At 39.6% G+C, this 144,179-nt stretch overlaps 5 protein-coding genes, 1 long non-coding RNA gene and 1 other non-coding gene across 10 annotated transcripts in view; 3 read left to right on the top strand and 4 right to left on the bottom strand.

Annotated features, from left to right (window-relative positions):
* Positions 1-31,699: 31,699 nt before the first annotated feature.
* Positions 31,700-50,493, bottom strand: brd1a (bromodomain containing 1a). 3 transcript variants are annotated; one of them, XM_035946259.2, is made up of 13 exons: positions 49,943-50,488; positions 46,042-47,449; positions 45,194-45,362; positions 44,761-44,892; positions 44,547-44,675; positions 42,667-42,979; positions 42,267-42,581; positions 39,407-39,985; positions 37,538-37,679; positions 37,213-37,346; positions 35,072-35,181; positions 34,537-34,691; positions 31,700-33,441 (listed from the first exon to the last, which is right to left on the bottom strand). In XM_035946259.2, exons 2-13 carry the CDS (start codon positions 47,430-47,432, stop codon positions 33,258-33,260), a joined length of 3,753 nt encoding a protein of 1,250 aa, XP_035802152.1. In that variant the 5' UTR covers positions 47,433-47,449; positions 49,943-50,488; the 3' UTR covers positions 31,700-33,257. The 3 variants fall into 3 exon arrangements, with proteins under 3 accessions (XP_035802152.1, XP_023121656.1, XP_035802153.1); XM_023265888.3 differs by having other exon boundaries at positions 45,206-45,362; positions 49,943-50,487; XM_035946260.2 differs by lacking the exon at positions 35,072-35,181 and having other exon boundaries at positions 33,287-33,441; positions 49,943-50,493.
* Positions 43,179-43,251, bottom strand: trnak-cuu (transfer RNA lysine (anticodon CUU)). Its single transcript has one exon. It is a non-coding gene; the product is annotated as a tRNA-Lys (tRNA).
* Positions 50,494-53,045: 2,552 nt separating the features above from the next.
* LOC129347854 (uncharacterized) lies at positions 53,046-56,189 on the top strand. The gene is made up of 2 exons (XR_008600143.1): positions 53,046-53,809; positions 55,784-56,189. It is a non-coding gene; the product is annotated as an uncharacterized LOC129347854 (long non-coding RNA).
* Positions 56,190-63,366: 7,177 nt separating this feature from the next.
* Positions 63,367-81,865, bottom strand: alg12 (ALG12 alpha-1,6-mannosyltransferase). Of its 2 annotated transcripts, XM_055006619.1 has the most exons (11): positions 81,693-81,865; positions 80,140-80,272; positions 79,870-80,043; positions 79,596-79,790; positions 79,396-79,498; positions 79,059-79,283; positions 78,695-78,864; positions 77,478-77,553; positions 68,338-77,391; positions 67,056-67,204; positions 63,367-63,862 (listed from the first exon to the last, which is right to left on the bottom strand). In XM_055006619.1, exons 1-9 carry the CDS (start codon positions 81,849-81,851, stop codon positions 77,148-77,150), a joined length of 1,479 nt encoding a protein of 492 aa, XP_054862594.1. In that variant the 5' UTR covers positions 81,852-81,865; the 3' UTR covers positions 63,367-63,862; positions 67,056-67,204; positions 68,338-77,147. The 2 variants fall into 2 exon arrangements, with proteins under 2 accessions (XP_054862594.1, XP_054862593.1); XM_055006618.1 differs by having other exon boundaries at positions 63,367-67,204.
* On the top strand, positions 72,125-76,763 carry zbed4 (zinc finger, BED-type containing 4). Its single transcript, XM_023265893.3, has one exon. It carries the CDS (start codon positions 72,125-72,127, stop codon positions 75,896-75,898), a length of 3,774 nt encoding a protein of 1,257 aa, XP_023121661.1. The 3' UTR covers positions 75,899-76,763.
* A 293-nt stretch (positions 81,866-82,158) lies between the features above and the next one.
* On the top strand, positions 82,159-87,573 carry creld2 (cysteine-rich with EGF-like domains 2). The gene is made up of 10 exons (XM_023265891.3): positions 82,159-82,512; positions 82,686-82,768; positions 84,297-84,407; positions 84,616-84,707; positions 84,839-85,015; positions 85,107-85,205; positions 85,356-85,439; positions 85,721-85,816; positions 86,183-86,323; positions 87,191-87,573. Exons 1-10 carry the CDS (start codon positions 82,366-82,368, stop codon positions 87,247-87,249), a joined length of 1,089 nt encoding a protein of 362 aa, XP_023121659.2. The 5' UTR covers positions 82,159-82,365; the 3' UTR covers positions 87,250-87,573.
* Positions 87,574-143,087: 55,514 nt separating this feature from the next.
* Positions 143,088-144,179, bottom strand: part of pim3 (Pim-3 proto-oncogene, serine/threonine kinase) — a 4,600-nt gene continuing 3,508 nt past the window's right edge. Inside the window, exon 6 of the mRNA XM_023265890.3 lies at positions 143,088-144,179. This exon is cut by the window's right edge and continues 814 nt beyond it. The gene's annotated coding sequence lies outside the window, so the exon portion shown is untranslated.

Genomic DNA, 144,179 nt, shown 5'->3' with positions numbered 1-144,179 from the left:
CCGGATGACTATGTGTAGCATGAAAAGCTCACAGTGACAAACCCACTGAGAATTAGTCGACTCTGCAGCTCACCTCGGCTTTACAGCGCTTTGGATTTATTTTACTTAACCTTGAAGTTGGCTGAGCAAAACCTGTTCTTTTACAGAAACACCTTGCTAACAGTGAATTAGAAAACTGACACAAGATAACAGGAACAGAAAATTGACAGTACAAAAAAAGAAAAAAAGAAAAGGTACCTGCCGAGTGAAAGAAATTGCAGGCAAGCAGAAAACAGCTATTTAATGGTCTTAAAGTTGTGGAGTGTTTTGACTTTTAGGTTCGGTCTCGTCACTCTCAATTTTGTTTCCTTGCCGCAGCGAAAAAAGCTCGGATGAACTGAAAAGAAGTCCAGCACGAAAAACCAAAAAGAAAGACCTCAGATGTGTCTTTATCTACCAGGATGCCCTCCCACATGTTTCCAAAACACCAAACTCTCCTTTCTGTCTGAAACCCATCAACACCACTCCTTTGTGAATGCCGAAAACCATTCGTGCCCGTCCTACTTTCTATTCACATCCCTCCTTTCTCAGCACATGGCTGAGCCCAGAGCCAAAAACCTGCCTCTCCCAGCCACCCACACCTCCCCTCCGCCTCCCCCCTCCACAACTTCCCTGTTCCCCCACCCACCTCCTCCATCTCCCCCGTCTCCTTGCCCTCCTCTCTCCTCCTCCTCTCCTGCTACAAACTCCAAAGTCTCCTAATTCCTGTCATGCTAATTGGAGCTGACAGACACAGCTAATTATGCGCAGATAATCTGCTGCATCTGACTAATTATAATTCCCATTAGCTGCCGATAATGCTCATTAGATTAACTTTCTCCAGGAGAAATTGGAAATAATAGGCCCGGGCTCGACGCTGCATCTTTTTGGTAATCACGGGTGTAAGGAGGGGGGGTGCATTTGGCAGGGAGGGCCAGTGTTTGTTTGGTGTCAGGGAGGCAGGCTGGTTGCTCTCGATGGCCGCAGTGGAAATAGATACACTGCCTGATCCAAATGATATCTGATATATCTCAAGTGTTTAAATTGAGACAGACAGGAAGGCTGCTGAGAGGGGGAATTCAAACATGTTTGTCTGAGTCGGGTCAGAAATCAACAACAAAAATAAAAAAATCTGTCTTCAAGATAGTTCCAGGTACACCCTACCCTACTGGTTGGTCAGTTTTTGCTGATGAATTAAATAGTTTGGAGTAAAGGTCAACGCTGCCGGAGCTGCCTGTGGGCTCAAATGCAGCGTCTCTGTTAACGCCACGGCTCGCAGTAATCGCACACATAGCTGTGCATATCTATAATGAGCCATGAAAGCTCAGGCAGGAAACTAATCTGGCTGCAATCCATTAGCCCACTCTGGGGCGCGATCGCTGTAAACCACCAATTGCACACACACTTTCCCTCCCCGAACACAGCAAACTATTTATTTGTTGCCCACTCAGTCTACCGCTGTGAGATCCGCTCTCACTTTTTGCTGCATGATACGACAATTCTGCTGCTTTGGTTCACCCACCGCTGCCAGTTACCACCTGCTTAGCTGTGCTTTTATGTACTGCGGAGAGGGATATTATTTACCCTCTGATAGGTGTGCACTGGCGTCTGCAGGGAGAACATAAAAGCAGGTCTATTCGCTGCTGTAACTCTAAAGTTGCACAACCGTGTCCTTTCACTTCCCTTAAACTGAAAATGTCCCGACTGCTGCTAAAGTACACCGACGATGTAAAACCTGACGCCGGATCATAACTTTGATGCATTTGTGCATTATATAGCCTCTTCTTTTGCTGCTCAGGGATCTAGTACATCGCTAAACACAGTAGTAACGATTACAGCTGACGAAAGAAAGTGCTATTTACATTGAATCTTAACGAAGAGGATGCCATGGAGTGGGCATCGATGCCACTTGAGAAATACAGAAATCCTCTGTTATGGTTGCCAAAGCTTGGAGAGCAATTGGACACAGAAACCAAATGTAATTTATTGATGCAGCGTGGGACTGAAGAGCCCAAGGCCTGGGGAACACACAGGCCCTAAAACCCACAAATGGGATATTGATCGCTTTGAGGGGCGAGAATCAAAAAAAAAAAAAAAAAAGTTGTATTTAACCATGAAGTGCCTCACTTACTTTATCGAGTGGTTAACATTCCCCTCCTTCTCCTTTTTTTTTTCACCCGTGGCCATTTACTCACATTCAACAGCACAGTGACATTCAACAGTGTATGTTCCTATGACAACCCATCAAATCGCCCATTGGGAGCAGGGCTGACAGCCCCTCGGGGTGTTCAGATGAAAAGACTGTGATCTGAACTGCATGAGATTCTATAGTGAATGTGCGCTGTACTGTACTGTACTGTACACTGTGATAGGACAAAAAGAAACAGCTAAGTATCTTTTGCTCCAGTTGTGTGTATTCATCTTTTTATTCAGCCCCTGAGGCCAAATATAATCCACTCTGTGTGTGTGTGTGTGTGTGTGTGTGTGTGTGTGTGTGTGTGTGTGTGTGTGTGTGTGTGTGTGTTGGCTGCACACAAGCCTGCTCGTCTCTGCACATGTGTACTCCTGTTTGCACTGTCCTGAATTTGGTCATTTTAAGCAGCATGTCTTGAAAAAGAAAAACAGCACACATAAGTACCAGACAGTGAGGGGAAAAAGAACATCCACTCCACGTGAGCTGGAGCCGAGCTACGAGCAGGATATGTTGGCTAATCGTGAGCGAGAGGAGCTTTGCTGCAATATTCGCTGGCATGTATTTTAAAACACAAGTCGGGGCTGAAACCATAGCAACAATGCTTCAGCAATGAGGAAAACAAAAGCACAGTTATTGTCTGCATGAAAATGCAAGCCCACCTAAACTCGCCTGTCTCCCTGTACATGTCAGGAAAATGCCTCTAAGTGATGATGTCCAAAAACAACAACAACAACAGAAAGGGTAAACAATAGAAGCATGATTACAGGACCACTCACTCACTCACTGCTAAAAAAAATACACGGCGAGTTTGATTTGATTCTGCATTTCATATTTGGGTAGCTTCGGGCTTTCCAATTTTCTCTGATACAAAACAAAAACAGTTCTTGTGTGTATGCAGCAAAGTAGAACAGGTGAGAGCTGCTCCACATGAGCGCTATCCGGAGGTGAAAACAAATTAAAGATAACTTATGAATTTGTGCGTCATTTAGGAATGAAAATGTTGTTGTTCTTACAAAAAAACAGACATCTGATTTTGTCAATCGGGTTTCTTCTTGCATAGAAGAAATTCTTGTGCCTCCATAGGTGGTTTTAAGCGTTTCCCAAAGATATTTTAGCAAAGTCACCAGTGTCAAAATGATAGGAATAAATAAAGAACTATTTTTAAACAGCTTTGTTGACTGGGATTCCCTTTTCTTAAACATAGCAGACAGTATGTGTGTATTAAGTTATCAGAAATCTGAAGAAAATGCATCGATTTCTGTCCAATACAAGACTCACTGCCTTTAATTTACACTGACTGACCCATTTTGAACCAGCTAAAGTATCCAAACTGACTACTTTTTTGCTAAAGATTCAAGAATCAATCCTATAAATCACTAGTACAAGTCACTAGCCACCAAGAATTATCACCTGACTCTGCCCTCTCGGTCCGTTTTAGTACCTTTCAGCTCATTTTCTCAGATTATTACCCTACAACTGTATTACTTCGGTTCAGTTTTTCCTTTTTTACCATTTGGTTCAGTTTACAGACCCACGAGAGAACCATTTTCAGCAAAAACACACACACACGCACTGCACACTACCTGCCAAACACCAGCTGGCAAAAAGACAAAGTTAGCAGCTATCATATAAACACTGCGAAGCATGTAGTAGCTGAAAAGCCAGAAAATTTCCCAGAGGAGCTTTTGAAGGCCAAGAAAGAGCTAAAAGGAGAGCGAATATAGGACTTAAGTTTGTCAGAAAGAAGAAAAAAAAACTCCAAATGAACGTCGCTCTGTGTCTTAGATGTGTAAATAAGCAGCTGCCTCCTAACGTGTTGGCCATATCAACTTTAAAGTAAATGAAGTCAAATTAACAATGCCAGCAGAATTTTGTCCCCAGGGTTCAGCGGCAAATAAGAGTCCCCATAAAACTGCAATAATTACATTAACTTTCTGTTCATGTGCAGATTAAAGAAAGGTGTTAATGTGTGATCTTTAGAGGTGCATATGCACACAGCAGCTGTTCTTCCCCGTTTTCGGTGTTTTTATGCTAACCTAGCTAATCAGTTTCCAGCCCTTGTTTCATACTTAACAGACATGACAGCAAAGTCTATCTTCGCCATTTTAACTGGGAAAAAGATGTTTTTTTTTCCAATATATGCAAGTACATATGGACTATTTTTGAATTATTTTGAATGAGTCTGAATCTGAAGATTGGGTGTAAATGAAAAGAGTGTGTTTTAAGTGCTATCAATTCCATCCATTTGACAGCTTTGAGGTTCATGCTGGGTAAATTGTAGATTTGCAGACCAACAGAACCACATCAAAATTTCCAACAAATCAGGGGCTCCATGTTTAACAGACCAAGCAGCTCATTTTCTCATGTAAGTAGGCCCTAAATCAAATGCACCGCCAATATCAAGTGTCTTAATACGAGCCCTCAGAAGTTTATTCTGTTGATTTGTCAAATAATCCTCAGCTGTATTTTCTCCAGCAGAGTGAAAAAAGAAACCCAACCGACTACAAAAACTGCTTGATAGAAAGACTTTGATCATTCACAAATAATAATAGACTAATTTGAGCTTTGATGAACAAACACATTAGTGTGATAAGAGTTTAGGATGTTGAAAACAAGGGTGTGGATTTCGAAACTGAGGGTTTGGAGTCACTTCTTGCAAGTCTGAAATGTAAATCAATTGGAAAGAGTGTTGGACCACTATAGTGCTTTTTTTGTGGTTAAGCACAGATACAAAAATGTGGAGTTATGTTTGAACTGCTGAGATCCCGTAACACTCCTTTCTAAAAAAAAAAAAAAAAAATCCATTACTTGGTGTTTTGTTTTTCAGCAATAACCTTATCCAGGCTGATAAGAGCTCAGGAGGAGGTGAGGTTTCAGTGACTTCGTCAAGGGCAATTTGATGGGACACGTGACGCATTTGGTTGTTTCCTGTGAAAACTTCTCAACTCATCTGTGTGCACATGGGATTCGGAGAGTGTGCATGAGAGGGAGAAAGGATGAGATTAGGGAGAAAATTCCATTATTTTTTGGCTTTGTTGATTGTACAAAAAAGCACTCAAATGCAGCAACTCGTGTTCAAATGGGTGGAGGTCTGGTGACTGAGATAGCCACTGCACTGAGTTTGTTTTGTTTTCATCTCCATCAAACCAGCCACAAATGCCCTGTGGATGAGGATACCGAGTTCCTGCAGAAAGGAAAAATTTGTACATGCTTCGAGTTTCATGTCTTATTTTTGTAACGTTTGAGTTAAGTTTTGGTTATTCTTGGATCAAGGGCACAAAGAGGCTTTCACTACATCATGTTGGCTGCTTATAGTGAAGCTGATCTCGGAGGTTTGTGCTGTTTCCATTGAAGCTGCAATGAGGAAATACTGGTTGAACGAGAAAAGTTTCAAATATGTGCCCTGTAACTGCAATGTTGCTGGTTCATTTCCCACCAAGCATGTGTATTCCATGTTATCTTGTCTGCCTCTTCACTTTGAAATATCCAATACAGGCAAAATGCCATAAGAACAATTTCAAGGACATACTCGTTCCAGCAAGATACAGTCCAGAAAACACTACAAGTATTGCTGGCATACTTCTGTTTAAACTATATAATTACATGTGTGTGGCTACCTCAACCTGAGTAGCATATGATTCCAAGACTGTGCCCACAAAAATCGAAAACCAGATCTGATTAAAATATGGCCACCATCAAAAGGCGCTTTTCCACGAGCACCTACTTGGCTCGACTCTACTCGGTTTAGGTCATTTTCCATTACAATTGAGAATCACCTCATCATGGGTGGAGTTGTTATAGCACGGCGGCCCGGAAGTCCCTTAATGTCATTTGTGTGTGACACCAACACAACACAACAATGGAGGACATCGAGGCGATGGTATAGCTGCTGCTCAGTCTATAGCTTTTTGTCAGATTCAAAGTAAAAGAAGAGAGACAGAGAAAGCACTGTCACCAGTTTTTTTTTTTTTTTTTTTTTTAAATGGCAGGTTTGGTTTTCATGAAGGAGTCGCTCTCGTGTGTCATCACTCCCTGTCCAATCAGTGGCCTGCATCTGTAGATGTCATTATCGGCTCGACTCAGCTCGTTTGGAACCTCGGCTGAGTAAATAGTAAAATAGCACCTGGTACCAGGTACTGTCCTAATGGAAAACCTCACAAACCAAGTACAGTCGAGCTGAGTAGCTGCTAGTGGAAAAGTGTCAAAAGGAGGTTCTAGGGCTGAAACGATTCCTCAAATTATTCAATTACTAAAAATTCCTGGAGACAAAATTCTCTGAATCGGGGCTTCGTGTAATCCACTAAATGCTAGACCCCAGGTCACCAACTGGTGGACCGCGGTCCAAGTCCAGACCAGACCAGATCAATGCAGCCGATTACTGACAACAGACAGGTGCACAATAAAACTATCAAACTTCATATATTCAAACATGATATTGTATTGAAGTGTATGCAGGTCTGATACTGTCTCATAATTAAGAAAATTGCTTTAATTTGTGGCCAAATCAAAGTGAAACTAATGTTACTGATTGAATATTTATCTATAAGAAATAGTAATAAACTAATAACTTTTTATTTGTGTTCTATCAGCTGCAGCACCAGTAGTTTAAAAAGACCAAACATAAAAACACATTTATGTGATTTCTGCATCACCACCTAAATACATGTCAGGTTCCCATGGCTTTGAGTTTCAGTTGAACACCCCTGTACTATACTTTATATGTACAATATCCCTGTACTATACCCTATATGTACAATACACCTGTGCTATACTATACATGTACAATACATCTGTGCTATACCATACATGTACAGTACATCTGTACTACATTATATATGTACAATACATCTGTGCTATACCATACATGTACAGTACATCTGTACTACATTATATATTTACAATACATCTGTGCTATACCATACATGTACAGTACATCTGTACTACATTATATATGTACAATACATCTGTACTATACTATACATGTACAGTACATCTGTACTATATTATATATGTACAATACATCTGTACTATACTGTATATGTACAATACATCTGTACTATACTATACATGTACAATATACCGCAGATGTCCGGCCATTTTCCATTGGGACGGTTATTTCTGTTGCACAGTGTGCTCGCTTCCGCTTTTTATGTTGTAATGTGCATGCCAAGCCGAAGGAATCCGATTACTAGATTAATCGCCAGAATAATCGATAGATTATTCGATTACTATAATAATCGATAGCTGCAGCCCTACTAGGTTCCTTGTGCAGTAATAAAACGCTTCCAGCATTTATGCAACACCTGCAACGCTCCCTGGAAGACCTGTTATTTAAGCATCTGCAACTGAGTTGACTGCTGAATCTCCGAAATCGCATCAGAACAGTAATTCCTTGTACTTGAAATCCATTTAGGGTAAGAGGAAGAAAAACACAGTGAGCCAAATCTAGCAGGGTAGGGCTGGAGAGCAATGATTGTGTTGTGTGATCAGGTACACAGCATACAGCATCATATCTAATTTCAGCTCATTTGTGCCGAATGTTCTCCTACAGACACCTCAAGACATTACAGTAGAAATCTGCACAACCAGCTGAATGTTGAAGAAAACAACTAGCAAACTCCTGGTTTGCTCCTAACCTGATGCATCCTGTCCAGTTTTGAAATCTGCAGCTCTTCCACTGTGAAAACTACTGTTTGTTCTTTAAATGGTTGTCGAGATAATCAGCAGTGACAATACTTGATATAAGGGTTGACTCATCCTTGGCTGCTGACTGACAGAATTTGAGGTTTTCTTCCCTGCTCCAGACTGCAGTCCATGTAGAAATCATAAATGAGCACCTCACACCTTGTAACTTGAGCAAATCCTCTGAAATGACTCCTACATGTCAGCGAGATGTAATTGAGCACACACCCAGTGGCAACTGTGTATCACCACAACAAAAATCATGGAGCTCAAACTCATTGCGTCTCTCCAAATCAGAATCTACACACAGTATGATGTTGCTGCTGCCATTTTCAGTACTGTGACATTGTGTTAAAAATCGAAAGAAAAAGTAGATATTCTGTTTCCAACCGGAGGATGATCATGTTACAACCTGAACCCTCGTGGGTATACTTTCTAATTCTATGAAAACACGCAAATTACATACGCAAACGTGAACAATGTAGCTATTGTCACAGCCACTGAATACATATTGAAACTTGTACATTATTGTTGTGCAGCAATGCAGAGCCTGCAATGTATCACCTCATAACAATACTCTAACTTCAAGTTGACACAGTGTATACTCCAGCAAGATTCAAGAGATTGCTTTTTTTTTCTCTCTTTTGTATTGCATGGAAATCAAATTGTAAAAATGCCAGACGTTTGTGCCAATTTTGAAGAAATTTTAACCTGAAAGCACAAACTATCTAGCCTGGACTATCACCAGCATGGTAGCATATTACATTTTTAAGATATTCTAATAAAAATAAATAAAAATCTGTGCCTGGAATGGTAGGATCCATACATTAGAATCTGGAAAACATGATTTAAAACTTAAAAAATAGGTTAAAACATGCAAAACCATTGGTATGGTCTCTTTATAACCATTAAAAACACATTATAAGCAAAAGGGCAATGCAGTGACTAACAGAGGCTGTAGTTGCAAAAACTAGTCACAGAATACAATATTTAATAATTTACAGGACATGTGAAGTAGGTCTGAGGACAGACGGGGTAAAAAGGCAATGACATTTGGTCAGAGGATCATCAGACACATTTACGTCCTACTTATGCAGCATTTCTATTCGCATAATTGCCAGATTAGAGGCCTTTAACAACTGTGTATCTCATTGCGTCCGCCGTTAAAAGCTGCACAGTAACACTTTAAAGTGCAGCTGTCATTTTTATGTGCCCTTATAGAGCCGAGCATGAATACGGCTTTTATGGTGCAACACTGCGAGCCCTCATCATTGGTCATCGCAGGGGAGGGGTCCGAGGTGGCTGGTGGAGGGCTGTAGCTGTCCATTTATCAGCCGGGAGGGTATGGATCTGTGTTCACGCATGATTCACACCTAATGATTACTGCGGTTCCTAGCTGGCTTTCATCCGCCGTCGCTGCCCAATCGGCGGGCTGTTTAGACGAGAAGTGCAATAACCGCCTTGAGAGGGGCTCAGCGGCTCTAAAGATGAGGCTGAGAGAGCGGCGCAAAAACACGACAGGGACCTAGTGATGGGAGTGAAGAGCTCTAGCCATCAAAACTAAACACACCCCTGACCCCTTGCAGTGCATTTCCAGTTAAAGACACACACAAACACAGAAACGCAATGTCAAACTTGCACTTCAGTTTCCTTTTCTCTCTACGTTTCTCTCCACTACTGACAATAACTGATTCCCACTGTCCACAGTCAGTCCGTCTCTTTTGTCCAGTTTCTTTCCTATTTGCCTTTTCTCCTGCTCCGAATGCTGCAGGATTTCTATAAGGGGAAACAAGACATGGAAATTTTCAAACAAGAGCTCAACGGTCTAAAACGAGCTTCCAGCGAAGAGAGAGAGGGGAGGAAGGACTATAGCGCCCTATTTGCATGAGCAGGCAGAAGGTTAATAACACAAGCCCTGCTGTGACAAAGGAGAAAAAGAACATAGAGTAGGTAGGAGGGATGGAAAGTGCTGATCCTCCACTTCTGGCTCCTGAGAATCCATCTAAGACACATGGGAGGAGCACTGGGAGTAAATAGAGCCCTGGATATATGATGAGTTTCATGTACAGCCCGTTCACCTCATTTCCCAGAATGCATGTTGAGACGGAGAAGCAACAGCCGCCGCAAATCTGAAAATGGGCGCCACAAATCAATAGGCATTCGTACAGCAGGGGGTCCTCATAACGTTGCCAGCAGGTTACACAGGAACGTGCTCAACCTTTGGCAATGTAAATTGTGAGTTAATTAAAAAACTTAGAAACTCACAAATTAGCGTTAAAGCTGGGTAGGAAGAAAAACAACAACATATAACAAGATCTAAAGATACAGCCCTTCGCCTTCAGCTCTCCCTTCTCCTTCTTAAGCCCATTTCACTAGACGAGCATATGCATGTGTTACTTCATACAAGAACACAACATTAACATAAACATGAAATTAAACTACACTGCAAAAAAAGAGCAAAAAAAAAATTTTTTTAAAATCTGGCAGCATGGGTGTCAAAAATATGTTCCAAAACAATGGAAATTTTTAATTTTAATAAACTATAAAAGTGGTGAAAGTGACAACAAATATCGAAATAAACTCATGATCCTTTGAGGTGATTAATTACAGTAAAGCTGTGTAATTTTACGACTACAAGTTGCAAAAGAATGAATTACTATTTGTATTTATATACTATTTGGTATTGACATTATCTACAGTTTTGTCCTGTGTTTTTGCAGTCAAGACATAAATTAATCCGTCTTTATTGGACGTTATGTGTGATTTAACAAAACAGGGGAAATCTGTAAAATAACACTAGTTATCAATCAAATTGATAAAAAAAAGTTTTAAAAAAAATGAGTAGCCACAGTCACAATGAATCTTATCAAACTTTTAGCAAGATTCAATATAACCAATAGAAATGCAAACTTTGAACAATTTTCTTTTATTGGCTCTATTGCCAGACTCTCTTTTGTGTAAGTCCATTGTCATCGAATCTACAAGTAGGGATGCAAATTTTACACAATTTTCTGAACCGATAGCTGGCAGTGTTATCACTCAGTAATGAACTTATTATCTAGACAGCAGACACGATTCCGTACGCAAACAGAATTTTTAAAACATGGGAACGTGACTTGGCTAAATCAGCTACTCTGCAGTTCTCCTAGTAGTGTTCATCTTGAGAATGTGCCAGACGTCATTAACCACCACAGAAGTCTTTGTCATGGTGCCCATTGTTAGCTAAACCCCTACAATGGCCTCTGCTTGACAAAACAGCACTGCCTGTAGCCTAAGTGACTGCCTCCTCTGATCTTTACAGTTTTAAACACACACAGAGTACTGTCCATCTAATTAAGCAGTGAGAAGGGGTACTACAGTTAATAAACTATACCTTATAACATGCATGTCCTTTGCTTCCTGATTTATCGGTTAACTTTATTTCAATCCATTAAATTATTAACAGCAATTAATCAACTAACTGACAATCATTAACATTCTGGTTGACAGAATGGTTGGTAGATTTCTAATCTATTTGGAAATCTATTTCCAGCATATTTGGGGCATGGCAGGTGAGGATAATCATCCGATAGTGCTGTGGGGAAACGTCACAAAAAACAGCCGGGAGCTACTGTTTAACATGATACAGCAGAAACTGATGAAAGTTGTTTCCGGTGGCTGGAAAAGAGCGAGCATGACAGGGAGACAGTCGTGTGGGAAGTCACATCAAAATCAAACGTCTCCTTCGCTATTTGTTTTAGGAAGGATACCAAATTACTTGCTGACAAGAAAGCGTTCTGAGAGGAAACAAACGCACAAGAAGTCAAGCACAGTTAAAAGAGGAGAAAACTAACTAAAAACTAAAAATCTGACATCTGTTTATGCAAAGCAAGCTGTGAACGCAGCTCCATTTGCCGAAGTTTAGAGAGCTCCTTTTAGTCATCCTCCTCTTTTTCTGCGTCATGGCTGCAAAGTGCAGTTCAGAAGTCACCAGAGGGAATTGATTATCAACAGGCAGGGGCTGGATCCTTCCCTGCTCTGGCATAATGAAGCTCTCTATTTCGGGACTATCAGGTGTTTTTTAGGCTTCTTGTCGCTATACCTAGGCTCTCTTGCTTCCTTTCTGTATTCTCGGATCATAGCAGCCCAGATATGAGTGCACTGGGAATACGGCATGAATACTTTTTTTAAAAAAAGTCTAATTCAAAGTTACAAAGGTTTTTTTTTTTTTTTTTTTGTCTGGCAACTACTAAATCTGCACTGCGATAGTTTGGCTATGACAGTATTTCAACTGCGTGATGGAAACAAACAAGAGGGGGAAAAAAGCCTATATGCAAACACGTACACAAGTTCCGACAATTAAACACACACACACAACGCAGGTGCACGGGCAACAAACCCACACAAAGACACACAAACAGCCTATAAATAGCTGAGATCCATGGCAACCTGAGATTTGTTGTTTGCCGTCACATGTTGCTGAGAGCAAGAGAAGAGCGGGGACTTAAATAACACTGGGAGATTGGTTTGTGTGAGAGGCAAAGTCAAAACAAATTACGCCTTTTCTATCACTATGGGCCCTCCGGTAAAGCATCTGAAATAGCTTTGCGCCTGGGGACATTTTACGAGTGAAAGAATATGGCGGCAATATCCTCCGTGGACCTTAAAAAGAGAAAGGGATGAGGGAAGGAGGGGAGGACGGGGGAATGAGAAGGTTTAGTTTTACTGCAGATCACAGGTGGCGACTTGACCACCTAACTAACTCTTTTCACTTTATCCTTTGCCGTCGCTCCTCCCTTCGCCTGTCCCTTCCCATCTCACCACAGTGCACCGCTGTCACACTGAAGGTGTCCTCTGTTGAAAAATGAGAAATACCATCACACTGACACACCTTCTTTTCTTTCCTTTTTTTCCCCTATATAAAAAGAATTGCGGCCCAACGGGGGCTTGAATTACGTTCTAACATAATGAATATGCAATTCATACTCTTAAGGGGCAGCCCTCAAGGTTTTACCCAATTTCTATCAAATCCAGCTTGTTGATTTAACTTGTTTTTCAGGCAAACAAGTCCGAAAGATTTTTATTTTTTTGCTTCTCCTCCATTTACACTGACCTTCAGTAGACCTTTTTCTTCTTTCCTCTCGCTTTCTAATGCAAATAACCACTTGAAAACCACAGGCTTTGCACTTTCCCAGCGCTCTGTTTTCCTTTGCAACATGAGCGCTGTAGCAACATGAGATATATATCAGGGCTTTAATTGATTTTTGTTTTGCAAGATAAAGTAATCTGGTGCAATTGTTTCAGTTTGGCGGCGTATTTGCACTCGCTCCCATATGCTGTTCATTAATTTGCAGCTAGTGGGTGATTTATCAACCTATTACACTTGGGCTTGCGCCCTCGCCACACAGACACACACATCCAACCACATATACCCGCCTGCAGTTTGTTTCCCCTGGTATCTTGAGGAGGCTTGCATGTGGCACCACTTTGGTGGCTGGTACTGTGATGGCTGTGCTAAAGGGTTGGGAGCTGGCCAGGTGCTGTCAAACAGCAGATGGATGGACCCACTGGCTGCACCCACACATAGTGCTCACCCTGGTCCAAAGCAGCCTAGACTGGACCGGACTGGCATGGCCTATTTGAGAGCAACAGCGAGGCTAAGTGGGGCAAAAGAGGACTAAATGAAAATCCTTTACCACGAGATTAAAATCATTTGTAATTGCATGATTCCACAACAGGAACAATTATGCACCTTTGTTTGGGCTGAGAATACTTCTTCCAGTAATTAAAAAGCCATGAATAAGCATTAATGAATTAAAGAATAAGCATTTCAGGATGCAATCTAGAGAACTTAAAGGGTCTAAAATCTTTGGCTTCATGAGGAATGCAAAACAAAAATCAATATGGTATAAACAGAGTGGAAATTGTTAAGGCCTCCTGATCCTACCAGAAAATAAACAGACTAATAAGATCCATGTGAAGGCTCTTTTCCTTCTCACCTCTTTATGCATAAATATGAAGCAGGAGGGAGAAAAACAAATTTTTTTTCGGCTCAGAGACAACTCAGACACCATTTGTTGAAATTGGACGATGCAGCTCAATAACAGGAGTGTGGTCTTAATATCACGTAGCTCTCATTGCATTTCTAAATATATTTCATCATCGGTGACATGTTTGGCGTTATATTGTGCTAACTACTGTGCTAAATCCCATGCTGTTGTTTGTGAGAAGCACTGATAAGGGAGGGGAAAACATTTCTGTTATTGTGATTGCTTTGGAGAGACTGCTAAATGGATCGTTTTCTTTCTTTCTTTCTTTTTTTTTAAACAAGTGGCAGTTAGAAAATTACAAACTGAACAATAAAACTGTCTGCGACTATGATGAGTTTTCACAGGTTTTTCCATCTTCCACAATATAACAAGCGGTTGATTTTCAAAAATGCGTGACGCCGCAGATGCATTTCTTGGACTGGATATCAAAGCTGACTGCCAATGGTTTGCAACAGTTTTGCTAGAAATCGAGGAACTTAAAAAGCAAACATCATATGATAGAAATACTATTCTCTGTATTGCTGCTTTTAGCCAGAAAGTCCTCGAGTCTTGCCTTTCGAGTTGGCTGATCTCTCCACAGCTGCTCTGCTCCTTCACCTCGCAGCTTGTCGCGTCAAAGCAGAACAGTCTTGAGCCACCAGAAGCCACATTCTGTCAAGGGGAGCATCTCAAAAGGAGAGACTTTCATAGCAAAGAAAATGCTCCACTGGATGTTTGTGCATGCATGTGAGCCGCTTGGATTATTTGCATATTTCTTAAGCCTAAAAAAAATACACAGTAGTGACACTGGCACCTAGATGAGGCTTTTTTGTTATAGCTAAAGAGCTTCTACACAAGCTGTCTGTCATTTCTTCCAGAATTCTATTACTTACAGTAAATACCTACTTCAGATGTTTGCTATTTTCAGGATAGCCATTTCTATAGACCAGAGCTTACCTCATGCTGTGTCTACAGTGTCTAATACAAGCACATTGCTTGTTCTGACCACATATTTCCTTCAAGGCCGTCTGTTATGTCCATTTTTTATCTTTTCCTTTTAGTTGATCTCAAGGCCAAAGATGGATTTTTAAGTAATAAGACAGAGATCCACTGATTCACCTGAACGTCAACATAAAGCCTGGTTTGTCAACCACAAAAAAAAACTGCCTGGATGTAAGAAGAAACAGGAAAATAGTCATACCCTCCATCTGTTGCTAATATCACTAATACGCCACATCAGTTTAGTTGAAAATATGTTTTAATGTGAATTTTAATTAATTTGCTGGAGTGTCACATGTTACCTTCCCTCTGCCTCAATAACATCAAAAACACAAAGATAACAAGCTTAATTTTAAGCCAGAATTAAATGTGTTCGGCTAAGTTCAGCAATTTATTTACCTTGATAGCTTATCGTAAAGCTGGAGTGTGGGCTTTATTTATATATATATATATATATATATATATATATATATATTATATATATATATATATATATATTATTTATATATTTATATATATATATATATATATATATATATATATATATAATATATATATATATATATATGAGACTGTCTGTTACATTCAAGCATTTACCAAATGAGTTCACAAAATGCTGAGAGAAATTTCTCTGTATTTCAGCTGACTGTGGCAATATTCCTGTACTGATGGGAGGCATTTTAACCCATCTAGTAAAAACCAGTTTGCCAAAAACGACAAAGGAAGTAACCTTAGTGAGAGAAACAGATCAATTAGAAGTTAGGAGAAGCCAAAGTTGAAAAATTGTAGAAAGCGTCCAAAAAAAATTCTACTGATCAAGACAAAAAAAAAAGATTTTGGTGTTTAGAGGAAGGACTAGAGTCGAAAAATTAAAGCAATCAACAGTGTTTCTGTAATTACTCTCAGTGCCAGAAGGGGGAGACAAAAGTTAAACACTACAGGTTTCACTAACTGCAGAAGCAGGCTTTGAGGTTAACGAGGTAACAGTAGGTTTAACTTTGCGTTTTCAGGACTACAAGCGAGGTACATTTCTTACTGGATCATAATACCATGGTAACTTATGCTGAAAACCTAACCTGATCCAGAGCAGGCTAGGTGTTTAATTCTCTTGGAAAATAGCATCACCATTCATAGACGATTCCGTTGTGCTCGGTGCATAAACATTAAGAGAGCTGCAAGCAATTTCAAAGCCATTTAACATGCCTTTGTTGAGATATATATGCCTCAAAAAGAATATAGCCATAATTAGCCAAAGCCAAACCCTATAGCCATATAGCCTACTTACTGGTTTTTGCAAGATTTGCAGTAAATGTGCTTATCAGTTTCAATTACTTTTCATATTTGATCTTTAGTTGTTCCCCAAACCGTTTAACACCACCAAGGTTGCAACTTAAAGAATAATGCTAAAACTGCTTTACATGCCATAAGAATGTGATCGAATGTGAGATGAATTCATCCTCCACATCACCATGAAAGTAGTTTCTTTTTTTTAATTATTAACGATTACTCTTTAAATAATTCATCCTTTTATGTGAGTAGCATAAAGAGACTACATAATTTTGTTAGTAAATCTGGTGATGCATGATAATTAAACTGAATCTTGTATCTTGAAGGAGAAACCTACATCTAAGCAACTTATACACAATGGGGCAGCGGTACTGATATGCCTATTAATTACTCATTCACACAGTCTGCAGCTTTCTGCCTGCTCTGCTTGCTGAATTTGGCTGCAGCAGCTTTGTTGCTTTTGGAATGCAACATATTTTAAAATTCTTTGTATCGGTTTAGGATCATAGATTGTGCAGTATTATATGGCTTTAGATTTGTTAATGTTTGCATACAGACCCACTGAAAAGAGGAAAAAGCAACAATTGATACAACAAAACCCCAATTCAGCGTGGCAACTACATTCGTTAGATTTTAAAGCTGGACACTAAAACCGTTTGCAACTTTAATTTGAGCGAGTAATTTATTATTTTTACCCAGCTAATTCAACCATTTATCAGTTATTTCCAGGCGACTATTTCACATCACAGCACTACTCATGTTGGTGGGAAGTTTGTTGTACAGTCACCCTATCAACACTAAGTTATTAGTTATTGTACATATACCAAAAATCTGCATCAAACTAATTTAAAACCCTACTCGTGCATTTATTTTGCTCCTTAACACAAGTAAGTGGTTTGCTGAATCAAATCATAATTGCTATTTTTCCTCCACATCTGCTTGGCAACTCCACAATCTTTCCACGTACCCTCTGGCAGCTACACAGGAACCCCCCTGGTGTACAAGTACCCCTGCATGTGCATCACCGCATTATGAAATCAGAGGATGCTCTTTTTGTGCATCTAATACAGATATCAGAGAAAACAAATTTGCGATTATGTGCTCCGTGAAGAAATCTTATAGCGCAAATATTGCACAAATCAAACAGAAATCCTCATGCGCATGAGATACCTGGAACTACACGGAAACAATTCGGATGCATTGTTAAATCAAATGGAAATTCTTATTAACTCAGCAAGATGCAAAATCCAACTAGAATCTCCCATGTGCCACCTTAAAAACACAGCCAAAGCAGTTCACATGACCAGAAAAAAAAACTCTATAAATCCTTAAGCGCAGATACCTCTAAGCAAGAGTGCTTTTATTCCATTTTGTGCAAAGTACTTGAAGTAGTTTAATCAACCTTAATTAATTTTATGCAAGTAATTCTACTTAATGAGCTATAACATGCAAAACTACTACCTTTTTCTTCTCAAGGAATCAATATTTCCTCTAAAGACTTTTCATTAACCAGCTTCCACAATGGCCCTGCCTGAGCTTTTAAAAAGGATGTAAGGATAGATATTGTCAGTGAAGCCTATCTTATGCCCAGACACAGATTCCCTGGCTGTATTGTACTACCTGTTTCCTGTAGGCTTCAGTGAAAAGTGCCTCCCTCTCAGCTCCTTATGCATTATACAGAGCAGGGTTAAGCCTCGAGGCAAGGCTGCACTCACACAGCTTTCATGTACACGGACAAAATCCAGTATGCAGATGAAATCATAGCTGACATTAATAGGTAAACACACCATAGTAAATAAACTCCATTAAAAAGCTGACATGTTTCATTTAGCTGGGCTTTTTTGGCCTTATCGGCTCAGCTCTGTTTTTGTTTAACAAAGAGGGAGAGTCGGTGAAGGGACGCGAGGAGAGAGAGCACTGCGGGTAATTATACTCCACACTCTTGTAATCTGGGGGTCAGTCCGAGTCCCTCCCCTTTGTTCTACAATCAATAGCCTCGGAGGAGGTGGTGGGGAGCAAGGAGGAGGGACAGGGAGGAAGGGAAGAGACAGAAAGTTGGTGGGTCCTTATATTCAGCATTAATCATTTAACAGCGCGAGTGTGTGCAGGTGGGAGCACACAAACACAGTCGAACACTTAAGTAGTCAGGTGCAACAGGGAAATATCTGGTGGCACTAACAGGTCCCAACAGGAAAAAACAGGGACTATACTCTGCAAATGGATTGGTTAGAGGAGGGGGTACAACAAAAGAGCTGAAGAGGGCTAGAAAGAGAAAGATTCCCTTTGACTTAATCCGGCAATCTGTGGGGGAAAGAAACAGCAGTGACTTTATTGTTACCATCTAGCAAGATAACTTAGTGGGTTTATTTGACAGGAGAACGGTGCCAGATCGAGTAATAAAAAAAGATGCAGAGCAGTGAAGAAAGCGCATCACTGTTCCTCTTCTAACCTGTTAGACAGACCATCCTTTATTTTTTAACAATCTCCGACCTGAGTACTGCATTCCCCTGCAGCTGCACCCACAGCATCAGCCACCAGTGGAAGTTATCGCCTCGCCAAAATAAGGGCCTCACTGTGCAGCCCTCTCTAAATGGAACACATACAGTATGCATCAGTCCCTCCAGCATCTTACAATGTCACTTTTTGATTATCGCGGCCCAGGTGACTGATTTTTCAGCGGCTTTTCTTTTAAAAAAACATGGTTGCGTTATTCTCTGACAAATTAATGCAATATTTCAGGGTCTCTTTTGGTCTCATGAATGCTCTGTTTTGGAGCAAATCTGTTGGTGGCTATTAACCTGCGCTGCTGACTCCACCAGCAGTGCTTCTGTAACTTGTGTGTCCCTGAATGAAGTCTCTGAGGTAACCCTGGGCTCTCTCACCACGCTGTATAGCCCTGCCAACAAGCTTCATAAACCATATGGTGCATTATAGGGCTCCAACTAGTTTTCATTTTTCATTTTTATGCCAGTTATTTCCTCCATGCTATATGCTAGGGCTGGCCAAATGCCTCTTAGCTTCTACCATTGCTGAGTTTCTTATTATTATTATATGTATTGCAAAAAGCATCAAGGTTATTCTTTATGAGTCAGCGTTAATAATTATCAGTTATTCTCTCAGACAAGGATATTTATTCTTTAATCATAATATTACCATCACTAACAGAGAGTGACACAAGCAAGATGTTGAAAAGTCAAAAAGACACTCGAAAAGTGACAAAAATCTCCTGAAAAAAATGTAAAAAGCATCTTAACTATCTTGCAACTGCTAGACTTTCTCTCTTTTCTTATGCTTGATGTTAACAGAACTTGCAATGCTAACAAATTAAAGTATTAAATTACCAATTATGGCTAACTGTCATAAATCCTTGAACCCTTTTTGTCCAGATTTCCTTTCCAGTATATACTTGGGCAGAAGGATTATGGCCAAAATGACAATCACAATCACTTTGATCAAAATTTAAATCCTTATTATTTATGACAATTATTCATTGAAAAATATGTCTTCTACATTTTCACTTTTGATTAAACAGAGCACTGCTTTTACTCCCGTGCTGCATCACATTTCTGCATTATTTCAGCTAAATTCTGTGCATCTGCTAGGCTCATATAAATAAAATTGTACCAAAAATGCCACGCTTGCTGAACATCTGCTTATCAGTAGGCACTACATTTTGCAGACTTCTCTTAAATGCCTCACACACAAGCTATAATAGATGCACATAGAAGTCTAGTCTCCATTTAATTACTACTGTGTGGCAAATGAGGCAAGAGTGTAACAAAAATTACTTTGAAAAGAGTAAAATAAGGTGTTCTTACGTCAGATTTAGAAAAGTTAAAACCAAGATTGCTTCATTCACACATCTATTTGTGGAGTTTTCTCTGAGCAAAGGACACATTTCATATCACAGTTTATCATGTTCATTTCAATGTAGGAAGTCAAAATCATGATTAAAAATTAATTAATTGCACAGCCCTACTATATACTGTGAGTTAACCGGCATAGGAATATTGAAATCATAATCTGTAAGCATCCAATGTGATGTCCACAATCTATATACATTTAATTTATAGTCATAAAAGGCAAAGAATACAAGACACACGTCAGTCACCAAAACTGCTCCCAACTAAATTTTTGTCACTTAGTCAAGTAATTGTAAGAGCTCTGGGGCATTTTAATGAATTAGAAATGGTTCATTTTTGTCAGCTTTAATTATATAAAAAAAAAGGTCTTTTGGAATTGCACATAGCCTGAGGGGAAGCACCGCTTGAGTAGACAAAGTATAAAGCTCAGACTTAGGTTCAGGCCTTTTTAGTGGTGTCAAGCTTCATGTTAAGGTCAAGTTTGATTAGTGTCAAATGTAATTTGTTGTGAAATTTCTGACATTCTCTCAAATATGCATCTATGTCATGTGTCACAAGGCTCGAAAGCTAAAAGTCAGCAATGTACAAAATTAGGCCAAAGCACAGGTTAAGTTTGTTGTAATAAGTTTAAGGTTTATGTAGAACACTACTGTTTTCTAGTTTGACAGTTTTTTGTGGGAATAAATGAAGGTATTTAAAAGAATAATTTCCAGATTAGTTGCATTAAATTTATGCACTTGCAAGATCACGACCAATACATAGTCGACCAGTGTAAATTATGTATGAAGCACTTGTATAATATTCCACAGGGCATGGAAACAGATTAAAACCAGCACATCCTACCATGTTTGTTTGTACACATTCACTCGTATGAGTGGATAAAGGACACCACTTCAGCAGTGCCTCCACATGGAACTCAGACAGAAAGCCATTGTTTCCTTCAGAGCTGAAATGGTAATCCGTCTTGGTCCGCATTTGCTTCCTCAGCCTCAGAAATAGATAGAGATAAGGAGGGACGCTATTGCAGTAATGTCAGTCTTCAGCCAAATGGATAAACCTGGATGGCAGGCTTTTTGCCGGCGATAAGGGTGTTACCGCCACAGATCTGTGGGAGACAAGAGTCGGCTATCTTAAAGCCGGAGAGAATGGGGCCCTGCTGGTATTCCTACAACTTCACAGCACAGAGGAGGGGTGGATTGATGCCACAATTGTAGATCTGAATGGTATCGCAGTAACGACAAGCTCGAGGTGTCTTTATTCTGGCTGTCTTCTGGACTGATGGTAGCCTGGTATAAAATTTAGTCTCTTTATGGAGACGCTGACAGCTTATGTCACTGTGGAGACTTCTCAAACGCCTCAGAGTCGAGCCCGGTTTCATTCCCGGCGCCATGCTGCCATTTACGGATGTGATTAGGCCTTGATGTGCACGGGGTGGGAAAAGTTTGCCTGTTATGCAAACTAGAAGTTGCCACGCCACCTCACCCCCAGACAGAGCGGGGTGTGGCATTTCTGACAAGCCCGCCACAAATCATTGTTGTGTTTCATCTCATCAGTGCTTTGAAGCGTGAGGTGCCAGCAGGGGAAGTGCGATTATTCAGCTAAATTCTGCGAGGGAAATTACAGCTCTGTGGCAGCAGGTGCATCTACAATTACGACCCCCCCTCCTTCCGTCCTCAGGCATAAACAGGCACGTGGACAGGGATTCACATATGCCACAACACACACCTGTACATAAAATACATACGTACGCATCCAAACAAGCCTGCACCTGCTCTTTTTTTTTTCCAGTCAGTCTTTGACATGCACAAATCCTCCCCTCCCAGCATCCTTGGAAAAACACAAGCAGCACAATCACTCAGTGACACAGATCCGCACATGATCTCACCACAATGCAGCAAAGCGAGCAGGCAGCAGGAGCTGCTCCAGAAGAGGTAATTCTGTTTCTGTTTGTTCGACAGAGAAAAGGGAGGGCAAGATAGAAGTAGAGGGTGGAGGGGGGGGGAGAAAGTGTAAATCTAACATAGAGGCCCCGTGCAGAGCCCCCAGGATCAAATCCAATTCTGGCAAGATACACATTAAGCCCCGTCAATCACAACAGTGTCCTTGGAATGCAGCAGAATGGCGATGAGACCGGCAGGGGAGTCTCTTTTCCATGAAAGCCGGGATGAACCCACTTAAATCTGTGCAGGCACATATAAAAACTCCCATCACCCTGCAGGGAACGCACATTCAACTCTGCCTGAACACACACTGACACATATGTAACTGATGTCCACACGTCTACATCTCAACTCAAGATGCATTACACGCTAAATATTGACATTTTCCAATGATTTTCCACTGGAGAACGACTTTAAGTAACATGTAGAGGAATATAAATGACAAATATAAAATAAAATATGAATGAATCTAGAATAATTTTGCAGACTTTGCTTGAAGTGTCTGGTCAAACATTTATAACGAGCTGGATAAGGATGGATATTCGAGACACAAAATCTATGCAGCAGAGCCAGAGATGTCTTTCTTTTTCCCGTTTCCAAACCTGCCACTTACATTACCCACAATGCATGTCAACTGCTGATATTTCAGTCACAGATTGGAATGGGGTTCTAAGGACTGAGAAAAAAGTAACCTGAGCAAATGTGGCGTCACTGTTCCATCATATCCACTGTTCTTAATTACTGCATATTTTAATGAGTTAGCATCCCTCATTGTAAACATGTTGTTACTATTATGCAGGAAAACGGGTCTTCTCGAGCGTTTTAGCCCACACAGTCTCTAAATAGCTCTTATTTAAAACCTCATCTACTCCTGACTGATGAGAACCTCTGTAATTAAAAATCTTTAGAGCTCATTTATTATTTATTAATGGACATCTTCACTGTAAGGCTTATCAAGAAGTGGCCCAATGATACGGAACGCCGCCGCAAACAGCTTTAATGACAGTAAATAAGGTTGTATTAAGGGGTAAAATATTTTTAATGCCATGTCTTATCTTGTCTGTACCAAAAATAACTTTAAAATGACGAAACGTACAAATTGCATGACTGCAAACCAAAATTTATCTGTATATTTCCATATTTTTTAAATTTATTCCTCTTTATATTTACACATTTATTTCCTTTTTTTAAGTTTTATTTTTGATTTTTTTTTTATTTATTCTTCTTCATATTTACACATTTATTTCCTTATTTTTTAACAGATTTTTTTAATGTATTCTTTATATTTACACATTTAATTCCTAATTTTTTTAAAACAGATTTATCTTTTATTATGGCATGCCTGTGATTCCACATAAAACATCTTTGTGGCATGAAGCTACAAAGATTAACTGTTTCATCAATAAGCCGTTGATTATTAAATAAATCATCAACTATTTAGATAACTGAACGGTTTTGATTAATTTTTGAGAGGAAAAAAAAATCAATTATCCGAGTTCACATTCTTATGTTGGACTATTTTTTGGCTTCCTTCTTCTTAAACTGATTATGTTTTAGTTGTGAATACAACATTTGAGGACATTATATTGTGCTTGAGAAACACAGATGGACATTTTTCAAGATTTTCTGACATTTTATAGACCAAACAACGAATCGAGAAAATAACTGATAGCTGCAGCCCTTCTCTTTAGTCTTTATTGTGCACTTGTAAAGTTGCTGCTGCTGGCGGGTTCCCAAAGTAGTCTATATAATGAGAATGTCCACTGTCTAAGCACTCACAATTCAATTCTTAACTTGTTTTCTCATCAGTGATTTTGACTGTGCGATCTCCAAACTCTCATATAGAGCATGTGTGTTCACAGACTGGCATTTCATCCTCATGCTGGGATTGTGATCAGAAAGGGAAATCAAGACAATAAAGTATCTTTTTGGACTTAAATGAGTAGTTTGACTTCTGAACTCCTCAGATCTAGTTTCATTTCCAGATTTGTAGTCTTCAGGCTCCAAATATATCCCTGAATGGAACACCTTTACCACTACTAAAGCATGTACTTAAAAAAAGCAAACACATACAGTACACACAACAAAGAGTCTCAATGCACATCCTAAATCTAATTTCCCTTTCAGCAGAGAGGAAAACCCCACGCTGTTTGGCTCGCAGCTTGAGTTCATTCCGGCTACAGTGGAAGCGACAGTTAGCCTATTTACTTTTATTCTGGACTTGTGCTAATTATCTTAACTACACAAGTAATTATCTTTCACATCAAAGGGCCATGCTCTGAGCCCTGCTGATCCCCCCCCCCAACCGACCAACCAACCAGGACGCCAGCAAACCCCCGAATCGCACCGCCATCGCCACGTTTCCGGAGCCAGCTGAATCATGACATTAGCGGATAATTAGATGATCGCCCGACTGCGTTTGATGGGGGCACATGTGACGATCAGCCAGACGTCTGCGAGCTTCGAGCTACCGAGCTAGAATCCAGAGAGATATGATCCCCAGATTTAACAGGAGCTATTAGATCTCAGGTGCTAAGCTGCAGCCTCAGTGAAAGCCTGCATAGCATTTTACAGATTAGCAGTAAATAAATGACATCCCAAGGGATCACTGATGATTTTTTTTTCGCCTCCCATCTCTTTGGCCTCATCCGTGCGGAGCGGTTCTTTCATCTTATCCATTAGCAGTGCCGCTTCTGATCACAGTCCACTCTGATCAATGAATAATGTAGCTGCACTGTTTGATTACTGCCCAAAAGCCGCGACTTAATGGCGAGGACGTCACGACTGGGGAATATACAGCTCGTATTTGTGCACATATGCTTTTATTCACTCCACCTACTTCCATGCACTGATGATGCCTCTGGGCTCCTGTTTTCTGCAAACAGATAATAATCAGGTCATCTGGCACCAGGCACGAATCCTTCATTAACAATATAACGATAATCTCTGCAGTAACATGTGACTGTGGGAGAAAATTTACATGAACTGCATTTAAATTCCTTTGAAGTTGTTTGTTTTGCTCACCTTGGAAACACACTATTTCTACTTCTCCTCTGTGGTAAGAAGTAAACGCACCCCATAAATATTTATCTACCTAGGGCCCTTGCTATTCTGGCCCAGTGTTTTGAACATAGCCACTGGAGATTGGGCCTATCAGGGACCCGCCGAGAGAGAGAGGCAGAAAGAGCAAAAGATAGGGAGGGAAGGAGGGAGGGAGCAAATATTACAAAAAATAAAAGAGAAGGGAGCTGGAAGGGAGTGGTGGAGGACAATATTTTTGTGTGTTCCAAAACGGAAAGTGGTTGGTTTGCGAGGTGTTTAATGCGGGAGGATCGGGCCGAGGTTCAGAGTGTGTTTCCTTTACCAGTCACCTCACACACCTCCGAACTTTCAGTCACACTCTAAGATGAGTCGGAATTTTTAAGAGTTTTTGTTGTGTTGGTGGGAAACTGCTTTCTTATTTTGACTTAAATTCAAGATGAAAACACTTTTCAACCTCTTTGACCTCAGTGATTCAGCAGGATGTCGATCAATAAAATTAAGTCTTTATTTAAACACGCAGAGCTGGACTCACGAACTTGACTACATTATGAAGAGGTGGAATAAGCTAAAATATATTAATACAGGTCAGCGCAACAAAACAATTTTTTAAAAATTCTGTACAGTAGATATGAAGGCTAGTCTGACTCACCAGATGTAGGAAGCAGGTAGAAGCCTTCTGCTGGCCACTCAGTTCAGGCAGTTTTGACCTTTTCTTCCGCTCTCTGTGCGTCACTTTTTCCTTTGCTAAAGAAAATAGAAACAACGTCTAAGGAGCAACCTACCACTTTGAAAATTTTGCCACAGATCTAGATTATGCATTAAAGTAATCCTGCTAGTCTTTTTCTGTGGATTATCCATTTTAAAGCACAGCAATCATCTCCCTGCTTGCAAATGTTCCACCAAAATAATTCCACAATTCTACATTAAAGCTACCTATTTTTCATTAAGCCACATCAATAACTAGAAGAGCACTCAGAGAGCACAGTACTCTGTCAAGGCTGTTCATTTCCCCATATGGCAGTGTCAGAAATGCTTAAAGTTATTGATGATCAGAAATCATATATATCAGTATCAATATAGATGTACCCACAAACAAAATGGCCTTGCGCTGAGCACAGGCGTGTGTTATGCATGTGTAAGTTACGTACGGATACTGAATCACATGATAAATATAAATAAATATGTAGTGGGTGGCAGGAATTGATGGGTCTCAGAAACACCCCCACAATTTAATCAATTGCTCCTTGTATAATTTCTGACAGATGAGTCCCGGTAAATTCGCAGCGGACAATTTGTAGTAGGATCACAATCATGTGATCATCAGCAGGCAGCTGATGTAGTGTTCACTTGTTGCCATAGTTACTGTGACGTTGTGCCGCTATCTCCCAATGATACAGAAATCTTTAACAAATCCGTGGATCCAAACTATAAGCCGCATCACTGCCAAAATCTAATCAGTTGGTCCTTGAGCCATTTCTGACCTTCCCTGAAAATTTCATCCAAATCCTTGGGTCCGTTTTTGAGTAATGTTGCCAACAGACAGACAGACGTCGATTGTCACATAACTCCGCCGTGTTTGGTGGAGTAATATATTTGGTTTAAAGAAATACAAACAAACTTGAGCGTTTTCCCCTCTATAGCAGAATAATGGTGTGTCGCAGCCAGACCATTATGTTCGACACAATGAGGGGGCAAAGTGAGACTACTGGATATCGAAATCAAAAAATACCACCTTTGTCATATGCAGCCTACTGGAGACTCCAGAGTGGCGTCAGCAAATGCTGGTGGATCAACAGGTCCACCGCAACTTGCAAGGGGAAATAAAACCACCTCGAAAGTCATGCATGAAGATATTTTATGTTTGAATCGAAGACAAGTTATAGACAATGAAAGGTCAGGAAGGTGTCACAGAAAACTCTCCATTACTATGGCAACAACATCCAGACGGCCTGTTTCGACCTCATCAGAGACAAGAAGGTTCTCACTAAGGATCTGGGAGGAAACTCAAATTGTTCAGAGTTTATGGCTGATATCTGCCATCGTCATATGGAGCAAATGGAGGAAACTTATCCAATCAGATCTGAGCACAGAATTCAAGCTTAGAGAGTTTCACTTAACTTTATCTTTGTCATCATAACGTTTACATCCAGAGATATCATCACACACAATGTTCATAAAGACTAACTTACATTGTCTAGGCTAATACAACTATATCTCATAATCTTACTGGGCTACTGGCATTTCATTCAGCCTGTCAGCATATAGCAGTGTGTGTTTGTGTGTGTCTTGTGTTCGCAGCAGCTTCTGTGGTTTCCCCAATGGTCTTTTCACAACTTCAAGCGGAGGAGCAGAAAAGTCAGGTGCAAGGAGATCAACACAAACATATCCAGCTATACCTGCGGCTTTTAGAGGCACAGAAAAATATGACAAAAACTTGCATTAAATTCCTTATAGGATAGTTGGATGAGCAAGTTTTATAACCTGGTTTTGCCTATTCTAAACACCTGGGGGGTAAACACTTCTGCTATTGGAAATGTTAATATTTTTTCATATATCTGTTACTCCTAGCCTGTATTACTTACATTGTTTTTCATACATCAGGCATCCTGGCACAGTAGAAATGCTATGCCACCATGAAAAAGTTGATTCTTTAATCATTTTTGGCAGAATATTGTTTGCATTAAGTAACGGTATTGTCTTTTTTTATTATTCAATAGTCTCCATCCTAAGTTTTTTTCCAGATAAGATTATAATATATTGATTCTACTGGTTAATTTTTTGCTGCGTTATCAAAGTTAGTGTGTAGAATCATACAATATCAAAGGTATTGGTAACAATCACCAAATTTTAGGTATAAGGGCATCCATAATAGAAGGGAAAATAGATTTTTAATGTTTTAAGTAACAATTATTTAAATATCCCTGAATCGTATAGTTAATCAATTGATTCTTTAGTTACAGGAATTTGAGAAAACAGTGAAAAACTGGCCATGACAAAATCTTAGTGCTCAAAGTGGTGCCACCAAAACACAAAAATGATCAATTCAGTCTGTGATATGACAAAGATATGAGGCTGTTTTTTTTTTCCATTTTCTTTTAAAATAGACAACTTTCATGACTTTATTTTTGCTGTGTTAACAAAATTAGTGTCAAGAGTCTCAGAATATCTGTGGCATTGGTACCAACTATGAAATTTCTGGTCTTGAGAAGGGAAAAATGTATCATTTAATCATCCATTAAAGTTTTAGTAAATCAACTGATTCTTTGACCTATGAAATTTGAAAAAACAGTGAAAACTGGCCATCACACCTTCTTAGAGCCCAAGGTGAGGCGACCAAAACACAAAAATAATCACTTTACTTTGTGATATGACAGAGTAACGCAGCAGATCTTTATATTTTAGAAGCTGAAACACAAGAATGTGTATGACTTTTTGCTTAAAAATTAACTCCAAAAAAAAAAAAAATCAATTACCAAATACTTTAGAAAGTCAGTTCTACTTGCTTCATCTTCATTCTGATCAAAAGGTTTTACTAGAAATTTAATTCAAATGCAAAAGCCAGCATCTTTGCAGCGAGTCGCCGCTGGAAACCCAACAACTCTGGATCGGACTCAAAAAATTAACGCAACCTCGTGATTTGATTTGGCATCATTCGGTATTCTGGTGAGAAAAGTCAAAAACACCAGAATTTATTTCCTCAACTTTATCGCCAAAATCTTACTAGGCAGAAGGAATTAGGAATCAGTTGCCAGGGCTGACATCCGGTGCAAAAACACAGGCAATTCCTACTGTCACCTGCTGACACGGAGCCTGAGAACGGCTGGAGCTCATAGTAATCAGGTGCATGAATATGGAACATTTACAACTCGTGCGCTTCCTCATGTAGATGTGTGGGGAACGTGACATTTCCTCCCTGAACCCTGGTGACACTTCTGTGCAAGCTTGTGGTGGGATTATACATCCCCAATCCTGTCACACCACCACATACATACACTCACCTGTTACCTGGCGAACATCAGAGCCCTCCACCTGGATGTTATTGCAGCCCGTGGCGCCCTAATGAGCCCTGCCTCAACTCCGTCAAAGTCATCTGATGACACTGATGTGGGAAGATTGATATTCACGCTTGACTCGCCGTCCTCTCCACTTGACTGCTGTGTTTACCTCCCCACACAATTAGTATCTGGTGAAGACAGACAGACAAAAGAGAGGGGAGAGAAGGGATGGAGTCTGCTGCGTGTTTGCTGCATTAGCTCCAATTGTTTATAAAGATGGGAGATGTCTTTCAGTGGCTTTTGAAGGTGGCTTTTTCTATATCACAGGCCCATTACTGGCTCATTTAATCCCCATAAAAACCCGCTTTACCTCTCTGAATGTCAGAAGCTTGAAATAACAGAAGCTGCATTGGCTTAAGTAGAATGCATATTTCAACAGTTTTGTTTTCTTTGGGTTTTTTATGCCGAATTTGCATCCAAGACGTGCTGTGGCCCCTTTTAAAGACGAATGAACTTCACAAGTGTTCAGGTTCAATTCAACCCACACAGCCACCTTCCTCCTCCATCTTTGTTAGCTAACTTTCATCATAGCATTAGCATACAAGCGCATAAAAAAACGCTTAAAAGGTGAATTGTCTGCCCGCTCGGTGTGAAAATACAAAAATGGAGGTGGTGTTAGCAAACTTTTAAGCTGAGGCGGAGGAGAAAGTCACCAGCAGCAGCAGCAGCCATGTCTTCAGACTGATTTAGCATTAATTGACATTCTCGCTAATCGGTGCATTCGCCATTTGAACACAGTGATAAAATACGGCCTGTGGGCTGAATACTGATGCCTACCTGAGAGAGTGGGGAAGCAGGTGGACGCTCAGGTAAGTCTGGTTTGGAAAAGTAGTCTCGGAAAAAAAAATAAATTAAAAAAAAAATGAGTCGCAGTTTTTGTGTGGAGCCACAGCACCTCCCGGTGGGCGGAGACAAAATGGCGGCCAGCTTCTGAGTTTCATTTAGCTTAAAAACAAACTCTGTTTTTATGCCATTTTTTCACTTTTAACTCCTATTTCACGACATTTAAGATGCAGAAATTATTATTTTACTTCATTATTTTGCATATTCACCTCTTAGTTTTCAATTATTTTGAAGGTTTCACATATTATTGCTGGTGCTTTCATGTTTGTTGCATCTCCAAAACACATTTTAGCTGTAAATTGCTTATTTAAATAACAATTTAAAGTCTAAACATCTAAAACCAGTACTACTAAGTAATTAAGTACATTTATTGAAGTACTATACTGTATATATACTTTATATTTCCCTTCTGTCAAATGTCAGAGTGAAATGTACTTTCTGCTCCATTACGTGTCTGATAGCTTTAGTTTGGTGTGATATTTTAGTAAATAAACAATATAAACTCATTCTTAAACTACATAATTAGACATATTTCCCCCATAGACTGCTCATTTAAATAACAATTTAAAGTCCAAAGATGCAAAACCAGTGGTGTAAAGTAATTAAATACATTTAGTCAAGTGCTGTCAACTAGTACAATTTTGAGGAACTTGTATTTCCATTTTATGTTACTTCATATTTAGGCAAGTATTTTAATTACTACTCCGCTACATATATTTGACAGTTTTAACAACTTTTAGGTTGATGATTTTACACAGAGGGAAATATAACAATCATTTAAACAACAATAAATAGTTAAAGAGTAGTTATATCTGGGTTTTCTGTAGACTGCACATTTAAATGACAATTTAAAGTCCAAATATGTAAAACCAATGGTGGGAATTAACTAAGCACATTTCACTTGACAGTGAATATTTCCATTTAATGCTACTTTATATATCCATCCCACTATATTGCAAAGGGAAATGTTGTACTTTTTACTCCATTAAATTTATTTGACAGTTTCAGATACTTTTAAGGTGAAGATTTTTCACTATGGATAATATAGCAGTCCTTTAAACCACAGAGTCTAGTTAGTAAGACATTCCCCCTCATTTTAACAACATTTAAAGTCCAAAGATGCAAAACTGGTGGTGGAAAGTAACCAAGTACATTCATTCAAGTATTGTACTGTACTGTAACTTTAAGGAACTTGTGCTTTACTTCAGCGTTTCCAATTTATGCTAACATTATATGGAGAAATTTTGTACTCCGTTACATTTATTTGACAGTTTTAGTTACTTTTAAGATGAATATTTTACACAATCAGGCATTAAACTACAGTAAATCATTAAGAAGACATTTAAACAACTATCTGAAGTTCAGATATGTAAAACTACCCCCTATCCCCTCCGTTTAATTCCCTCAACTCTCCAGATTTGTGGATTTGATAATACTTCTAGTCCTTTACTACATGAGTCAGAGCCTTGTTGCTGGCATAAAATAGCTTTAGATTGTTGCATTGATCATTTTAAACCCACAAGTGTAAGTGGGCACTGACCTTTATTCAGGTTTGTACCGTCTGTACTGAAATCAATTGCAGAAAAGCTTAAAAAAAAAAAAAAAAAAAAACTAGCTTGAAACCTGGAGAAGAGAATCTGCAATGATTTCAGTAATATGGTTTCTTAAATCCAGCCTTGCATCTTTAGCAGTAAGTAGGAATTTTTCAATTGTAGTCTTAAATATTATACATTATTCATTTTGTGTCAAAATAACATAAGCACAAATGTTCATATTTGTATTTTATTTTTTGCTTTGCTACAAAAAAAAACAGTCCCAGCAATATTTTGTATGACCTGATTAAAAAAACTACTACAGTTAAGTACAAAATGAAATATACCAAAACTACCCAATGCTACCCAGAAAAAAATAGGCAATATTATAAAATGAAATGTCTTGAAATCTACGACTACAAAAAAAGTTAGAAAAGGTTACTTAAAAAGAAGGCAAGTATCCACCACAAAATGTGCCACTTTACCACAATCAGTTTGCACGTCTTTCCTCGAATATAAAGTAATGCGAATATTTTACAATAAGTTAACGCAGGCACGTCTCCCTACGACTACAGCAAAACCAGGTACCAGTCAAATGTATGACATAAAAATACACTTTACTGTTTTTTTGTTTTTTTTTCTCCTTTTTTGGCAACAATTTCACACGTCACACAGGAAAATCAATCGGCGGAAAACTTCTGGGTAGCAACATTTTTGGTTTCTTGAGAACAATATAACGTTCTGTGTCCACAAACAACAATCTGTATGAGCTTCACAGACTTACATCCTCTATACCATGTATTCAAATCATATAAATATATATGAACAAAAATATACTGAAACTATTTTAATACAAAAAAAGGATTAATGCCAAATGGAAGCTTACGATATAAACTTCAATAACTTAAAAAAAAGTGAAGAAGGGAATACTTTCATACTTCTCTGAAACATGATATTTTAGCCCTAAGCTCCTTAATACTAAGGCTTTTGCACTTCTTTTTTTTATTCTTCTTGATCATACAGCACTGGAAAAACCGCACTCACACCTTTAGTGCCAAGAATGCATCAAGTATAAATATTAAGAAAACACCTGTACAGTACCCATTTATGTCAAAACTACAAAATAAGTTAGTGTCAGGCAACTGTACAGATTATTTACAGTTGAAATACAAAGGAAAGTATTTGCACAAGGAGCTGATTATGTAAATGTGACCTTGACAGAATAATTGCAGGTTTTCGGCTACAGATTTGATGCAGCTGGAAAGCCTTTGTGCATGCATGTAGGAAATTTGATTTTTTTTAGCAGCTTCACCGGCTACTTTTGAAATAAACTTGAGTCAGAAATGATGATTGGCTACCTGCCAAAATAACAGATTTAAGGTTAAAAAACATTTTAATGGTTGCCCTGACACCGCAGACAGATTTGGTAAGGCTGCTAGAATGTATGAAATTAATCGGCGGCACTTTTGCCCTGAAATGATAAATTAAAAATCACAGTCATGGTGGTTTGGAGTGAGCGTTTCAGCACAGTTAGAAGCCTGGAGGTGGCGAGGACAGATAGACACATTCATTTCAGCAGCAGCCGCATCCCTTCGGCACGTTGTAGGAAAAGGAGTGTGTACGAACGGGAATGGATGAGGAAGAGGCAGCACCTGTTACAGCAGGCGCCCAGTAAACATTTCAGTCTCACGCAGAGACGAGAGGGAGTCGAGGGTTTGGGTGGAAAGAAGGTGATGGGAAGCTATTTGGTACAGGAGAGGTACAGATTTGTGTTTGTCTGCTTGTGTGTCATTGTCAGTCCACGTCGCTGAGGTCGCTGACTGGCTCGTCCTGCACTATGCTCAGGTGGTTCATGGCACGGCTGAAGGCGATCTGGACCGCCTTGCGAATGCTGGATGTGCGTCCTTCCATCATTTTGATCTTGTCTATGGTCTTGTCTATCCCCAGAGGAACCATCTTGGATCTAGGAAGCCACTGCCTGTGGGGACAAAACGACACTTGGGTTACATCACTGGAATAGTAGCTATGGGTTGGATGTTTTCCTGTGATTCTTTCCAGGAAATATCACTCTTTCTAGAGGAAAAAAATGAAATCATTGCCATATTTCTATCATAAAATGGTATTTATTCATCATTTAGGCTAGAAAAGACAAATGCCAGCCACACAAAATTCATCATAGTGCAAAAAACAACTGCAAGAAACTACTACAGCTTCAGTTTTACTTCACTTCTTTTTCTGTTATATCAGTGTTTTAACCTCTAACTTGAGCATTTGGCACAAACAACTGATTGGAAGTGTTAATGAGGAGTTGTTTTAATTACAAATTTATTTTTCTAGGTAATAAATTGATCCTTTAGTCTGTAAAATGTCAGGGAAAAAAAGTGAACTAATTACCACAACTTTGCAGAGCTCAAATGTCATAAAACTGCTTGTTTTGTTTAAGATTAATCTGAAATATATTCAATTAGCAATTACATTAAACTGAGAAAAGCATCAAATATTCAGTTGCAAAGTTGTAATCAGAAAATGTTTGACTTTTCTAAGTATAAACAGCTTTAATGATTACACAAGTATTAGAATTGTTGATGATTTCCTGTCAGTTGACTACTTAATTAACTGATTAATTGTTTCAACATGTTTGGAGAAGGTATCTGAACACACAAGCTAAACATCACAGGTTTCCTGCAGGCAAAACAAAACGCAAGTTAACCCCAGAAAACTGAGATGAAAATGCTTGGAAAGGAGAAGCTTCACCAGCAGTCCTGTTTACAATTTATTTAAATTATTTAACTACCCGTATTATTTATTGACATACTGACTGAGGGTTGAGTTGTCAACATTTTGTTCAGCTTTTACAAATGCCGATCCGATTTCTAGTTTCTACCGGGCTACAAAACGTGGTCTCAGTGTTGGAGTCCAGGTGAAATTTTCAAACGCCTCCTGAGGCAGAAGCCATTTGTTGTCTCCTGACAATTGATGTCCCGCAGCCACAAGAGAATAATGATCAGCTGACGGACAGGTTGACAGGTTTACCCTTGTAGAAGCCTGTGTCAGCTTAAATCACTGCACTCACCAGCTGCGTTTGTTGTCGAAGAAAAGGACGAGGTAGAGTTTCTCTTCGGCTTTGTACTGCATCTGCTCTCCAATGCGGAGCACGTCCATGGGGGGCATCGGGATGGAGACCCCGTTGTGCTGGCAGCCCACACGAGGCATGTGGGGGTCGATGATCTGCAGGGCAGCAGGGGAGGCGAGATGGGAAGTTACACATATGCTTACATGATTATCACACATCAGTGAAGCTTATAGCAAAACACATCTATACTGTCTGAAAACACGCACACATGCATGTAAACTACCAGTCTGTGGCAATGAGGTTCGTTCCCTCATTTGTCATAGCGTGCAAAGCTCACAGGTTTACAGTGAAATGCTGCCACCTAGAGGAAAAACGCTAAAAAGCAACCTAAAAGAACATTTTGTTTCATCCTGTGGGACCAAAGTGTCATAATCAGGTTTCAGTGTGTCCCAAACTCAAAAGGTGGCAACAAAACTTCAGACTGAATAGACTTTAGTCAGCGGTTGTCATACTTCTCTCTCTCAAAAACACTCACCAAGGCAGGGTAGGAAGGGTATCCACTACATTTGGCCCAAACTAGCTTTAGGGGTTCCAATGCAACTGTTGCAGCACTAGCGGGCATCCAAATATTGCTGTTGCCAACCTCTATGGAAGCGGGAACAACACCAAACATGTTATGTGTGGGTAGAAACACATTTCAAAAGCCATGCTGTCAGTGCAGGAGCACACAGCAGATCAGGGCGGGAAATTAACTTCAAGAGCCACAGTGAACGACAGATATTAAAATGTGCCTGCCACTTTTGGCATTTTATTAGCCAAATGTGAATTTCAGATTAGGAAAGAGTCTCCAGATGCTGACTTGTTACAAGCCACGGTGGCAGGAAGACCACAAAGACTCACTGGTCACTGCCAAAAGTCACAGGAATTTGGCCGGTAGCTCTTGTTGATTTCCAACCCTGCATTTATTGCATGTATGAATACCAGGTGTCTGCAAGTTATGTCAGGTTAAGCCATTATTACCAGTTGAACAGTCAGAAGGACTACACACTTGTCATAGCTGACAGATAATTTGAGAGGTTTTAAATGTGCAGGACATGCAGACATCTGGGAATATACACAACTACTTACTTTATTACTCACTGGTCATACTGAATAAAACAGGTTACAATAAATTGTTAATTGGCATTGGTGTAAATTTTGGCTGATATGCAAAAGAAAGTGAAGAAAATGCAGCTCAACAGCCTTATTGTAGGATTTAAATATATATTTTCGAATAACAATAATAACAATGTGGTGAGTTGTACTATTCTGAGGCCTTGTCCACATGTGCACAGGTATTTTTTAGAACCTTCCCTCTAGTGTTCTCAAAAAAGTCTGTCTATATGAAAGCACAAATTAAAAGGCAGTCAGTCAGTGGTGATATAACCTTTATCTTTAAGTCTGCCAATCAGAAACAATATAAAAACTTTCTGATTGCAGCAGGCTACCAACAATGGCCCAATCCCAATCTCTACCCTAAACCCTCACAACTGATATGACATGATAAGTGATTGACATGGTTTTTAAAAATGTTTCAAAGCCAGAACAACTGGGACACTTTACAATATAACTATCACATCACATCACCAAAACACATCTAACTATTGTGGATTTGCATTTTTAAATTTTTTTTTTTTTTTTTTTTTTTAACTTTCTTCAAAGCCAATACACTAAAAGGCAACTTTCATTGGACAAACAAATACATTTCTGGCTATAAATAACCACTGAGCTATGTGTTTGGGTTCTCCTTCCATGCTTCTTTGTCTAAAGTTTTGTTTTGTTTTTTCGAAATGCTGGTAATCCCAAGTTTGACATCACAGCAAAATAAAGTGTGGGTAATTCCATCTGGCACAGTCTGCAGAAACGCAGACTTGTGGAAAATGTACAAAAAAGGCTCAAAATGCCTGTAAGAAAGACCTCATGCATTTGACAACTTCACAATGGGACAGCTGTAGCACACTTCACCAGAATATGCCTCAAACTCTGTGACTACACTTAGTTTGGGCTGTGCACATCAAGGAAGGTAAAATCATAAATGTGGATTGATTCTGACATATCTGTTCCTCAGTGAGTGGGCTTTTATGTGTAAACATGTTTTAAAAAGTCCTGTTAGCATGGATAGCATGAGCACTGTTTTGGCAACGCCCAACGTTGCACAAAATCATATCATGTAAACAGAGATAATGGTGCAAAATGGGATTCTTTAATGCCAAAACTCCCTTTTCTTTGTCTATACGTCAACAATGCTAAGAAAGTTTCTGAAAATCTTTACCCTGGAGGGAGTTTTCCAGAAGGTCGCTCTGTTTGTGTGACAACAAAAAAGCCAGTATGCAAAGAAAAAGTTAAGTTTAAAAAACTACCTGTGTTCGTGTGGACCGGGCCTCCTTGGATTATTTAAAATTTCTTGTTCAGCTTTAAAACACTTCCCTCAATCGTTGCATCTTTTTCCAACTCATAATACCTCAATTTGAGGACTAATTGCAAAATGTGCTTATTTTACAACTATCAAAGCTAGTATTTATCTCAAAAATCAAGTAAAAAAGTACAAAATTTCTAATCTCATCAGTTTCTCTGTCAGAACAGTTGCCCCCCACCGATACATGCATGTGCATTATTTTGACAAAGTCGCCAAGTTACCGGCAGCGATTCGTGCAGCTTTTGCAAAATTCCCGGTTTCGATGCAGGCGATTAATTCGCTCTTATCATCCACAGTGTTTCTCCGGACCAAGGCAGGTTTCCCCTTACCACATTTTGGAAGACTGAGAATGGTGCTAAAAGAAAAACACAAACACCACAAAGTTAACTCAGGAATCTAAATATCTGGTGCTGTGATGGCTTGTTTTGACAACACAAGAGAGACAGAGCGACAATAAATTGCTTCTTCATTTGTACAGATTCTTAATTATAAAATGCCAATGTAAGTAATAGGGATAAACACTGATTCATTTGTGTCATGGATCACCTGGTACTTCCCGGCAGACTGCTACATGAGGAGATAGAGGACTCGGAGGCACAGCGTCGTCTTGGCTCCACAGGTCTACTGGTTCGACTGGTTTGTTCGAGCTGCTTCTCCTCCTCCACCTCCAGAAAACCACTTGACAAGCCTGAAAGAAGCCAGAACAGATATTCACAGCCAATTACAAAAATATAATATTCAGATCCAAGAGCTGCAATCTGAATCAGGGCCACTTCTGTCAAACGACAGTGATGAAGCATTGGCTTGTTCAGCCAATCTCCAATTTAATTAAAGCAAACAGATGCAACAGAGTAAACAAGTGTTCGGTGTTTCTTAATGCTGTACTTCTTGGAATTTGTCTGTGATGACTTGTAAGCAGTGTAACAGCTGACTGCAATGTTTGCACTGCCAGGTTCAGGTATTGGCAGTATACCTAAATACTACTGCAGTAATTTAATCAGAGTCTTGGAAAAATGCTATACGAATTCTCACGTATGAGAACAAAAAGTTGTACAGAAAATCAAGGAAATGCCTGACATTTTACAGCTGTAGCAGTTACTGAATGACTCGACATAAATAAATCTGAAATAAAGACAGCAGCACAAGCATGGCTACAAGTAGAGATAACTCTAAAATGTCACAGGTATGATACCATAAATAATAAAAAACAAAAAACAAAAGTTGAATTTCTTTGATTATTAGCTTTACAAACATTTTAAAATTCTTGAATCAACATGAATGAGATTTTTTACAAGTGCCAACAGTTATATGAATACGGGAAAGAAATGGTTACTCTGAGATTTCAAATCTGTTTCCATATTTATCTTCTATCCTCTGTCTATTTGTCTCTATTTGCCTGCAGTTCAGCCTACTTCGGCAGAAAAGTCGCAGAATTTTTGTCATGTGAATGTTGATCACAGCTACGTCACGAATAGCTTCACAGTTGTGGCAAGGAGCGCAGAATTTTTCATTTTTTACAGAATGTGTCAGCTGATTATTTTTCAAAGAGTCATGGAATAAGGTGATATAGAAGGAATATCACAATTTTCAAGCTTGTCAAGCTTTTCACAGCATTTCACAGACAAGAGGTTGAAAATCTAACAATTCTTCCTGTTTGTACAGTATCTATGATACATTATGTGGGATATCTTCCTACTTACATTTTTAATGTATATCCATACTTGATGCATGCTCTGTGAAACAACCTGCAGTTCAGCCGAGAAAGTCGCAGAATTTTTGTCATGTGACTGTTGGTCACAGCTGAGTCAGTAATTGTTTCTTGGTTGCGCCATAGAATATAATTTTTTTTGTGTTTAACAGAATATGATTACGACAAATGTTTAATTTTGGGTAATTTTCTAAATCTCATATTAGCTGCACTTTCAAGTGAATTTTGCACAGAACAATGTGTGTATTTAGTCTCCGATCACCTCTGCTGGAAGGCCGTTCATATGGAAATTCCAGAGGAGTGATTACAATGAGCAAAACCTGTTTCAGTGTGTATATGGTCAGTTGAGTTTTGTTTAAGACAAATGAAAACGGTGTGAACCTTATCTTTACGAATGTGTGTTTTGAGTAAGTTGCAACAGAACGTAGGTTGCTATTTTTAAGGCATGTAAAATAAAGCAATGCTGACGAAATATCCCAATTTTAGGCTTAGATTTGGTTGTTTTCTCCCAACAAACCCCACAGTCACACATCAATAGTTCAAGTTCCATCAAAAAATGCAACAATTCTCTTCTTTTTTTTTAACAGGTTCTGGCACTGATAAACTGGTGTCATTTAAGCAATTTAAAAAAAAATAACATGCTTTTAAAACCCACTTCAGGGAGTTAAAAGCCAGTGTTAATTTTCAGTATACTTTTCTTTCCTTACCAGTGTCAAGTCTTTTCACAGGAGACTCTCCCTCTTCTTCATGCTCTCCATCTCCGTCCTCCTCGCTGTCTCTGCTGCCACTGTGCTTCCTCTTCTTGCTGTGAAGTAGCGTCTCCAGTCTGGGTATGACCACCGACAGGAAGGATTTGGAGCCCAGCTGTGCTCCATCTTCATCTTCCTCCTCCTCCTCTTCGCCCTCTTTTCTGTCCGCTCCGTCGGATCCTTCATCTCCGCTCTTCGAGGGCTTGTGTGGACTGGAGGTCTTCGATTTGCGGAAGAGAACCGCGGTCCGGCGGTTAACCGTCCCCGTGGGCTGGGCGAGGGTCGACGTGGCCACAACGCTCACGTCTCCGTCCAGCAGAGCGTTCTGGAGGCTGTCGTGGGAGTGACCGTTGAGGCGTGTGGTGGAGGAGAACAGGTCTGGTATTTCCACGTCCAACTTGACTCGCTTGCTGTGAGCCTCGCAGTCTGGGGCGGCGTCGATGGGTTTGAGGGTGGGGGGTTCGGGATCTGTGTCTGAGTGGATGAGGGGAGGTATGGCGTCTGAGGGCTCCAGTTTAGGAGGAAGAGATTTATCTCCTGTGAAAAAGACGATAAAAGCACAAAAACAAACTGTTAATAGGTGTAAATTTTAAGATACAGCCAACGTTTATCATTTACTAAACTCTGACTAGTAAGTTTTAATGTTATTGTCGTTAGAGCAAAATTTTTTATCATTTTGTGTCACATTTTTCTTTTTTCTGGTTCCATTATCACTGGCATCTGCAGTTTTTACAATTCTATAGGTAGAAAATATAATCTCTTTTTTTAAATTCAAAAACAATTCAACTGTACTCCAATTATTAATGCGTGATTTTGGGTTTTGTTGGGAAAAACAACCAAATCTAAGCTTAAAATGTATCAAGATTTAATCAAAACTAATTTATTTTAGGTGTCTTGTTTAAAAATAAAACATCTGCAGTAACTAGATTGTGTAAAAAATATTTTTAAAAAAAAAGTGTGCTACTTGAGAGAAGCAATTTAGTGCTGTGATCAACAGTCTCATGACAAAAATGAAGTTTTGCATTGCCGCATATTACTGACAATAATGTCTGTAAGTTGGGTTTTTTTTAATAGAAAAAAATACATCCTACAGCCATTATTAACAATAATGTGCAGTGATGCCCACGCTTTTGCAGAAATGCTGACACTGTGTATTATCATATGACTTTTGTGTTTATCATATAAGCAACACAAAGCACTATTTAGCATACAGAGGCATTTTTATGAATAAGAAATGAAAGCAAAATGACTTTTGCCCCCCACAGCTCATTATAATTCCATCTTCACCAGACTTCATCTGACTCAGCAAAGTGTGCTGAGTGAGTTTAAGCAGGAGGAAGCCGCTGCAGTGACACAGTGTGATGCTACGCTCACGCTGCGTTATGACCATGTTTACAAATGTTTCCAGTAATCATAGCAGGTTAGTTTTTCGGAGATGCATTCAGGGATCAGTTCCAGAAGGAGACATGTGAATGTTTTCAGGATGAACCAAAAAGACATTTTCAGTATCACTTCTATGTAAACCTCAACTTGTTGCTGTCTGCTCCAGTGGTTTGGAATGAAGACTTCTAGTATCAGTAAACCTTTTGAGCAAGTTTGTGGTTTAGCTATCCTTTACAGCATATGGATCAATGCCGTGGAGATCTGTTGTTTTTTTTATTTAGTCCACCTGTGAAGCTTTTCCTACATGTGTGTACACTTGAAGCAAGAAAACTACCAATGATCTTTCTATTTCATCTCCAATCATCAGAGGCCTTCTGCTCAACCATCTCTGATCCACTTGAAACTTTTTTCATAAACTACTGATATGTAAAATATTGTCTGAAATTTTAGAATAGTACATCAAATACTTCCATTTTCCCAAGATTTTATTTTGTTTTTTTAAATTTAGATTGCTTGTCGACCCACTTTCAGCACATTTTTTCACACATTGAAATTTGATGCTCTGTTCTGATGGCAATATGTCAGGAATTTCAACTCACCCATAATCAGAGCGTATTTGATCTACTTGTCCAATATTGCAGATTCTGAATCAATAACAGTAAAAATTTTAGAATTTTATTTTTAATAGCTCCTGAAATATTTTAATTCAAGCATAGCCTTACATTTCTGTGTGTGAAAAAATGTGCGAAAACTGGGTCAATATTTCATGCTCGAAAAATCTCAGGCATAGTTGAGCAGAAATTGTTCTAAAAATCTGATGATTTGGGATGGAATGATGCTTTACTGACACATGACACTCTTACAGCCCAGTGAATTAGACAATAAACCTGCAGATTTTCCACTTAAAATGCATTTCTTGTTAAAATTATTAAGTGCCAGTCAAGAAATATGCTATTGGTGTGATAAATGTTCTGATGTGTGTGCTAAATATTTCTAAAAAATCTTGTTGGAAATTACCACCACTGCAAATAAGCCCATTAACATCCAATAGTTAGTGGTTATCAAATAACAACATGCTTGAGATGTTTTAGCAGACTTTACTATCTTCTCTTATATGTAGCTGTGGCAAAAATCTGCAGCATTTTTCAGCAAATTTTCCAAAAACATGAGACAGATGTGCACCTCTATTTTATAATAATTACATGTTACTGAAGCCAGATAATCAGACTTAATTTGCTCCGTGGGAAACAGTTTAGAAGATAATAATGTACATATCAATTCCATGTTTCAGACACTTTAGGAGCAGAGGACATCATGTGATTTTTATTCTCTGTGGGCTTGGGGTAAGCTTAAGGTCTGACCTGTGCTTCGGGATATTCAGAGCACATGATTCTCCTAACAATCCCAGAGACTGTTTACATGAAACCATACATACCCTCATCATCTGGGAATTGCCCATTGGGCTTCAGTCTCTCTTCTTTCGGTTTCCCCAGATCCGGGAGGGCGGCAGCTGATGAGGACGATGTTGATGCAGATGTGGGGGAAAGACAGTGATGGTGGGAGGGCAGGACTCTCTTCAGGCTCATTTCATTGCGCACATCGTTGATGGTCTTTTTGAGCAGCTTCATTCTCTTGCTGCGAGAGGGGCTGGACTTCATGGCACAGGTCAGGTCAAACTTCTCCAGTAGCTGCTGCAGCTGCTTGTCCAGAGACAGATGCCCCCGATTTGCTGGTACTAGTAAACGGTCCACTAAGGAGAGGAAACAGTAAAGGAATCAACATATTTGATGTATCTCAATCATCAAAGACGCTTGCATTTTTGCTCTTTCGCTTACCGTCCTCCCAAGAAAACGTCTTCGCTGCTTTGATTTCAGGAGCCTCAGCCAGGTGCATGCCGCTTTCTGAATCAAAGCCAATTTTCTCCACATCGCGTCGGGCCTTTCTCAGCAAGGCTCCACCCTGGTCTCGGAGTCGAACGGCAGCCCGGTAGAAATAAGTGTCCTTTGAGTTATATTTCATACAGTTATCAACAATGAGGTTAAAGTCACTCTCAAACTGCTCAAAGTTGTTGTAGGTTTGGGCGTCAATGCGCTGCCGCATGGTGGAGAAGTCCATTGGGTGCTTGATGTGGTCGAGGTAGTCAGGCACCTACAGGAAGAATCAGATATAATGAATAATTTTCAAATTACTCAAACCACTGTGAAGAAAAAAATGATTGAATACTGCATTTTAACTCAACAGTCTATTCATAAAATACAACAATATTATTACAGGTTGCTGAAACTTAGAAAACTCAATGAATCAAGCAACTAGCAGTACTTTAACGGGCTCTACAGTCAAAAGGTGACGCCCAACGTGGGGCTCGAACCCACGACCCTGAGATTAAGAGTCTCATGCTCTACCGACTGAGCTAGCCGGGCATGTTTCCACAAACACACCTCTTCTAAGTTGACCTTTATCTAAGATTACACATTCCACTTACCAGGAAGTCACATTATATTGCTCAACGCTGTCTACACAAGGGGGAGGACCTGTTATTTACAGCCTCAGTCACCACGATCACAACATGTGACTGGAGCAGGCAGCTGTCTGCCGGCTGCACTGTTTGCAGTGTGTTTGAGTGCACCTTTAAACAGACGAGAGGTGACTCATGCAAATGGAAAGGCTGTGGCATCACTGATTTGATGTCAACAGGCTCACACGGTGTGTTGTCCCAAGACACCCACAGACAATCTGCTACGGTCAAACACAAAAATAGTCTCAAATAAATAAATAGTTGTATGCCATTTCTCCATTTCTGATGCAGTTACCTGGCAATCTAGCAGAAGAACAGCTGTAACATAACTACTGTGTTGCTGCATGTTGACAAAAAGCAAGAGGAGGTGTTCATATATGAACCAGTAGGACCAGTCTGATCTATATCTACATGTTTTTTTTTTTTACAGTTCTTTCAAACAATGAACTTTGCAATTATGTAACCAATCAACTGCCTGGGTGCTCCCAGAGTTTAAAGATTTTCAGAAGATCAGGTTGAGAGTTATTTTATTATCCAGTCTAAAAGCAATTGGCATAATGCTACATGACTTATGCTATGTGGTTCTCCATTTGCTATTTCGATTGAACATCTCATTAGCCATGCGCTGCATTAAACTTGCTACAAACAAAATAGAGCCAGAAACACACTACATTTTCAACGTGCCCAATTAACAACAGCACCACAGATTGAATTGAAGTAAATCCACATAACAACCAGTTAAGAACAAAGACAATATGAGAGAAACCTGCTTCACTGTAACTCCTGTCTTTCTGTTTTGTAAGGCACACTGCTAATGCTAACTCCAAACATATCTGACTGAATAAAGAACTACTTCACAACACACTTTCATTGAACGAATTGCAGAGTGATGTTAAATAGACATTAGACCTTCTCAATATTTTCTTCACTTTTCTTTCTCAGCCTTCAAGCAGCTACCACTGCAGTCGCAACAAAATTGACACCCATTAATCAGAGCCGACAGCAAGCTGGCCAAAAGGTGTGAATGTAAGGTCCAAGTAGCCAAAGCTCCATCTGATGGATCAAATACTTTCACACTGAGAGTTAAGATCAATCTGTCAGTGTAACAAACATAATCTCTTACAAAACTACACTGCAGTACATGATTCCGTGTGGACAACCACAACAACAAAATAAGAGAAAGCTTGTGCTGTAGCTCACCTCAGTGACATCGACAGGCTGCGTGAAGATCCTGGCCTGGTCTTTCGCCTGGAGTTGGTCCAAAAGGGCTCTGAGCAAAATACTGAATGGTGTCAACTGTATCTCTAGAAGGGTCTCCTGTAATTTAATCTTCAAGACAGCACAGAAGAAAAGTGTCAGCGATTTACAGTTTTTCATTTATTTTGCGACACTGTTGTGGTAAAATTATTCCTACCTCTTCCCTTTTCAGCTTCTCCCTTTTGCGTATCAGCTCCAGCAGCAGTCGGGTCCTTTCCAGATCGTGTCGGAGGCGATGCCATTCCTTAAGCTGTTCCTTTAATGCCCTGCTTTCCTCCTCATTCTGCCTCTGATGATTAAATTCAAAGAAAAACACATCCATTAAAGAGCTGAACCGAATGGGAAATTATCATCTGACACAATACGCACTTGTTTCTTAACAAGAGAGTTCTTGTAATACTAAATTTCCACGCATCATTATCAAACAGAAGTATTAAAATGTTAACAAAACATGAAAATGCAAAGAGGTTAACAAAAGTGCAAAAATGGCTGTGTGCAAATAATTATAGTGTATATTTAAAAGTCTACAAACTACTAGAACTTGAGTAAAAAGCAAAATGAAGACTGAAAGCCTTCTGAGGTTGACTGACAGATGAACAAACCGGTTGTGCATTCTTCTGAGACTGCAGGCTTGTCTGAAGGCGTCTGATGAGGGGCAGCCCATTCCTGGACTGTCGTTTAAGCGTCCAGTAATTTAAGACCAGCTCCACAAAGGCTTTCTTCTTCTGCACCGACACCTGGTTCAGGATGGTTTGTAACCTGGAGCAGCAGGCAGACAGGTATTAGAGTGGAAAGAGTCAAGGTGAGACTACAGCACAAGTACAACAACTGGAAGAGAATTTTACTGTTTAAGTAGATGATAGAAAACAGACTGGGGGAATGAAGAGAGAAATGTCAAATTGAACAGCCAAAGATTATCACTGCAGTCAGAGAACATCTACTAGAGTTACAAAATCAAATTCTTCCAAACAAAGTTTTTCAACAACTAGAGTTCCTCTATGAAGACAGAAAAATCTTCCCTTACAACCGTATATGTCATCCAAGCAAACCAAATATTCCACTTCAATTAATATCAATTTTTCTCCATATACAAGATCCTGTGCATATCAGTATTTTTCTACTTATGGATAAACCAGTGCAACATAGGTCAAATCTGTGCAATATAAGTACTTCTTTATCAGTATTTCTACTCATGAATGAATCTGTACAATTGCATTGTTATGTGCAATATTAGCATTTCCACATCCAAAGGAATTTGAAAAATCTGAACTAGCACCTATGTATATTTTCTGCTTATTTTTATTTTTCTACTAATATTTCTTAAATTTTCCCACTTTCTGCGTTACTACTGTAACAATGCAAATTTCCCCCTGTAGGATTAACAAACAGTTATTCTATTGTATCATATCATATATCTTAACATAACTAGCAAATGTACCTGTGAGAAGGAAAAGTAGGCACAATAACATGGGCTTCAGCTTCACTTTCAACCTCAGGCTCAGGCTTCTTGCTCTTATTCTTCTTTTTCTGTTTTCCTTTCGACTGTCCTCTCCCCTTGTCCATTTTCTTACATAGTCCATTTTTGGGTTTTACATCATCATAGATGGTGAGCGGTCTCCGTACGCACCCGTTAGGTGTGTGAGCTCCACAGTAGGCTGTCTTTTTCACAGAGAAGGTGGGCTCTCCCGTTTCTGTCACCTCTTTGATTGGCTCCATCTTCATGAAGAGGCCAGCCTTTTGGGCACAGCTGACGTGGAAGGCGGTGTAACAGTTGGCTTTGTGGCACTGGATGCAGGCCCCCACACCTTTCTCCTTGCAGAGGTAGCAGGTGAGTTTCCAGCGGGCTGGAGGAATGTGGCTGATGCCGTCGATGGGTTCGATGAAGGTGGTGCTGGAGAAGCCGACCTCTGGGACCCAGAGAGCGCAAACTACGTGACCCCACCGGTCGTCGTCTGTCTTTTTCACTGCTCCGCCCTTATTCGGACAGAGGATGCAGTGTGCTGGTTGGGTGGGTGACTGGAGGCAATGTCTGCAATGCCACTGGCCCTCTGGGATGTAGGGCACGCCGTAACATTCTTGATGCACAGCTACGTTGCACATATCACAAAACAGGATTGCGTTGCTGTTGTGACACTCTCCATCCATACATATGCAGCAGACTGCATCCTCATCAATGGGAACCTGCTTTTCACTCCCTTGATCCAAACTCTCCAGGTAGAGCTCCTTCTCAAAGCGGTCAACGAGGAACTCAAAGACGTTGTGAGACACCTGACTGACCCCTTCACTTCGCCGTTTTTCATTGACCAACTCCAGCCAGGCGTAATCTTCCTCATCCATGTCGTATTCTGTCTCCTCATCCAGCTCTTCCTCTGTTTTTTCTGTGAATTTATAAAAGGCAGCTGGGCGTTTAGGAACGGCTGGAAGATTATACTCCACATTGCGGAATTTAGGCTCTGGAAGTTTCGGGCCAACATTCGCACTGGCTTGATGTCCGCCTCCATCTCCGTGACTAGTGATGCCCAGTGCAGCATTTCTCTTTTCCTGGTTGTTTTTCAGTCTGACTGACCTCAGGAGGACCTGCTGCTGAGGTTTCTCAGCATTCTCCTTATTGCTGGTGCACTCCATCATCTCCTGGACCATTGGGTCGTCATCCGAGATCACGTCCAGCTTGTCATATATGCTGAGCCGATGGATGCGGCCGTCGACCTCAAACTCCACCATGCGCTGCGCCTGGGCATAAGTCAAGATCTGCTTGTTGGGGGAGGGCTTGATGGGAGACGGCGGCCTCTGCGGCAGCGCGACCCGGTGCTGCCGAGCTTTCTTCTTCATCTTGATGCTCCGTGTTGCTGCGGAGACAGAAAATGAACAAGGGACAGTTAGAGATGTGCATGTAATTATGGGGATCTAGTATATTAATCCAAAGGGAGAGAAAGATGCATTCACGAAAGAGTTCAGGAAAGACCATCGTAATTTACTGATTGAGATTTTATGATATAATTCATCGATGTTTATGGCCAACACACAACTTCCACCTTTCACGGCAGAAAACATTCAAACAACAATGCAACTGATAAAGCCAAAATTTTGTCTAAAAGTATAAAATACCTAAATCGCATGAAACAGAACTACAAAAACAATGTGTAACCTGCAAGTCAAAAAACAAATAGTGAGGCACTCATCCACACTTTTGCATGTTATTAACTTTGTGTCCTCTCTCTGCAGGTATTTCTGGTTCTGGAGCTGCACAGGTTTTAGCTCCAGCTACAGGTCCCACCAGTTGGTCCAGTGTTCCTCTGGTTAGCTGTCTGTCTGTCGATGCTGTCCTTTCCTACTTCCCTTTAACCCTCACCCCAACCAGTTGGGACAAATGGTTGCCCTCCCTAACTCTAGTTCTGCTGGAGATCTCTTTTTAAAAGGGCTGTCAATATACTTGCTCAAAGCGACACTTTGGATTAATTTTACAGTTTTGCAGAGCCTGATTTTTAAATCACTCAAACTAATCTCGATAAGTAATAAATCTTTGGGTTATTGGCCTTACAATTTAATCTAGTAAGCAAAATTTGTATTTTAAATAATTTTGCAAGGTTTATAGCTATATATTTAATATACTGCAGTAAAATCCCATCATAAATCACACTACGGGGTCTTAACTCTAATATCTAAACTTGTTTTAAAAAGTCAGAAGCTTAGTTGTCATTATTATAATATAAGATACGATAAGATGAGCTAAGGTAAGACATAATAAATCCCACAGTGGGCAAATTTGAAGTGTTACAGCAGCAAAAGGGATAATGCAAACATGTAGGGAACATCAGTTAAAAAAAAAACTAAACAAAAAAAAAATCAATCTGTACTGGTTCATCAATATGTGGATATTCAGATTGTACAAATTCCTCTGTCTATGGAAAGTAAAAATATTGCACATATCAACAGGACTGCAGATTCTTTCATGAGTAGAAATACTGATACCGAAGTACTAATATTGCACATATTGTATGTATATTGCAATGATTTGTAAATAAGTAGAAAAATACTGACACTGCACAGATTCTTGTATATGCAGAAAAATGCATATTGAACATAGCTTTGGAATGGTGCAAAGCAGCAATATAACTAAATTTTGAGGGCACTCTCAGTGCGAAATAGAAGAAAATGTCTATGAAGATGTTGCAAAAAGTACAAAAAGTCTTTCAAAGAAACCCTGAAGAAAGTCTACAAGAAAACATTCTCTTTAAAAGACATTCTCAAAAGTTAGTTATTAGGTTAATTCCCAGTTTGTTTCTCTCCTGGAAAGCATGATTTTACCTTAAATGTGCCATTCAAATAACAGTGATTATTTGACTTGATATTTTCACAACTGACAGCATCTATGACAAATAATTGTTAGGATAATGTACCCGTTTCACATCATCAAATTAGATCTTCTGATTAAAAGCAACGTTCTAAGATAAGATAATCCTTTATTAATGCCACACTGGGGAAATTTGCAGTGTTACAACAGAAGTGGAGAACTACTAATATTGCACAGAGTTTTCAAATGTTCAAAACAAATATATAATGCAGTGCAAGGCAGCAATGCAACCAGATTTTGAAGTAAGTAGATGAGTAAACTGTGGGCAAAACACAAAGTCTATGACGATCTTGCAAAAAGTACAAATGGTCTACAAGAAAACATTCTCAAAATTAGTTGTTCAGTAATTTTCTCAGATAGAAAGTACTTTGGCTCAACAGTGGCTGTTTTAAATGCCCTATATAAATTACAGTAACTTGACTAGATATCTGTATACCTGTTTCACGCTGACAAATAAGCACTACTAATTAAAAGCAACGTCCTCGTGCAAAACATAGATAAACTTAGTGGTCTGAAAGCATTGCACAGTTTCTTATTAAGTTCCAGCTGATCACAGGGCTGTGACTGAGTCCAAACAGAGAGCAGCTATGTTGTGAACTGAGACGTAGCAGTCAGTTACAGTTTACGTTACAGTTTTATCAATGAGCCGAGGCATTTAAACGGGGTGGGAGGCGGCCACACGGGGCATTTTAAACATGACTGCGCAGGAGTTCACACTTCCCCATTTGGTGCAAGGATGCAAATGCGTTTTTTTCCACTCAAGACCCCCTATCAAAGTAGCCAAGGTGCTAACAATAACATTAGCGAGCTAGCTAGCTAGCAAGCTAGCAAGAACAGCTAACCGCCCCCTTAACGAAGCAAACGGCGTCCGACAAAACAACGTTAAGTCACACTGAAAATTAAACATTAAAACGTGCATATACGTTGAGTGTCTTTTCGGTTTTGAAGCGCAAAATAGAGAAAAGCGAATAAAAGCAAAAGCGCCTACCTCGGATTCACTTTTGCTATCCGAAGAAGACGGTAGCTAGCCAGCAGCCTTACAAAGCAATGGCGACTCGGCCTGCTAAGTGGCTCTAATTCCGAGCGCTGTGTTCTCATCCAACGGGCGATTCTGGGGGTCTTTTCAGCTGGTAATAAAAGAGAAGAGAGGCCTGCTTGGTGCCTGCGGCGTTTCGATGTTGAATTCTGCGGAGAAGACACAGTTATTGTCTTTGTGGGCCATTCATACGCTCGCTAGCCACAGTCGACCAGAGGCAAATAGCGGCAGCAGCAGCAGCAGTACTACGGACGGATCATCCCCCAACACAACAATGCGTTTCGGCAGACAACTCCCACCCGCACGCACCGCTCTACGTGTGACGCTGGAGGTCATGTCGGTGGTGAGTCGGGAGGTTTCGCACAAAAGCCCATCTGTCACACAATCAATGCGTTGCCTTTTGTCGAGCTACACGCAGACAAAGCTGGGAACAAAGCGGGGAGCAGCGGCACAGTGCGTGTTTTTTGACTCCGCACACCCGGAGACTCGGGTCATGAGGCGGTGGATGGGAGCTGGAAACCGGCCTGCGGTGCTGCTGCTCTGTGGAGCTCCAGCATGTTTGATTCAGCAGCTGGTCAGTCACAGTGAACAACAACAACAGACCACTGATATGCCCCACCCTACTGACCAACAAGTGAGCATCTCTGCCAAAAAAAAAAAAAAAAAAAAATGCAAACAGGAATCTGAATGTTCCTGTTTGCTCTGCTGTGTTTACAAGAAACTTTCTGCAAAAACTAACATCCAGTCAATACAAACTCAAGTTCAGTGATATCCATATTAGATGAGATTTATTGACCCCAAAGGAAACTCTTGTACTAGATATTGCTCATAAAAGAGAAAAAAGGAACACAGTGACTAGAATACGTTACTAAAAGTATAATTAAAAACGTAAGGATTAATACTGGCAATAATTAAGTAGTAAAGTAATATTACACATGATAATGAAATATTGCACATGAAAATGATTTATTACATACGATAGTGAATTATTACACACTGTAATAAATATGTACATCATAATGACTTATTGTGCATAGAATTAAAATATTGCACATAAAATTAAACTGTTGCACATGGCAAAGAATTATTTCACAATATAATGTTATTAATTAACATATAAATAAAATAATAAACATGGAACTCAAATAGTACACATAATAATGAATTATTACACGTGATAATGAAGTATTGTACACTATATTTAAATGCTGGAAATGAAATTAAAATGTTGCAAAATATTAGTAATGAAATATTTAACACAAAATTGAAATATTGCACATGACAATAAAATATTATGCATGAAATTGAAATAATGCACAAGAAAATAAAATATTGCATGTAAAATTGAAATATTACAATATTATGAAACTGAAACTTTGCATAAAAATACTGGAAAAGCAGTATTTCAAATGACACTATAATAGGTCCGTGTACGGATCTGGTAATTGGAGTTTCCGTTCTGAAACGGGTATTGAAAAACAGAAAACGAGTGGTTATTTGATTTTCGTTTTAAAATAAAAAAATTAAAATTGAAATACAAGGCGTTTTTCCTTTTCATGATCAAAAAGGGATGTACGAAATTTTAAAAATGCTTTGATTTTCATTTTATATTTAGAATAACAAGAAAGTAAAATCAGTAAGAGACAGAAACGAAAAAAGGTCCGTTTTTTCATTTTCTGAGACCGGAAGTGGTCGTCAGCAAGTGTGGAGCCAAACGACAACAAGATTCTCAGAGGGCGGAGCCAGGGAGCAGCGATTGGTCAGACTGACTGAGAGCCAGAGAGCAGCGATTGGTCAGACCATAGATAACATAGAAGACAGCGCGCTAGCGTATCTAGTCTATTTATATCTATGGTCGGCACGTCTGGTAGCATCTCTGGCTGCTGTTGACCTTGTTTTTGGAGTAAAACACGGTAAGAAGATAAACACTTCTAACCAGTAGCGTTGTTTTGTTGTATGTTAAGTCAGCGACTTGTGGAGAGTTGTGTTTTGTTGTGTTTGAGCAGTTGGTCCGGACGCGTTAGCTAGCTAAGCGGCTAAGTTAGCTAGCGGGCTAATTAACACAGGTGGCTAACTTATCGCTGAACACCTGTGTTAGTTGCTGCCACAGCTGTCCTCATTATTAGAATGACCTTCTCAACCTGTATTTCTCTGCTGTGTATTTTAGCTTTTAAAAAAGTTATTTTACTTTAAGGTTAACTGAAACCCGTTCAGCTGCACTGAAGTTTAACATTGAGCTGGTTTGAATTAAACTGCGCTTAACTTAACATTGCGCAACATTACCTCTCTGAATCTCCATAATTTCATTAAATTCCTTCTCTCTTCCACTGCTCAAGTTCAATCCAGTATATAAAATGACATTAATAGTGAATAAACTAACAACCAGCCATTGTATTTATTTATTTACTGCATGTATTTGTAGTAGAAACATGAGTTGAAACATCCTACTTTTGGATCTAGAACTGCACAGAGCCGTTCATTTTCAGTCACCTGACGAGTTAAACTCCCTTTTTATGTGAGGTTGAAGCAGAAAGGTCTGAGTTAACAAAGAAAGTTGTTTATAATTTTGCGATACCCGTTTATCTCTGACTGAGGCTTAGTTTTTGTTGAGCTGATTTACACGTAGAAACTTTGTTCAGGAAAACTTATCAGTAGCTCAGGAGTACAGGCTGCTTTTTACACAACCTTGTAACAGAGTGTCTGTCAATGCTTTCAGCAGAATTTAGAAACACAACACTTCCAAACAGATATTTTGAGGCTGTGGGGTGAACGTTTGAGAGTATATCAGTGTGTTTGTTTGTGGTCTTTCTGGTTCTAGGTGGAAGCTGAATTAGTGAGGATGACTCCTGCTCCTGTCATCTCTAAGCTCCTCACACATCTTTACCTGCACGGAGGAAAATCATCTCCTGTAGAATGCAGGTATGTTTGTCATTATTATAAAAAGATGTTGCCTGGTGACCTGTCAGAAACCCATTATACAGAGGTAAGCCAAAATAATGTTTACACACATCAGGAAAAGAAAAACTTGCATAAATATTTCAATACCAAATTTATTCAGACATCACGAGATTAATAAAAGTTATCTTTGGCCTCTACAATTACAAGAGGTGCTCAAAGTGGTGGCCACTGGCTTCCAGACATTTCTGTTGTGTTGTAGACGTCACTTGTTGATGCTCCATTCATGAGGGTAGCGCCATCTGTTGGGAAAACATCGTACAACAGGACACAGAGTTATCGTGATTTGATCAAACTTAGAAAGAGGAATCTATATGTATAGAAGTACTTATACAAATGAAATATTTATAAAAGTTTTTCTTTTCCTGATGTGTGTACATTATTTTGGCTGACTCTGAACTTAATGAGAACAAAACTGTCATTTAATTGTTGCTCTTAAAGCTTCTTTAGTGAAAACCAGCTGGTGTTCTGCTTTGAAACAAACTGCTGTTGAGGTCTGTGTTTTTAGGTTTAACCCCACAGTTTCTGAATGAACTGATAGTTTTTTTTTCCTGATCAATGTGGACGTTATAATTGATGGTAACATTTACTGATCATATAATCAGCATGACAATATAACAGTATAACATTCTGACCACCTGACTAATACTGTGTTGGTCCCTTTATGCTGCTGAAACTCCTCTGACCCAGTGGTTCATCAGAACCTCTGGTTTATATATATATATTGATTTCTGTCTTTTCTCCTGTCATCCAGATGTTCAGAGGGAGCTGATGCCACATCTGGTTCAGCTGATGGAAAGTCTTGAAGTTCTCTGACTGGCCTCGACTGTAGATGGTCGTCTCACTGGATTTAAGGTTCAGATGGTCAGTAACAAACTCCACCAATGAGCCAACAGGGAAGCTTTAGGTTTATTAAATGTTGCTATGAAGGTATCGCTGTTTTTCTTTGTGAATGCAATGTGCTCCAACTGAAACTTGAATTAGAACTTAGAAGTAAATCCTTCCATCTGAAAGGATTTAGTTGAATTAATAACCTCATAATATTCTAGTTTTTATTCCAGTCTTGGTTGGAAATAGAATCTCTGTATTGATTCAGGTAAAAACTGAACTTCACAGCATGTTGGAGCAAAACAACCAGATGAAAACTGTGATGGTGTTGGATTGTCAGACCGTAATGTTGCAGCTCAAAGCAGCTTTTCTAGCTCAGTTCATTCTGACATTCAGCTATGAATCAACACAGCAGATGGTGATCCATGCTGTGGAAGTCTCACATCTCCTGATTTAATGGAGCTGCTTTGCACTTTTCCATCCATTATCAATACACTGCTTAATCCTCATTAGGGTCATTGGGGGGGGCTGGAGTCCTATCCCAGCTGACTCGGGTGAAGGCAGGGGACACCCTAGACAGGTCGCCAGTCTGTCGCAGGGCTACATACAGAGACAAACAATCACTCTCGTATTCACACCTACGGGCAATTTAGAATAATCAATTAACCTCAGCATATTTTTGGACTGTGGGAGGAAGCCGGAGTACCCGGAGAAAACCCACGCATGCACAGGGAGAACATGCAAACTCCATGCAGAAAGATCCCGGGAAAGCCGGGACGCGAACCAGGGACCTTCTTGCTGCAAGGCGAAAGTGCTAACCACTACGCCACTGTGCAGCCCGCTTTGCACTTTTTACACTGTCTATTCACCAACACTTTATTTAATAAAAGTCCCATCTAGTTTTTATGAGGAATGTGATGTTTTAATTTCTCTGTGAATAACTGCAGTCTAATGCAACAGCTGGAGTTGTAACATCTGTCCTGATATTGATCATGAAGTATTGATCACAATACTTATGGTTAGCAGTCATCCCTGAAGTTTTACATTAAAATCTTTACTTGTGTTGTGAACTTTGGTAAGAAGCAGAAACGTTAGCGTTGCCATGGATACATGAGTGTTAAATTCTGTCCATGTTTCCATTTTGGGAAATGCAGTCCAGTTCCAGAATGTAGAGGAATTTAGTCTCAATCACAGACAACAAATATTATCTGGAAGTCCGGTTATTGTTGTTTATCAGCACAATACAAAAAGATTAATGTTAGAAATATTCCAGTTAAGACTCTAGAATATCATGATTTATGAAAATTTACCTCAATAATATGAATGTTCAGGTTAAGATTGTACAGTGATATTTATTATGTAAGTTTAGCTGATTGAAGTTTATGACTCTGCACTAAAATATTATTTAAATTGACATCATTATTATAATATTTAGGGTCAGACCCTACAGTATTGAGATTAAAAAAATCAAATGTTCTATAAAATGTAAATACACTGAACTCATTTAGAGATATTTAAGTGAGACTCTACAATATTATTTGACACCAATCTATCTAAATCAAAATTTTAATAATTTTCACGCCAAACATTTACTGGACTGATTTAAATATTAAAATCACTCCTTTCTAATCCTCTGCTGTACGTTCAAACCTGAGGCCTTAAATAGAAACACACAAGTATCTGTTTGAAGAAACTTCTGTAGAGTCCTGGTTCCAGAACATGATGATAGAATTATAGACAAACTTTAACAAAAGCTGCCTGAGAGTTTACAGGTTTTTATGTTGGATTTCTTCAGTAATTTAATGAGCGTTATCAGCAATAATCAAGTGTTCATTTCATGAACTTAATTTCCTAAAACTTCCAGAATTGGAGCTCATATCTTTGGCAGCTGTAAAGTTTCTGCTCCTTCAAAGTTCACAACACAATGAATGAATTCCTAAAACACTCTAAATGCTGGAGAGCGTTTGTGATGCTGAAGCAGTGACCAGTTTTTCTGTTTCTTCTCTGGAGATGCACAATGAGGGACGTCTGCAGAGACTGAGAAAGAGTCTCACCACATCCTGACATGAGGAAAAAGACTTTATTGAAGACTACAATGAGAAAAACTATCCAGACAGCAGACGGCTGCATTCAAGGTGAGCTCTGAACATTTGATCTGGAACAGGAATTCAATCACGGCAGCATGAGCTTCATTTCAGTCTGTAGCTGCTGAATTCATGGATGAATCATCTGGCACTAGAGAGGAAGACCATCAAACATCCACGTCAGCTGGTGGAGATCCAAGAGTCTCACCAAACAAACAACCTACAGAGTGAAGACCTCAAATCTGATTGGACGGCCTCCTATTCAGCCACATGTGTGAACAAATGCCTCTAAGTTGATTTGTTTTCTAAAATAAATCTAGTTTGAGTCCTAATCTATGCCTGTGTGTTTGCTTCTTTACACCGCTGTTAACAGTTTAGGCTGTTAGATTGTTCCAGATAAGACAAGTACAAGATTCTTCAGAGCCGTTCTACCATGAGCCTGACAGGAAGAACTCCAACAGCTACTGAATGTTCCTGTGGTTCCCTCAAGGCTACAGGAGGAGCCCTACGAGGACGAGCCGGTCCACCTGATGGCGGCCAGTCACTGTGGTTCAAAGCCAACACCGACTACGTGGACTTCTACTGGACCACACGGAGGCCTTCAAACCGGACCAACAAGTTCAGCGACTCCCCGACTCGTGGGTCTGAGGATGCCGCCGAGCCTCGGTCCAGCCGGCCTCCTGTCTGTGGGTGTTTGAGTGCTGAGAGGTTTGTGGATGCATGTGAACGTGTCTGTGTTGAAACAGCAGCTTTTGACTCAGTAACGCCGGGAAAAACCAAGAGCTCCTTTATTTGTGACTTCCACTAAAAAAACTGATGAAAATAAGTTTGCCAGGGTTCTGACTGATAACAGATTATTAAATAATGATAATAATCGTTTAAATATTCCTTTAAACAATCCTTTTAGGTCTACATTTCCTTTACACTGACTTCTTGGTATATGTACAAGTATTTTGGGTGGAATATACCATTAAGCCCAGTGTTCAAGGGTTCTTCTGGGAATATACCATTAAACCAACCTTTTAGGTAAATGTTCCAGGATGTTGAGTAGAATATACCATCAGATCAACCTTTTAGGTCTACATTGGAAGATTTTAGAGTAGAATATTACTCCAAACCATCCTTTAGGTCTACATTTAAGGTGGAATACTCCTTTACACCAAGATTTTTTGGTCTGCATTGAAGGATTTTAGGTGGAATATTCCTTTGAACAAACTTTTTAAGTTTATGTTCAAGGATGTTGGGTGGAATATACCATCAGACCAACCTCCAAGGTCTACAGTAGTGAATTTTAGATGGAATATACTATTAAACTCACCTTTTAGGTCTACATTGGAGGATTTTAGGTGGAATTTTCTTCCAAACCGTCTTTTAGTCTACATTTAAGGATGTTTAGGATGGTATATTCTTCCGAACCAACTTCTCAGGTCTACATTTCAGGTGGAATATTCCTCCATACTAACTTTTTTGGTCTACATTGAAGGATTTTTTCTAAACCACCCTTTCGGGTCTATATTTGAGGATTTAGGTGGAATATTCCTTTTAACCAGCCCCTCAGGTCTCTGAGGATTTTGGATGGAATACTCGGATAAACCAACATTTTAGGTGCATGTCCAAGGATGTTTGGTGGAATGTTCCTTTAAGGTGGATGTTTGAGGACCTTGTAGGTGGAATACTTCCTGAAGCCAACCTTTTAGGTCAACATTCAAAGATTTAAGGTGGAATATTCCTTTAAACCAACCTAAATTTCATGTTTTGATCATTATCAAATGAGAAACCTCCATCCAGACTCCTCATAATGACGTTTGAAATTTATGCTGCTGTTATTTGTTTATTCCAGACGAAATGACAGAAATCCACAACTGTAATTTTATTTCAGGATTCGGTTATTAAATGTCAAAACAATCCATGTGACTCTAAAAACTCAACAGCTTTACAAACTCTAAGATTAAACTCTCCACAAGGATCCAAAATAAGTTGGACTTTTACATGAGAGCTTTAATTATTCTTCATCTACTTCCTGAAAAGTTTGGTCAATAAAAAAGACAAAAACTAATATTTTCAGCTGAACTAAAGACAGACTTTGTGATTTTTCTGCTCACATGTTGTGTTGTTGTAAACTTACTCTTTCAAATAAATAGCCGCCTAACCCCCTGGAAACCAGCGTTTGTCCTGTTTTTGTGTTGCTCCTCGGCAACCCCAGACAGCCGGGTCCTAATGTTTTTTGAGCAACACACCATACTATGACGTTTTTACAATGATGGTTCTACTATGGAACCAGTTTGACATGTTCAGGTGTTCTTTGTGTGAAAACTCAGAGATTTCAGGTATCAGAAGGTGGTTTTCAACTTTCTTTGTTAACTTTCTGCTTCAACTTTGAACTAAATTTCCTTCACTAAGCCAGCCCTCTGGACTTCCAGTAAGCTGTGTTCCTATTGGCTGTCCAGGTGGCTGCTTGGTGTTATCAGGAACACCTGAGCAGCTCAGTGTCTTCCTGCTTTATTTAGCTGCAGACAAACATTTCCTCTGCTTCTCTGCACCACTGAACCGGGTTTGGCTCCATTGCTTTAGTTTGTTCTTTAGGCGTTGGCTTGCAGCTTCCAGCAGTAAAATCGTCTTTAATGTGTTTCTTGGTGTGTTTTAGGGCTTTGTACTGGATAGTTGTCTTGGTAAATGTGGTTCTTTATCCACAGTTAGCACATGGTGCTAATGTGTGCAGTGATTAGTGGATTTGGTACAGCTGAGTTGTGTCTTTATCTTGGCTGTAGCGAGTCTTTAGAGGTTTTTGGTCAGACACAATGTGTATTCTTGTTTGAGAACCAACGTTGGTTGTCCAGAAGGTAAGAGTTCCTGTCCTGATTCTCTGTTCTCAGAGGTTCTCTGGTAGGCTGCAGGAGACTTTAGCGTTTGGGTTGTGCTAGTTTGGTTTTTGTATGGTTTCATTTGGACGACTATCTTGAGGCCCCTCCATGTGGTTTAGTGAGGTTTTCTGGAACAGTTCTACAAAGCAACCTGCAGCAGAAGAGACTTTGAGAGTTTTTAGGAAGTTCTGGAGACCAGACTTTAGAGCAGCAGAAACATTTGTCAGCAGTTTGAGCAGGAGAAGGTGAGCTTCAGAGTAGAAATGAGACGGAAACCTACTTGACCCGTGTGGTGAGGTCCTGTACCAAGAGTTTGAGCAGGTTGTGAAGAGTCTGCAGTTCTTTGGTCTGAAAGCACAAGAAGAGTCGACTCATTAAAGGAGAAAACAGGAGATATTGTTGGTTCTTCTGTCGCTCTGCAGTTTCCTTAGACTGAATATCAAGTTTATATTTTAAATGATTTACCATGTGAGCCCAAGAAGACTTCAATAAACTCCCTCCATCCTCTGGACACAACATATTTTATTACCATGTTAAATCTTTTTTTTAAAAATATGTTTTTGAGTTTTAATCCTAGTTTTAGCGTAGTTTTTTTTGTCTTTGCTTGTTTAGTTTTGTCATCTGTGTGAAAGGTGCTAAACAAATAAAGTTGAATTGATAAAGTGAATAATTGACTAACTCATGATTGTGACAACAGAAGTATTTTCGTTGTGATTTAAGAGTTTATTTCATTTTTAAGGTTGGGGTTAAAATCTTGACAAAAAAAAGATTAAAGAAATACATTGCATTTAAAAAAGCAATTAAATCAAAGGAAAAAACATTTAATACCATAAAACTTTTAACAAGAAATTTAAACATTAAATACAATTAAATTGTATTAAAGAGACAAAATATTTAATTAGATAATTAAATGGAAAATACAAAACATGTAATTATGAAATTAAATGTTTTTAAACAAAAATGTTAAACATTAAAGATGAAATATTTTAGATCCTTAAACATTTAAAAGATACAATTAAACAAGAAGAATATTAAACATTTTTTAAAAATACAAAACATTTAATTACATTATTAAACCTTTACAAAGACAAAACATTTACTTAAAAAATTAAATGTTTAATTTGAAATTTTAATCTTAAAGACAATAAAACTTTAAATAGGAATTAAACAGAAAATACAATGAAGCATTTAAAAAGAAAATTAAACAAAAGGTGGTAAAACATTTAAAAAGAAAAACCTTAACAGAGATTTAATCAAAAAATTAAACATTGGGAAAGAATAAGGAATCTTTCAAACAAGCCAAATAAAACATTTGAAAAAACAACAATTAAACACTAAAAAGACAAAACATTTCAAAATCAAATCAGACATTAGAAAAGAATAAAAGGTGAGAAAAGAGCAAAACTAAACATTTAAGAAGAATCAAACTAAAGACAAAACATTTGAAAAGACACCAGTTAAACTTTAGAAGGTCAAATTAAACAGAAGAGACAATAAAAGGATGAAAAAGAGCAAAAACAGAAAAAAGTCTTAAAGCGTTTTCTAGTCTGAAATGAAAACATCAAGTTGTTTCTTCAAACATTTCCTCTTTCTATGTTCTTGGTTTGATTGTGGACAGATTTACTAAGAACTCATTCAAGAAAACTGCTTTCCAGATAAAGTCTACTAGTAGTTGAAGGCATTGATCAAACTAATGTTACCTTCTGATCTCCACAAACTTTACTGTTCAGTGAAGAGAATCAAAGTTTGTTGAGGATTTCTAAAAAACCCACAGGTGAAGGTCTGAGAAGAACTCGGATGGTCTAAATGTGAAATCAAGACTCATGGTCACACGTTTTAAGGCTTCTGTTAACCAGAAAGTTCAAACTAACAGAGAAGTACTGAGAAACTTTTAAAACTTCAGTCCTCAGAGTGTCTGAAGGTTCAAACTAACAGAGAAGTACTGAGAAACTTTTCAAATTTCAGTCCTCAGACTGTCTGAAGGTTCAAACTAACAGAGAATTACTCAGGAACTTAGAGGATTTCAGCCCTTGGACTGTCTGAAGGTTCAAACTAACAGAGAACTACTGTGGGACTTAGAAAATTTCAGCCCTCAGACTGTGTGAAAGCTCAGGTCCTGAGGACTCGGGAGGTGTGGAGGCTTTGGAAAGTCTTGGAACTGAGGGTTCCACCCTCCAGCCAAAGGCTGAAGTCCAACCTCCTGAGAAAAACGGTCGAGTCGAGACTCGACTTAAAAAAAAAACTCGAAAACGACAAAAAATAGATGATAAATGCGCAAAAAAAAGAAGAATTAGTATCTGAGCGAGTAGCTCAGGGAGTAAGAAGACGGACTCCCAAGTGGAGGGTCGCAGGTTCAAGACCCGCCACCGGCAATTTTCATGCTTTGGCTTTGTCAGGATTTTCAAAAACCTTAAGAAGGGTCTGGTCTTGAACCAGCGACCTGCAGCTCCACAGGCAAGTCTTTAACTCACTGAGCTACAGATCAGATGAAAAGAAATAAATTCGTCGTCCCTTTGGCATCGTAGTTCCTGAAGTGACCACATGGGCGGAGCCAAGGCGGAGTCTGGGTGGAGTCAGGGCGGAGAGTAGGGGGGGGGGGGGGGGGGGGGTGGAGGGGGGGGGCCACCACCCCCCCCCCCGCCTACTCTCCGCCCTGACTCCCCCCACCGCCCACCACACCTTCCCCCGCCCGACGAGTTTTTCGAGTCTCCACGAGTTCTTCGAGTCTCCACGAGTTCTTCGAGTCTCCATGGGTTTTCCCGAGTTTCTGGAGTTTCCACCAGGTCGGAGGCAGAACAAGTTGTCATGAAGAGGTGTTGAAGTCGGCCAGGATGGACTGACTTTTTACAGCGACTAGAAGGAAGACCACTAGAAGATCAGGTCTTTAACCAACATCCATAAAATCCATGGAGTCGCTCCAGAGAAATGAAGGGAGGTCAACTTTTATCAACCTCCATCCACATGTTGAACTTCATATCTTTACTTGGACATTTTTAGCACCACAAACCTTTAGTATCACACTTTATTATCATTTATTAGGACTTTAATGGAATCCACCAGCAGATTTACTTTTTGTTGACAAACTTTATTCTTGTCGTCGTGGGACTGCAGTATTTAAAACTCTTCCTTCTATTTGACCTCATGTTTATTAGTTTTAGTGGAGAAAGTTATTTTAATTGTCGATTAATCTCTTAAAAACCAAATAATAAATTGGATTAGTCAAGAGCTTTAAATTTCTTACTTTGTCATATTTTAAGTATGACAAAAAAAATGTAAAAAATAAAGCGTCTTGAGACAATTTGACCTGTAACTGGCGTTATGTAAATAAAATAGAATTTAAATTGTATGTATCTTGTAATGTTGGAGTAATTCAGCCATATATGTTGGAAAACACATTTTCTTTGACCATTAATCTGTTGATTGTTTTCTCCACTAATTCGTTTCTTGTTTTGGTTTATAAAATGTCAAACCCAAACATATTCAGTTTACTGTCATAAAAACCAAAAAGATTTACATTCATAATGCAGGAATCAGACAGTTTTTCACTTTTTATCTTAGTTTAGTAAGAATGATAGTTGATAATGTGTGAACTGTTGCAGCTTGTGAGCCGTAGAAGGTTTTAATCTTTGGGGCCGAGTGTCAAAAAACATTTAGAAACAAACATCAACAAAACACTCAAAGATTTGAACATCATTTGCATGACAATGTCAAATTAAAGGACATTTATTTCCAATGTAAATGTGTGATATTCATCCTCTGGAGCTTTCTCTTCACATCGTCTTCCACCTGGACTGGTTTGGTCGGGAGCATGTGCAATAAACATTTGAAAAACTGCACTTTAACATCAATGAATGACACTGAAGTTTAATCTCTCCATAAATGAGACTGAGTCTGGATGTGCTGCTCTTCCAGTAACTCCTAATAAACTTAGGAAAGTTAAAAGAAAAGAGGACAGTTCACATAAGACTTGAGAATGAGCTTATTTTGAACAAACATCTCAGACTTTCTAAGCTTCAGCACCTACAGCAAGATATTTTAACAACAAGCAACTCAAGAGATCCAGAAGTTGGAGAGAGTTAGCTTTAGCTGAGCCAAAGAACATGTGGGATGCTAACCTAGCAAACATTTCAGATTTTTCTCTGTGAATTCTGAGAAATAATTTCCTATTTAATGACAGAGCTACACATCTTAACTCAGTCTCATTAAAACAGACTCTAATTCAGTGTCATCCATCCATATTAAAGTGCAGTTACCCAAAATGTTTGTTGCATGAGCTCCAACAAAACCTGTCCAGGTAGAAGGCCACTTTGACAAACAGGAAGTGGAAGATTCCAAGCAGATTTATAGAAGGGGGAACCGGACTGTACTAAGTGTGGTCGAGTATAGAGGGGTGTTTTGTGGGTTTTTAAGGCTGATGATGATTAGTGAGACATTTGGAGTAGATATTCATTTGCAGTAAATGAAAGTATTTAAAATCTTGGAGTTAAACTTAGAAGAACACAAACTCTAACAGTAAACTTTGTTGATACGTTTTTGTTTTGTTTACAGATGTTAAGTTAAAGGAGTTTTATTCGTGACGTATAACCAATCAAATCACTCCAGAAGACAGAGCGACCACAGGTAGATCAAGGTTCAGAGCCAAAGTAGCGCCATTTTTAAATGTATTTATTACCGTAAATCAGTAAAAAATAAAATACCGATAATCAGTAAATCAGTCAGCCCACAATTACTACAATTCTACAATGTATGTCTCTTTCCTTTGACTTGTTATTTGTACAATATACGATGTATATGATGCCGTTTTTTCATACCAAAGGCTATACTATGATGTTTTCTAAGAGACATACTCTGTTTGTTCTGGCTCTGGGCTGCTGCACTCCTCCTCTCTTGTTTTCTGGATTGTACTCAGCTGCATGCCTTCGTCCACCAGGCCTCCGTTGACTCGTCCCGCCTGCTGTCTCTGGAGCTGAAGTTGGATTGGAACAGACCAAAGTACAGTCCAATCACGATGCCAGCTGCCTCTCAAAAGGCTCCTTCATCTGGCAGGTGGCGGCACTTCTTCTGAGGGGAAGCTGAGCTGGCCCGGCAGAACTTTGGAGATGTGTTCCAGTGATTGGTGGATGTGTGGGGAGATAGAGAGGGACCTTTGACTTGTTCAGAAAGGAAAACAGGAAACCCATTGGTAGTTTTAGTTTAGGATGCTACTGCGGTGTGTTTTTGGGCTTGAAGAGGTGAACAGGAAGAGTTTTTTTTTTCGTATTGATTATCTTTTGCTTTGTTCCGGGTTGGAATGCCCATCAATGTCAACATGAAGTTCACTTTTAGTTCTATTTATTTATTTTTAATTACTGACACCCATTTGATTTTAACCCCCTCACATGTTGTGTTGTTGTAAACTTCCTCTTTCAAATAAATACTCATCTAACCCTCTGGAAACCAGAGTTTGGACTGTTTTTGTGTTGCTCCTCACCTACTTCAGACAGCCGGGACAAAAGAACGTTTTGTGGCCCAAAGGCTATACTATGATGTTTTTAGAGCGACATGCTATAGTATGACGTTTTTTGGACCAAAGGTTATACTATGACGTTTTAAAGAGCGACATGCTATGCTATGACATTTTTAGAGCGACATGCTATACTATGACGTTTTAAAGAGCGACATGCTATGCTATGACGTTTTTAGAGCGGCATGCTATACTGTGACGTTTCAAGAGCGACAGGATATACTCTGACGTTTTTTGGGCGACATGCTATACTATGACGTTTTTTGGGCGACATGCTATACTATGACGTTTTCAGATTGACATGTTATAGTATGACGTTTTTAGAGCGACATGCTATGCTATGACGTTTTTAGAGCGACATGCTATACTGTGAGGTTTCAAGAGCGACATGCTATACGATGACGTTTTTAGAGCGACATGCTATGATGTTTTTAGAGCGACATGCTATACTATGACGTTTTTAGAGTGACGTGCTATACTATGACGTTTTTAGAGCGACATGGTATACTATGACGTTTTTAGGGCGACATACTATACTATGACGTTTTTGGACCAAAGGCTATACTTTGATGTTTTTAGAGTGACATGCTGTACTATGACGTTTTCAGATCGACATGTTATAGTATGACGTTTTTAGAGCGACATGCTATGCTATGATGTTTTTAGAGCGACATGCCATACTGTGAGGTTTCAAGAGCGACATGCTACACTATGACGTTTTTTGAGCCACATGCTATACTATGACATTTTTAGAGTGACATGCTATACGATGACGTTTTTAGAGCGACATGCTATACTATGACATTTTTAGAGCGACATGCTATACTATGACGTTTTTAGAGCGACATGCTATACGATGACGTTTTTAGAGCGACATGCTATACGATGACGTTTTTAGAGCGACTTGCTATACTATGACTTTTTTGGACGACATGCTATACTATGACGTTTTTAGAGCGACATGCTATACTATGACGTTTTTACAGCGACATGCTATACTATGACGTTTTTAGAGTGACGTGCTATACTATGACGATTTTCAAGGACATGCTATACTATGACGTTTTTAGAGCGACATGCTATACTATGACATTTTTAGAGCGACATGCTATGCTATGACGTTTTTAGAGCGACATGCTATACTATGACGTTTTTAGAGCGACTTGCTATACTATGACTTTTTTGGACGACATGCTATACTATGACATTTTTTGGACGACATGCTATACTATGACGTTTTTTGGGCGACGTGCTATACTATGACGTTTTTTGAGCCACATGCTATACTATGACATTTTTAGAGCGACATGCTATACGATGACGTTTTTGGACCAAAGGCTATACTTTGATGTTTTTAGAGTGACATGCTGTACTATGACGTTTTCAGATCGACATGTTATAGTATGACGTTTTTAGAGCGACATGCTATGCTATGATGTTTTTAGAGCGACATGCTATACTGTGAGGTTTCAAGAGCGACATGCTACACGATGACGTTTTTTGGACGACATGCTATACTATGACGTTTTTTGGACGACATGCTATACTATGAGTTTTTTTGGACGACATGCTATACTATGACGTTTTTTGAGCCACATGCTATACTATGACATTTTTAGAGTGACATGCTATACGATGACGTTTTTAGAGCAACATGCTATACTATGACATTTTTAGAGCGACATACTATACCATGACATTTTTAGAGCGACATGCTATACTATGACGTTTTTAGAGCGACATGCTATGCTATGACGTTTTTAGAGCGACATGCTATACTATGACTTTTTTGGACGACATGCTATACTATGACTTTTTAGAGCGACTTGCTATACTTTGACTTTTTTGGACGACATGCTGTACTATGACGTTTTTTCGGCGACATGCCATACTATGACGTTTTTAGAGTGACATGCCATACTATGACGTTTTTTGGGCGACATGCTATACTATGACATTTTTTGGACGACATGCTATACTATGACGTTTTTTGGGCGACGTGCTATACTATGACGTTTTTTGAGCCACATGCTATACTATGACATTTTTAGAGCGACATGCTATATGATGACGTTTTAAGAACGACATGCTATACTATGACGTTTTTTGGGCGACATGCTATACCATGACGTTTTTTGGGCGACATGCTATACTATGACGTTTTTTGGATGACATGCTATACTATGACGTTTTTTGGGCGACATTCTATACTATGACATTTTTAGAGCAACATGCTATACTATGACGTTTTTTGGACCAAAGGCCATACTATGACGTTTTTAGAGCGACATGCTATACTATGACGTTTGTTGGGCGACACTCTATACTATAGGCTTTTTAAATTGACATATTACTAGGACGTTTTTTTTTGCTTTAGTTTTTTTTGTTGTTTTTTTAGCAACATATAAGAATTTGAACAGTTTTAAAAATTACTATACTTTTACTTGTGCAATGAATGAATTATTCTATGGCATTTTTTAGATGTCATTTTCTTGAAAAACATACTATTTTGACAATATACTGCACTATGACATTTTTTTGAACCACATAGCATACATGACAATTTTAGGCAACATCCTATCATTTTGCACTTGTTGAACCACATAATAATCAGTTGGGTTTTTTTGCCGACATGCTATACTATGAACTACAGGCCATACTATGTTATTCTTGAAAAGTATACTATACTTTCACATTTTCTGAACTACATCCTATACTATGGCATTATACACAGAGTGCTTTGGTTACATGTTGATTCATAATCTAGATTTTTTTCTGTTTTGTTTTTTGACAGGATTACCACAAACCTGACCGTGAACACCGTTGACACCCACCTGAGGGAGACGCTGTCTAAGATCTCAAGGCTGCTTGGTCGTGGTCTTTCTGGTCCTGCTCCAGAACGCCTTCATCAACTACGTCTTCTTTTGAAGAGGTCCTCAGATGCTGCAATCTCTGACCTTAAGGAGGAATTGCTACTTTCACTCTGTAACGAGACAGCGGTTATTTTAAAGACGGCTTTGAGTGAAAGTTTAACACCCATCAAAACAGAACTACAGACAGTTAAATCTGAGCTGTCGGTCAGTATTTCAAACATCAAGTCCGACCCGGCTGCCCTAAAGCACGCTGTGGGTGAAACGGAAACTTCACTCTCCACATCACCAACATCGTCACACTCCAAAGCAGAGCACCTGTCAGCTGAACTTTTAAAAGTGGACTATAAATGTGAAGAATGTGAGCAGCAGCAGCCTGTGAGCAGCGGAACAGATGTGATCAGAAAGAAGTCATTTTCTTTTTTCTTTTCTTTCTGGATGACTTGATGCTGTCAGATGCAGATGTTGGAGCTGATTCTGATCTTTCAGGATAAAAAAGCTGCTTTTCCTTCACAGACTTTTCAGGAAATTATTCTCTCAGGTTTTCTCGGCTATTTATATTTTTATTATCTGTGATTATTTCATTATTTCTTTATTGTAAAAATAAAGTTTGCGGCATAAAGACTCAGTTATTTTAATCCTGAAATCTTTGATGTAGCAGAACTAAACTTCCATTTTCCTTCTTGTACTTCTGATACTAGAACTAAACGTATCTTCAGCACGGATCATCTGCTTTTCTGCTTTTAATGAATTAGCAGCAACATCACAACAACAAATGAGACAATTTTCAACAAATTAATGAAACTGATGTCTTTTAAAACTATCAGAGTGTGTTTTAGTGTCAAATTAAAGCTGATTACTGACAACTAGAACATTAACGTTACTGTTTTAATCACATTTAACTTTCCTGAACGTTACATTAATGTCAACCAGCCATAGTTTTATGAACTTAATGAACCACATTACACAACACAACACACTTCAGCTGTTTACATGAAACTCAACACAAACATCCTTAGCTTAATGCTACGTTAGCTTTAATCAAGCTACAACTGAACAGCTAGCTCGGTTAGCATCGCTAACATTAAAGCTAATATTTACTATGCTAACTTTCTTCTCTGGTCAACACACACTGAAACAAACTCCACCAACATCTGGAGTGCATGGCACACATTATATCTGACACTAAAGCTGCATATAAAGTGCATTAAAAGCGGCACCGATACGAAAATAAACATTTACTTACTGAACTATCAGAGTCCTTTCAGTGTCTGCTGGTAGAATCAGCCGAAGGTAGAAAACTGGTTAAAACAAGCCAACGGGCAGGAAAACTGTCTGTGGAAAATGTTGTGCTGTTCCATCGATAAATAAACCAACAGTTATTATATCAGAATTAATCCAAACGAGGAGAGCAGAGTTTCTGCTGCCTCCTCCATAGGACCTGTCAATCATTCCAGACAGGACTGTCAATCAAGTAGTCCCGCCCCCTGGCTTCGCAAAACTTTAACGCTCTATAAAAAAAAAATCTACATTGATTTATTTTAAGATCGGCCACCTGATCTCTCATTTTGACCATGAAAACTAACGAAAAAAAAAATGTATATACAGTCTATGCACCGTACTCTGTTTGGCTCCACACTTGCTGATGACCACTTCCGGTCTCAGAAAATGAAAAAACTGACCTTTTTTCGTTTCTGTCTCTTACTGATTTTACTTTCTTGTTATCCTAAATATAAAACGAAAATCAAAGCATTTTTAAAAAAATCGTATATCCCTTTTTGATCATGAAAAGGAAAAACACCTTGTATTTCAATTTTAATTTTTGTATTTTAAAACGAAAATTAAATAACCACTTGTTTTTCAATACCCGTTTCAGAACGGAAAATCCAATTACCAGATCCGTACACGGACCATAATATCATTGTTTGGAGTAAGTGCCCAATGTTTAAGTTGAGATCCAATGTTAAAACAATAAATAAAAAAATGTATGTGTGAATGAATGAAAATACATATGAAATAAATAAATATGGCGATGAAATAAATCTTACATTAAATAAAACACATTAAATAAATGTAATATTTAAATATGGAGGGATATTTTTACTTTAAAAGGATCATTTTCAAAGACATTTTTTATTATTATTTTTAAAGTTCTTAGTCGGATTCATCGCCATAATTAATATTACTCTAGGGTTTTAGCATTAGTATTGATTTTGTAAAGTAATGTATTTGAAATCATTTTTGTTGGGTTTTAATCCCTAATATTTAAATTACTCACACCATAAATTGCACTGTAGCGTCTTAAGCTAAATTTTTTAATCCTTTTCATGATTAATTCATAACATCAGTCTTATTTTTCTAATGTAAATTTACGACTGTTTAGCTAAAAAAAAATTATAAATATAAATATAATTTTCTATTTTGTAATAAATCATCAGGTCACTGAATCTGTCTGTTTAATAATCAGTCCTACAGAATAGTGTTTTAATGTGAGAAAAATCAACGTAAAGCTCTGTGTTATGTAATTTGATACTTAGATTTATTACCCGTACCGCGCTGAAGCCCCGGTGCCCGGTGACATCATTAAAACATGTTCCTTCCGTCCGACGCTGTGTGGAGCTGCTCTGGCCGAACTGCGAGCAAACCAGGAGACAAAAGCAACAAAGTGAACCCCCCTCCGGATCAATCAAATGTGTCATATTTAACTGTTTAGGAGCCGAAACCCAGCGTTCATGCCGCCAGACTTCACAGTAAGTGCGCCGGGCTCGGGTACGTGTGCATGGAGGGCTTAATGTGGCCGGGACGTCGTGGAGAGTGCTGCTCCGATTCGGATCCCGTGTGGTTCGTGTGTTGCCACGGCTGGGTTCTGCCTCGCCAGGTTAGCTAGTATGTCCTGTTTGTGGCCTAGCTGGCAGCTAACCAGTTAGCAGCCGTGGTGCGGTCCGAGATTTACTACACGCGTCTCTTCGGCCGTTTTAACCTAAACGGGGCATTCGTGGGAGTTGTGTAGTCGTGAGTATTTGAGCTACGAACCCATGTGACACGAGTGTTGTACCTGCGTGTTGTTTTTGTGTGTGTCTGTGTATTAGCAGTGCGGCTAGCCCGGTTAGCACCAGGATAGCCACCGTGGTGTTTACTGATGGTGTAGCGCAGCTGGCAGCAACGTTTCGTTATATTGTTATATGTGGGTCGGTTGGGTTCCACGTTGTGTGTTAGCTTTTGTTCACTGTAACTCGAAAGCTGGTGTGTAAATCCCCATTTATAAGTTGTGTGTGTGTGTGTGTGTGGAGATGAAAGCTAAGCAGCGGTGGCTATTTTCTGCTGTCCTCTCGCATCTTCCTGGCTAGCTCTTAAGCCAAACCCGGAAAAACTGTCAGTGCTCACTTGGGAAGCGTTGTAAAGCAAATCATGTATTAATAATTAGCTACACAATTGATTATCCTTTTCCACATTCATACGCTTACTTTGAAGTAATCGATCACTTTCCTTGTTTATATTCCTACCATTTATTATTGATTACTACACGTTAGACCGGTTTGCATTGGAGTAGTACTCTTAGGCTTGTGTTCTTACATTTACATAAACGCATACCATATTACTGTGAAGAAATACACGAGTTTGGTAGTTAAAGAATGTTGTTTCAATATTTTCCCATATTTATTTGCAAATAATGCTTGATCTTGGTGCTACTGGTCCATAGTTATACATAGACTAAGCATGAAGTGCAAAATGAGGCACTAGTTGTTCCCCAACAGACCGCATTTGACCTGATTGTGGTGTGTCTCCAGTTAGAACACACCGAGATTTGCTAGCAAAATAAACACACGGCATATTCATTCCTCTTTCATCATGTGCAGCAAGCCAAGACAAACCCAAACTAAAATAAAAAAAGTGAAGTCAAAATTTATCACAATGCTGCTGTGTTGGTGTGCAATAAGATTTAGCTTGGTGTATCAAACAAATATAGCAACGGAGTAAATATGTGGACTTAACTGCATTATAGCAGATCATCATTCACATGCTGTTGACTAGTAAGGTCTCGATACCAATATATGTATATATTATTACATTCTAGATTAGTAGACTCAAAAGTGAGTCACTGAAATATACATATATAATATGTTTGTTGACTTCAGTGATTATTAACTCAAGATCTAAACATCAGAAAAACATTTCTATACACTAATATACTTGGAGTACATTCAAGTTTAAAGCCACATGGATGTGTGGATATCTAGTGCACCATGTGACGGTTACTGTACTTAGTAAAGAAAGTTGCATCTTTCAGTGTTGTATTAGGTCATATAAATAAACTAACATTGTAGTATTGTGCATATTTCTTCAGTAGGCATTCCAGTTATAATGAAAAGGGTGTCAGTTCTAGAGAGTGGTGAGAAGGAGAATTTTAAGTGGAAGCTCAGGATGAGCAATTCAGAAGGCTAACTGAACTGAGCAGTGGTTCCTTGGAAGAAGCTTTGTTCAGGATGGATGATTAATATTTCTCAGGTTGTTTCCTTGCATATGAAAGCCGTAATGCAGGAAGTGGGTCCAGATACTGCAGAGGTGCATCAAGGACTGGATGAACCTCCCAGCAAAAAGTTGTCTTTTGGTGATGCTTGTTATCTTGCAAATTCTAACATTTCGATGTTTATTACCAAAAAGTTGCTTTCAAATGACAGTCAAAGTGGTCAGTATTGTTGGTAAATTGAGATTTGTCAGACCGAGTAGATCAGTTTTAATGAATGAAAGCTAAACAGCACCTGTATCACCTCTTTATGTAATCTTATTTACTTTCCAGAATACATTTCCTAATGTGTGTTCTCCCTCTTCCTGTCTCTAGGTCGTGTGCAGAGAAGTGTAAAGACTTCAGTCATAAATGGAGAGGGACAGGCAGGCGCCTTGTGTCCCGGACAGAAACACACACATCACAACACCTGCTTGAGAACTGCTGTATCGATGACTGCACCTGAAATAAGTGATCTCGTTTGACAACGCAGACCTGACTATTCTACAGAAACCCTTGGGCTGCTGCCATGGATGGGGAAGAAGAGGTTTCTCACATGAGTGAGGACATGATCAGTGAACCTAATGGCTCCATAGAAAGCAAAAAAAGAGAGGCAAAGGGGACCTGCCTGACAATTGAGGGGCAGGATGGCTACGTGTTCAAATCCTACAGCATTACTCCCCACGACACTGCGGATGCAAAGTCACCTGCTTGCTCCTCACTAACACTGGATAAAGACCCCTTCCCTTGTTTTCATTTATCTTCTCAGGTTGACACACAGTTGGAGTCAGACAAAGCAAGTAAGACTGATCCAGCTTCTCCCAGTCTTTCAGACGAAATCCTAAATACCGATACTGATGGAAACGCAGAGAATGACAGCTATGAAAATGGCAATGACTTTAGTGTCAAAGAGGAGACTGGGGATGCAAATGGACTGGAGGACGACATGCAGGATGATGAAAGGCTGGCATTTGGTAGCTCAGTTGGCCCTTTTGTAACTAGAGATTGTGATGACTATAGCAATTTACTAAGTGGATACACAAGCACCCTTTATGATGTTGCCATGGACGCTGTCACTCAGAGCCTTTTGTCATCTATGAGGAGTCATACAAACCCGAGGAAAAAATCTCCTGCATGGAATCATTTCTGCATATCGCCACGAGACAGTACCAAAGCAATCTGTTTATACTGCATGAAAGAGTTCAGCCGGGGTAAGAATGAAAAAGACCTCAGTACCAGTTGTTTAATGAGGCATGTACGAAGGGCTCACCCCACTGTGCTTTTACAAGACGGAGCAGACGCATCCTCAAATCACCTGACTAGCTCCTTCGCCTCATCCTTGATACCTCCCTCCCCAAACTCACCAAAAAATGGAGACTTGACAAATAGCGTCATTACTTCTGCCTCAAAGAACACTTCACCGTCCACCTCCTCAGCTGAGAATTCAGACATGTCATCCAAAGAAGTGTTACCCAAAGTCGAACCAAAACTAGAACCATACACCAATACCGACACTGTTTGCAGCGCGCTCTCATCCTCACATTCCAATGAAAACAACCTCGAAGACGTCGTGTCGGACGCAGGTCCCGAGCGTCTTCCAGGGACCCCAAAAAGCTCTAGTTCCCGTCGCAGGTCGGCTGTATGGAAACATTTCTACCTGTCGCCTGCTGACAATTCCAAAGCAGTATGCATCCATTGCATGAATGAGTTCAGTAGGGGTAAAAATGGGAAGGATCTAGGGACAAGCTGTCTCATTCGTCATATGTGGAGAGCCCACAAAGAGGTTGTAATTGAGGAAAATGGACAGGGCAACCACATTCCCCTACCCTACACAAACCCGCCCTCCCTTTTATCACGCACACAGCTACAGGATCCACTGGAAGCTAAAAAAGAATCACCCCTTCTTCCATCCTCGCCAGACACCATATCAGACGAACTACCCCAAAGCATGGAGGAAAGCATGGACATAAAGGAGGAATCTGATGAGGTGATGCATCTCTCAGGGCAGGAGTCCTCCCTCAACCTCTCCTTCAAAACTCAGGGGGAGGATACACCCCTGACTTCCTCACCGTGCGACCTCTCCCAAGGCCCCGGCCTCAGTCAGGATCATTCAGTTTTCCAGCAAAACAAAAAGATCATGAAACGGGTGAAATCCGAAGTGTGGCACCATTTCATAGTGTCACCAGTTGACCAGTTAAAAGCACTGTGCCGTTACTGTCCATGTGTCATCAGTCGGGGGAAGCGGGGCGATTTTGGTACAAGCTGTCTGATGAGGCATCTCATGAGACGTCACCCGGACGTCCTCAAAAGCCAAAAAAGCACAGACGACAAGGAATCCTCCCCTCATCCCTACGCCAGTCTCACCACAACGGATACAGTTTCAGCCAAAGAAACTGAGAGCCCTGCCAGTGAGAAAAAACCCCCAACCCTCCCTGTTTTCAGTAAAAAGACGTCAAAACTGTGGAACCATTTCTCCATTTCACCTACTGACCCTACAAAGGTGGTTTGTTTGCACTGTAGCCGCACAATTAGCAGAGGCAAAAAGACTACGAACCTCGGCACAAGCTGCCTCTTTAGGCACATGCAGAGGTTTCATGGACATGTTCTTGACAGTAACAATACTATCTCAGGTGATGTGCCGTCTGCTGAAATTCACGTTAAACAAGAGCTCATGGACAGTTCTGTTTATGAACCCGAACAGAGCCGTGAGAGGTTCGATGAACACCACCCGGTTGCCAAAAAAATCACCAAACTTCTCGCAGAAATGCTCGCACTGGATCTTCAGCCATCAGCTTTGGTGGAGAATGCTGGACTGAACAGACTGCTAGAGTACCTCCAGCCTCAGTATTCTCTACCATCTTCTTCTTTCTTTACCAGCACTGCCATACCAGATATGTACGAAAGGGTGAAGGATGTCGTGCTCACCCACCTGAAAGAGGCTGAAGGTGGTGTTGTCCACTTCACAACAAGTATTTGGGTCAGTAGCCAGACAAGGGAATACCTGACCCTTACTGCCCACTGGGCGGCGTACGAGTCAAGTGTCAGACCCCAAGGTCAAGACTTTCACTGTTCCGCTCTCCTAAATGTCTCACAAATAGACTGTGATCACGATATGCATGACATCCCAAAGCAGCTTGAGTATCTGTGGGATTCTTGGATCACCTCATCAGGGCTGAGAAAAGGGTTCACTGTCACTGATAATAACACCATCAGTAACACCTTGGAGGACCACGGCCACGTCACCATGCAGTGTTTTGGGCACACCATAGACCTCATTGTAAGTGAAGCCATAAAGAGCCAGAGACTGGTTCAGAACCTTCTGAGTATTGCACGAAAGATCTGTGAACGTGTGCACCGTTCGGCAAAGGCCAAGGAGAAGCTGGCTGAGCTCCAGAGGGTCCACCAGCTGCCAGAGAACCAGCTGATTCAGGACGTTCCTTCCAAGTGGGTGACGTCGTTTTTCATGCTGGAGCGGCTGGTGGAGCAAAAGATAGCCATCGACGAGATGTCCATCGAGTGCAATTTCAGGGAAATTATCAGCTGCGACCAGTGGGAGGTGATGCTGTCGGTCTGCAATGCACTGAAACCGTTTGAAGTCGCCTGCAGGGAGATGAGCAACCGCACTGCCACTCTGGGACAAGTGATACCACTCATTCACATCCTCAACAGAAAAATAGACCTGCTGTTTGATGAGACCGTGGGCATTGACACCATGCTCAAGTCTCTACAGGAAGCCCTGGTGAGCAGAATGTCTGCAATTCTGCATGACCCGCGGTACACCTGGGCGACCATGCTGGACCCACGATACAAAACGTCGCTGTTCACGGAGGAAGAAGCCGAGCGATGTAAACAGGATCTGATCCAGGAGCTGGACTCTTCTACCTCAGATGCAGCTAAGCCTCTGCTGCCCAATGGCTGCAATGAGGCGGCCGTTTCATCCAGCACCTCCCACCCAGACAAGGACAACATCTGGTCCCTAATGCCTGACATCAGGCCTAAGGTAAAACACGAGGAGAAGCCAAAGTCCCCAGAGATGGCAGTGCTGGAGTACCTTGAGGAAGACATACTTGATCAAAGCTGTGACCCCCTCGACTATTGGAACTTGAAAAAGTTCCTGTGGCCTGATCTTGCCAAAGTAGCTGCCCGTTACGTGGGCTGTCCTCCCAGCATCGTCCCAGCGGAGACACTGTTCAGCACAGCGAGTGTCAACTGTGCTCTAAATCAACCCAGGCCTTTGCTGGACAACATGGAGGGTCTGCTGTTCCTCAAGGTCAACCTCCCTTTGATTTATTTTCAGTACTGATTACTATTGAGGATTAACTTGAAAACCCTTTATCAAGGACCAAGTTGCATAGCTGTGAAATGGGGGGTTTTCTGTTGGGCAAAAATGTAAAATATCAATTTATACACTGATTGATTCTCAATGCAAAAGGCCAGATTGAGGTTTTATTGTATTCTGTGTACTACTGTTAAACACTTTGGAGCTGTTGTGATGAAAAGTCTCAGAAGTGTTATCAGGGAGGGAGGGTTTTTTTCTAGCTGTAGGGGTTGGTGATTATGTGTTTGCTTGTAAATTGATGGTTTTTTTTTTGGTTTTTTTTTTAATGTTTTCTGTCTACTCTCTCCTTGTGCCTTATCCAAAACTACTTCAGGTCAAAAATGATGCTGTAAATATTGTTAAAAAATTGCGCAGATCATGTCAGGATGCTTTTTTTTTCTTCTTTTGATTGTTATGGATTAAAGATAGATGCAGCGTTGTTTTCTGGATGAAAACATGGCCCAAAAATAAAATGCTGTGACAGAAAGATATTTTAAGTTAATGTTATTTAATTTTCATTGTGAACTTGTGGCTCATGGTACTGTCATTTAGAAATAGATTTTTTTCTCTTTTTTTTTTACTTGCTGAAATGTTTTTAATAAGATCATGTATAATATTGCTGTATTTTCAGAATAAGGGGGTTGTTTGGAATATACAATTTGTCTCTTAAGCACAATTTAAGTTTATGTCCAGGGGATTAAATTATGGGTTTATTATTGAGTAAAACAATGTACTGTACATTTTTATATTAAATGACTTCTGAACCTAATTTGATAAATGTTTTAGGATTGAGACTGGAAAAATGCAAATTTTGTGGTCATTTGTAAATAAAGGTTTTCCTTATACAACATTCCAGGCGGTTTATTTTTAGCTATTTTTATTGTACAAAACTTGGAGATTTGTGTTGAAAATTGTTCTAAGTACAAGAATCCAGATGTTTTACTTAGTAGTTCATGTTTTCCCAAGTGGTCACAGCTTTTTTGATTTAGGAAATCTACAAAATATACAGAGCATACTCTGAGGTAAAGAATTATGCATGATAAAGCTTGAGAATGCTAACTCGTTTCCTTTGCATCACAAAAGATGCCTGACAGTATAAATATAACATGCCGATCTGCTGCAGAAGCAAAACTCAATATTTGTGTAGGAATGTGATACCAGTAGAAACACCCATCTTTGTCAAATGTTCTCTTATCTTTTGGTCACTAAAAAACACAACACATTCCTGTTAGAGTCACTCTTTAGGCAACCTGACTTCAGTCTTTCTCTCCATCAGTACAGTTTTTCTCTCCAAACGCACCCTGACAGGTGGAAAGTGAAGCAAATCGAAGGCGATGTTGCTGAAGCCTTCTATAAAGGCCAGAGGCTGGTGGGTGTAATGCAGCAGCTGTATCTTTGTAACGTTAGCCTCCATCAGTAGGTGTGAGTACATTTTGATCTCAGGACTTGTGGGGCTCAAGTCCTCTCTTTTGTCATATCTGTTAAAGAAAATAAGAACAAGCATTACAAAACCTTAAAATATGGGGCCCACTTCAGGTCAAAATCTTCAGAAAAACACACCAACCTCCAGTTTCTGTTTTGCTCTAAGAAGCGTGATACTCCAGTTTCAGCAGCAAAGGTGTCAATATGAAGCAAGACATCTGCAGTTAAGAGGAAAAAACAGCAATCTAAGTATATTTCAGTGGGTAATCTGAATTTCTTCTGCACATTTTTCTAAATATTTTGTATAATTATAATCCTACACTGAAATTGAGAAAGAAAGCAGAAGTTCTTGTCTCCTAAACAAACATAGGGTATATTGGTGATTACAGATTTAACACTATATTTCAAATATCTTCCACAAACTAATAAACCAAATTAAATTGAATATTACAGTGGTGGGAGAATATTTTCGGACACCCTTAAAATTTTACACAATCTCAAATATCATGAAATATTTGTGGAAAAACCTTGTGTTTCAAAAGTGTTAGCTGCATTAGACACAAACAAATACAAATGATGTTTTTTTTTTGTTTATTGTTTACAAGAAAAACTAAATTCTACCACAATGACCCAATACTCAGTTTTTTTATTTTTATAGAACCAGTCAATTTTAAGTTATTAAATGGCTTTTTTAGGATTTGTACAGTATTGCAGCTGTGATTGTACTAAAAGAAAATGCACTTGAAGTGTGCACCTAAAAGCGATTCTTAATGCAATATTTGACAAATGTATGGGGTGTCCGAAAACTTTTCTCCACCACTGTAGTTCACATTTCACACATTTTCAATACATATTGAACAGTAGTATAAAGTACAAAACCAAGTATTTCAACTTTGTGCTACTTTCTACCTCAACTATATTTTACAGGGCAGTATTCTGGTTTCACTTCACTACATTTATCAGAAAATATGTAGTTGCTTTTCAGAATATTAGAATTTAAAAACATATGTATATGATATGAATTGTTAAACTGTAAATTCAGTTACCTGCCATTATATAAAATGAGTTAAATCAGTTCTATCTGAGACAGTTTCGATGTTCAGTAATAATTCAATACAATAACATAAAATGTGCCCATTTCTTTTATACTTTGAGTGCATTTCACTGTTAATATCTGCAGGACTGGGAATGTAAAACCTTTACTTGTAACCAAATATGTTTAGGTTGTGGTATTGCTACTTTCATTTGAGTAAAATATCTGAATACTTCTTCTATCACTGATGTTAAATGTTATTTGTAATATGACTAATTCTCTGAGGAGCTCTGTGCAAATGCAGATGAGCTGGAGGTGATTCCAACCTGCTGTGTGTGGCAGCATCTGGTGTAGTTCCTGCATCCCTCTGCCTCCAGGGTAGTTGTGGTGAGAAACTTGGAGGCAAATACTAGAGTAAAGTGCATTGGTCAACAGCTGGCCGACCACAACTGCAGAGCCCAGCTTATACATCCAGGACTTCTGGTAGTTGCACAAACTAAAGCACGAGGAAAGAAAAAAAATACTAGTGTTAATGGTCATAACAAAAGCATTCAGGATCAATTTTAAGAAGAAAATTTGCTCATCTTCTACGGCTTGTTTTCTATTCCAAAAGTCATATTTTGTCTGCAAAGTGATAAAAGTGACCTTTTTTTAAATCTGAAAACACTGTGTTTTTACATTTCAACTTACATGAAAGAACAGCCTCGTGCAGCCACCAAGCTGAGCACAGGGAAAGTGTAAATGATGAAACGCAGCTCCTTGTGGGGCAGCGCCGAGTAGATGAGAATGAAGCCGACCGTGGGCAGCAGCAGAAGCCTCATTCTCTTGTCGAGGAGGCCGAGAGGGACGAAGAGCAGCGTGCAGCCCAGAGCACGAGGTACCGCCGAGTAGAAGTACCAGAGAAAGGGAGAAGTTTACTGGGGAGAGGAGTCAAGGAGAACTGTATAATTTGCAGTGACAGTGAATTAACAAAAAGTAAATGCACATGTGATAATAGGGAGTTTACTTGAGTAAATGAAAGGATATTCCCCAGTTGGAGCTTTTGTTAAGAATAGTGTTGTACCATAAAACCTGCCCTTCAGGCCACAGAGGCTTCCTCCAAAAGAAAGTATCAACAGCAACCGTCAAAGCTGAAGAAGACGAACAAAATAAAAACCTTTGTCACATACAAATCCATTAGTCACTGACATCATGTATAATTAACAAATCTACTGAGTAATCACTAACCCAGCGACAAGATCCCAGCAGGAGCAGCGCAGTACAGCATCTGCAGCAGCCCCAGCCTCCTGCTCAGCAGTGATATGAGTAACATGAGGCCTAAGAAGATGCAGAGCTCTGAGCGGAACACAATGATGACCAAAGCAGAGAGGCTGATGAACCGGCCGTGTTTCTGAGCCATCCACGATGTGAACGCTACAAGAACTGGAAAGAGTAATTTACTGTTATGCTTCTGTTACTTCTTCCCAAAAAAAGATGTCAGGAAATAGGAAGTGATTGTTACCTATTGGAAGTGCAAATACATTGGGGAGAGTCCTTGTGCTGTAGAACATCAGGTGAAACTGAGAAGCGCACGTCAGACAGAAAAGGGTGGCAACTGTGGAGCCAAACTGCCTCCTCACTTCTCTCTGCATGTGCCATAGTGCACCGATAACACAAACTCCCAGAGAAGCTCTGACTGCACAGAAAACAAAACGCATTAAACATCAAATTGACCTGATTTTAACATATAAGTGGCTTAAGAAATATTACTATTAATATTATGTTCTTTTACCTATGAGCTGTGTGTAGAACTTTGGTGCATCCAGCAGAGAGGACAGAAAAACAACAGGGGAGGAGAGCGTGGAGAGGAACAACGGGCCGAGGAAAGTGCGCGGCACCACACCGGGGAATTCATGATGGTCATACTGAAAAGACAAAAAGCTCTTCATTGATTCTCAACACTGACACGATCAGAATGATACAGAGGATGTTTTTTTCACCTGATTTTCAAAGCTCTGTCTCAACCTTGGAAACAGCTGTTGACAAAGTATGTCATATCTTGCAATTAGTGACTTTCAGTTATATTACATGATCTTTAAAAGGCGAGTGTTGTCACTGAGACAAACTGCTGATGAGGATCATGTGATGACATCAAATGCTCCAAAACAGCTGATTAACAGATTTTAAAGACAAGATTTCTGCTGCTTTCTTAGTTCTTTTGGTATTGCGTATACAAGTATGACAAACATCAGCTTATTATAGAGAACAAACACAGTATGTATGTGTTGTAACAGTACATAAGCCAACATACTATAGCATGATATAAAAATATGCTTGACAAATTAAAGGAAAAACCTGAACCCTTGACCTCAATACTAAAAGGATCCAGTGGCTCTGTTATGCTGCGTAGGGCTTTTTGCTGGTATGGTTTAGGACCACTTGTCTACATAGAGGAACTGTGGCCGACATTCAACATTTTTCCAGCTATCAGTACAGTTTTTGTTTATTTTTTTTAACCTACACTTATGGAGATCTGCCAGAAAAATGACAAAATAAAACCCTACAAAACTATACATGGAAAACTCATGAAATCCAAACACTGCTTATTAAAAAAAATAAAAAAAAAATAAAACAAAATGAAGCAAACCAACATAACACACAAAATAATACACAGAAAATAAAAACAAAGCTTACTAATAGGTGATCCAGAGAATCCATGAATTAGTTGGACTTTCATACATAACTTTGTAAGATTATAACATCAGTTCAAAATTAGCTAATCTCAATAAGTTCAATATCATAGGGTCTTGGCTGTAATATTTAAATTAGTCAGGTATTAACACTAACATTTATTCTTGTCAGGTAAAGCTATATTTTATCAATTCAATTTTTTTTGTCAGGTTTTAAGCCTTAATATGTAAAATATTTTTGATAAATTCACTCCCAAAATTACTTTGTAATGACAATTAGTAATATTTTTCACTAAAAAGCAAATACTCCTGTTTTAAATGTGCTATATAAATAGTCGTGACTTTGCTTTAAAGTAAATTAAGGGTGACTTTTGCGGATTGTAGCTTCTATTTACTCGTTTGAGACTGCTGTGATTTTTAATATTCAAACAATTCCCTCCTCTACAAATGCTAGATGACATTTTGTTTTTCGTGAAGATTATTTTTGTAGAATTTTAGAGGAAAGTCGCACTTTGTTATAATCACTGCGCAGAAAACGGAAATTTTCTACAAACCTACAGGAGCGTTCCCTAAATGTTCCCTGAAAGTTGATGTTTCTTGGCTTGCCCAGTTAGCCTATTAGCACATCATATGTCTGCATGTAACCTCTGCTTACCTTGTCCAAGTCAAGTCTGTGGTACAAAATGTCGTGTGTCGCTTGTAAATTAAAGCTCTCTTCAACTTTGGTGAACGGACAAATTAATAAATGCAAGAGAGCCACAGAAATCAAAAGAAACAGCAGTGGCAGCCCCAAAACAGTCCTCTTTTCAGCCATGACAGCTGAAAGCCTCTTTTCACTTCCGGTCACCACAGGAAGCGAACTAAACCATATGTTTTTATATCACATATTAATTTTTTTACGGGTAAATGAATTAGAATACTGTGTCTGAATTCAATGAAATGCTAAATTGAAAATGGAAAATGAAAATATTTTAAATATAACAGTACAGCTTCTTGAATTTTCCACGTATTTTCTTTGTCCCGCGCGTGGCGGCCTGTTATTGGCTGCACATTTGATTGACAGGCGCTCACAGCCAATCATCACAAGCCACAATTCGACTGAGAGGCTGACGCGGAAAACTAGAACCGCATCGTTTTTTTTTTTTCCAACAGCCGGCATGTAAATACTACTTTGTTACGCTTTGCGTAGATAACGCTGCTTGTCTTTAATGGTAAGAGCGCCTAGTTTAGATGTGTCCTACCTTTGTAGAACTTTAGGTTTAGAGGGAATCTTGCTTTCGAGTGGCTGAAACGTGCGTCCTGCTATGAAACTGGACTGATCGGCTGAGATGCTGCCCACCGGTCTGGAGCTGCTGCGGCTCCTCAGGCTATTGTCTTGTGTAACTCTTGTTTTACTTTTTCAAGTCTCCGACGCCAAAAGAGATTTAATAAGCGCCTGCACCACCTGCCAGAAAATCACTGACAACTTCAGCAAGGTCAGAGAGCTTTTCCAAACCTCTAACTGGTGTTGTTTTTCATTTTAGTGACATAATTGGGCATTTTTTGCCTCATATAGTATGTTAGCAATGCTTGCAATGTCTTTAATTAATGCAGTGTCTTCCATTTTTCTTTTTGTACAAAGCTGACCTAGTTTTTTTGTGTGTTTCAGGGCTTTGAGAGAACAGCCAAGCAGAATTTTGGAGGAGGAAACACAGCCTGGGAGGAGAGGAAACTGTCTAAATATGAGACAAGGTGAGACAGATTGTCCTGTTCAGTCCAAACTACAGGTCATCCTGCCACAGATCAGGTCATCTGAGCTGTTTGTTTTGCACCAGAGCTGCAGCCTGTTGGACTCGTTAAGTCAGAAGTTTCAGATAAGCAGTGTGCACTTGAATCCACTCACAAGTAACCATGCATTTGCATGAATATGTCGAATCTCAATATCTGTTTCCCATGTTTGGTTCTTTAGGATTTTTCACTTCCTATCCACAAGGGTATTTAGTTCATGCTGATACATATCTCACCCCCAACTCACATGAACAAAGACTCACATGCGTCAAGGTGTGAATAATCATGAAACGACCAGGTGAGGGATGCATTAAGGTCCTGGCAGTGAGAAAGGCATCTCAAGACTGCATGATAAGTACCTGATAAGTGGCATTGTGGGTCGCCTGCCCTGTTTATAGAGATGGCTGATCCAGTCTGACATAGACTGCTTCTTTCATTCCCCTCTAAAACTGAAATAAACCAAGGAAAGGGACATTCTTTTGAGGACAGGTGGTTTGAGAGAGGAGTGAAGCAACTCATCTATGGTCCTTTTCAGATATTAGATACATACTTTTTGCTTGTTTAGTCCCTTAAAGTTACTGTATTCTATCTTTCACACATAGGTCACAGTTAAATGTTCCACATGGCTTTGTTCAGACATACCATGAGTACCTTTCAGACAGGCACTCCTTTCCATTTATCCGATGGAAACTAAACATGTTGGCTAACATATTTATAATGCAGTCTTCAGCTTTCTCTCCAGAGTGTTTCACCGCTATTAGCAGCTTGAGTCATCCCTCACCGAGCAGTTTTACAAGCATTAACATCTCGAGTCATTTGAGGCTTTGGTAACTATTGAGCCATGAACTATGTGAGTTGGGACTCCCAGTCAGTTAGTTAGAACTAAAGAAGCCTGTTGGATGAAAGGTGAAACATTGTAGAAGTCGGTTTGACATTATACAAATGTGTGCAAATGCATAAGATATCTTCTGCATAGATTCATATCAGACAAAACCCAATACTTCCTTCTTTATGACATGATTTCTGTGGTGATGGGTATTTCCATAAACATGCTGAGACATCCCTGAGCTGACAGTTTCATGAACATTATCACTTCGAGGAAGTCTTGCTCACTATTGAGCCATTAACTGTGTGAGTTTGGGGTCATAATATTTGTCTGGGACTCTCAGTCAGTTAGTTTATCTTCTTGGATGAAAGGTGAAACATCTTTAAGAACCAAAAAGAGAAATTCTGTTGCTTTCTCCCCAACTCTTAAGAAGCATAGAAGTTGGTTTGACATTATACAAATGTGCGTAAATGTTGGGTAGGTTCATGTACTTATCTGAAACACACACACACACACATACACAGATAAACTTTGATACACAGATAAACTTCGATCCTTCCTTCGCTATGATATGGTTTCTGTGGTGACGGTTATTTCTACCTCTTCCCTTTTGATTTCCTATTGCTATGTCCTGTTTGTTAATAGTGTCTGTCTCTTGTTCCACAGTGAGATCCGTCTGATGGAGATCGTGGAGGATCTGTGTGAGAGCAGCAGCTTCGAGTGCAACCGAATGGTAGAAGAGCACGAAGAGCATTTTGAGACTTGGTGGTTCAAGAGGTGGGTGTTGGTTTATGCAAATATTGTCTAAGTTTCACTATGAATATGGCGAGTAACAAGTTGACTGGATTTAAACACTACGTCATTATATATCACAACTTTTACAACAAAAAGACAGATGATTCAGTGCACTGAGAGAATGTTGGTGTCATTTGTTAAAATGTGGTAACCCTCGTCTTTTCCTGTTGTGTTTCCTGTTGCAATGCAGGAAAACCAAACATCCTGATCTACACAAGTGGTTCTGCATTGAGACTATTAAAGTGTGCTGTCCAAAGGGAACATTTGGACTCGACTGTAATGGTGAGGAACATTTTATCCAGCGCTGGTTCTGTTTATGGCTACATATAGCTGAAAATAACACGTTCTGTATTTTTAATCCAAGAGGATGTGTAGTGAGACTTGTGTTTTTTATATTTACTCACTCTTTTAAGACTGCGTGGGCGGCTCTGAGACACCTTGTCATGGAAATGGGAGGTGTGATGGTGACGGGACTCGAGGAGGAGATGGGAAGTGCAGCTGTGATAACGGTTATACAGGAGAGTTCTGTCTGGACTGCAGGGAAGGATACTACAACGAAGTGAGGAACGACACCTTCTCTCTGTGCACAGGTAAAGTTCAGTGCACATACAGTTTATTAAACAGAGAGATGATTAGTAAATGTGTTGGGATTGTGAACTTGGGCTTCACTTCCTTTTGCAGAATGTCACTCGTCTTGCAAGACCTGCACTGGAGGAACACATCAGGACTGTGATGAGTGTAAAGACGGCTGGGAGGAGGACGACCAGGAAGCTTGTGTTGGTAAGAGCTCTGGTAGTCACTCTGCATATGGCTACGAAGGCTTTAGAAATGAAAAATGATTGGCCGAGCAGAAAATGATTATTTAGTCCTTTGATAATCAGTAATCAAAGCTATTTTCATGCAAAACTGCAGACTTATTTTGTGTTACAGATGTGAATGAATGCTCCAAAGACCCTTCATCGTGTAACGAAGATCAATACTGTCTGAACACAGAAGGCTCATATTCCTGCAAAGGTACGAGAACGTACAGTTCGATGTAGGCGTCACCTCATTACTCTGTTTGCACCACCTTTTTGTCTGTAACCATTAGAAACAACAAAGTGCAGTGAAGTTAAGAGAGCTGAGGGTATATTTTAATATGCATATTATCCTCAGTATGTTTAATCCAATGACCATATCCACCATAAAGTATCTGAAATGCATCATGTTTTACACCAGATCATCTCATTACCGTTTGTCCAAAGAGTGATATTAATCTAATAGAATCATTTTCTGTGTGCGTTTGTCTCTAAAAGCCTGTGACAAAGTTTGCTCCGGCTGCACCGCCGCTGGTCCTGATAAGTGTCAGTCGTGTGCCAGCGGATACCAAGACACTGAGGGCACCTGCACAGGTACGATGTAAATTATTAACTGTTCAAAGGGCTGCATGTCTTGTTTGATTTTCCTTCAGTGTTGCAATAAAGTCATGGATATTAATTTCAAATGCCAAGTCTCAATTTTATGTAGAGTGGGTTTACATCACTTATAGAAGACCCTCTGAACTCCAAGCAGCAGTTTCTGGACATTTTCTGTCTCTGTCACATTTTTACTCACCGTGGGCTCGTTTTTTACTGCAATATAAAGTCCTGCATCTCTATGGAAACAGTAGCACAGAGAATTCAAACATGTCTTCTGTGCAGTAAGATGCAGAATGTCATCAGTAAATTAGACAAATGTAGTCTGATTGTCTTCTGAGTGTTGTGTTTTATGATCCGCAGATATCGACGAGTGTTCTCAGCCGGAGCCAGTTTGCACGAAGGAGCACGAGGTCTGTGTCAACAACAAAGGCAGCTTCACATGCATCTGCTCCAGCGGCTACGAGGAGAAAGATGGAGAATGTGTCCAAACACCACAGCAAGGTGGGTTTGAGGACCAATCTTACTCGTTTTTAACACCTACAGAAATCTAAAGGAGCTTTTTATATTCAGTTTTGGTTAAATGTAGTTTTTTTGCATTGTTGCTGCAGAATTTGGAAACTTTAGCATCAGAAATCAATTGACAACATTGTATACTGTCGCATTTTTACTCACTCCGGGCTCATTTTCCTCTGCAACATAAAGTCCTGCACCTCTATAGAAACGTCACAAGTAGCACTATGACTCCGTTATGATGCCAGAAATCACAAACACACAAAAAACATGAATTGAATTTCATTGATTATTCATTCTACAAATTTTAAAAGAAATCTGGAATCAACATTTTTGTAGTCTCCACAGGTGTAACCAACACTTCAAAAGCAAATGGTGACTCAACACCCTATAGATAATTAACTATTTACATTTTTATTTAGTTTCTATACTTGGCTTCTGTCTGCTCTGTACAAATACAGCCTGCAGTTCACACGAAAAGTTCCTGAATTTTTATCATTTTCCTGTTGATCACATCTGAGCTGCTAATGGCTTCCCAGTTTTGTTAAAAAATGCAGAAAAATCTACTTTAGTTGAAATATAACAACAATTTTGAGCTTAGATTTGATTAGTTTCCCTCATTAGAGCTCAATATGACAGGCGAGTAGTTCAAGGACAGTCAGAAATTTAAAAGCCAACAATTCTTTCTGTTTATACAGATTCTGGCTCTGATAAAAGCTGCCATTTGGTGATTTTTCTTTAAGATAACATGCTTTTCAAACCCGGTCACTTTTGGGGTTTTGACGCCTAATATCAAAGTTAACATTTTAGTTAAAGTCAACATTTTTACTATTAACACATTCTTTCATTTGTCGTCAGATGAAGCAGCGGAGTCAGAATCCACCGAGACAACAGCGAGTCCACACGGTGAACTTTGACGTCCAAACTGGGACCAGCAGCATCAAACTGTGGAAACTTCTGCACATCTCATTTTTGAACCCTCAACTACATGCACTTAATGCACCCGCTGCTCTTAGAACCAACAAAAAAGCAGTATTTTCCAGCAGTGGATCATGGATTACAAGCCCAGGGAATCAAAAAAAAAAAACAAAAAAAAAAACCAAGAGACATTTTATGCTCTCAGTTTGCTGGTTGTTTGTTGCTTTTCTGTGGTGTGCCCAAACTACCACTTGTTGTCTTTATTTGTTGTAAGGTTTTAAAAATAATAGTCAATAAAGGTGAATTATGTTAAATTTGTCGTAGAGCTGTGTAAATGTGGATGTTTTCTTGTACTTTTTTTATTATCGAGGATGTTGCAGCAGAGTAAACTAGGTGGACACAGCGTTGCAGTGGCGATAGATGGCCACAGGATGGCACTGTTGTCTAAGGAAATATATACATTCTTCATTTCTAGTTAGGCGTTTTGCTTTAATAGATGTAGAAAGAACTACATTTTGTGTTTTTACTCATCTCCTTCTACCCTTAGAACCATTTTGACGCATAACCTGTCCTCTTGTTGTGCTTCCTATGTTGTATTCTTCATCTTTATACCTTCAAATTCAATATTCCACTCATATTAGTCTAGTTTTACGGTTTCTTACACCTTCTTGTAAAACTCTGCAGCCCCTCTGTTGTGGAGATGCTTCTGGGAAAACCTTCCTGTGGCCCCCTTTCGGTGCGGATCAAAGCGTATTTGTCTAACCCAGGTCTCACCTCGCAATAAGGCTTCCTTTGGGATGATGTCAGCTGTTTTGACAGGCCCTGCTGAAGGTGGCAGGAGCAGCTAGTCGAGACCTGTCTGAGCTGGAAGGGAGGCAGCAGAGATGCAATCACACCACAGCAGACCCCTTCCACCCACCCAGTCCACTTTTCACCCTCGCATGTTAACTCCGCTCCACAGGGGGAGGATGGGGGAAGCTCTTATTCCCAAATGACTGGCAGCTTTTCCTTTAACCCTCGTGTCGTCCTGCGGGTCAAATTGACCCATTTTAAAGTTGGAAAATGTGGGAAAAAAATGTATTTTCACAGTGAAAACTTCCACATTTTCAACATTTTGGGGAAAATTTTGAACATTTTTTGGTGCAAAAAATGAAATGTCAAAACAAATGTTTCTTCAAGAACATTCAGAAAACAATCAACCAAAATCCAGCGAGTTCAGCTGGATTTTGTTTGATTTTTTTTCCGAATGTTATTAAAGCAAATATTAGAAGTTTTACTGATATATATGTAATCACTTTAGATATTTATTCATTTTTTTTGAAAATATTTACAATTTCTATTTTTTTTATTTTTAAAATTTTTATTTCTTTCCAAATTTGGGGATTTAAAAAAAAACTTAAGGGAAACTTTCAGGAATTTTTGGGAATTTTCTTCCTGAAGATTTTGCAAATTTTTACAAATTTGGGCAATTTTTAGCAGAATTTTTGGATTTTTTTTCAAACAAGGGAGCAATATTTTTTGGTGCCCATAAATGAAGACAACACGAGGGTTAAATGTCTTCATTAGCGTGATTAAAGCAGCAAGTAATGGGGTAGGAATGTGAAAAACATCATGTCTCATCAATAGCTCAAGGGATAAAGTGTTTTTCTCCAGGAGAGAGGTTGGGCAAGATGAGAGCCCAAGTCAGAGAAAGCATCAGCATGAGTCAGCACACTGACTAATACATGAGTCAGTGTACCTACTGTTGATGCTACAACATCCATCTACGTGCATTTAGCCTTCATGAGATGTAAATTTGTTATGATGCTTCATCCCTTAGAAACAAGATACTCCACCACCACATCAAGTTTTTAGAGATCATGTCGCGGCAGGTTGATGCTGAGCGACTGGGGAATTGTGAGTAATCGCTATAGATTCACCTGGCTTTTTCTTGTTTTCCTCCTGACTTACAGGGCTTTTCTTATTTGCTGCACATCGAGGCAGTGCGGCAGCAGAGATTTTGTGATTCAGTCTGGACTAAGCTCATTTACGGCGCCTGTCTTATCAGCCTGACGCACAAAGTGGGGCAGCAAAACAGGGCTGCATTTATCTAACACACACACTCACCCGTTGACTTTATGGAGTCGGGTGTATTAGAATGTCCTGGATGCACCAAAACATAAAGCAAGATTCCTGTATTTTTGGCTCTTTTTCCCCTAAGTTCCCCTGGAAGTACTGTACATCCTTTCTATGGATTTCAAGGGCTCAACAAGAAGGTTTTTTACTTTTGGTCAAACTCCAAGATGTAAAATTGAGATTCTGGCAGCTTTTCTGAACATTTTTGTTCTGTCAGAGTTCCCAAATCTCTCCAAAAATGGTGGCAGTTTGTGCCAATGTAGTATGACCCTGCAGCTAATTACTTCAGATGTCTATTTTCTGCATTTAAATTTGGCAGGACAGGAGTTTTAAAGGATTTTTGTAAAATGTATTGGTTTTTTGGAAGCGTTTGGAGGCTAATGCTTTATGCCCCAGTGTGCTTGTTCTGGCAGAGTTTGTGTTACTACTTTGGCTAGGATTTTTAAATACTTTATTCAAATTTGAAGGGCAAAGATTCAGGAAAGTTGTGCTGTTTTACTGGTGTTTGTTGAACCCTCTCAGTGCCAAAACCTGCTGGTGGACTTGAAAGGAGTGTTATCCATTAAAATGCCTAAATTACCCCATTTGTCATGGCCAGAATCTATAAAAACTGAAAAACAAAAATCAGTTTTTCAACTTTCCAACAGTCCTTTAACTACACAACTATAATGTGTTGTTCTGTCAGGAAAAATATCTAAAAAGCTAAGCTTTAAATTGTGATATTTCATGTAAAATGACTTTATTCTACATGTTCCATTTTAAAATTTGGCAAAAATGAACTCTGTGCACTTATCATATTCTGTAAAAAAAACAAAAAATTCTGCACTTCTTGATGGAATCGTTAAGGTATTAGTGACTCAGCTGTGACCAACAGTCACATGACAAAAATTTGGGGAACTTCTGGCTAAGCTGGGCTGAACTGCAGGCTGTGTATCGTCAGAGCAGAATAGGGGGAAAGTATGGAAACAAATTACAGATGTAAGTAGTAAAATATCTACAATGTTGAATCTACATCAGGTGTAAAGCTAGCTTGGATTCGTAAGCGAGGAAACCCATGAGTGTGTATGAATCGTGTAAACAGTCATTGTTTGCTCAGGAAGGTTCCTAATTGAGTGAAATGACCCAGAAGTATTTAAGTGGCAGCTATGATGCTATGGAAAGGTGCTTCAGCGTTTCCTCTCCTTTATCATAACACACACTGGTTCGTCCTTTGCAAAAGGAAAGCAGATAATGACGCCCACAATAACAGATCTATGTCAACAACAACATCCACCATCAGTGCCTCTTCCTGTCAATAGTTTGAACTGAATCATCCTTCATGTCTTGGCTTCACTTCTTGAAATTTCCCAATGAAGTCAAAGAAGTTTCAGTTTCAGAAAAGACGAGGAATGTTGTTTTTTGTTGTTTTTTTGACCATTTGACTTCAAGTGGATCATTCAGCTTTTGGCAAACAGGTAGTGAGAAGCTGTTCGTTCAGATTTTCGACAAACACACTTCCATTTTTATTGGTAGATGACTGCAGAAGATATAAATAGAAATAAATAACTAAAAGCACTGATCACTGGTTGTTTTGACAGCGTTGGAGCTTCAGCACCCCTTGCTGGTGCTACATGCTGATATCACCTAAAACATGGGAATTTTCCTTTAAGCCTAATGAGCAGCTTTTATGAGAGAAATGAACTCACCCCTGTTAAATCGTTTGCATGTCTCATCAGTTTGGTACTAAACACCAATGACTCAAGCATTACAGGTGATTTTGAGACGGGTGTGTGCACTTCAATCAGTTAGTCACCCATTTGCCTTATGTTAGAAAGAAACGTTGCATAAAGAAGATTTAATTTTTTGGACTCTTACAAAACAAAGCTGACTTTTTTTTAAGGTTAGACTGACCCAAGAAGCAGGCCGGAGCTTCTAACTTGTAGTGTTTTGAACTTGTGACCCTCTGAGACAGCTCCTCTAACCACTGGGCTTGCCTGCTGTTGAAATTAGAGTATTGTTTATTCCGGATGCTGGTCTCCCTCTTCATGCGGCAAAGTGAATCCCTGGTCGGAGTCCACAAAACGTGCATGTGTCTGCACATGCATGAGCACGAAGGCTCTGCGGTCGGAGGGGCAACCCGCTCTTTTCTCTCGACTTTGTGGTGGTTTTCTTCTGCCAGTAAACCTCAGCTGTGAAGCACATGGTCCAGCTGTGGCAGGGTGAGGACAAGGACACTGACAGGGTTACCAAGAGAGCCTCCAGTCACACTGAGCAAAAAACAGTGAGCTGATAGCACCATGATCTCCCCCACCATTCAGAAATGCTTTTTATTTTAGCTGGCCGGGACACCCTGCCCTCCATTCCCTGGCATCAAATTGTGGCTCTGATTCTCCTCCTCCTCATTCATCAGCGGTTTAAATCTCAGGGCTGCTGTTTCCCAAAGTTATCCTTGGACAATAATCTTCATTGTTCCATTGTAAGGCAGAGGGACAGAGATAATCACAGTGCAGAGGTACAGTGAGGGAAACTGCATGTTAAACTAGAAAGCCAGATGTGGCACCATGTGCTTTTGTTGTCTGTCAGTGGTCTGCACCGCCTCTGATGTCAGGCACTCCTTAAACCCGCTGCCTCCTCTGATGCGGTTGGGTTTGCCTTCCTTTCACCCAGCTGGATGCTCAACTGCCAACGATTAGGCCCAACAAATTGGAGAGACTGCGGGGCAGAAACAAATGGAACTTTTCAAGGTGCTGTTTTGGAATCTTCCTATTCAGAGAGTCTAAGTGAAAGAACCAACATCGGCCCTGCTGCTCCAGGATCCTTTATGAAATGCAGACTTTGGCTTGAAGTGGAAGCATTAGATGGAGGAGAGAGCAGCAGCTGGGGCTGTAGCTGTAGCTGCCTGCCTAAGGTTAAGGAGGGGAAATTGGAAATTTGTGCTGTGTACGAAAGAGATATAACACACAGGCTTGGAGTCTGAGCGACCCCTGAAACATGAATGACCCCAAATGCTGGATTTCATCAGAGCAGTCGGTTCTTTTATTATCCAGTTTGTATGTGAGGCTTCAGACAGAGATACATGTGCACATTTATATCTGAATAGAGGCGTATTATCATCCAGATGAGAGGCAAGATGGCTTGCTTTTGTAACATATGACCAGTCAGTGTATCTGAGCAAAAGACTGACACTTGAACTGCACTGTGAGTGACTCTTGAGACCATCCATGCATGCATGTACAGTATATGTATTACATCCAAGTATGCAAGAGGAATTACAGCAGTATGTTGGGGGATTTATTAACATAAAGACAATTTGGTGAAAATGTTAGCAAACTGTAAGGATGCAACAAAATTCCTGCAAGGTTTCAGTGATTTTCAGTTGACCAGAAGCACAATTCATTGTCCTTTTAGCTCCATTTTTGGTCTCCACCAACCCTCAGGGAATATGGGCCAAAATGTTAATCAACTAGCTTTAGCTGTCTAGATTTTGTTTGACATTTTCCGACAGTTCTGCATCTGGGACTTAAAACAGTTGCATCAGAGGTCTGTTGCAACTGGAAATTAGCTTAATGACACCCATGTAAGTAAAGCTGTAATGTTGTGGTCTGCAAAAATAAGAAAAAAGTGTGCTAAAAGACACTAAAACAGTCCTTATCAGTGATAGGAACCACAAAGTTTTATGCTAATTCATTGCGATTTCATAACAAAGAAGTGCCTCGGATAGCGAGCTAATAACACCAACAATCCTGAATAGTGCAGCTTTAAATGTCCTATTTTGTGCCCATTTTCAGCAAATTAATGAAAGTCTCACATCTCCACAGTCACTATTTTATACTTGTTTCATTGTCTGACAAAAGAAACGGGAAAATACGTAAATGAGCTTGCACTTTTATTGGGAATTCGGCTTTTTTAAAATGCACTATTTGTGAGCACAGGGAGCAGGAGAGAAGTAAACAGATGTAAACACTTGTAGCGTTTAGGTTGCACAGAAGCACAACAGGCGACATGAAAACACAGTAACAGTTTCTATTAGTTTCAAATCTGTTTTTAAGTTTCCATCTATGAATATCCAGAAGCCTTACAATTTCCAAACAGCTTTTGCCCGGTGGGCGTACAATCAAAGCTAATGTTAGCCACATTATCCACACAATGTGCTAAAGGATTTTCCGATTGTTCAGGTGATAATTCCAATAAAAATAATAGTAATGCCCAGGATCTCCAGTTCCTCAAATGGTGGGCGTTCATAACTACGCTTGTGTTGGTGCATTTTGCTTGTGGCTGTGACATTTTAGAGTTAGCCAAAGCAGCTAAACAAATCTGGTGAAATGTGAGGCAGCAGTTCAGTCTGATTTACACAATTTTTGGGCTGGATACCTTCAACTATAAAACCACAGAATACAATAAAAATAGATTTTCCCCTTGTAGGACCTTTAAATGTTTGGATAAAACCATCACTGTGTTTATTAGGGAGGAAAATGGTTATGAGAAAAGCCATTGAAAACGTAAAGTAGCTCAATTATCATTTAATAGTATATTTGAGGTGTTTTTATATGAAACAAATCAAAGCAGGTGACTATTAACCTGTCATGTCCAAACAGCCGCTGTGCCGCTCCCCATGGATAACTATTTTCAAATTTAATGTGTAAAAATAAGATTGAGGCAGCAGGAACCAAACATCACGGCAGGGCCTGCGTTTACTGAATGTGTTTTGGATTGATGAGCATGTTTGTCTATTCAGTTCACTTTTGATGCGAACAAACAGGGAAACATAATGTAAATCTGAATTATTTAGGTCATGAGATTTTTTTTTCGTCTTTTTTTCCATGACGACAACAACAACAACAACATGTGCCCGGGCCTGAAGCAGCAGAGAAATAATAGATTAGCAAAACACTCAATAACAGCAGCGTTTTCCTTTCATGTGTAAAAATGATATTCTACCTGGGACCATTCTGTTCAATAAGAGCGTAGAACCAATCAAAACACTTTTAATTATTCAGCATGTTATGTGGCCCTGTTGGTCCATTGTGCTGGGAATGAAAAGTTGGAGAGAAAACCAGCAATTTTTTATTTTTTTTTTAAATATACAGGAGTGAATGTTGCTGTTATTAAAAAAACAAGAAGGTAGCATTAGTTAAGCCTCCTAATACTCCTGCACTGCCTCACGCTGGAACAATGCACCGACTTAATAGTTTTTCTGAGGTGTATTTCTCTGGGGAGGAAGCAGGAGAAGGAGGCGGGAGGAGACAGGGAGTGGCCATTTGGCACGCTGTACGGAGATTTTCGCAGACAGGTAGGGTGGATTGATGTTACCCACCTTTGTTTGATCTTAAAGCCAGCGCCCATGTGTCTGTCTGCATGTGCAGGCATCGGTGTGTATGTGCATAACAGCGCGATGAGATGTGGCTGCCGTGTGTTTGTGCAGCGCTGCAGTGCGACTGACTGCATCGTCTGGCCTCTGATCTCTTACACCCATCAGGAATGAAAGGAGACAGAGAGGCGACTTTGATCTCGCAGGGATTTTTTTTTTTTTTTAAAGAGATGCTGCAGTCCTCCCTCCTAAAATCTTTGTTTTTGTCAGATGCTAAGATGAGGAAGTGAAATCTGCCCCCGCTTTGTGTTTCCAGTCTCATTTATAGCACAGATTTAAATCAAACTCTTAGATTAGTGGCCGCATGGGTATTTATGCTCAGCCAGGTTTCTAAATGGCTTTTTCTTTAGGTGTCTGTGGGAAATACGATAATCGATATGGTGGGCAGCAACATTAGCACTACAAACACCTAAAGCTATCACAGGAGTGACATGAAATGATGTTAATGTTTGCCTTAAAGGTCTCACACGGTGAAAATCCATTTTTATTGTGTTTATCGGTTGTTATAGACTTGAATTTGTTAAGTGAAAGCTACTAAAATATGAATACATTTCCTTTAGCCATTCCACAAGTCCTGTCACAACCAGATAGCCTCCCAGCTTGACAAGGCAGAAGAACTTTATCCAACTGACAAGTAATTTGTATAATCAGGCTAAGTGGGCCATTCAAAATGAGCATTTGACTCACAGTCCACAAGGTTTGTTTACTTTCTAGAGGTGCTTCTCCTAACTCTAAAATGTCTCAGCCACAGGCAAAACACTCCAAATGTTCTGCTGTTGGCTGCAAGAGTGAACACAAGCGTCTTCATGCACTCCCAGCATGTGACAAACTGAAGATCCAGTATCCATCCATCCATTTTCTTCCGTTTCCCCGTTGCCGAGTCACGGAAGCAGCAGACAAAGCAGGTCATTCCAGATGTCCGCACACATGAGTTGTATGTGCTGTGAATTCGGCAATATTTACATGTAAATGTTGCTCAAGTTTAAAGCAATTGAAAGTCCTGGCCAACCGTTTTGCTCCATGATGTCAATCACAGACACAGAGAGAGTCTTTTTCCTGAAGGCGGTGTGAACAGCAGCATCTCAGCTGCATTTAAAGCTACAGACACTGAAGCAACCTGTTTATAACAGGACTCAAACTGGAAGTTATACAGCAAAATGAATCATCTTTGCAGTATCTCGAGCTAGCAGATTTAAAGACACATTCTGGGGACATATGAGACTTGAATTAATTTGTTGAAAAGCAGAACAATAACATCAGAGCAGCGCAACAGGGATAAGGTAAGATGAGGTCTCTGTTTCTTGTTCCATCTCTACTCTGTACAACACTGTAACTTATCAATGTTTCAACACTATTGGGTTTTATTGGACTCTGATTAAGACACAGTTGAAATGTTAGCCTGTTTGCACAGTAAAAGTCTATGAATTAAGCAGTGTGCTTTAGTCTTCTTGTGCTCTGAAAGTTTTCTGTCCTGAGCTGTGAAGCACCTGTTTCAGCTGCATTCTGCTGGAAGACGCTCAGAGGACCCTGGTTCTACTAAATATTGGTTATATGTTTGCAGGCAAGAAAATTTTAGCTTTCCAACACCCAGAAAAAGTTGCTTGGATTTCCTTGGGACTGAAAGCTCACGTAAGTAGTCTCATACTATAACCCAGGAAGATGTTCAACAACTGGTTAGATAAACGCTGAACTTTTAAATTTGAAATAGGCTAATTCCTGGAATTTCCACACCATGCCAAAAATCTTTTCAGGGTCCTTTCTTTGTTTTTATCTGAACCTAATAACAGAAACCTAAAAATAGGTGTTTGAGCCTTTGTGTAGGTGGTGGATTGACCTACTTCTCAGTGGGGTTGTGAAACTTTTTGCTATGAATAAGCAGCATTTTGTATTGTTAACCTATTTTAACACCTGCAGTAACATAAAACACTAGCTGGCTCCCCACATCACAGGCATATTTCCCTCTCACTGCTGGAGCCCACTTCAAAGTATTTTCACCAAACCTTTTCTCTAAAAAACCAGCTGTAAAACCTGGCGGAGGCGGGGACCGGGGTTTCGTAGTGGACTGAGTGTGTTGCCATGGTGACCAGGCTGTGTTGACAGTGGAGGGTGTAAACAGGAGGAACAAGGTGGTGGAGTATCGGGCAGAAGGGAGGTCACAGACAGACAACACAGTCTGGATTGGTGAGACTGGAAGGTCACAGGTTTGATTCTGCATGGAAGCAGCTAATGCACGCTGATGAAAAACACAAACTTAAATGTGTCTGATTCATTCTGTCCATTTATCTGGTCGAAACTGATGATTTTCACCACAGCCAGAATTAGATTTCAGGTAATCCAACACTTTGCATGAGTGTTCAACAATCACATAACAATGACTTCATGGTGGAGGAATTAATAATATTTTCATTGGCTTCAGTGATCTGAGCCTGAACCTGAGCAATCACACCATTTTCCTATTTGCTATTTTGCACATACAAACTATAAAAAGCCCCAAACAGGCCATTTAATGAAGGCTTTCAGAACTGATTAAAATTTAAATTCAACTCGTGCACCACAGCGCAATGTAGCACAGTTAGTCTTTAGAACTTTTGAATATGCACTGTGTGTTTCCTACAATTCTGTTAGATCACACTCCTCTTGTACACAGCAGGCTTAAAAACATTCTTTCAGTTTTTCAGTAGAAGCCTTCCAGATGAGTGCAGTGAGAATGAATGAAAACAGGGAAGTTACCACCCATAAAACCAAAACAATGGGCTAAAAAAAATGCTAAAATGCTCTGGGAAACTGCAAAATCGCCTGTGGGTTTGACACTCCTAGCAACCTCTCCCATATCATATGTAGTCAATTCATTAGTGCAGCTTTAATGTTTAGAGTTTACATATAATAATGCATTTAAATTGACATTTAACTTGACTTCTTGTTGCTCCAGTAAATTTAGTCTTTTTAGTTAGCAGCCTGGGTAATGTTGGTGGCTGGGGAGTGTTACCAGAAGGTAACAACTATGTTGGATAGGGAATTGTATATTCCAAATGTGGAGAAAAGAAAGGAAATTACTATAAATGTTACAATATAACACTTTAGAATAACCTTTTACTTGCAAAATTTATAAAAGTTAGTCCCAGTGTGGTGAAATGAGTCCAAAGTGGAGGGTATCGTACATGAAGTAGTGCTTGTTGCTACAGTGTTAAACTAGATTGGACAAATGTGAGACAACAGTTCTGTCTACTAGTTTCAGACTGTGACAGACTTGCATGCTGTTCTGGAGGCACAAGTAGAAGACTGGCTCTTGGCTGATGAATGGTTTGCTAAATAACTACATATATATATATAACTTCACTCTCTGAGTCTAATTTGCGGTATTTGTTTTTGCTGTTTTAAATGCACTCAATTTGCTCCATTTAAAAGCTGCGCTGTCAAAACACAGTCCTGCTACTGCTGGGTCCCCGAAACATTCTCACATCTCCATCCAGCTTCCGAAATGCGACTCGGTCTGATCCGCGTTTTATTGGGTAGTTTAGTGGACGTGTTTCATTGCAGCATAATAAGAGAGGACATGAGTCTCTTATGAACCTTCAAAGCCACATGGCCACATGAAAGGAAAAAGAGGCGGGCTATCGCTGCAACAACAACAACAGGCATCAATTCCATTTTCCCCTTATTATAATCGAGTGGATATGAAACAGGCCTCAGCTTCTGTGTCACTCTGTATGGAACTCATTTCCTGGCTGTTATCGGTTCATATGGCTTTGTTTTTTCTGGACGGGAACCCTAGAAAAGAGAGAGCGGCGATCACAGGAGGGCTCAGCAGCTTAGCCCTGCTGACCACCCCGCTGATGGGCAGTTATGCAACCCACAGGGCTACTTTCGGTCAGTGCAAAAGGGTGATTCAAGTTCAATTCAACAACCTCGGGGTGAAAAACAAAAGCCTTCCTTTTGTGATTGCAGCTATTGTGATTTTTTTTTTTTTTTTTTTTTTTTAAAGTGCCACCTGGTTTAGCTTGAAGGTTCGGTGGAAGGAGCTCAAAGCCCTTTTATTACAAAGTAAGGCTCGGCCTGTCGGGGTTTCCAGGAAAAGCATTTTGTATTGAAGGCTGTGCTGATGAGTGCAGTCAGACAGAGTGAGGGGGAGAGAGCAGCACTGCTGGGTCAGCTAAGCCTTGCCTGTCACCTCTCTGTCAGCTCAGCACTTTCGGACATATATCTGCCATGTAGAGCCGCTGTTCCACCGACATGCAGCTCATTCTACACTGAAGCCTCTTCTACTAAAGCCTCTTATTTCCTGCATCTCTTTATTAACTTTTCACATGCAAAAAGTAACCAAAGATAACACCACAAACATGCAAATATCAGTTTTATTCCAAGATACAATCACCACCGGAACCAAATTTTTACTTGAGATAATGAATTTATAAAGAATGTATAGGTAAGTGTGGCATTATTTGACACGTGAGTGAATAATAATACAAATATGCATCAAATTTGAGAGTTAAATCGGACTAAATGATTACATGGATTGACACGATGATCCTCTTCACTTAAATTAAGCTCAAGTGTGACTTAACACTTTTTCCTCAGTTTTCAATCTTGCTCCCTTTCATTTACATGTTTTCTTTAAAATACATGGTACGTAAATAATATATTAGTGCATATATTATGCAATTCTCACAGTACATACTATTTTACATAGATTTATATTTGTATATCTTTATAGAAAAATATACTGAAATATATTTATATTGTTTTTTAGTCTACTTTTATGATTGCAATTATTTGTGTAGCTTGTTTACTGATATTCATACTTGTCTCAGGTTTTAAATTTAAGAAATGCTGCCACAAATGTGCTAAAATAAATATTTCTTTTGCAACACCTAGAAAAGCTGCTTCCAGAGTACTTTATTGAACCCTGAGGGGAAATTCTGTTGCTACAGTAGCAAGCAGAAAAAGTAAAGTGACCACCACCCCTATAATGGAAAAATATAATAGAAAAATAATAGAAAAAGAGGGCTGCAAAGTGGCATGGTGGTTAGCACTTTTGCCTTGCAGCTAGAAGATCCCTGGTTCACGTCCTGGTCTTCCTGGGATCTTTCTGCATGTTTTCCCTGTTTCTCCAGGTTCTTCAGCTTCTTCCCACAGTCCAAAAAAAGAATCTTTCCTTTTGTGCTGAGGTTAACTGGTAACTCTAAACTGTCCGTAGGTGTGACTGTGAGTGCGATTGTCTCTATATGTAGCCCTGTGATAGACTGATGACCTGTCCAAGGTGTCCCCTGCCTTCACCCTAAGTCAGCTGTGATAGACTCCAGCCCCCCCACGACTCTAATGAGGATTAAGCGGTATATTGATAATGGATGGATGGATAAAAGACAAAGATACAAAATGCACCATGAAGTGTGAAGTACACCATGAATTTAAAAACCGACTAAATTGAAAATGCACCATAAAGTGTCAACTGCAAATGTGATCTTTTTTTTCTGCAAAACTTTAAAAATCTGCTTCCAGTTTCACAGAAAATATATGACGAGCTAGACTTCATGTGTAAAATCAGTGGAGTTCTCTTCTAAGTGACAAAAGCTACCAATTAGCAAAATAAGAAAACTTAACCGTGCCAAACACTGTCTGGACTTGAGCTCCTACGACCAGCTAACTACTACCTAATGCACTTTGTAGATTTTTGATTAATTTTATTGCAAAATTTGCAATGACAATGACAGGAATTCTACTCTATTCTATTCCATTCTATAATACCCAGCTTGCGTCTTTATGTCTTTTTGGCCCTGACCACTAGGTGGCGTCCTGGTTTCTAATCGCTGACCTTGCTGCCCCACCGCGGCCCACACGTACCGACTTAATAGCCAGAAAACATCTGGACACGCGTACAATTCAAAGGCTGGACCCAGCTGTAGACAGGAATCATCCAGCAGAGCGTTTCTTCCTCCAGGCCTCCTTCTCTTGTTTTACTGTTCTGAGCTGGTGCCTGCGTTGGGTTTTCTTCGCCTGGGGACCTGAATCTTTTAGTTTTTTTTACGACGGGCTGGTAAAAAGACATTGATCCTAGCTGCAGTTACGTAAACAGCACCATGACTTCCTATTATGTGGAGGAACAAGCCCTCGGGGTGGTGATCCTGAGTCGGATAAGCTTGTGAAAAAAGGCACATGGAAGATGCAGTTTTTTTTTAAAAGCACACCTTAGTGAGTTGGGTATGTTTTTGTTCAGCTTTGCTCCTTCTTCACATCCTTGCATTGATGGTGATGCTTTCTGATGGGCAGCCTTTTTCTTTCTCCAAACTGCTCTAAACTTTAGAGGAGTAAAAGAAAAGAAAAAGAAGCTCTTCCGGTGTTTGATTCCATCGCCGGGAATGTAAATTAAGTGTGTGACCAAATGACTACACAGCTTGATCTGGCAGGTTTACATAATGCTGGAACCGAAGTCGGGCTCCGGCGGCCAAGCTCTAGCAGCTCCAGCTTGGCCTACATCCTGTTTCTGGGGCTATTTAGCGACGGCTGTGAATGGCTCCACTAGAAAGTGTCTCTGGTTGTGGAGAGAATGGGAGGCGGTGAGCAGCCCACTCACCAGCCTGCCGCTGCCCCCGCACACAGACGCACAAATACACTCGATTTGGCAGCAGAAGCGATGACTGATGCGCCGCCATTCAAATTCATCAGGTGGAAAAATTAGCAGTGACTCAATTACATTCTGAAATTTGATTTAATCGATTGAATTGCAAGCAGAAAACGCCGATAGACACATACACCCACAACTCTCTCACACACATACTCGATCGACTCTTTCCATCTTGCCGTCGCCCACACACTCACACACTACTCACACATGTTTGTACGTGCCAGTACACTACTCCCAGATGGACTACTACCAGAGCAGGAATTACGTAACAAAGACTTGTTTCAAACTTTAAGCGGCGAGGGCCACTAAGGACACACTTGTCATCTGCTGCTGATCTGGCTGGAGAATTATTTTTCTCTGTTGTGAGGGTTCAATTTGGGTTACTAGTACTATTTTAATAGATTTTGTCAGGTGCTGTACACACACACACACAAGTATTAGCTGATATCTGGAACGTTTTAAAGCAAAGTCTGACAATGTTCAGCAAGTTATTGCAATCTGAGCCAATTTTTCGATTATATTAGGTTGTTTTTAAGTACCAAAAGTTCTGCTTGCAGTCATTTACCAATCAAATATAAAGATCCAAACTGTTTTTCTTAATAAGGCACAAGCTTCAATGAAATCACGATTTGTGAAAATAGGGTTGGTTGCTTTTTTTGCGATGCATTTCTATTTTTCAGCCTCACTGTAATCATGGATCATGTGTAAAATTAGCCTGTTATTGATGCATGATTCATGCATGAGGATGTTAATAAAGCCAAGCAGTGAAACCCCCTGTCCCTTCGCAGCTCCTCGTGGCTGGCAGGACGTTGCCCTTTACAAGCTAGGGAAGGAAAAAAGGGGGCTGGAGGTGGAGTAACTGGGAACAGATGTAACTTCTGCCACGAATACATACCCTCATTTCACAATCTACCTCCTTTATTCTCCATGTTTTACCCCACAACCCCACATCAGGGTCAGTGTTTCATCACCTCGGTCCTCCATTGGACACAAGCCACTCTGTCTGGGTGGAAAAGGTCCAAACTTGAACCGACATGACTCTTGACTCACCCAGCAACACCACAACCTGGAAGACCCAAACAAACCTCTAGCTTCTATTTCCGTCTTGGTCCGTCTTGCTGTTCTGTCTCTGTGGTGTAACGCGCCATCACTCAAACACCTGTCTGCAGTTTGAACAATGCTCATGTTGTCAAGGCTGCAACGCTGTAAGGTGTTGTTTGAAGTGGATTTTCCCTCCCCCCTTTACCTGGCCACATCACACAAACAGCGGCACAATAGCCTCGTTGTGTTGGCACTATTGCTCAGGAGGGGAACACAATGTTTTTGTGGTTGTTCCTCTGATGCAAATTTGAACAATCCTTCCTTTATGAACCCTAAAGTTCCCTTCAGCTTGGAGCTACATGTTGGAGTACAGAGTATGAAGATCATGGGGGATACATTTGGCCTTAAATTAAACACATCCTGGTTGTGGGGTCAGTTCAGGTTTCCTCCCCTGCAGTAAGTGATTTAAATTTAGAAAAAATTACCATCCCCTCATGATGTTAGACCGCAGAAGTCAAAGGCCTCTGGACTTTCTGTGAGCCCTTGAATGACTTTTTCTCTGATGACTCTGATGAATCTCACATGCGTGCCATCTGACCTTAACAATTCACATCTGACCTCCATGTCTCTCATGTGACATCAAAGTGTTGATGACCTACTGAGGTTAAAATGCCTCAGATTCTGTTACAGTCAGCAGAGGACGACTCTCAGCTGAATGGAGAAACACAAGAGTCAAGCTGGGAGTCCAGCTGTGCTTCACCCGGCGTTATCCTCCATCGATTTCTCTTAAACGTATGTAAATCCTGAGTGAGGAGGAGATGCAGATGAAGAGAAGCATAGTTAAAGGAGGATTTGTCAGATTAGAGAACCCATGAGGGCTGTAAAAGGTTAATTTGACAAAATATATTGAGCATCTTGCAGGTTAATGTCCCTCAACAACAAACTGCCAAAGCATATTCTATATAGCTTGTTAGACTCTTTCACACAAGGATGCACAATACTGGATTTTTTTTTAAAAATTCAAGTCTATTTCCAGGCATTTTTGCTTGTACTTTTACAAGAACAGTAGAGAGAACGCAAGGAAAAGCATTAGAGAGAGTAGAGAGTCCATATGGACATTTAACCTTGTTAACATGGTAACATGTGTGGAGTGTTTTTTATATACTCAAAGGCACATAAGGAGCAAAATATGTAGTCAACACCATGGAGGAGCATTTCTGACTTGAAACACAGATTTAGACACCTGGGTGTTTGTACCTCACTAACCTAAAGACCTAATTCTGTCAACTTACAGGACGGAACTTTGCATATCATTCTTATTCAGAATCAGTTTCCAGTTTGAACATGTGTGACCGAATCACTCCAATATCACAACATTGTGTAGCCACTGTGTAGTGCACATAAGTTTTAGAGCAATAAGTAGATTTGGATGTGAACTGCTGTGCTCAATCTGCAACAAGTGGTTCAAGGTTGGGTGGCCATAGAAACACTGACCTCATAGATTCTACAGTTCTACAATTTCATTTAGCAGAATTGAAAACCATACATAGATCAACTCACTCTAATAAAGGCAATTAAGTAGGGTTACATCTAAGACATTTCGAGGCAAAAAGGGGTTCAAAATTTCTAAATATGCAACTCTGGTGAACAGAGAGATTTTTCAGGGTTTAATCAATGATCAGAGAGGAACTTTCTTGGCCAGTATCGATATATTATCATGCGTCATGTATCATTACATCCAGTCAGTTCGTGGTTTGCGTATATTCTTGCGCTTTTAAACCTTGAATGACGTAAAAAGCTGATCATAATAAACAGTGAATATGTTCTGTGATTATTCAGAAGCATCACTAGGTAGCAGCCTATTGTTCAGTCAAAGGCACTTTTGGTGGAAAAAATGCCTTAGTTTTTGTGAGGAGCTCTCAAAAATTCTGACAAGTAACAAGGGATTTTGCAGAAAAAGCTGATCTGTCTTGTGGTTACATAGAATTTTGTAAACTGAGCAACACTAAAAATAAAAAAAAATAAAGCAACAAGGATGGTGGAGGAGCTTTGGCTTGACTGTATCAGCAGAGTAAATGGAAGAAATGTCACATGTTGCACACCTGTATGAGTGTAGCTTACTGCTACCAGTCAGCTGATATCAAGCACAGCTGTGAATAGGCTGATGATTGTGAAACATGAATGAATGAATGAATACAGGCAGGACTTCAGCGCCCTGCCTGAACCAACTATTTGCTTTGTTTGCTAGCAGGGGCAGCTCTAAAAGCATATCTTTGTTAGGATGTTTACATGGAAGCATGCAAGACTGTAGTGCAGTTTGCCCAATAAGAACCAGAAAACTGCCAAATCCAATACGTTTAGCATATTTTAAGTTTGTGTTTTATTTATCCCAACAATGTGGTCCACAAATGGAACATCGTTTGACAGCCAATAATGAAATTTGAAAGTATTCAACTTTATTTATAGAGCCAGATTTACAACATATGCCATCTCAAAGTGCTTAGCATTGTAAGGTACAGACCTAGAAAATGCAACAATCCAAAGAAATTGAAAAATAACTGGGCCATTTCGTTGGTTTTTCATTGAATTTCATTGATTTTCACACTGGTATTAATACGACTTTGAAATCAGTACAAACTTGTGGTTGTCTGGAATGAAGAAAATCACCCAAAAACCAATGAAACTGATACAAAAATCCTTAAAAAAATAAATGCAATTTATACTAAAATGTGTTGATTGATTTTTTTAAATTATTATTGTTAGAAAGACTGACTTAAGGTAGAGATTTTTGTGCTATCAAAAAGTTTGAATTGTGTGTTTCTGAATATTTTCTGAAGTGGCATTTGCGCATGAACCAGCCAGTATGTTCACTGTGAATGTTGTCAACTTGTACACTGCTCAGCGCTTTGTCTTTCCTCCCATAGCACATCTAAATCTCTATGCACACAATAAATGAGATTTCTTTCTGCAGTCTCATCTTCCTTTGAGATGGACCTGGGAGGCCTGGATCGAGCGGCGAGGCCCTGACAGTGAAAGATGAGGACTCTCTCCTCCTTCTCCTCCCTGCTCTCCCTGGTATTATAGCAGATGACAATGCTTCCACGTTACAAGAATGCATCCCGTATTCCCCGATGAAAGAAGCAGGATGTTGCTGATGCTCATAGGTTCTTTCAGCCTCCGCGGCCCCGCCCTGCGCCCCCAGCCAATAACAAAAGACTCCGCTGCCTGCTCCGACTGATTAACCAAACAAATGCCACCGGTGGCACAAAACACGTCTGTAAATGCACGTGGGCATTCCTCACATGCCTGCCTGTTTATATGGTGTGGGGTTCAGGGGGGTTCATGCATTTGTGTGCGTGTCACCGCTGCATGGATGCTGCCAGCGAACGGCCCGACTGAACTCCACGACCCAATCCTGCCTTTTTTCTTTGACTTGTGCCCGCCGTATGTGTGGCAGCTACAAAACGGGTCCTGTGGTTGGTTCAGCAACATGGAAAAAGCATCCAATTGTTTAGTGACATTAGACACACAGATAGCAACCACAAACTTAACATGCATGTCTTAGCAAGTTTAAGGACACCTCAAGCCTCCACAACAGTTTTCTAGAATGTTATTAGATAGACCAGGGGTGTCAAACATGTGGACCGCGGGCCAAAACCGGCCCTCCAGAGGGTCTAATCCGGCCCGCAGGACGACTTTGTAAAGTGTAAAAATTACAGAAGACATTAACTGTAAATTAACTTGTAAATTTGTAAAACTACAACTTTAAAAATAATTCCAAAACCATGACAAATTGTTTTGATCATAAAGTAAAATGCTAGATTGTTAATTGTTCTTTTGTCATTTTCCGTCTCATTTTTGGAATATTTTGTCTTGTTTTTTGTCTTTTTTTTTGTCAGATTTTTCTTGTTTTGTTTGTCATTTTTGTCATTTTGTGTTTCCTTCCTCATTTCGTGTTTTGCTTTATTCGTTTTTGTGTATAATTTTAGTCACTTTGTTTCACAATTTTGTCATTTTTTTGTCTTGTTTCTGTCGTTTGCCCATTTTCCTGTGGATTTGTAACTTTTTTGTCTACTTATGTCTCTTTTTTGGTTTTGTTTCAAGTCGTCTCATTTTTTGTCATTTTGTTTCTCGCTTTTGTCATTTTGTGTCTCAGTTTTTAATATTGTCTGTTGTTTTTGTTGGTTTTTTGTCTTTTTTTAAAGTAACATACTATATTATTTATTTCCAGATACCTGTAACTAAATATTTTTTACCTTTGTAGACACCCTGTGATCTGGAAGTTGTAGTGTGTAAATGACAAACTGAGGCAAAATGTTGTTGAAACTGAATTTATTTTTCTTAACAAATTTCAGTTTGTTCATAATGTTTTGCCAAAAGATAATTCCTTGAATGCGAATATTTTCAGAATGCACTTTTTTGTACTAAAACAAAGGAAAAATTTGGAGTTGTGGTTATTTATAGGTTATTATGCTGTGATTTTACTGGTCCGGCCCACTGGAGATCAAATCGAGATGCATGTGGCCCCTGAACTAAAATGAGTGTGACACCCCTGAGATAGACGGACGCCATTCATCCATAAGATGTCCTACCGCTTGATGTTTCAACAACAGTGGTCACAAACCATCAAACACATTCATCCACAATCTGAGATTCATGTTCAGTTGGATTGAAATCTGGTGACTGTGAAGGCCTCATTATGTGATTCACTTTTTACAGTCAACAAGCCAATTAACGACCCCCATCAGCTAGATAAAAGATGGTTGAAATCTCTGTGGCTTCATCCATGCACTTTTTTAACATCAGTTTCAAAGTTCGCTATGGTTCATCTGTCGCCATCTTCCTCCAACCTTCCGCTAATCATAAAAAGAGCTAAAAGGCTGAACATGAGTGGAGTTCAGATAGGTCACTGCCACTCAAAATAGCCACATTATTAATTTTGCAAAACTTTAATGTAAATTTAATGAGCCAGCTAAACAAAAAAAAAACTAAAACATCTCCAGTCCAGTTGTCGTGTTCCAAGAACACACAATAGATGTCAGAGATTTAAAGGATTTTGGAAATGTGGTCATAGAAAATACAAAATTGATTATTTAGTTTAATGTACATTTCTTTTAATGGTATCTGTGTTTTTTTAAAGTATTGCTTATTTTACGTAGATTTTGAGAGTGTTTGCTTTGTGTAAGTCATGTGCGATACAGTATACATTGTAATTATATTACCTTACATTCTTCATCAGTTACTGTATGCTCTTTTCCTGCATGTATCTTTTGTCACAACTTTGTCATATAGTGTAAATATGATTTAAATTTTTTTCAGAAATTTTGTGAAGGACAATTTAAAAAAAAATAAAATAGAGTTAACATTAACAAGAAAATTAGCTGCGGAAACCAAAGCAGTTTTTGTATCAAGCTGTAAACATGTTTATTTCTGCTGTAAAGTTGAATATTTTAACATGGAGGTCTATGGGGACTGACTCACTGCTGAAGCTAGCCTCAGGTGGCCATTTGAGGAACTGCATTTTTGGGTTTCTTTTTGTTTTTTTTATGCAAAGCTTATAGTTTCAGGCCTTTCACCCTGTCTTCAACAGTAGCATCAGGGAGTGTTTCAGCAGAGATAAAAAGCAGACACCACAGATAGGCCCTTGAAAGTAACAAAAGAAAAGCTGAATCAAAACTTAACAGAGTGAACAAAGGCAGTGGAGCAAATAGATAATGGATGAATGTCCACAGAAAAAACAACTGAAGAAATTAAACCAGAGGAAACACAAAAAATCATAAAACCTAATTAACATAGGGGCACAAGGAAGAAGCTACTCGTGGGATACAGGGAAAAAAAACAATCCAAAACCCAAAAGACGAGGGAAAAACAGACAATGGACAGAAATAATTACAAATGACACACGAGGAAGGTTGATTAGAAAACAAAACAGGACATGAAACGTACACACTGACAAACAGAGAGAGACACAAATGGAATCACAGGAAAAATTAAAACACACAGAAATTAACCAAACGAAACAAAACTAGGAACCAAAACCTAAAGACAAAGACATTTAGGTTGACAACACAACAGTTAAGCTACTTAAGTAGGAAACCGAACCCTCAAGCAGCCTGTATTAAGCTTTTAACCTCAGCCACACCAGCTGACTGCCTCACAGTCTCAAAAACAAAATGTGATACGAGTGATGTGAATGAATTTCTGCAACCCGGAGAGACGAGACTGTAAAATAAGATCAAACCTGTCTTTCAAATGCTAATTCTTTCCTGAAAGAGGTATATTTATCTGCACCCCACTTGTTCTTCCAGATGTATCCACTACGTCAGCTTGGGATGATAAAGACTGACGTCAAAGCCGGCGTGATGCCACAAGAACAAGATGAAGACGATACAGAGGTGAGAGTCGAGGAAAAGCAGGACAAATAAGTGAAAGTGTGTAGCGATGGAGGAAGTGTTTGACTTACTAGAGGTGACAGCCGGAGAACAAAAGGTGTCACGGTGGGGGTGGATGTGACGCACAAGTGTGCACATGAATACACAGAATCACCATCCAGACAATGACTTCTCACCTTGACGCTGCCACACATGAAGAGGCAGCTAATTCACATAAGGAGTGACATCAAGAGGCGACATTGAGGAGACCTTCAGGATGCTCCTTGTCTGACTACGTGCAATAAGGGATGCCATTTTCATATAAAACTTTAGTTTTTTGGCATTTTGCCTATATTTTAATTGAAGCAGCAGAGTTGGACAAAAAGTGTGGGAAAGGAGAGCAGAGGAATGACAAGCAGCAAAGACCTGGAAGGGCAAGAATCAAACTGAGGACTTACTGCTGATGACATTTATGCCCGTGTGGTAAACACCTGAACCACTGCTATCACGCCACCCCCAGGAACATATAATGCACTGACATTGACTCAAAGCCTTACATTAACACACAGTTTTTTGTCCTTGGCACATCTCAAGTTGTTTACACCACATTTTGCACTTACCAAAGCTAATAATTTGTAAACCTCTGCACACTATAAACATTTCTCTTGTACTATTTTTTACTTCAAATTCCTTGGATGTGCTACACTTGGTGCTTGCCTTGTAACATGCACTCTGTTTACTTTCTTTTCATCCTTTTCTGTAAAAAATGACCTTCTTGTCACCATTTACTGTATCGCAAAAAATCACTACATCAAATTCCTTGTATGCGAAAACACACTTGGCAAAAAAAATAAGATTATTCTGAATGGGTGAGGCTATCCAAGTCTAATGAAAATACCAAAGCTAACCATAAACTAGTCAGTTTCTGTATGTCCATGGTTTTAAAGGTCCTCTACAGCTGTTTATTTAAGCCCCAAAAATGGATCTCTGCATGTTAAGTTATATATTTTGAACTTTTTTTTCATGATAATCCCATCCTGCCTCTAAAAAAGCTTAGATGTGGCTCCACGCTGTTGTATTCTAGAGAAAATGGAGATCTATTAAGTCTGCTCACCTACAACTTAGCTCAAACACTGTAAAATTACACTGAAAGTTACTGGAAGTGGTGCAGTTTTAAAGAGAAAAAGCCTCCAATTTGGCAACAAAGTTTGTATGCTTGCCTGAGGTAGTTTTTGACTTGACTGTTTCCACTGGATTTGCTGTTTTCGTGTTCAGACAACATAAAACATGGCCAACACGGTTGACATGTAAGAATAATTATAACTTTACTGAATGAAAACAACTCCTGAAAACATTTTTTTTTCTCTTATAGAGGGGCAGGATGGGATTATTATCATGAAAAAACGTTTTAAATATATTGCTAAAATTTTGTTAGTATCTTCCTCTTCATGGTTTTCTTGAGGCTTCATGCTCCTTCTACCGTTTATTACAGCCATGTTTAATTCACCCAAAGCAGTTAATGGAAAAACCAGTATTACTTGCATTTTCTTTTTCAAATTATTTTGCAAAATCTTAAAAGTTTGGTTTAGATTCCATTGACAGTTACATGTTACAACAGCGTGACAAGTTCTTGTCAGAAAACAAAAGAAAACTTAAAGAATTCATCAAAACAGAAGTATGACAATTTGCAAGTGCCACTAAAAATGTCCGTAACTCGTCCTTTAACCCTCGTGTTGTCCTGCAGGTCAAATTGACCCGTTTTAAAATTTGATAATGTAGAAAATAATACATTTTCATAGTGAAACTTCAGCTGTCCATATTTTCGACATTTGTGAGAAATTTTTGAACATTTTTTTTGCTGAAAAAAAGAAATGTAAAAAAATGTTTCTTTAAGAATATTCACAAAAATTCACGGAAATCGCTGGATTTTGGTTGATTTTTTGTGAATGTTCTTGAAGAAAATATTAGAAGCTTAACTGATGGATATGTAATCACTTTAGATATTTTAAGATTTTTTTGGAAGATTTTTACTCATTTTTTTTAGAATATTTACAAGAATTTTCTTGCCAAATTTGTTTGTTTTTCTTTTTTTTGAGAAAACTTTAAAGGAAACTTTTAAGGAATTATTGGAATTTTCTTCCTGAAGATTTTTTGCTGAATTTTTGCATTTTTTTCAGACAAGGAAACAATATTTTTTGGTGCCCGTATATGAAGACAACAGGAGGGTTAAATGCAGCAATTAGGATGAAATTATCCAGATTTTTTTTTTTTGCAACAAATTACAATCATTAGCAGCAGTAAACGAGAATGACAGACCAAAAGCTGTGTTGCATTTCATGATCTTTAGACTAATATATGGGCAGGACGATATATTGTAATTTGCCGCATATGTTGGTTAATAAGAGCTTGAATATCCAAACAGATTTTTGCAAAGCTGGCCATTTCATAAGAGAATAAAGAAGACAATGGTGTGTTCTGAAGGGAGAATGCATAACAAACCTAATGGCAGAGTGATGAATTGTCTAGAAATCTAGAAATTGTATCATCAGAATCAAATAAGAGAAACATGATCATTTAAACAGTCAAGCTTCGGTTACACAACCGATACTCACTGGGCTATTTCTTGTCTTTCTATGTATTGACACTAAATAAAACCTAGAGTAACACCAGCTTTGTTTAATTTGGACGTCAGATACAGGAGATGAATCTGTGCCTAGAAACAAAACATCCCCACTAGATAAAAAAAAATCTAGAGAGAAGGTTTTTCTTGCCGATACCAAGAGAAGATCTCACTGCAAGCGAATCATAAACGTGATTAAATGGATGCTCTGTGAGGAGCCGGGAGTTTAATTGTGTTACAGTCAGTTTTCGGCATTAAGGAGGCAAACGGGAATAAGTGCGTGCGTGTGTTCTTCTGAGCATGTGACCGCCTACTGCTCTGACGTCGGATGTTATTCACCAGCGATGAGGGGAGGGGGGAAGCCTAGGATGTATTATTATCATCCAGCGGCGAGTGAATGACATAGTGACACGCACTTGGCGGTGACGCAGGGACTTTCATCCATCTACCACTTCATGCCCTGAAAACAAAACACAGCGAGCAGGAGGAGAGAAAATGGCAGCCCTCAGCCTCTTCCAGGTCCTGAATAATTAAGCAGCGCTGAGCAGTTCACTGAGCAGATAACTTCAACTCTATTTTTAGTCGGCATGAGCAACGCTGGCTGGTCATGACTCCTGCAAAGCACAAGAAGCCGAGCTCACGCAAGCGCGTAGAGCAGCACGTACGGATGCTGCATTCAGGCGTATGAATACGCATGGAAACCTAATCCTGTTTTCACCTCGTACACACACTCGTTCACTGCCCGAGTTATATTTACATGCACAAGCACAAATACAAGCACATGTGGCAAGTTGTTTTGACATTTTATAACTAGACTGGATATTTATGGCAGGTGTTTCGGTGCCATTCAGGTATATAAGCTTTCTCATTGCAGATATCTACAGTTGTATTTACAATTTCACATATTTAGACTTTAATTCTTAATAGTTTTAATAGCTTGGATTGTGCTTCAGTTACTTCTTTTATGTATTTTAACTTAAGGTTTTACTCGTGGCATTGTTATAGCAAATCTTAAACATTTCGCACTGGAATATGTGGAATATTCCAATTTTATGTGTGATTTTAATTGACTATCTCAGGATCATCGCCATTATTATTTAACACTTTTTTATTTTAGTCTTATTTTAGCTTAGTTACTCTGTATTTATGAGTAATATCTCATAATTACTTATATCTTATTACTTTTCTATTCGGCATTGTGGTTTTTTTCATTTTCTGAGCAACATATGGCTCAAATTGTTTAGTTCTTAGTTTGACTGCAGAATAAATATTACAAATATCAACAATATCTTTTAAACTAGTTGTAGTTACACCGTCACTGTTTTTGTCACACAGTTTTATTATTACTGACTTATGGAACATCATTTTAATGATCTAAATGACTGGTAGAGATTATCTGTAATTCAGTTTTGACTAGCTGCAGGCATCACAAACGCCATTATGATTAGTGTGATCTGTGGTTCACGATGCTGCTCATGTGAGGCTTCCCATTGGATGGTGGATCAGCAAAGCATTTGAACAGTGTCAGCAGAAGTAATGGCAGCCGTTCTGGAGGATAAGAGCTTTAGAAAATGCCATGAAATAGAAGGAGATCGTCAGCAAAGAGTTTGTGGAGAAATTGAGGTTAATTCATTAGACACTTGAGGTCAAAGCTTAGTTGAACTTCGGCCTCAGGCTGCTGTGATGCGGCATTTAAACAGCTCATCATAGGTGGGTGCAGTCGTAGTATGTTTGATAGTAGGCCACCCCTCCCTACTGGCATATCTGCAATGTCTTTACGTGTTGCCTACACAGAAATCCAGTTGGAGGTGTCAGCAACATTCAAATGTTCAAACTTATGTTATCTAAAAAGGACAATGTAAATATCTTAAAAGGAGAATAAACTACTAAAAGGTTCTGTCTTAGGACCCACTCTCTTTACTATTTATGTCAACAATGTGGGTCAAAACATAAATGCGTCAGTTCATCTTTATGCTGATGACACACTCATTTACTGTTGCGCGAACACTGTTGCCCTTGCGTTTATCTTCTTATATCTTCAGTCAGCATTTGACATCATTCAGTCACACCTTAGATTAGTGTTAAAGTCTGACCAAACAAAAGTTATTTTGTTTTCTGGTAAAAAAAAAAAAAAAAAAAAAAAAAAAAAAAAAAAGAAGGTGCCAGAAGTTCTCTCTGGTATTATAACTGCACAAAGTACCCCTATTGAGTTGGTGGCCTCTTATATACCTTGGCATCACAATTGATGATAGCCTCTGCTTCAGCATAATCCTGACTTGTCATAATTCCAGTTCAAGATATCTTTGATTCCCTTCAATTCAATGTGTCCATATTTTCCTCTTTAGTTCAAATACATAAACTCTGAACTTGTCAGGGTGACGTAAATACCTCAAACTGGACTCTCAACTAGTCAAAATGATGCCAGAAACTCAAACTTGAGTTCTGCCCAACTAAAATGTAATTACAGATATCTTAAATTAGATTTAGTGGATCAACATTGTAGATGTCTGTAGTTACATCAGAAGCTACAGCAAGTGGAAGGCAGCTTGCTTTTCAAACATACTACAGCACTTCTTCTGTTGCCACATATGTCACTGGAAAATTATTGTTCTGAACTCATCTAGACCTTATTGTATGCCCTGAAGGGTATACAGAGACAGAGGTTTTTTTTTTTCCTTTAACCACAAAGCTCTTGTTCTCCACAAATTCCTGCTTAAAAAGGACTTTGTTGATAATACCTTTCAGTTTCATGGCATTGTCTACCAACCCAGTCAATCACAGCAACTGCCATTAATCCTACTAACACTGTTCAAATGATCTGAAGGACAAATATCTAATGTGAACCACAAATGAGCAGCGTGATGCACAACAATTCAGGCTGGTCACCACAGTGACAACTGAGATATCAACAACTGTTATGAAATAGAAAATGAACAGATTTTTGTGTTTCATAAGTCAAATTCAGGCAATAATAATTATGCTAAAATAGCCTCCCATAAGCACATGATGGCGGCTCTGAGCCTGTGGTCAAAACAATGAACACAACATCAAAGAAGAAGAACAAAGTCATAACTCTTTGGCGGTGAGTTTCTAAAGTTACCCAAAGTGTTTTATTCCAGTGGCATTTTTCCACCCCAATACAGATCATCCTCAAATTAGAAGCCAGAAATGTGACACGCTGACCCTAACACTGGTTTATCTGCAAGATTCCGCTCATGTTTGAAGGCCTGAAATACCATTTCCTCAACCTAAATACCCAATATATGAAACACGCATTGATACAAAAGATAACCTCCAGGAATGAGCTGCAGATACACGTTTGATCTCCATAGTATGAAGTTTATTAAGCATTTCTGTGAACTTTAATCCTCTTTTCTACAAAGAAAAGACATCAGCTCATATCACTTGGTTTAATTCATGCTTGGCTGCATAATATCCCATACATTAAACCATAGCAGGCTTCAAATCCCTGCGTCATTAAGATAATATGCATATATGTTAGACTTTGCATATATGGTCAAAGCAGATCTCCTCTTCCCTCGAGGTTCTTGTGACCTGCATTTGTACTCTGCCCTGGATCTGAACCCCAAAGCCTGCTGGGTAAGAACTTCCCTGGATCGGATTGGCTGCGCATATATATATAGATATAGATACATATATGGGTTTCTTGTAGCAAAGTTGCTGACTGGTGGTTTTTTTTCCCCCTCCCATTTGTCCTCCACGCTTCACTAACCACCATGATCTACGCTGTCATATCACGTCTTATCATCCTGCTGCGGAAGGTTTTTTTTTTTTTTTTTATCCCTGAGTTCATGTTGGCTATCAAACGTGGGGGTAAAAGTGGTTCTTCTACATGCAACGTGGGCGGCGAGAATGTGTTTGAGGGCGACGAGGGAATGTAGGAAAACGTAATGTTGACACACTCTAGCGTCTTAGAAGCAGACGCATGCCAAATTTGCCTCTCCAGGATGTCATCAGACGAGTCTTTGCATACCAAACTTGCCAACGGTTGACCGGGAATGATGTCACAAGCAAATAAAACAGGCTCGAGAGCTGCTGTGAGTTGGAAGAAGTGCTGGGATTATAAGTAAAAGTACAAATACCTCAGTGTAGGAATACTCTGTTACAACTACGGAAGTAATGCACCAAAAGTACTAATTATGCCATAATATTTCAGAATAACATGCATAATTATATTCTATTTATTGACACATTAATGCATTTTGTACTTTAGTGATGTTGGGGTTTTTTTAACCATACCTACTAGATATTTCTGTTTATTAATTATGTATTTATTTTGTTTTTGTTATTGTATTTGTGGTGGTGGTGACTTTATTCTAGATGTTGAACCATACCAGGCTTCAAATCCCTGTGTCATAAAGATAATATGCATATGTGGTCAAACCTCTTCCCTCAAGGTTCTTGTGACCTGCATTTGTACTTTGGCCTGGAATTGAACCCCAAAGCCTGCTGGGTAACAGCCTGGCTGAACGTTGAAGGGACTCAACTACTTTATATAGTTTATCCGCTGAACAGCTTGTAGATTTATTATCAGGAATCAAAAACCGTTTCATTTTTATCTGTAATATTGCATCAAAATATATTAGTGCCCTCCTAAACCTCTTCTTAAGACTCGCTTTTATTGTTTGGTTTTTTTTCTCTGAACAGACATGTGTTGTAGCTACCTTAAATACATGACATGCTTTGAATCCTAGAGATTTGTTTGAAATTGTTTTTATTTTTTGCCAAAGCTGTTGTATTGTAAATCACTTTGTGTAACTTCATTTTCAAAAAAAAAAAAAAGCCATGTAAATATATCATTACTATCATTATGGATCATCTATCATCTCCTCATTATGGATCAACTATCATCTCTTATCTCCACAGCTTTTTAACATCTACGCTGAACAGACCATGAGAGATGCCCTTGGAGAATTCCATGGAGGTGTTAAAGTAGGCAGCCAACACATAACAAATTTAAGATATGCTGACGACACCATCCTGGTCTGTAAGAGTACCAGGGAACTGATGGACCTGCCAAGAGCAGTGACAACCTCAAGCGATGAAAGGGGACTGTTGTTGAACTCAAAAAAAGACCAAAATCCAAATCGCAATCTTTGCGAAGGTGTCCAAAATGAAGGCAGCCAAAACAGCTTCCTTTCATTCTTACAAAAGCAATCTTGTTCCGGTGTGCTTTGTTGTCAAACTGTAGGCATTGGTCCAATGTGTGACCTTTAAAACAGCATATACAAGAGTTAAGAGTGTGAGCAGATGTCTTGCTTTGCTTAAACCTTCCTAGATCTTCCACTATTGGTGTTTCAATGGTGGTAACGGTTGCAAAGCTGTCTCCCTTGAATCTGGGTTTGCTTTGTGGGTTTGACTTTAATTTGTTCACAGATTTACTTCCTGTATTTGCTGGTGTGGTTTGAATGTCTCCAAAGACAGGATCGGAAATGATTTTGACCTGACGTTCAATGAATGTGACGAAGTCTGTAAATTGTGGCCTACGATTGTATTTTTCAATGACTTCACAGAGGTTCTCCATTTTTCTCTTAGCTTGTATGGAAGCTTAGAGATCAATGTTTTCATGTTTGCTGGCATATTTAGCTCTCCCATGTATTGTACATGTTCCATGGCGTTGCAACATTCACGTAGAAATAGAGCATAAGCTTGAAGAGATTTTAAATCCTCCGCCTTCACTAGTGGCCAGCTGAGCACCTTTTCCATGTAGGCTGCAGTGATCTTGTATTCATCACCAAAATGTTGTTCCAACAGATTCTTTCCCATCTCATAACCTCTGTCTGGTGGCATGTGTTGACAGCTACGTACCAAGTCTCTGGGTTGACCCCTGGTGTATTTATCAAGGAAGTACAATCAATCACCTCTTGCTCGTGTTATGCTCTACACAATGTACAAATGCTCAGACAAAAGTTCTATACTGGAGAGGATCCCCATCAAAATATGGAATCTCTCTCGGAGGCAGCAGATGAGAAGTTTGTTGCTCCACTAGCAATGCTGTTATTTCATTTTGTCTTTGTAGTAAGTTGCATACAGTTGATGTTTCATCATCGTTTTAAATAAAAATATTGTTTGGATTGGTTGACTGCTCAGGAGGGTCCACAGGAAGTTTGCTCAAGGGTTTTCTGTATTGTACTTTCAATTTATTGTCCTGTTCTGTATCCCAATATACATGCTGTTGGTATTGTTGTTCTTGCCAAGGTGGTTGTTGAATGGGTGGTTGTTGAATGGGTGGTTGCTGAATGGATGGTTGCTATGGTGATGATTGCTGATGCAAAAGTGGTTGTTGGGATTCAGGTGGTTGTGATAGGGATGGCTGGTTATCCTTGGCATGAGGATTGAGTGTGCCTGAAGGTTCCTTTGGCCTTGTTCCTCTTCTATAATAGGAGTCCATTCCATCTGAGTGTGTGGTTGATGGAGCTTGGTGACTGGGGGGTTTTAGCACTGCTACTTTAGCCTCAGCAGCAGCCAGCTGTGTGTCAAGTTCCAGCATTTCCTTTTTCTTTCGCAGCATTTCTTCCTGTTATTTAAGGCTGCAGCACGTATAGCAAGTGCAGCTCTCTCTGCCTCCGCCTGTAAGCCCACTGATGAGGTTGAGGATCTGCTAGATGTGCTGGATGACGATTTTGTATGACTTTTCCCAGTAGAGTTTTTACTGCCCACATTAGAAATGCTGTCATGGGGATTGATTTCATATTCCACGTCCTCCTCATTCACAGTTTCCACAGGTTCCCGGCCATCTGCACATTTCTTCCATTTTTCCATGTCATCAATAAATTTATCAATACTGAGCATTTTTGCTTGAAACCATACTCCATGTTTTTCCTTTTTCTCCGGAGGTAATAACGGTAAAAGAGACTCATGTGCCTCTCTAGCTTCCTGCATACATGCAAATATTTCTGAAAAGAGCATCGCACCTCTGTTTCACATCCTCTGTCTTCCATTAACTCGCGCACTACTTTTTGCAAGTTACTTGCCTTATTTAGTTTGGAGGCTCGAACCTTTTGTAGTGTGGTCAACTTTTCCATTAAGGCCTTTGGGGTTAGTTTGATTGCACGTTTTTTAACGACTTGTGTTTCCTTTCCACCGTTATTTGTCGTTTGCGTGGACTGTGTTTCAGCCGTGGCTTCAACCAACAATGCTTGATCATTTGTTTCACCTTGTACGTTTTCAGACTCCATCATCACACAATGCTCTCAAATTAAATATAATAAACAACACCTTTCATTGGATCAGTTACACCAGCCTATTTTTTGTTTCAAGTTTGAATCACAAATACCTTCACCAATATAACACACACCTCAGTTCACAAATAGAACACGTCACAATTATTTCAGTTCGAGTTCAGTTCGTTACCAATGCATTGGATTTATCTCTCTCCTTTTATTTCAGGAAAACGGCCCTGTGTGTGCACACAATTGTTTATAGTTAATTCTGGCCATGTATTGTGTTGGTAGCGCAACATACCTGTTGTCCACACGCTGTATGTGCCGCTTGTCTGAAGTAAACAGCAGGCCGAGCAGCGTCGTCCTCACATCCCGCTACACAACGCGGCTCAGGATTGCTCCGATCCAGCGATGTCCTCAACGATCAGCAGTTGTTCAATAGTACAATAAATCCAGCGATGTCCTCAGCGATCAGCAGTTGTTCAATAGGACAATAAATCCAACGCTGTCTTCAGCGATCAGCAGTTGTTCAATAGGACAACAAATCCAGCGATGTCCTCAGCGATCGGCAGTTGTTCAATAGGACAATAAATCCAGCGATGTCCTCAGCGATCGGCAGTTGTTCAATAGTACAATAAATCCAGCGATGTCCTCAGCGATCGGCAGTTTCTGGAGCCTGAAACGTCCAACGTTGATCCTCTTCCTGGCTTTCAACTTAATAGTTCATGTTCTCAACAATAAGCCAGTTTTCGACTTTTTGTAGTGACTTTACCTGTAGTCACTCAGGTGGCAGTTAGTGTCCTCCAGTCTGACGAGTGCGGCTTCAAATTAAAACAGTGTCTCTGCTCGTTTGTACTGGATGTTTCTTTTATTGACGGCATTGCAGTTAAGTTATCATTCAGTCAACGTTAAGTCTCCAATAAACCAATATTATACAACCTGACAACATTCACCTGCTTGACACGGCGTTTGAGCACGGTCGAAAACTGTTCGGCTTCATTCTCCAAACTGCACACCTGCATTCATTCATTCATTAGCCATTATATATGCAGTCCACGCCCGACGGTGGGCAACCCCGTGGCTCCTAAAGCCACGCCCACACAATCATACCAACATTCATAATAATAAAACAAAGAGATGGTATTTTGGCTCCAACACTGGACTATGAAGTCAGCAGATAAAATGAAACTAGATTCTTTTGAAATGTGGTGCTACTGCAGGATCCTGAGGATACCATGGACAGACAAGAGAACAAATGCATCTGTACTCAAGGAGCGAGGGGTCAAAAAAACACTGCGGGCTAACATCATCGCAAGGAAACTCATGTTATCAGACATCACTGCCTTGAGAAAACAATCATTCAAGGGATGGTTAACAGAAAGAGAAGAGAGGTAGACCTGCAGCGAGTTGGCTTGATGGCGTCAAAGAGATCACAGGAAGTGGAATTGTGGAGGCTACTAGAGCTGCTGCTGACCCTACACAATGGCGTTCTCTCATTCCAACCACACCAGCATTTACTTATGCTATGTGACTTTACAGAGAGACTAACATTATATTTTGTATTAATATCGTAAAACGCAAAGTAACTTAAAGGTCTTCGATAAATGTAGTGGAGTAAAAAGTACAATATGTGCCTCTGAGTTGTAGTTAAATAGAAGTATAAAGCAGCGGAAATACTCAAGGAAAGCACAAGAAGCTAAAACTGATACTCAAAGGGAAACACTAAAGGTAAATTGGGTGATTTTTTTAAACGAATAGATTACTACTTTTTTTGCATTACACCTGTTTTGAAATTTCATGTTTAAATGTGCAAATTAGGTATCATATTGTCAAAAAATGTCCTAACTGGCATTAACTTCCACAAAAGAAATGGGAACATTTAATAAAGCCACTTGTGAAATTCATGTTTCATTTGGTGACATATCAGAGTTTGAATTTTTTATACAGGGGATTTTGGATATTTTGTTTCATAATTGGATAAATCTGGAAAAAAATACTTTCAGCAATCCGAAAAAAGAGTCAACTTTGGTAAATAAAATATATAATAAGCTGTTCTATAAATCAGGCCATCAATGGTATAAACAAACCTCACAGAATATAGAAAGGAATAAACTAAAAAGTTTGGAGTATGTTGGTGCAACTGAAGTGGAGATTTCTGAAAAAAATGACTTTAAAGACATATTTCAGGGTTTTCAAAAATATTTTCATTCAAAACCCTTATTTAGTAGTGAAAATACATAATAGACATCACCATGAAGCTTCCCCGGTTGATTATTCACATTAAGAAATTATTTTTTTAAATATTTATTCAATGTGTAAATATGTAAATGAGGTATTAGCTCATCAAATAGGCAGCAATTAGGCAAAATGCAGTAATGTAAACACTCAAATGACCCAAATTTTAAATGTTTCATTCCACTAGTCTGACAAAATATCCCAAAATCTCTAAATTGACCTGTGCAATAAAAAGACAATGTTTCTGCCTGTAGGGTCTCGCCTTAAATACAATAATTTAGCAAATGTACTTTCCACCACTGCTGTGATGACACAATGTTTGAGTTGCATGTTTTCAGTCCCAGCATGTTTGCTTATTCTGCTTTCTTATAGCTGCAATGCACATTTTTCTCCTGAACGACACAACACAAAGCCTGCAGGGTGTGACATGTAAGACTAAAAACCCATTTTATGAGCAGTTACAGACATGATAAATACACTTGTTTACCAGCTAGACTTCCACTGATTCATACCAGTCTGTATGATAATAGCCAAATAGTCTAAAAATGAATAAATGTTGGCTTAAAAATGGCCTACAGATGCAGAAACACAGACTAAGGGACCTAATTTTTAAGGTGTATTGACTGCCTCAATGTTTGTTTGTTCCCTTTCTTTTATTGCAGCGATAAGAATCATAAAAATGAGATATAAATATGTACACAAGCCCACATAAAAACCAATTGGTGTGGTGGTGACATCATGGAGAGACTTGTCTGCTTCCAGCCTAAATGTCACAGAATTAAAACCGTACCTTGACTTTATGTAATCTTTATTTATTTGCCTGTATCACATATCTCTGTCAACACTGATTTACGTAACTCCACTTTAACCGCATTGTTTATGCACAATGGAGAGCTCCGAAAATAGATCGGACACAGAAAACAAATGGAATACCTGATAGTCATAACCTTTTCTATTGACACACTGAGCCGAGTTGGGACACGGCGTCGATAACTCGGAGCAAACAGAACGTAAATGAATGAATGGAGGGCAGAGTTGTGGAAAATCATTCAGACATGCAGGAGATTGAGGCATATTATGGGGTTTCAAGACATTTACAGTGAGTTTAACGCCTGAACTCTTCCCCTCCAGTGTTGTGATGCTGCTTCTCACCGCTCACTTACTTTCAGCTACTAAGATAATGGCCTGTTTGCTTCCTCCTCTTCCTAAAAAAAAGCATATTTAAAGACAAAAACAAAGGTCTGGATGTGTCCAGCGCTCTGGCAGCGTCACTGCTTGTTGGGTAACAGCGTCTCCTGGGACCTTTGCCATCCACATGAACACGGAAACACCCACATCAGTATCTTTCTCTGGTCGTCTTCCAGTTTTTCTGTGTTACTTTGGCTCTTTTTGTGTTTTTTTTCCCTCGTGTTTGGCAGAGAACAAGAGTGCAAGGTGGTTTGCAGAAAGTTATTTTGAGTTTTTAATGTGCTCTCGTTCGACCTCCAAACTGAAAACAAGGATCACACGAACAAAGAAAAACCATCCTTTTATTTCAAGTATTGATCCAAGTATTGTGTTTTTCGTGTTGTAACTCTGGATTTAAGAGGAGACTCCTTGTTTAAAAGACTATTTTATGAAAGAAAAGCACATTTCATACCTAAAATATGGTCCTTAAATGTGAGGCTCAGTGGGGGACCTCAGAACACACAAACAGCAGGGCTGCATATTCTATGTCAAACCTTTTTTTTTTATGAGCCATGTAACTTTTGGAAAACAGCAAGGTTGCAGAAAGAGGTAGAAAGTAGGCCGTAATCAGTCGCCTCATTGCTCAACCGTATTTTCACTTTGCTGTTATGACGCTGGATGTGACCTACTTCTGTTCGGCCAGCATCTGAGCTCCCTGCTGCAGGTTATACTGCATTGCACTCACCATAAAACTAAAGCATTTACTATCCAGCTCGGCTTCCTGTGGTAGGTTGGGTTGCAGGAAAAAAAAGAAGGAGAAGAAGCCGCCTATGGGAATTCGTGCTCGGCTGCAGCGGAGCCTCAGGAGCAGCAGCCAGTGAAAATCAGCCATACAGCACTGGAATCAGCTCGGTTACTTCAAAATCATCCTGTATACATCACGGCCATCCACAACCTCATCCTTCCCCATCTATCTGATCTTCTTCACTTCGTCTCCTCCACCCGCTCTCTCAGATCCTCTTCCTCCAGCCACCTCACAATGCCCTCCGCCCGCCTCAGCGCCATTGGGAGCAGGGCTTTCAGTCGCTCTGCTCTCAGACTCTGGAATTCATTCCCACTGGACATCTGTAACACTGGAACTCTGCCTCTTTTCAAATCCAGACTCAAAACTCACCGGTGACTACTTACTCTCTGTAAATCTCCTTTTCCTGTATGTGTAGTTCTGTTGCATTTATTTTTCTTTGTAAAGTGTAAAAAAAGTTAAATCCCATTAGTTGATTGCATTAGTGTTAATACTGGAATTTAGCCCTTTTTCTAAGTTTGGCTACTGTTTTTGTTATTAAGTGATATAACAACTGTGACAAATTTCCTACATCAAACTCTCTAAACAGAGAAGGGAATCTAAATACTATCTATCAGGTACTTATAATGCAGTCTTGAGATCTCTCTCCAAAAAAAACATTCCCCACCATTATCACCTTGAGTGATCTCTCACCTGGCAGTTTCACAACTGTTCACACATTATTCCTATGAGCTTTGGGTTGTTAACAGGCCATTAGCCATGTGTCATTGGAGTGAGAATAAACAACTGGGACAATGAGTCAAGTGAGGCCAACTCATACTTTCTGCATGCACATGATGTAAATCGTCGTCCACTTTTCGGATGTCAATGTGCAACCCAACATTTGTGACTGAAATTTGTGTATTTGGAAAGAAAACAGATGCTTGTTTGGGGAGAGGCTGAGTGAGGAGATTCACCGTTATCCACACCTTTATGATTCATCTTTAAAAGAGTGTACGGACACTCAAATGACCTTTAAGTTTTGACGAAAAATCTGCAAAACCCTGGAGAAAGATGAAAGTGCAGAAGTGAGACAGATATGTGAATGCCAAGAGAAAGTATGTATTTTTTTCTTTAATGCAGATTGCACAGGACACGTACCCATTTGCAGAAAGCTGGTCTTTAAAACTGAAGAAGCCTCTTGGATAAGAGGTGAAATGTCTTGAAAAACCAAAAAGACAAGTCCAGTTGTCGGTTACCGAAGCTTTTCGGATTATCATGAGCTGGACGACTAAGATGCAACTAAAATGCACCGTGATTCATTTTAGTTCCTGGAACATTGCCAAACATCATTTCGTTTCAGGTGTGAACAGGTCATCTACTGTTCTGCTCCTTTGTGCATTGTATTGTGGAACCATCACTACATACTCAAAAAAATCAAACATGTTTTACTATACATAACTGTTCACAGTATGTTTAATGTTGCATTTTTCCCTTTGTGAAACCAGTCTCTCCTCAAAACCTGCTTAGAAACAGTGCATAGTACAGAACTGGGACACAAGTTGAAGCTAATGGTGCCTTCAGGGGATCCTTTGTAACTCAAAATGTCAGAAACTTTAACTGTGCAGCGAGAGTTATGGAGCACAGGGGACATGTAACAAGCGATCTAGTGGACTGATTCTTATTTTCATTTTACAGCATGTACCAGATGTGACACTGTGATTGTGTAACACATTGTATGCGGACTACAGTATCTGCAGCCTCGTTTGTTTGCGCATTTGCTTGTACTTATTTGTGCTTTCATGTGTGTGTGTGTGTGTGTGTGTGTGTGTGTGTGTGTGTGTGTGTGTGTGTTGTGGGAGACGAGCGGCACCGACTGAGAGCCTTTTGGGAACAATAGCGGCTTATTATTGGGAATCCCTTGTTTCCACTTTCTCGGAACTCGCTGTCCTAGTTGTAACATGATCACTGTGACAACCGTGGCCGTCACCGTGGCGACAGGGTTGCAGGTAAACAAGAGGGAGGAGGACGAGTGAAGAAAGGCAGGTAGAGGAAGGTGCTATAAGACAAGAAAAATTATCTGGAACAGGTATGGTAAAATTAATTTCTGCACAAAAAGCAGCATAAGAAGAACAGGAGGGGTTTCAGGTACAAAAGAAAGCCCCATGAAAGTGCTTCCAGAAACTTATTCCCAGAAAAAATGCTGTGGGAAAAAAGAAAAGCACCTTTGTTTATGAATGACATCGTCCGAAACCTGTTGGCACGCTCCTGTTCATGTGTTGTTTGGGGCGGAAATGTTCTCACGTTAGCACTAGCCTCTTATATAAACCGGCGCTGGCATCTGTGAGAAATTTCCCAAGAAAAAACAATTGATCGCGTTGATAAAATAGCCGCTGGGTGAAAAAACACTTCCAATAAAAAGATTTCACTTTAAGACAATTTTCTGACCTGAACATACAACTGAGATCACACAATAAGCAGCATTTCTTTCTGTTTCTTAGTGCATTTTTTCACCTTAAAGCGAGCATGGAGCAAGGTTGGAATAAGTGAATGGAGATAAAAATAGGCCAGCGGATGAACGGGCTCTGGTAAAGGTGGAGGGAGAGACAGAGGCCAGAGGAAGCAGCAGTGTTCGTCACTGATCCAGCTCCTTGGGGGTTTTATCCGTGACGCGCTGTCACTGCATTGGGGTCACGCTGTTCCAGAGCTGTTCCATGATGGATGCTTTTTCTTTTTTTCCAAATAATAATAAGAGGAAGAACTGATGTTGACGTACAACAATGATGAGTCACTGTGAGGCTCTGATGCTCAGGTGAACAAAGTCACCTTAGAGCGAGCAGGAACGGACAGTCCATTGTGGCAGTTTGTTGATGGCAACAGAGATATGCGATGTTCCGATGGTGATAATGACGAACATGAATTACAGGCAAAACACTCTGTCAAACACATATTTGATTTCCACAATGGAGTGTTAGCTTTGATAGTCTGTGACTAGGGATATGCAGGGTAGAATGCATTTCTTCTTCTCTAGGTCTTATTTTCTGACCTAGAGAAAAAGCAAATATCTGTTGTTAGGGTTAGAATAGGATTATATTTAGCTTTTTTTTAGTTTTTCGAGCTGTTCAAGTGGTGCCAAATTCTCAACCATTCGTTTAATCACCATCTATCCAGGTGTTGTTTAAAGGACAATGATCGGGTAAGGTGACTAGATACTCTTTTGACCAGAAGACTAGTTTATAATGTAGCTTTATACAGATGTCACAATGACAATGATGACAATAGAAAGACGAGAACAGATTGTTGGCATGCCAGTTGATGCCATAGCTGGACACTTGATTGTCCACAACTTCACCATTTGTCGTCTAAGAAATTGTTTAAGACATCACGGTACGACTATCAGTCTTTGATCTACTCCCCAAAATGTCCACAAACTTCACCAAACCCTTATATTCCTAGCTGCTGTAACTTTCTGTTTGATAAAACTTAAAGTTAAACTAGCTGAGTAGTCTAAAAGTACTAAAACACTGGTTGGACTCCAATCTGGATGCGATTCTTTTGGTTTTGTGACTCAGCAGCGCATATTTGCATCAGTATATTCCAATAACTTTTGGAAGCCTTTATTTTCAATCAAGTAAAGTGTAAGTATATCTCGTCATTGCAGCAATGAACTGCAATGAGTTTTAAAAACTGAGTATCGTCGCAATGTCTGCAGGTAAACAATCTCCTATTTGTTTGCAGAGTGCGGCTAACGTTAGGAGTTCTAGCACCATCGGCCTTCTTTCCTTGCAGGTTGACATCCACATGCTTGTCCTCAGGTATTGACTAGGTATAAAAGACGGACGTAGCCACTATATCGTCACACACTGGTTTGCAGATAGCCGTTGTGAATCCTTGAGTTCAGAATTTGGCCGTCTCCATTTTGATTTTTTGAAACCAGACGTAACGTACGAGCAGTGGACCTGACTGGACAACTTGGCACGGTGGTACAGAAGCAATCCAAAGGTAGCCCAAACCTTAAAACTAACTGAGCTTTATCGTCTGTTTAACTCTAAATGGGTCCATAGTTCACAAAAATGAGCACCACGCAGTTTTCAAAAACTAGTGATTGAGACCATAAACTAATTACAAAAAGGTTTACTGAGGTTTCAAATCAAGTGAGAAGTTGGGCCATTTTCTCATCGACTTCTGAACAACTAGATTTCTTTTTCTTCTGGCTGATGCAGATTTAAGGCACTTCACATTTTTGACCAAGAGGCTATGTCCATGTTTTATATACAATCTAAGAATCTGACTTAGCATTTATCAACTTTAGTTTTAATTTCTGTCCATCTTTTCAACTTGTTAACTGATGTCGTACACTGGTAAAATATTAATAATTAGTTAAAATGATTAGTATCTCTGGTGTGATTATAGAGGGTAGCAGCCTTTAATCGTTTAGTTGACTAGTCATGCACATTCCTCATGTTCATTCTGGTATTCTCCTGACATGCTGACACTGAATCCATCTTCCATTTGTATATAAGATGTCACTGGATACAATGTGATTCTAAAAGCATCTACAAATAATAAAGAATCTTGACATACAGAGTAGAATCCCAGTAACAAAAGACTATAGTTGTTTGGTTTCAGATTTACATTGTGCAACGCATGCTGTCATGAACCAGTCAAACGTTTTCCTGTCAGAATGTTAAAGGCTACTCCAGAGGTTTAAGTGATATCCAGAGCTTTCCAGTGTGTCATATCGGCAGCGTTGGTTTGGGACTGAGAGCTCCCTGAAGCTCAGACCAGTAGTACCGCATTGACACAACCATCTGGAAACATGGACGGTGGTTAACTGGGTCACATCCACACATACACACATGCTATTGCTGTACTCCTGTCCACACTTTCCCCCTCCGTCTCCTCATTTTTAGAGATATCCATGTTGTTTTTGGCATCATCTTGCTGCACTCATCTGCATATTGTTGAGAGTAAGCATGTAAAGATTTGCTGTTAAACTGGAGGGTCGTGTTCTGTTGACCCGGTCATCTAAACAGAATTGAATTAAGTGCGTTCTGCGTAAAATCTCTTCAGTTCAGTGGGTCATTCAGCACCGTTGTTACATCGCAACACAATATTGTGCATCTTGCCAATAAATACATATTTGAGCCCACCCAGAGGCTCTTTTTGCAAGTCAACACCAGTAAAGGTCACAGGTCAAACCCCAATAGGACCTAGTTTGTGTGTTTGCATTTACACTCTGACCCCTGTGTATATATTCGTGTTGGAATGACGGAGGCTGCGTCTGACAATTTTCCCAAAACTGATAATTATGCTCAGTTCAAGTGATTGTCCAGATGTGTGGAGATGAGAAAGTATATGCAACTTCTCTCACAGATAGTCTTTGAGCATCGACTTCAGTTGATGTTTATGCGTACCATCGTGCCAAGAGCACAACATCATGAATAGCCTCTGACAGATACGGTCTCTAAGTGTGTTCAATTATGCATATTTAGTGTTTTTTATTTTGTTTTGTTAAACAAATGAAAATATGAGAAACAATGCATGAGAAATAAGATACAAAACAAACCAAAAGTAGCATACTATGCAAACAAAGTAAAACAAATAAACACTGCTCCAAATTTTATCCCCCACACAGGTCTCTTCATGTTTTTCACTTCTGAACATTTGAAATGACTCTAAAATATTTTTGTCTGGAGAAGTTTTTAGACGAACTTTCATTTGAGCTACTTTCTTTGAAGCATACTGACTCAGTGACCTTAAACAAGGCTGACAATGGCAGCAAAACCTATTAGTTATTGATATTTTTGTTCTGAAAAAGGAAAAACAATAATGCTTATTGTAGCTTATTACCACAACAGAGTCATCCAAACAGAACTTTTGTCTCAGACTGTAGGTGTTTCCAGAAGTACAATAAGAGGTAAATGCTTCAGCTATTTGACTCCTCTGTTGTGGAATCGGCCACTAGTTTGGATTTGGGAGGCACATACCCTCGCTACTTTAAAGATTAGCCTAAGAACTTTACTGATAAAGCTGATAGTTAGGACTGTTTCAGGTTACACTGAGCCATCCCTTATATATGTTGGTATAGAGAACGTATTGTGATGCACTGAGCACTTCTTTCTTCAAAACACACACACACACGCACACATATATACACACACACACACACACACATATATATATATATATACCATAATTGCATGTCACAAACTTTTTATCTCTCCTGTAGTTTGTGTTTTGTCATCTCTGCAGGTATCTGAGGCCCCAGAGCTCTCTGATCTCTGGTTACCGATCTCACCAGCATCCTCAGTGATTATTAGTCATATATCTTTCTGCTAACATTTTTGTTCTCCCTTTACCCTTCACCCTAACCAGTTGAGGCAGATGTCCATCCTCCCTGAACCTGGTTCTGCCGACATTTCTTCTTAAAGAGGAGTTTTTTTTCCTTCCCCCGAGAATTGCCAAAGAGTTTGCTTAAAAGGAAACGTATCCATCCATCCGTCTATCCATCCATCCAGGTCACGGGAGGGCTGGAGCCTATTCCAGCTGATGTGAGCTGAAGGCAGGGGACACCCTGGACAGTTCACCAGTCTATCTCAGGGCTACTACATATAGAGACCAACAGGTACATTCACATTAACACCAACAGACAATTTAGAGTTCCCAATTAACCTCAGCATGTTTTTGGACTGTGGGAGGAAGCCAGACAACCCGGAGAAAACCCATGCATGCACGGGGAGAACATGCAAATTCCATGTAGAAAGGTCTCAGGTCCAGGCCGAGATGCAAACCGGGGACCTTCTAGCCTCAAGGCAACAGCGCTAACCACCGAGACTGCAGCCCTGATTGATTTCCCCCTATGATTTATTAAAGTAGGTCTTCACTGTGCTATGCTAAGTGCTAAGAGGTGATGTATGTTTTCAATTCAGTGTTAACTAAACTGAATAGAAAAGTGGTTAATTTTTTATGTGGAGATTCAATGCAAGGTTGTCGAGTGGCTTGGGAGTGTAGTGTGAGATGATAGGCTGACCAGTGTTGCATCAGTGACCTAACTTACATGAATAAATGCATTTTTAAGGATTATAGTGTGGCCCTGATCTGTGTGAATTTTCCACTTCAAAAGCTGTGTTTTCAGTCACATTTAAGGAATGTTTTATGGTGAACATCCTTAAAAGTAGCCTGTACTTAGCTATTACAGGCATCATCAAAAGCTCTCAGCTTCATTTCTCAGCACGTTTGGTTCTTGGAAAGCAAAGCGACGCCCATCACTCTCCCTCCTCTGTTTCCAGTCATTCCCAGGGTCCTCCCTATTGCGTCCATGTATTCTCAGGCTGAGCGAGCGCTGAAAGTGCAGCCCGACGGTCTACCTACTGCATGTGGTCGAGCAGGGAGCCTGGAGGAGGGGCAGAAATGAAGGAGTAGCTTCTCCACACACTGGTAGTTTTCTCCCATCTCCGAGCAGCTCCCATACATTCCTGGAAGCATGAAGGGAGCTAAGTTCAGCCTGAAGTGGTTGTTACATACCTGCGGCGAACACGTGCCCTTTAATCATAGTCATTGAGGAGACGCGCCAGCTTTTGTGACAGTCCTGAATGGGAGGATGAATGCCCTGCCATTCTCACAGCTTGTTATCGAAGCCCTGCTTGTGTAAACTCTGTCCGTCTACCATCCAGTAATATTTACTCAGTTGAAATAAGAGGGAAGTTGTTTTGTTTTTCCCTGCTGCAATGTGACCCTTTAGTGTGCCGCCGCCGTTCTTCTTCTTCTTGTTTTCCTTTAAAGAGACAGTCTGGGCCCATAAGTGGACTATAGAAGAATGAGTTTGGAAATTATTCTGAAAGAACAGGAAAATTACCATCCAGTCCTGCCAAAGCTTTCAAATTCAGTGTTGAGGTAGTGTAGGAAAAAACATCAGCTTGGAAGTTAGTGACCCTGCAAAAATGATAAATTTAGCTTGATTGCTATATACAAGAGCTGTGAGTCATAACAAAAATACTTCTTGAAGCGTAGGTCTCCACACACTGGACTTCTCTCTGCAACACGTGTCTACCAGACAGCTTTCTCTCTTATTGGAACTTCAAAGTCTTGCCAGTGTATTTGATTTTCATTTTAAAGCTGCATTATTTATACTCTTAAATGAACAATGAGTCAAAAAATAGCATGTAATGTGCAAAGGAATGCTTGAATAATCATCTGTTTCTGCAGCTCTGCGGAACATTGTATCATATTTCAGCATTATAGTCATGATAATTTTGAAAAAAATACAGAATATCAGTGACAGTTATTGATATTAGGCACAAAATCTTTATTGCACATTTAAATAGAGCACTGCCTTCCCTTACAAGTTGTGCTACATTCTTGTCAATGTCTTCAAAATAAGACCCACAGTGCATCCTCTAGAAATAAAATATGAATAAAATTGCAGCAAACACTTACACTGTGCAACACAATATAGGATTATTGTTATGGATATCTGAATTCAAGGACAGTGAGGTAGCGTTGGCAGCTTTAGTGATTGAACAAGTTAGTTGTGTTGCTTTGTGGTACAAACACAAATGCCACGCATTCTTTGAATACGATTTGCTCTTCCCTAAAATCCAAAGTGTCTCTCAAGAAGAAATGATGACTTATTTGAGATTCAGCCCCTAAGTTGTATTAGAGCAGACTATATAAAGTGTGCCTGTGAAAATATTGTTAGTTGTGCTTTTGCAGAGGAAATATTGCTCGTTAAGTATTATATAGGTCTTGAAATAGCATTTTTGTTGTGTAAAACTCTATACATCTCCACCATTTTGGCAGATGTAGGATCTGAAGCTCTCTTCCATCATAATGACTTCAGTTTTGGCATCTGTTGACCCCATCCTGCAATGAGTAATGGCCACATTGGGTTCCTGGGGAGCGCAAAGGCCTCATGCCCCACACAGTTGTACGTTAGATGCTTCAGAAAACCACAAAATCTGACTAGGTCGAGGTTGCCATCCCTGTGGCTTTCACCAAAAGCAGAGTTGTGCAAAGAGCCACCGTCACTTGTTCTCAGTTAGCCACATCCAATGTGTTTCCAGGCCAGATGAGATATTTAATCTCTCCAGCAAATTTTGGGTTTATCTCAAGATCTCGCAGCTGGGTATACTCAAAAACTTCCAAAGGAAGGTGCCCAGGAGGCATCCAAAGGTCTGTATCATCTCAGCTGGTTCCTTTCAAGGTGAAGGAGAAGCAACCAAGCTAATCACCCTTTTACTAAAAGTGGGCCTAGCCACCCTACAGAGGAAACTCATTTCAGTCACCTGTGTCCACAGTGCTGTCCTTTGAGTCCCTACCTGGAGCTCATGACAACAAGTGGAGGGGTTGGAGCAAAGACAGTAGTGCAATGGCCACCTTACCATTGGTGCAGCATTAATATATCCATTTCAAACTCTATTTTCCCATCACTCATGAACAAGCTCCCAAGATACTCAAATCCATTTATAGCGATTTTAACTAAATAAAACAGTTGCTGCAGTTCCACTTCATCCTTCATCCACATTGGTTGAAGGTTAACAGGTCCATCCTTTTACATCTACAAAGAAAGTATCACATTTCTGCAAACAGCTGTTGCAACATAATGCTAGTTTTTATAGCCCAAAACTCCTACATTCAGCTCATGAGATCATATTTTCATAGCTGATGCATTTTAAAACCATATCAGTGGGTATAAGTATAGCTACAACCAACACTATAGTGTGCAAAAGCTCCATTACATTTGCTGGCTTTTGGATTTCTTTTGCAAGAACAGTGTGGACTTATTGGAGTGCAGATAAAAAAAATAAACGAAGATGAGCAATTGGTGCCAGACTGTTTTGTATTTGTTTGTTTCATGAACTTCATTGGATGTTTTATGGACATGGGAATTGGCAAAGTCATTTTGGCATGGATAGTTAAAAACTATCAGGCTCAGTAAACTAGTGGGACTCAAATGCACAACTTAGAGTCACATTTAATTCACCTTTGCTGAAAGCTTACAGGTAAACAAGCAAATGGATAAAAGGCAAGCGAAGAATAAGGAGTGTAGAGTCTGAGACAGGCTGGCAGAAATCAAAGGTTAACTGAGCAAAAACAAAGAGAGGAATCAAAGATGGGGCAGAAAATCAGGCAGGAAGAAACGCTGAGAAGCTCTGGTGCATGCAAGTCAACAGACAACATGGCGGAGAATGAAAGAAACTGGGTTGTATAAGTACTGCAGGAACCAATGAGGGAATGTGGAGCAGGTGAGTGGGCAGGTGTCAGGAATCAGATGATTGGAAATGCCGGGAAAGGCTGAGGTTACTGCCGGGCAGGATGTGAAATGACAGGAGAGTTAGTAAATGGGGGGGGAAACAGGAAGAAATTAATAGGATTGTGACACTTAAACCCACATTCATTGTGTTCATGAGAGCTTTTTGGCTGCAAACAGCCGCCTTGTGATGGAAACGACACTGATGAGAGCAGTGAGCCGAAGTAATGATGTAAAAGACATTAAAACCCCCACTCACTGTGAATTAAACCGGCAGGCGATGAGAAAGTGGCTCACACTAGAGAGCCGCAAAGGAGCAGAAACAAATTTTTACACCTCTTCTGAAGATATTGTATGACAGTACTGTGCTCTCTCCAGCAATGAACTTTAATAGCGGCAGGTTTGTGTTGAATTCAAGAAAACACTGGTGAACCTGATTCACAGCAAGTCCTGCAGCACCTCTGAGTCGTTCATTCTCATCACCTGTTGTTGGGAGGTCATGGAGGCCTGGAGCTGATCCCACTGAGCATTTTGCCAGAAGGAAACACTCCTGTCTGGGCGTCATCCATCACAGTTCTTCACTCTGCTGTACTTGGCCTGAATGTCTTTGGACGGCTTGATAGAAACCTGAGCACCAAGTGAGAAAAACTCTTCACAGAGCCGAGGAATTAACCCCAGAGTCACCAGACCTTCTGCGTAGGACAATATATCAATGATTTTCATGTTTCTGCTTGTGTTTAAGCAGTTCATTTTAGGTCAACTTTAAAAATTTGCTCATCTTTGAATGAAAAGAACAAAACCAAAACACAAAAAACCCAAAACCTGCAGCCATGCTAACATCAACGTGCTAGTGTTTTCCAGCCATGTTTGTATAATGTTCAACAAGTCGAGGCACATATGTGGTCATTCCGACATACACAGATATCCAGTGAGAACAAAATATCGTTCCACCAGGTCTGTAGTGAAACAAAAGACAATATAACAAAAACATAATACAAATACTTCACTGTAAACCAGACTGTGAACTACAGGGAAGCCAGGCTGCTCCTTTTAAAGGTCCCATACATTGAAAATCATTTTTTATTATGTTTTATGGTTTCTGCAAGTTCAAGATGTGGGATATGAAGATGATTTTCTGCCGTTCCTGAAGCCTTGGACTGGGTGGATTACTGTGTTTTCATGACACCTGAACTCTGCCACGTCTGTCCTTTACATCCATTTACTTCTCTCCTGCTCTCTGTGCTCACATAAACTGCAGTCGAAGTCCCTATAAAGTTGTTCTCATTTACAGATTTTTCAGTTTCTGTTGCCAAACAACAGAATAAGTATGAAATAGTGACTGAAATGCAACTCATTAAGACTACATGTTAAACAGCAGCCATTTCGATTTTTATAATCACAATGATGTCTGACAAACTCACTAAACACGAGTTAAAACAAAGATTATGTTGTGAATTCTATGGTTATTTTCATGTAAAATGATCACTAAGAGAGAGAGTCCTGGTCTCACACTCTCATTCACATCTGTGTCAGTCGCTGTAAGGTCAACTGTTTCCTTGCCTTGCTGTCAATCACACATACAGAGAGAGTCTTCTTCCTGAAGGGGGCGTGAACAGCAGCAATTCACCTGCATTTTAAGCTACAGACCCTGAAACAGCCCATTTAGAACAGGACTAAAACCAGGAGTTATACAGTCGGGGTGAAATAAAACATCTTTGTGGTATTTTGAGATAAAAAATAAAATAAAAAAATAAAATTCTGGGTATCCATTTGCCGAAGGATGCACAATATGGGAGCTCTAATAAAGATGCAATGTCATAATTTGCTAACTTTAACACAAATATTAAAAGAAAACAGGCTTTCTTGATGCCAGCTGCCATGAAGCAAAGCAGGGGAACAAAACTCATCCTTCGTGGTCCTTAAAGCAGACGGCAGCAGTAACTTTTTCATTGCTATTATTTATATTCTTATTCATAGGAATGATGATAAGTGAAAGCTAAATCAAGTGCTTTATAAATGTTGTACCTGTCATTTCTGACCATGAAAGAGTGAAAAAAGTGAGGAGATATTTCTTACACTACTGTAGACAACATTCACAATTAATAGAAGAAAGAGAAATTTCCCCTGTTAATATGCAAGTCAACAACAAGACCCTCTGAGGCTGAATGTCATTAAACCAACTTGCTGGACACGTTGAGATGTTAACTTGAGGCCTGTTGTTACAGTACAGCCTGAAACAGCATGATATGTTGTTTTGGACTAATATAAAAAAAGATAACGTCCTGTTTCATCAGCAGAAAAGACTGTTCTCATCACGCTGGAGAAAACAGATAACAGCTGCAGGGCAAAACAAGCACCAGGTCAATGATTCCTTTGATCACATTACCAGCTTGTAAAAAGACTGTAACGATTAAGATCTCTATCTGTCTTTCTGCGTCTCTCTCTGCACACACGCTCTCTTTCATCCCCTGTAATTTGGCTTTTCCTCTCCCGTTCCTCCCTGTTCTTACCTCCACAAGCACTCTTGATTACACATGATGGACAAATTGTTCTGACTTGTGAGTATTAAGCTGTTGTAGTCACCTCATCTCAAGTCGCCTGCTGAGATCTGCAGTTGTGGTTGTTGTTGTTGTTTGGGAGCTTGGCAACAGAAACACGGAGCGCAGAGCTGACTGGGGCTTTGTAGCCTGTTTCATCCCAGGAATCTGTTTGTGTGAGTCTCATGTTCTGCTGTGTGTTTGCCCGCCTTTGTATGAGTCTCTGCATGAGTCTCTAAAACACACTCTACCCTCATGTTTACAGCTTGTCCTGTTGAACCAGAACAATGAGTTCCTTCACGGTGCGCGGTGACGGCAGCAGGTTCCCACCAGCCGAGCAGCCAGGTTCTCCTCTCTGGCAGCGGCACAGCTTTTAATGAACGCTGAGCCAGACCAGTGGAAAGTCCCTGTGGAGGCTCTGGGTATCAGAGCAGGAGGCCTCCAGAGTCGGGCCTCCTGTAGCCCCGAGGGTTAACAACAAAGGCAACACCAGCTAATAAACACGCTTTACAGTGAAGGACACATATAGTGCAAAATAATCACATCAGAGAGGCATTTCTAACAAAAAAAACCTGCCATTTCTTACTGCATGTGCACACAAGACAGAAAATCTCAAATCAAACTGCAAGAATGTTTTAAATGTGCAATTAAATCACAGCTAAATTGGTAGCCACAGCAACACATGACACTTTCCAGCATTTCCAACAAGACAGCAACAGTGACTGTCACAGCAAGAGACGTAAAGATTTGCAAATGCAGCTCCAAGAAATATTAATACATCTCAGCCCACAGCTCAGACGGACACAAGCAAACGCAAGTCGGCCAAAATGACTAAATCAGACAGTGCAGTGTAAGCTGCTTTCCCACAATGGAAACATGAGCCAATTTCAGTTTTGAAAAGAAAAGATGCATTAAATCAATTAAGCATATTTTATTGTCTGGTTTCAGGTCCACATTTATAGATGAATTGGTAGAAAGATACTTTATTTATTAGGGATGTCCGATAATATCGGCCCACCAATATTATTGGCCCAATATTAGCATAAAAAGGTAATTTTGGTCAATATTGTTATTGATTATTTTTTTGCCTATCATGAAAACCGATTAAGTTGAAGTACTTTTCTTATTTTGCACAGACAATGTTTACATTTGGAAAGCCTTGTTGCATTTGAGAATGCATCCAATGGAGCATCACAGTAAAAGTATGCATGATGTGTTAATTCTAGGAGATATGTGATGTTACCTAACATTAATTAAATAGCCCACATATATCGGTATCGGTTGATACTGGAATTGGAAATTGAGAGTTGGACAATATCGGCATATCGGTTATTGGCAAAAAAAAAAGCCGATATCGGACATCCTTAATATTTATTGTTTACATCGGCTACAATCACAGTCAAGAACCAGCATACAGCATTTCTGGCACATCAACGATTCACAGAAGAACTACAACATACAGAAGACTTAGAGCGAGGTATTAAAATGTGTGCAATATGTGTGCAGTGTGCAAAATGACTTGCATTTATCCGGTGTGCAAAAATAATACTTGCATATCTAAAACCTCAATATGAAATATAAAAATATGTATAAAAACATATGAAACAGTCTCAGAAGTAATGCAACATTTGTACCAATGTATGGATAGTAAACAGTCTGATGGCAGCTAATAGGAAAGACCAGCAAATTTGCACAACAGCATGAAACAGCAGACCTCTTTTTAATTAAGAATATTAGTATATTAATATGTGCATGTAAGGATATCAAAGATTATTCAGTGTGTTATTCTTGATACACAAGAGAAACCCAACCTGATAAGTGGGGATCTATTTTCTGATTTGGGTGAACTAATCCTTTCACTGCCATCCTGAGCTCAGCACTTCATTTCCATCCATCCGGTGGCTGTAACTGCTTCATCCTGCAGAGGCTCACAGGGGGCTGGAGCCTCTCCCAGTTAACATCAGCGGCAGGGTGCAGGTCGCCGGTCTACTACATGGACAATAAGCAGACTACAACCGTGCATGCATGCTCACAACAACGGTAAATTTAGAATCGCTAATTAACCTGCTTTTGAACAGTGCACCACCCAGGCTGCAGGTTTGAACCCTTGGGCTTCCTGCTGTGCGGTGGCAGAGTGAACCACTGTTCCATTATACAGTTTGCACTCCATTCCCAGACGGTTTGAAATCATCTGTGCAACCTAAAGGTGGAGAATGCGATGTTCGCACGATCCATAGAGCCACAATAGCCACATTCACTGGAAGCTGAAACAAACTAGAATTATCCTTAAACCCTCTGAACCCCAAGCAGTTTCTTTGCTCCTGTCGCATTTTTTCTCACTGTTGGCTCATTTTTCACTGCAATATAAAGTCCTGAACCTCTATGGGAACAGAGCAACCATCACTAGATGTAGAAAGTAGAACCCAGGAATGTCTTTTTTGCAACTTAATTAATTTAGAATGCCCAAAATCATCTATTTCTTCATTTATCTTGCAAAAAAAATTAAAAACCTGGAATCACTATATGAAACATTTTTCCAAGTACCCATAGGTGTTACCAGTACTGGGGAAAAAAATGTGCATCTACATACTATAGATATTTTAATACTTACATTTTGAGTATTTTCTATTTAAAGCACAACCTGCAGTTCAGCTGAGTAGTTCCTGAATTTTCGTCACGCGTGTGTTAGCTGCAGCTCAGTGAGTCATAGCCTAGCAGTTGCACCAAGGAGCATAACATTTTTAGTTTTTTACATAATCGTAGTAGTGCACACGGTTAGCGCACCGGATGGCTTTTAGTTGGACCATAATTTATTGTTCAACAGGACGATGAACCCAAACACACCTCCGTCAGATGACCTGGCCTCCACAGTCACCTAACCTAAACCCAGTTAAGATGGTTTGGGATGAGATGGACCACAGAGTGAAGGCAAAGGACCAACAAGTGCTCAGCATCTCTAGGAACTCCTTCAAGACTGTTGGGAAACCATTTCAGGTGACTACCTCATGAAGCTCACGGAGATAATGCCAAGAGTGTGCAAAGCAGTAATCAAAGCAAAGGATGGCTATTTTGAAGAATCTAAAATATAAAACACGTTTTGTCTTATTGTACACTTTTTTGTTTTTTTACATAATTCCATATGTGTTCATTCATAGTGTTGATGCCTTCAGTAAGAATCTACAGTCTAAATAGTCATGAAAATAAAGAAAAAACATTAAATGAAAAGGTGTGTCTAAACTCTTTGACTGGTAGTGAACATAAACTCATGCATACAAATGACCACATGTCCTTATCCAGGGGGTCAGCAGCTCGGACACACAGACCCAGGGAGAAGTGGTGGTGAAGTGTAGTATCACTGGTGGTGGTGTGATGTCTCTCTTCTTTCCTTGTCTCGGTGCTGCCGACTGTGTGGGTGCCACCCACCCACCCATCTGTGCCCATCGGGGCCCTCGGGCCCAGAGTCCATCTGGCATCTTCCTCGGTGTCTGTCGAGTTGTCACCTCCGACGGCCACCACTGACAGCCTTAAAGTGCCAGAACCGTTCACAGAATACACAGTAACAGAGGAAGAGGCTATGAACAAAGTGACCTCAGCTTCAGCTCATGGGTTTGTGTGCATCGTAAACTTATATACTAAAATACGTCCACAAAACATACAATCACTTAATTAACTAAGCTGAGTTTTGAGATGCTGGAGGAGATTTGACGTAACACTTCAAGGTTTTAAAATAGGTTTAAAGGTTTATTAGTGTTAAAATATGAATACAAAAGTAAAATAAAAATGGGAAAAGTTTCACAACAATAACAAATGTGTCCAACAGAATTTCTGTTCAAACTTTACACAGAAAGTCTTCTTGTATCCCCCTCCAACTGTCTAGCACCACTGATGCTTGTTTCACAGATGAAAGAGGTTGCATAATTACACCATGGCAGGAGGTTATTTAAAGGAACATTTGGGGAGAGTTACATGAGAAGTTTTACAGCACGCTTGTGTCTGAATGTGAAGATACAGTTATCAGGCGGTTAGCTTAGCTTAGTATAAATGCTTTAAACAGGGGAAAACCACACATGATTCCTGGTTAAACTACAACTCATTCTGGCATCTTGTTCCATGAATCGAACAAGCATAATGTGCTAATTGTGGACAAAGCTAAGCTAGCTATGCCTAACATTCTCCCAGTTTTATGCATGCTAAGCTAACTGCCTACTAGCTTTAGTGTCATAATAAGACCTGAGACCCAACCTCAGAGTTACATGAAATTTTTTACAGCACTCTCCTGTCTAAATATGAAGCTTAGCTTAGCTTAGCATAAACACTCACAACAGGGGAAAATGGCACACAAGTCCAAGTAAAATTACAACTCATTCTGGCATCTATTGCAAACATAAAATGCTAATTAGGGATGATGCTAGGCTAGCTACTCCAAACCTTCTTCCAATCTTTATGCATGCTAAGCTAACTGCCTGCAAGCTCTTGCATCTAATACTGCTTGTTTTAAAAATTTTACAAACGAGACCTTGGCATATATCTTTAGGTTGTCATATTTTGGATTGCTAGATTTTTTTGCTGAGAAGTTTTTTTTTAGCACTCAAACGTCTAAACATGAAAAAACAGACGATTAGCTTAGCTTAGCATAAACACTCAAAGCAAGTGGAAACAGGCGCCTCATCATGATACAAGAATCTAACAAATATAATGTGCTAATTATGGACAAGACTGGCTACTCTTAACCTTTTCCCAATCTTTATGCATGCTAAGCTAAGTGCCTGCTAGCTTTAGCTTTAAATTTAGACATGAAACCAATGTCTACGGTGCAGTAAGTAAATTCAACACGGTAAATGCATTCTCTACTCAAGTGGAATTGCAGTTTCAGGACCCTTTTTATAAGTTTTGATGTGTGTTTGGTAAGTTTTGTTCTAGATACAACAGAGAAAAGTGACAACAAAGAAAACGAAGATGAAACAAATCATGCTACCATTGCAGAAATGTCAAGTGAAAAAGATTGATGCTGCTTCTTTTAATACTTTTACACACAAGACCTTTGCACATCTTCATACGGGAAGAAAATGTCATATATTTTGGACACCAACTATTCCGATATTCCCTCGCTGCCAACTAAGTGGCAGTGACGGATGATATTAACCAGCCTGTGGGATCAGAATCCCAACTGAAGGAGACAACGGTGTAGCATATGCCCCGCTACATTTAATGAGGATTTCACGGTGAAGACGAGCCCCTTCGCTATAGTCTTCATTTGGCGGCAGACGGGACTCTGATGAAGACAAGTTGCCGGTCATTTGCATGTCAAAAAGCCCGGAGACACAAAGACAATGGAGGATTATCAGGGATGTGTATTGAAACACAGATGTCAGCGTATTGATGCTGACACCGGTGATCATTTATATCTCTGTTTAATCACAGCGTGTTACAGGAGGGGCATGTAAGAAATGAAGTTTTGGGTTGATTAAAAGAGGCGTCTGCAGCTGTAAGATGCCTGAGATGTTATCAAGATTTATGTAAGTGATCAACAACAATTAAAAGAATTGCTTGACAACATTGTTTTTTGTTGTTTTTGCCAAGCATTACGCTGTAAAAAAAAAATACAAAAAAGAAAGAAAACTGGCTAAATACACTAATTTCCATTATTAAAATACATTTTCTAGGTATCATTTTGCATTGTTTTTTTCCCTTTTTCTTCAAGCTTAATGAAGGATATTAACATACAAGCAAGGATCTTACCTAAAATAAAGATAGATTAATTTGCATTTAGATGTTATACGCTGAAGAAAGCACATTAATTCAACATTTTTTGTTGTGAAAACAAGATATCTCTCATTTAACAAACAAATCTATGACAAATTACAGAGCTAATACTTTTTAAATTCTCACTACTTGCATCTAATTTGGGACAAATGCTTACACTATTAAACTTGAAATAAATTCATTAAATGAATCATTTTATCTAATAAATAAAAAGGAAATATTTGTAAAATTACAGTATATTTACAAATGTATTTTATGTCTTTTTTATTTTTATATCTTTTTATGTAAAAATGCCGTTACTATCCTGTCAATAAAAGCCAAAAAAAAAGCCAGAAAAATAACTAAAAAAAATCCTATAAATATCTAAATTTTATGTTCATTCGGTGACAAGTTTTAATTTTTATTTTAAAGTGCACATTTAAATTCATAGCATATTTTTGTAATTTTATGGCCAATTGGTGTATTTTTAAACTGTAAATGAAATTTTTTTAAAAAATTTGTAAAATTGCAGAATTTTTATTCTTTTTTTTCTTTCTGTAGAATTACAGATTTTTTTTACAGTTTAGGATGCTGCTTGATATCTGATTTGTGTTTTCTATGTGTAGCACAAGCCACTGTAGCTCTGCATACAGGCAAAAGGGAAAATCTTTGGTTTATTTAATCAATTTTAACTCTTTGTTGTGTTTTGCAGAAGATAGCACACTGTCAGGACGTCATGTGACTTTGGTATGAAACGAAAGAATCCAAGAACACTGGCGCATACTGTATATGGTCAGAGGAACGCTGGACGGCTGCTTTAAATGCCTCAACTCCTCTGCACCGTATATCAAGACGTATACTCCAAGTAGTAATTAAAAAAAGAAGGGAGAAAGCCTGCTCCTTTCTTCCCAAGCGTATAAATCAATCCCTCTGTCATGAATTAGATCCCTGAGAAGATTTAGGAACCAGCTGTCTTATGAAGTCTTCAAGTGCCCATATGTCTCCACTCCAGTCGAATTGGAAGCAGCCAGTCAAGTAATATTGGACTTGTGTAGGTGTGTGGGTGAGCGCTTGAAATTGCTTTTTTTCCCCTTCTGCTTTTAAAGCAGAAATAATGATTTTCAGTGCGAAAAGTGGGGTGAGTTTTGGGGGAGGGGGTGAGGTTGTGCCTTCATTTCTGGTCAAATTTGAAGGTGCAGATGTTTGAAGAAATGATTACAGGTGAAGCGTCGTGGCGCTGATTCACCACAGGGGGCAGCACCTCCTCAGATTAAAAAAAAAAAAAAAAAAAAATCCTGCTTCCTGAAGACCTTTTCCAAACACAGCATCCACACTGGCAGCCCAATAATGGAACATTTTGGGAGGCATAAAAATGGAAAAGCAATTAGTTATATCTGAGAGAGTGTATGTGTTTGTTTTTAAATGTCGGGTGATGATGCACGACATCCCTCTTGGCTTCTCCTCCGTCATGCCACCATCGCTCCCTCTCCTCCCCTGAGCTCTTGGAGGCACATCTGTCTCTTATTAGCCCCTCGGTTGCAGCAGGTTGTCACCCACTTAATGGCTCCTGTGATGTTTGTCTTCAGCCACGCCGACAGTCCCGTCACATGTAGCGCCGTTGTTGTTATTGCTACAGGCAGCGTAACCATACCGGACATGTATATTGAGCCCCACCCGGCCTGCCCCGAGGGAACTTATGTCAGGCGAGATGAACAATATCAGCTGAGGGTTTCATAAAGGGGTTAATCTAAAAGCCGCCGTGATGCGCTGCAATATCTGTAAAATGCCATTTCCCACCGCGATTCGAAATGATCGAGACACCAGACTTTATTTCTGTACATAAAAATGGGTGTTTAATTGAAACTTTTTGTATCAAAAAATAGCAATATCCATCTTTCACAGCCACAAGTCACACAGCTAAACTGAAAAAGGTCTTCCGATACGAGGCTATGTGACAAACTATGAAAGCTGTTCCACCTACTGTTTTTAGCTTTCCATAGAACTCAAATTGAACTCGACAGTACAGAAACCAGGTGGATTTCTCCCGATACTTTATGCCATTCAACATTACCAACAGACTTTTTTTTAATATATCTCAAAAGTAGTTAAATAACATTCAAATGCTCTTTTTTCAAATTTAAGTAAACGTTTTATTCTGTTTTACAACTGCTTCAGTGCATCCTCCACATCTCAAAAAAAAAAGTAAAAATAAGTTATAGGAATGCAAACCAAAGGCCAAGTAGGATATGCAAAAAAAAAAAAAAAAAAAAAAAATTCAGGGGAGATTTTTCTGTTTAAGCATAGACAATAAATAAATAAATAACCACAGAGTGTGGAATGTCTACATGTTTACGAATAAATTAAATGCAAATGGGGGGAGAAAAAAAATGTACACACAAAAAGAGAAAAAAATACACGCTGTACAATATTTGTTGAAAAAAAAAAAACATAATTGAGTTTATGAATATTGCATTGATTGTGCATTTCACACCCCAAAACCCTGAGGGAGGCCAGGGCCGGGGGCCATGTAGTGTCAAAGCAGTGAGATGGCAGGAGGCAAAAAGAAGAGACGAGTCAAGAAGGGCTTAAAAAAACCTGCAACAGGCATGGAGGAGGAAGGAGGAGGTAGGGAGGAAAAGGAGGTGGGGGGAGAGGAGGTGTGTGTGTGTGTTGACATTTTGTAGACATTCAGAAAAGACAGGATCCAGTTTCCAAACACCTGTTCAGGCTATAGAGTGAGTGAGCAGCGTTAAAGAGAGCGACACAGAGTTTGAGTCGAGTGTGTTTCAAGTATTCCATTGTCAGGAAGAGCCCCCACCTCCTTCTTCTCTCCTCTCTAACTCTAACTGAGCCTCTTGGCTGAAGGGGCTGGTTGGCTTACAGTGATGGAGACAGGCGAGTGAAAAATAAAAACATAA

This window comes from Amphiprion ocellaris, chromosome 21, assembly GCF_022539595.1.
Source record: "Amphiprion ocellaris isolate individual 3 ecotype Okinawa chromosome 21, ASM2253959v1, whole genome shotgun sequence".
NCBI lineage: Eukaryota > Metazoa > Chordata > Actinopteri > Pomacentridae > Amphiprion > Amphiprion ocellaris.
This window is presented reverse-complemented; position numbering and strand designations above follow the sequence as displayed.

Excerpts from the sequence above, each read along its gene's own strand:
- creld2 (XM_023265891.3), top strand. The coding sequence starts at position 82,366 with ATGCTGCCCACCGGTCTGGAGCTGCTGCGGCTCCTCAGGCTATTGTCT. Across the intron at positions 84,708-84,838 it reads ATTTGGACTCGACTGTAATG|ACTGCGTGGGCGGCTCTGAG; the intron begins GTGAGGAACATT and ends CACTCTTTTAAG. Across the intron at positions 86,324-87,190 it reads TGTCCAAACACCACAGCAAG|ATGAAGCAGCGGAGTCAGAA; the intron begins GTGGGTTTGAGG and ends ATTTGTCGTCAG.
- brd1a (XM_035946259.2), bottom strand. The coding sequence starts at position 47,432 with ATGAAGAAGAAAGCTCGGCAGCACCGGGTCGCGCTGCCGCAGAGGCCG. Across the intron at positions 45,363-46,041 it reads CCTACTTTTCCTTCTCACAG|GTTACAAACCATCCTGAACC; the intron begins GTACATTTGCTA and ends CTGCTGCTCCAG. Across the intron at positions 37,347-37,537 it reads AGTCTGCCGGGAAGTACCAG|CACCATTCTCAGTCTTCCAA; the intron begins GTGATCCATGAC and ends TTTTTCTTTTAG.
- alg12 (XM_055006618.1), bottom strand. The coding sequence starts at position 81,851 with ATGGCTGAAAAGAGGACTGTTTTGGGGCTGCCACTGCTGTTTCTTTTG. Across the intron at positions 80,044-80,139 it reads GTTCTACACACAGCTCATAG|TCAGAGCTTCTCTGGGAGTT; the intron begins GTAAAAGAACAT and ends TTTTCTGTGCAG. Across the intron at positions 79,791-79,869 it reads TGTATTTGCACTTCCAATAG|TTCTTGTAGCGTTCACATCG; the intron begins GTAACAATCACT and ends TACTCTTTCCAG.
- zbed4 (XM_023265893.3), top strand. The coding sequence starts at position 72,125 with ATGGATGGGGAAGAAGAGGTTTCTCACATGAGTGAGGACATGATCAGT.